This window comes from Ammodytes marinus (assembly GCF_949987685.1).
Source record: "Ammodytes marinus genome assembly, chromosome: 9".
NCBI classification, from domain to species: Eukaryota; Metazoa; Chordata; class Actinopteri; order Uranoscopiformes; family Ammodytidae; genus Ammodytes; species Ammodytes marinus.
In genome coordinates this window covers 20,649,649-20,771,544 of record NC_137213.1, presented here as the reverse complement: position 1 = coordinate 20,771,544, position 121,896 = coordinate 20,649,649, and the positions used below count along the sequence as shown (strand labels likewise).

The following is a 121,896-nucleotide window of genomic DNA, read 5'->3' as shown; positions in this document are numbered from 1 at the left end:
TAACTAAACTATTCTGGATGCTTTAATGGATGACTCCGACATTTAACATTTTTGTTCTACAAGTTACACAGTGTTTAGTGTACGTTCAAAGATTTTAATTTTTTTTACAGTTCCAGTCAACATCCTAAAAATACACATTGTGCATTATCTTTCTTAGCATGAGAAACAGTTTGGGCAGCACACCATAAAAATGGCAATTTGAACAATGTTTTACATCCATTTCTAATAATCAAGCAATATTTTCTCTCAAGTGTTTAATTAACACAAACATGCCTGAGGTAATGCATAACTACAGCAAAAAGACGACACTGATCGCTGCACCGACATGAGATATGTGACAGAGACCTATCTAGCGAACTACGGCGGTGACAGAGTGATGTTGCAAAACTCAAAGGGACGTGGCATAAGTGGTAACAGGGCAGACGAACATCACACTTTGAGTAGACATCATCTTTTTTTCGAGGTGTGATGAATCGATGGAGTTTCTTAGTGGAGGAGGGGTGGATGGACAGAGGCAGCCCGATTCTCCCCTGTGGAAACCAGGCAGTGGGCCTTCCTTTTCCTCCTCCATATTAAGCCTGTCCTTTTCCATCATCCCGCTAGAAAGGCTTGGTCGCCACTCTTCTTCTATATCTGTTATCCCTTCCTCTAAATCATTCACCAAGGGTTTGGGGCCGAGAAACCAGTCTGTGGGAAGGGGAAAAAACATGAGAATTAAAATACATGATTTATAGTCATTTCTAAGTGTTTGTTTTAATGGTGTTCCTCCACCGATTTTACTAATCACGAGATGGACTCAAAACAGTATCCTGGATGATGTCATCAGGGTTATCACAGCTTGTGTCTGGACTGGAAACTATTTTTATTGTATTATTCTTTGCATTTGAAACAGGAGTTTGATAGAAGTGGGTCTTTATCAAGCAGGGAATGTCAATGATTTTGGGACCAGAATTCTTTATATTTGGTCCAGCTTTACGATTTTACTTTGGAAGCAGTTATCCACTCATATTCTAACCTGTTTTGGAATTCTCCTTAAAGGTGCAGTTTGTGAAGGGAATTGGCAGACTTGGTATAAATGGAATAGACTATTCAGATGTTTTAATTGGTGTGTAATCGACCCGAAATTAAAAGTTGTGGTTTCTTTCATTACCTTAGAATGAGCAAATAGTTATATCTACATTGGAGCATAAATTTAGTGGGTGTCAGGGGGAAGTGCAGCTGCTGGAAGACGAAGAATACTATAGAATAAATAACTAAATACATGTTCACCTCATCACATGATATTGTGGAAAGACTGAAGGCAGTGGTGGATGATGCCACTTTTAGTAACTAGCTGGTCTGGTCCTTGAAGACCACTTTATGTAGATTCTCAGAACGGAACAGATAGACACAGCATGTTGTTGTAATCTAGAACTTTCACCACTAGATGACGCCAAAAATACACATCATTACACACTGCACCTTTAATTGTATAACAAGGAAACTGTTAGGAAGATCATAATGCACCAAGGACACCCAATAGGGGAAAAAAGGAAAAGCCAAAACAGGGATGCAGCTTTGGCTGAATCGCTTAGGGAGAAAGAAGGGACTCAAAGGCATCGGAAGCATTGACACCAGAGTGGAAATAGCGATTGGAAGGAGAGGACACACCAGTCACTGGAGTTTACCTGCTAGGTCATGCATTAGATCTTTAATCAGATGTCCCACAATGGCGTAAGTGGCCACTATGACCAACACCACTCCGACTAGCACATAGACTACATTGCGCGGCAGAGTTATAGCGTCTCTCGCAGGAGGTATGTAGTCGATGAAATAGGCCTCCTCCTCCTCCCTCGACCTGTAGAGCTGCAGGAGCCGCCGGTGATCAAATGCCAGTTGTGTGAGATTTCCTCCTGAGGCGTTTAGGGACACAACTGGTTGTTGGTTCATGGTAGAGTTTGACAATTGGAAACCGTCTTCTAGGAATTTTGTGAAGCTCCTTTGGGCGATCACTGATTTCTCTGTCTCATAGCAGATCTGGGCTTCTTCATGGCACTGGAAAAACTTGGATAACGGGTGATATATAGGTACACCAGAGACGAGGAGGGAGAGTAACCAACCATTACAAGATTTGAAACATTCTTATATATTCTGAATCTGGCAAGAATGGCGGGATTGATGGCAGATGGAAATGTCAAGATGGTTGGAAATTGAAGACATGGGCTATGTCACAAAGCAGTGCTTGAGAAACAAACCTCACCAGACGGAGAAAATGTGATACCATAAGTTTGCCGATTCTCCTATATTTTGTCTAGACTTTAAGTCCCAGCATTCCTCCTCCTACTGTTTGAGGAAAGAGGTCCTGGGTCAAATTGTAATGCGAGCGAGGAGTGTGAGGCGGAGGCTAGGTGAATATAGGACAGAGTTAATAGGATTGAGTCTGTCACAGAGTTATATCAGCTTTCCATCTGCAGGGATTAGAGATATGACAGATAGAGTGAAGAGAGGTGGACAGTAATACAGCAAAGAGGCTTATGGTGCTTCATAGCCACGTTGCATCTATGGATATACAGTATATATATATTAAACCTACTTTCTCTGGGGTTTGAACTGGCATCACTTTATGTATATTCCATGCTTTAAATTAATCTTAAGCGCAGCAGATCCACTTTTTACTATAAAATGTCCGGTCACATGATTATAAATATCCCACCGAGTAGGAAAACATTACATCACCAAATGTAACTTATGAAAGAGATACGTTTGAATAAGAAATACATATTGTCGCCTATAATTTCAATGATAAACGGTGGGAAAATGTTAGACATGGGAGGGAACACATGTTGATTAAATGAGGACGTTTTGAGGCATGAAGATGACTCCTTACCTCTTGATCAAAACTTGAAACGGCTCCTCTGCGCCTTTCTCTGACTTGAATGAAAGGATTTGTAAATGGGTGTGTGTCGTCGGCAGATGGCTCTGGAAATAAAGACACACATAGGGCAGAATGTCACAGTCACGCAAACTACGGGCTTACCGTGGTGGCTGCTCTATCACAGCAAACCAACGAAACCTCACCATCGATGATTATTCTCTACAAGTGGGCGAGTGATCCAAACAGTGATCCAGTAAACACATTTTCTATCCTTCCAGATCTTCTCCGCTGGAGCATCGGGCTGCAGATTCCTACTCTAAGGTTTGGGTTCGGTTTCTGCTGATTGCTTGTACATTTTGTAAAACTGCGAAATGAGAAATTGCCATTCCATGATGGTGAGGGCGCTGCTCGCTACGATCATGAACCAAGAGAGCGGGTGCAGGCCCCAGTAGAATTCGTGCGACATGTTGTGCAAAAGCCAAAAAGAGGAAAGAAATATAAAAGGTTGATCGATTGGAAAGAAAAATCAGCTGAAAGCAGAAAAGTGTGAGGTCTCTGAATGTGTCTGTCGGGAGTGTAAGGCTGCCTGTGTCAGCATCAAGGTGTTCCTGAGTAATCCTTGATAGGATTTGGTTGAATCATGCCACTGTCACCACTAAGACCTTTCGACTGAGTCAGCAGAAATCCAAACAGAAGACAAGGGTTTAGTAAGCATCAGTTTGAGCAGCTGATCAGAACACAGACAATAAAAAGTGCAAATCAGGGACATTTTCCTGCACTAAGGTTTTCTGTAAAACTCAGACATTACCTGCAAGAAATGACTCCTTTTCTTATTCACATGCAGGATTCATGCAGTTAAGTAAAAAGCTCAAGTTAACAAAAGTATTCTCCGGGTGAAACAGAAAGCCGATCAATAACAAACTCAGACTCCACGGAAAGCACTACAAGCTGAACTACTATAGTCCTAGGCAAAAAGAGGCAACATGTCCATGTTGACTGACTGACACTCCCTCCTCAGGCAGGGCTGACCTCCGCCTTGGGTTTGTCTTCGGGCTCCTTCAGCCACTTGAAGTAGACATCGCCCAGCAGGAAGGTCCAGTAGACGACTGTTATAGAGATGTTCACGGTCAGAATGGCGATAACTAAAGGGTGCATCATGCTGGAAGACTGGGTGGACTCTTCAAACCTGTGTGTGAGTCTCAACGTGTGGGTGAAAAAGGTTGTGTATATGTCTGACAGGGTCACCTTTCCTACTCTCTCCGTGGACTCCCCACCCCTCTCCACTCTCTCTTTCCACTGGTCACTAAGTCTTTTATGGCAACAGCAGCATAATCCCCCTTCAGCCGCTTTGTTACAGAAGATAAAGTTGCCTTAGATGTGGGCCTGCTTTACATATGTGGTTCATCCATAAGATGGAGTTGCGTAGGGCACACGTTCATTCTTTATCACATGCAGGAGCAAGATTGTCTTGAGCCAGTATTCTGTAGAGAACATTTTAAAATGAAAATAGAAAACTGCTCAAGAAACAAAACAATTATATTTTTTTCTCTCTTCAAATAATAATGTCTGTGGAGCAGAACCATAATAATCTTTGTTCTGAACTTCATGTTCTCTCTAAGATATAATCCACAATCTAATCAAGAATCCAGAGACATCAGACAGAGGAGTTCTTAATCTTATACACCAAACAGGACAGATGGCTCCTTAATCGAACCCCAGGGGCCACAGCATCCTAGACAGCATGTGCAGTGTGGCCCGGTTTACTTTTTACATCTGTTGTTACGGATTCTTCTCGCGTATGCAGAATCCACAATCTTGATAAAATTAGAAAGCAAAAGTACAAAAAATGAAATTCAGAGTCTCAGGGGGGAAAAAGCCATCAAGGGTGGACAAAACTAAAACAAGAGATAACAGTGTCCACCAGATGGCAGCAGAAGCAAAGGCAACACTGAATTGTGTCTGACCATGCTTTAACTTGAAAGATTTAAATGGTTTCCCATGGGCTGTGGCTGCAGTAGTTCTATCAATGGCAGCTAAAAGTAATTACAAAATAGCTTGTTTTCCCTCAGATAAAGGCGTACATGTACGCATGACCCACGACTCAGGAGTCCATTACACGAACTTTGCATCACTCTCCCTTTAAATGTTTCACTCATTAGACTGAACTTTGATACCTGCCAGATAGCAGGCGTGTTGGAGCAGCTGCGTTGGTGTATCACAGATCAAAAGGCAACAGGTGACACTCCTTCTAATTACCTCCTTTCCCTCCGTGGCAGTGGAGAGGACACTGGCTTTTTTAACATGCCTCGCTTCTCAGCCGAGCGTGTTTAGCGGGGGACTGTAGTATTTCCATCAGTACAGGACGTGTCCTTTTTTATGAAGTTGGTGGTCCAACGAGAAGTTTTCAACGATGAGGCCTCCGATGGAACTCTGCGTGTTTCTCCTCTCTCTCACGGCTCCCCTGGTTTTGTACTCCCTGAACCACATGACAACTTTTCAAGAGTAAGTCTGCACGCATTCTTTAATTTACCTCACACTTTCCCCCTGGCCTGCTGTATACAGGCTTTGCTGATATTAACAGGCTGATGGAGTGGCCATCAAAAGGAGATTTAGCGAGGGCGTTTTTAACCTGTGGTAACCTCGTTTTAAGTAATCTTCAAGCCCACACAGCAAACAAAATTCCTGCCTGGCGTAGCATACAACATTAAGGGACTGTGCGGAAAATGGACTATTGAAAGTAACACACAATTAATTAGCTCTAGTGTAAGGCTTTACAAAATAAAATGTCACTAATTGAATCTAGTTTTTTTTTTTTTTCATTTTATATGAGAAGGAGGCTTGGTAAAAATAGATATAAACTTGACCAGTTTGACCACCCTTCTCTTACATGAAACTGAAATGATAAACTTCACCACTGAAAACCTTAAAGTCCTTGTTGGCAAGTGTAGAACAATTTGGCTACTACAAGTCTTTTGAATTTGAGTGGGTAGATCTTGAAAAGGAGAAGTGGAGTTTGGGCCTTTTTAAGGTAAGACACAGCAGGCAAATTGGAGCACTGGTCAATTTTGAAATGTTTTAATATTTTCCTTCCATAACATGTTTTCATTCTAGTATGAAAAAAAGGTTAATTGATCAAACCTTGTGTATATGTGCCTGTATATTTCTCCTAATCAACCATCTAAAATGGCCAATATCCCAAAATGAGTTTTTTCAACACTAATATTAATCATCATAAATATCCACTTTTAAAGGACTAATTTTTGGTTTTTAAATGGATTCAAATGTACTAATAATTAGTTAGATATTGCCGTATACGTATTTATTTAAACATTTCTGAACTAATTTTAACACAAAGTATTGTTTCAATGTAGTTAATCAACTGGCTTAGTTTCATGATATATATTTCTAACGAAGGAGTGAAAAAATAAATGGAGGAACTAACAGACATTCAGTGTTTTATTTTTTATTTAATTTTTTTTATATCACATAAGACACATAAAAGCAGCAAGGATTCATATTAAAGAAGCTGGAAACCAATAAATGTGTCTCATCTTTGCCTGAAAATAAATGACTCAAACGTTTGGCTGCTTCTAGGTGCTTATTAATGTCCTGAGAGTCTGCTTCAGCTCAAGTTTAAATATACAAAGGGTTGTCGACAGATACATTGATCGCCTTCACCCCTTACTCCTCAGGCCTCGTGTTGTCCTGGGAACGGGAGTAGTCGTCCTGGGATCTGTTCTTCTTCTCGTTTACCTCATTGTGCCGAAGACCATGAAAGTGGACCCCTTATTCTATGGTACTACCGCCTGACAAACCCAAACACTAACATGGATCAGCGACGTGAAGGTGTGGTTTTGTATTTTTCATCATGCCTCTCTGTGTCTCTCCAGCAATTGCATGGCTTTCCTTCAGCTGCATGGTGGGCCTGACTAACGCTTTGGAGCAGGACGGGTTCATCTCCGGCTTCATGGGCTTCTACCTAAAGATGGTAAGATTAGCTTTCCCATCTCACTCTCCCAAGACTACAACTTATTGATGATATGCCTGTCAGTTAAATTTTTAATATATGTTAAAAGTATAAAGTTCCTTTACCTGATGCCATGTCCTCAGGGTGAACCTCATCTGAGCAGTGCCTACGCTGTGATGACGTGTTACTGGGAAGGCGTCTTTCACTTCGCCCTCTTCCTCACCATCATCCACCGCATGTTCAAAGGGTAAGGATCGCCATCGCAAACGTACCACTTCATCAGTTTAGCAAATTCTCTAACAAAACCTGCCATTTTCCTCTCCACGCAGGAAGTCCTACCGTAGTCTGGCTCTGCTGTGGGCGGGTTCCTCCATCGCCCTTCAGATTGTCCTCGTTCCAGGAGTGCTCATTGGTGAGTGCTGCCTACACAAAGACTTTGGTTAATCACATTTACAAGTGCTGTGTCTTCTTTCCATGACGTTCCTGTTTGTCTGCAGGTAAGCATGCGTCGAACATTCGACCAGCCTTCTGGAGGAACATCCCCTTCTTTTTGGCGCCTTTCTGGGCGGCGACCCTGCTCTTTAGCAGACCCAGAGAGATGCCCGTCATCACAGCCGACAAGGTCAGTCTTGGCAGCTAAGACATTTACAGTATGCTGAGCATCTGCGGAGTACTCGTGTCCAACCATTTTCCTTTTAACACGGTTTGATTTGAAGTATTATGAGATAATCAAAAATAACAAACAAGATAATCAACATACATTTCATGGCCCATTGAGGGTCAACTAATGTGTGCTACTTTACTTGTATAAAGGTGGCAGACACTGATGACGGAATTCTGCAGATGATTCGGTTTATTAGCCTGTAACTTAAAGTAATATGAAACAAATGGAAAAATAGCACCTATTGCATAGAGACGTACATTATTTGTTTTTGTATTAAAGCACATTGGACAAGGATCATTTGAATAAGGATATACATGTAAAAGAGCTGTGATAAATGTGTCTAGACAAACACATTTGACACGCATAGGCTCTAGTTACTATTCAAATAAAACCAAAAACATTTTAAACGTCAATATGGATCAAAATATTGAATATTTTTGTAGCAGTTTTGCACATATACGTTTGCCAGGCTTTAATGACCACTAAAAGTCACTGAGGTTTGTCTGTCTGGACTAGATTTCCGCAGAGCAGAAGAAAAGTCTGCTGTTTCGACCCGTTGACCTGTTTCTGTCGCTGCTGTTGCTCGGAGCGATGGCCTTCTGTGTATTCAGAGGCTTTGTGAGTAAAAAGGCCCTGGAAGCTTTTGCACCTGTCCAGTATTACAGCTTGTGAATGAACTCTGAGACGTGAGGTCACATGTACAGCATGGTTAAATATTCTGCTCTGCTCCAGGTGGTGATGGACTGTCCTCTAGACTCCTGCTTCAACTACATCTACCAGTACGAGCCCTACCTCAAAGACCCTGTTGGCTTCCCCAGGGTTATGGTGGGTCTAGAGAAACAATATGCCAGTATTTAACCAAACATACTGTGTATTCCTGTTCAAAATGATAACAGCTCTCTTTCTGCACCGCTTCTGCAGATGCTGGTGTCTTTGTTCTATGCTGTGCCGCTGCTGGCTGTCTCCTTATATGGTCTGAACATTCCTGGATGCAGCTGGATGTTGGATTGGGCCATCTGCTTTGCTGGGGCCATGGCACAGGTAACATAGCTCACTGTATTTTGCTGCTTTTGCACACATTATGCAAATTTTCAGGTTCAAAATTGTGATTTGTGGTTCTACTACAAGCTGTTTTCATGCTGTATTGTCCAAAAAAACAACTTTTGAATTTCTTGAAGTGCCGTTGCTGAATCTTCTCTTTTCAGCCTCTGTCTGAAACGCACAGTTTTAGAGACTATCTTCTCTTTAAGACCTGCCTTCTAAAAAGCCCAGTCTGCTCTGAATGAGCCTGAGTCTAACTGCTGGTATAAATCAAACTACCAGTTCTTTCAAAAGGTTGAGGTGTAGAAAAAGAAAGAGAGTTGTTTTCTCTTATACTTTTTAAGTCTCTAGACCCATATTAGTGTTGAAGAAAGCCACGAAAAAGTGCATTTTGCATTATACAGTAGGTAACTTTTAATCTTCTTTTTATAAAATCAAACTGCAGAATAACGTTCACTTCCTCCTGCTGTTTGTCCCAGACCCAGTGGTGCCATATTGGAGCATCTGTTCACTCCCGCACTCCGTTCACGTACCGAGTCCCAGCAGACAAGTGGTGGCCTGTTATCACCCTCAACGTGTTGCTCGCCGTCGCACCGACTCTGCTGGCCCTGCGCTGCCACACCAACCTGGCTTATTTCATGAAACCTGTTCCCAAAGGACAGGCCGACAGTGAGAAGAAGAAAAAGTAGACCACTCGCCTGCCATGGGGCCGGGGAGGAATACTTCACGCTGTGACAGGGCTTATGTTTTCCGGGGCACTCGATGGTGCACAAACTGCATTAAACACAGAATTTTTCAACCCAAAAACCCAGAGGGAAATCAAAAACAAAGTTGCATACTGAATAAACTGTTCAAAAATCCGTCATCTTGCTCCCAGCAGCAGCACTCCCTGCATGGACTGTTGGACCCTGATAAGAAGGCTTTTGATGGAGGTGAGGAATGTGATCAGCCTGCACAGTGTTCAGGTGACTGTTGCAGACATCCAGTTTGGATCTTCCCCAGACGAACATCATAAACCTGGTTCACACAGGTCGGCATCACTCACTCTGGAGAGTGACAGTCATCATTCTACATCTTTCTGGGAAGAAATCCACATCAGAACTCCTCAGCTTTTAGTGTTATTTCTTTTCTGAAACTAAAACTGACAATCTGTGAAAACTTTCACAATAAAACTGTGAACACAACATGTTGATAGGTTTCACTGAATGCTTGAAAGACTTGATAACTAAGAGTTGATGATAGAGGAGATGGGAACAGATGTTACCCAAGCAGGAGAATCTGATGAAGGAAAAAGTCCCACTAGTGTCTTACATTCTGGGACATGTTGCATCATCCTGTTGTCACTGGGACAGCAACTAATAATGATTTTTCTTATTTTCTAGATGGATAATCAATTTATCAGAAATTATCTTTTCCCTAACGCTCAAGGTGACATCTTCAAATAAAACTCTTCTATCTGCAGTGACATAGTAATTTATTAATGTATGTACTTTTTACAAGCATGTGACTGCATCATTTGTGGTTTCCATGTCTCATGTGCCACTTTAATTTGTACAGCAAAAACAAATGGAGCACTTTGACAGGGTTGTGAGCTGCCCAGGTATAACGATGTTTGATTAAACTACATTTCAATTATCAACTGCTTTTTTTCCCCCTCATTTTCAAGTCTCATTATCTGTGAGTGTCTTGTTGGATTGATCCAAAAAGGGAGCAGTTTGCTGGTTTCACAGATCAGACATCAATATTCCACCCGGTGTAGTGATGTCATTTTGCCCTTTGTGCGGTGAACCACTGGCCCAGTTAACTCTGCTGTCGGACTGATAAGAGGTGAACCCTGGATTTTAGAGCAAATGATCACACGACATATCAGGGGCCTATTGCATAAAAGTGGAATTAAGATATCCAGGATGATTGATAAAGCCAGCCTTGACAAAGTCTAGCCTGGGCACTTTGGATTAGTCAGTTGCATAAACGCCAATCCAGGATGAAGAGGGGCCGCTTTGTCAAGCCAGGTGTAAGTCATTCTGTTAAGTGCCAGCCCACAGCTTTCAGAAGTAGACCCAGAGGTCGAACACAGATTTACTGATGTAAAAATGGAAAAGACGGCCCATTTTCCCACAATGCCTTGCTAGTTTAAACCATAAGTCAGGGGACAGATCATTTTATACAGCCTATGTCATCTCTGCCAACTAATCTTGATGTCCCTGCATTGTTTTATGATAAAATAGTTGACAGTGAGCAGTCTACAGGTGCATTTAAAAAATAGAATATCATGGAAAGTCCATTCAAATAGTTAAACTTTCATAGAGTCATTACACAAAGTGAAATATGTCAGACCTTCTTTTTGGATGATTGATTGATCATGGAATAAAAAATCCAGTATCTCAAAATATTAGAATATTGCATACAACCAATCAGAAATGTCAACCTTCTGAAAAGTATGTTTATTCTAGATTAATTTCACTTAATGTGTAATGAATCTAGAACATATTTAAGTTTCACCTTTTGAATTAAATTACAGAAAAAAGGAAACTTTCATTGATATTTAATTTTGTTTTAGATGCACCTCAATATAGTTATAAGTACAAAGTGAATTTATTTGACCCACATTTGCAACGTCATCTGCCATCGATAATCAATTGTATAAATATAGCCTGCAATATCAACAGACTATCACATAAATTATTATAATTTATATCATTTCATCTTAATGTAATTATAATTTAGTTAATTATAAATGGTTCAGGTTAAATAATAAAAAAGAAGAACTATTTAACTAAATGACAAGGCAGTCTTGTATGTGGTACTTTAAAACAGGTTATTGAAAATAAAGCAGTACACAGAAGATCATGGAATAACTGTTAAACACCTTGATTTCAGATCGGAGTGACAGCTGACTGAGCCAATCAGGCAACAGAATAAGTTTATCCTTTACGTTTAGCCTGGTCCCGACCAGGCTAAACGTAGAGGATAAATCTCTATGGTAATTTATGTCCCTCCGCTTTTATGCAACCAGATCATGGCTAACGCAAGCCAGGATAACCGAAAAATCCTAGGTTAATCCCTTATCCTAGTTTTATGCAATAGGCCCCAGCTCTCCAAGGCCCAATCTGTTGTTGCCTCATTTGTAAGTGTCACTTAAACATGTTGAGTCAGAACTGTCCTCACATGCCTGTATCAAACATCGCAAACACAGAGGTTGTGCCCTAATTTAATCTTACATAGTGTGTTCTTAACAGGGGGATACCAAAATACATTACTTGCAGCTAATTTTCCCACTCAAATTTATAATCATCTTAAGGACTATTCAAATTGACAAATGATGGAACAAAAAAAACAATATCGGAGAGAAATTGAAAATTTGACATGAGCATCTCTTGAAAACTCTGGTGATGAGGCTGCTTGAATTTATAATATTTCAGTTAAGCTAAAAATACACAGCTGAAGTTAACTGTCAAGGATTTATCTTCCTTTTTATGTTAAAACTTTGGTATCATAAATACAGTATCCAATTGTAATTCACCTCAAGAGTTGAGAGTTTTATTACGTTTTTCTGGCAATCCGTCATGTCCCATTCACCTGGTGGGCCATATTTCTCGCCCGTAAAAAATATTCTGCTCACAGACACAGCAGAGATTAGAAAATTGCCTTGTGAACCCAACAGGATAAAAGTATCATACACTGTGTGAGGGGAAAATTAAGTGAGTGACAAAGTTCAGAAAGGTGAAGGAAAAATAAAGGGGTTTGATTGACTTACCTCTGCTGGGGTACCAAGGTGACATGTTCCAAACAATGTCGAGCACAACAATACTTTTCTGTCAAAAACGAAGGGCATTATAGGGTCTTTGCACACTCTGGTAAAACGTCAATATAGTCCACACTCCACAGCCTGACTAGCAGCTCTATGTAAGGCTGTACTTAGGCACAGGGGTGCTTTGAGCTAAATGCTAATGGATTGATGTTTAGCGGGTAATGTTTACCAAGTTGACTATCTTAGTTTAGAACATTATGCTATCACTTGCTAATTTTATGTCAATCCATCCAAATGGTTGAAATGTCTTAACATTTGTGTTAAAACCACAAATATCAATGTGGTGGTGGAGCTAAAGTAAAAGTCAGGGATCACCAAAGTCAGTAGGCTTCATCTTCTGGAGAGGTCTCTTTAAAAATGGCATGGCAATCCATCAACAGCTGTTGAGAGATTTCACTCTGGAGCTGGTGTGCCAATAGACCAACAGACATTCCTGCCCCTATATGTAGAGCCATACTGCTGGCATGGCTAATGAAACAAAGTACAAGGTAGAAGATAGAAAGCAATTAGTTTGTTGGCCTGAAATAAACAAAAAACAATCCAAAAATTGTAAGTTTTTTCACTTTATTAAGAATGGAATACAACAGCAGGACAAAAAAGTCATAAGAACACCAAAAAAGTGGATGGTTGATCAAATATCAAAGGGACCAAAGGACAAAAAATTGTGACATTCTACCCATCATGTAAATATAGCCGAGCAAGGGTTGAAAGTATTTAGCAATTCAGTTACAATCAAGTTGAGTAAGAAGTGTATAATCCCATCCACACTACGTAAATCAGTTGGACATACTCATTAGCTGAGAGTGCTCATGGGGTACGGGGTCATCTATTTAATTGGACAAGGTCCAGCTATTGATCGAGGATCAGCCAATAACAAACATCACAATATTTACATTACAGAGATTAGAGGCAATCAAATGATTAATTTGAGTTTATTGTTGAGGGTTGGACTTACAGTATATATATATATACACACCGTATATACTGGTATAGAAAATGATGTTACATCGGCTCTTTGAAGCGTAAGTAGAAAAACAGAGTATGGTCACTAGCAAACTTATAATAAATAGTAATACAACACCAAAACATAACAAGTATTAGAAAAAAAGAAAGAAGCACGTCAGTAGAATAAAACAGACCAGCCATTCAGTTGCTCTACGGAAAAAGTAACAGCTACTGTACACATATAAAACGCTCAGGGTTACCAGGAGACTGAATCTGTGCTTTGTAAACAGAATACTAATGTTAGAGTCGTTTTCATGTAGAACGAGCAAACTGTTACCAAAAAAAAACAAAAAACAAAACGACTCAACACTTTTCTAAAGTTTTTCTCTTGCATGCGTACGCTCACACGCGCTCACACACTGCTGTCAGACTGACACGCTGAGAGGGTTTTAGTTCAAAGACAGGAGAAGGATTTACTGTACTGAGATGTTGGGTAAAGGTTGGGGAGGGGGGGGGGCGTTATCGACAGTTAGTGTTATAGTTAGTGTTCGCGGGGACCTCGGTTATAGGAAGCAGGGTGAAAACAAAGAGAAGCATCAAAACGCCTGGTGGTTACGAAGACAACTCTATGGTAGAGTAAGAGAAACCTTATTCATCAGGAGGAATTAAGCTAAAGAGAGCGTGGTTAGAAGCAAGGGAAGGATTTGTGAGCGATGTGAAACTACTGTCTGTCTTTATGGGCCGTGGTAAGCACCTAGGCATGGCAGCTGTTGCATTATTTGGTTCAGTAGTAGCTGTGTGCGTCCTCTCTGGCCTTGTGTCCCTCTCCTCCGTGTCTCCTGTGGTTGCGGCGCTCGTGATGCTGGTTGTGGTGGTGGCGTCGGTACCGGTGTGATCGTCGAGCTAAAAGCGGAGGGAAACAAATGGATTATTTTTATTTATTTTTAAGATATTTTTTTGGCATTTTTATGCTTTATTGACAGTGTAGTGACAGAGTTGAAATGGGGCAGAGAGGGGAGTGACATGCAGAGAACGACTGCGTGCTGGAATCGAACCCGGGTCCGCTGCTGGCCGAGGCCCATGGGGGGGACGCCCTACCGACTGAGCTAAGGGCGCCCCTAAACAAATGGTTTTTAATGTTGTACAATTTACAGTAGACTATACACCTCACAGTTATCATATTGGCTTCTCTCTTCTTTGCACTTATCCTTAGCACACTTGTTCTGTTAAATTGGATTCAAGGGACCTTAAGTTTCAGAAGTTCAAACATTTTTATAAGGAATTGTGACCAATAGGCCTACATGTTGTGGACCACTATGTAATGTTGATACTAATTTACACTGTTTACACTAAAGTACCTCAAAGCCAATATACTGACAGGGGGGATTTAATGACGGGCCTGTAGTTCACACTTTTGGACATTTTTATGGCTTCATGAGTGAGTTGACGATAGAAAGATGACAGGAAATAAGATCGGAGTGAGAGGATGAATCTCATTTATTTAAGGTCCCCTGTTGGATTGAACCAGGGAAGTTTATGGTTCATGGTTGGCGTCCTCAACCTTGTTTTACTTTGAGTGTATTGCAATTTCAGCGATTAAAATAAAATATTATTTTACTGCTGCACTAACTGTATTGTAAAAAAACTAAACAAAAGGCCTACACCAGGACACATAATCCTAGCCAGAAAAGAGGCTATTATGTAACCAGAACTTGAGGAACCGGTTGGACAGTGCATAGTAAAGCAGCAGTAAATAAATAAAAGTCATACAGTAATTACAGAGCTCCATAACTGACTCCAAGCCACGGCCATCATGACACAAGACAATTAAAATAAGGTTGGAGACTCACACTTCGTGCAGATGATTCTGGGCCTCTCCCAGCTGCCGTCGGCCCGGCAACGAGCGGTGGGGATGTGGCGCTGGAAGAATCCTTCAGCGCACTGGTAGCGCACCACCGCATGGATGTCATAGTGTGACCGCCGTCGACCTATCAAGTGGGCGTTCTCCACTGAAGGCGGGGTCCCACACAACACTGCCGGGAAAAAAATTAAATTAATCCATCAGATAAAGCATGGCGTACATCCAAAGATCTTTTTCACATCAATCTAGAGACATACATCGTATAGTTTCAAATTCCACTCATAATGCAGCCGCAAGTGCAAAGGCACAATATTACAGTGTGTGTTTTGCCTCTAGATGGCAGCCTTGAGTGTTATGCAGAGCCTTTGAAGCCAGAAGGAGGTAGGCAATGGGTCTCTCTCCCTCTGCAGTAGACCGGGAGAACAGCCAAACCACAGTGCCAGGAGACCACAGCCAGAAAAAACAAACACCACTCTCAAAATGGTTCGTCCTTTTCTCCCTGCTCTCCTCCATCTTTCTCCTTTCTTCTCTAGTCCTACAGCATCCCACAACATCTCGCTGCGTTCACATTCAGGTCGACTGATGTCAGGGCAAGGGTGGGTGAGTATTGTGAGAAAAGCAATTTACGATGCAATATGTGAACAATTAAAGTAATTGGCAATAACTGCATCAACAGTTCTGCTGCCTGCGTAACTCGTAGTGAGATCCCAGGTGAAAGCGACTGCAATAAGAGGAAGACTCAAAAATCAATACAGGTTTGAGACTGAATCGCGAGCTTCCCTTGTGTTTTTTTAAGCATTAAACACACAGGCAACCAAATTGTATGAAGGCAGCAAGAAAATCTCCGTTCCTGAATTGATAGAGCTTTTTGAGACCTGAATGTGTAAAAAGAGGGATGGACAGCTTTTTTTGCACAATTGCTGTGCTGTTTTGGTTAAATTCACTATGGAAGCATTACAGTACCTGTGCCTTTCTTGCAGATGTAGGGCAGGTTGTAGTTACAGGGCACGTCGTTCCACTTGCCATCCTCATGGGCAATGGTCACCACGCAGTCCTCCCCACCTGCGAAGAAGTTATCCGGCTGGCTCTCCCTCCACTTCTCATACACCTACGCAAACGACAGAAAATAAGCTTGTGCTGGCATTTGTAAGAATGTAAGATGAATGCCGTTACTTTCTGAGATTACAAGTGAGATGTTGTGAGACACAATTTTAATCTAAACAACAATGAAAAGCTTTAAAAGGGCCTGAAAACACATTTTCCTCTTTCAGGTTAGTAGTTTGAGCATTAGAGTCCTTTATTAATACAATATTTTCTGTCAAGGTTAAAGCAGTTTCTGGGCAATTTCAAGCATTTCTGTGTTTGTGTTTTGTCTTCGCTGCTTAGTGGTTAAAAGTGGACTGGAGTCTGTTGGGAAAAGGTGAGGTCATGTGCTCTTGCCTACCAATCAGAATTCAGTAACACTTTAAAACTGATGACTGACCAGATCGTTGGTGTCAGTCCACTGAAAGTCCTCCTCTACGGTGCGGTCATTCAGTCCGATCCAGGCGTTGTCGTGTCCCAGACCTGTAAATAAACAACAGTTCCTTTGGTGTTTAGTCCAACATCATTTAATCTGTGATTCATTTTCCCTGTGGCTTTCCTATTTGTCTTGCTTCCATTGTCTCTCTGCTGCATCATACAATGATTAAGCAAAGGAACCCATCTACTGCTTTTATTATTATTATGCGTAACCCATTCCCCTCTGTTCTATTTAATTCAATTTGGTAGTCTTTGCTCATGTTCCAGCCTTATGTTGGTTTGAAATTGTATCTTTTGTTTTCTCTTTTTCTTCTCTTTTTCTGTTTTGTAGATAAAGGGTTAACCATGCCAACAGAAACACACACCATTGATAAAGTCCTGCTCATTAGCAGAGATGATGCTAGTGAGGTGGGCGCTGTGCTCTCTGCAGTCCTTCTCTGCGTCCTCCCAGGTGTGTCGGTGGGTGAAGTATCTGTGAGCCAATGCAGAGAGAGTGGATATGAAAATAAATGTTTCATATATAATGCAGCCAATTGAAATGGTACAGAAAGCTGCAGTAAGTGTGTCAAGACTCGCTCCGGGGTATAAAAGAGTAATGCAGATGGATGAGGCACCTGTGGTTGCAGGTAAATAAATTGCTACTCCATATATTTTAACAGCACAGCCAGTTTTTTCATCACTCGTACCTGTAGCAGTGGCCGTGGAACTTCCTCCAGCCGTGCTCGCAGCCTTCTATGTCTGCAAAGATTAAGAGAGAAGAGGAGGGGAAATGAGGGGGAAGCTGAAACAATTTCTTTAAGGGATGTAAAAGTGCAATTAGGTGCAGGATCGAAAAGAAAGAGGAAAATCTGTAGCAAATGGGAGAAGAGAGGAAGCTTGTTTTTACCGAGCACTCTATCTCATTTGACAAATAAGGACTTAAATGTATAACTCTGGCATCTTAAGAGGCAATATACATGAACTGTAATTATTCAGGCTCATTTTCAATTCGCAGCACATGTGGCCCTCTCTTTGCACTATTAGTATTCATTAATAACACCAATGCCTGTTGATTCATTTATAACTGCAAAGGTTATACATTCATTAATTCTCATTACTACTAGTGCACGGTTCGCATGCATAAATGGAAGGACATAAATGGAGACGGAGGTGGGTAAAACCAATGAGTTGTGTGCACATGGGTTCTAGTGTGTGGTATGGAAGGTGGTTAGTGCCACTTACCGCACAGACACACAAACATTTTGCCTCATTCCCATGAGGTGGTATCATGAGATGTGACATATTATAATACGGTATATTATACTATTTCATGTATAGTTTCAATTTTTTTTAATCTTTACCTTATAAACTTATATTTATTTATTTTTTCTTACATTACTGTTTGTATCTGTTCTTAGTGCTATAACATCCAAATCTACCCGTTGGGGGAATGGGGATTAATAAAAGATAATGTCTTATCTTGTCTACCACACAGACATTTGGGAATGTGTGCAATGTATGTGGGGAAATTGACTGAAACCTATATAACTTGCTTGGAAAACATTGTAAATTGTTTGAGTCAGTATCTGTCACCCCGCAGCCCTGTGACATGCACACAGATACAGTGTCTGATTGCTGGGGAGAGACGCGCCTTTGTGATATTGTGTTATGACATATAGCCGTGACAGACGCTGCACACTGATCACGATTATTTCCGCCAGCAGAGTCTGAAAACAAACCTTTATACTGCTCCTATCAGATGGCTTAGAATTTTAACAAGTTCAACCACTGTGGTCGCTCCGCAGCCCGATAACGTTTCATATCAGAGGATGCAGGATATTTTCCCCTCACCTAACTTGGAGGTGTATGTTCTCCATCCGTGTGTGTGTGTGTTTTTGTGTGTGTTTGTGTTGTTCTCTCGCCCTCACCTTTCTCACACGTGTCCCCTCCGTAGCTGGGCAGGCAAAGGCAGAGGAAGGAATCGATCTTGTCAATGCAAGTGCCTCCATTTTCACATGGCTCCGACTGGCAGTCATCAACATCTGTGAGGAGGGGGAAAAAAGCAGCAAGAACAGGCGGGTTGTGTTTCCCATTAGCTGGCTCAGATTATGAGGATGCTTTGTGCTGAAAAGATTCTTTCTGTTCATAAAAAAAGAAAAAAAAATGTGTGGGCGATCGCTGTCATTCAAGCATGGACACAAGACAAGATGGTCATCAGTCCTGGTTTAAACAGTACCACGTGTCCATGGTGGTGGGTGCAGTGTCATCAAATACAGACTGTCTAATCTCCTTTACTTTCACCGATTTGTCCTCATTTTCTCACACAGGGAGACACTCTGAGCCTTTCAAGTGTTATTACGTCCTTTTTTATGCATTTTTAGAGGTCAAGGTCGACTTGATGAATCTCTAATCTATTCTCTTAGTCTCTTTTACACTGTCTCCATTTACCAGAGGCAGTGTAAGGGTGACACAGCAAGATGTACATCACATTGTTTTTTTCCTTTAAGAAGTTGTATAGACATACATTTGGAGGATTAGTCAGCAGGGAGGCTGAACCTGACCAGATGATCTGAGTTCAAGCCCCCATTTTGGCAGCCATCCACTTTGCTGAAGAGGCCTCGAGCAAAAGCGGAAAACCCTAGGCTCCAGGGCTACATAACTACTCTCTCTGTGTGGGGGGAAAAAGGGACATTTCTCTACAGGGTTCCATTAAGTATCACTTTATCATTGTAAACGGAGGGCCTATAATCTTCTTTCATCACCGTGGGGTTTTTCTGGACCCAGAATAACAGATATATACCCCAGGGCAGGACAGAAATCTATTAGAAGGCACAGCGAGAGTGGAAAAAAGGGGGACTCATAAGTTCAAATTTACGATGGAGTGTTTCCCCAGTTCTTAACTGATACTTAGTTACAAGCAAAGAGCTCCACATTGAGAAAGGTCAGTGGCTGTGCAGAGCCAGATGTGTCAGACAGATCGAACTAGAATGACCTTTAGCCTCATTTTATATCCAACTGTTGTGGGGGGAGAGACTGAGTGTTGTAGACTGTATTGTGGTTTATCGCGAACATATGTTGCAGGGAACTAGTGGTATGTAAGATTGTTTTTGAATCTTATTTTAAATAACATTTTCTCAGCTTAACTTTCATTTCTGCTGCGGCTTACGATACACGCATGTACAGTCAAGCCCGAAATTATTCATACCCCTGGCAAATTTTTACTTAAAGTTACTTTTATTTAACCAGCAAGCCTTTTCTTGATTCTCCCAGAAGATAATAAGACGATGTACAAGAGGCATCATTGTGGAAAAAAAAAATTCAGGTTTTATTTACATTTGAACAAAAAGTGGCATGTCCAAAATTATTCATACCCTTAATAATAATCAATAGAAAAGCCCATATTGGCTATTACAGCAATCAAACGCTTCCTATAATTGCTGGCCAGCTTTTTGCATGTCGCCATGTCGCATTTTTGCCCATTCATCTTTAGCAATGAGCTCCAACTCTTTCAGTTTGGAGGGTCTTCTTGCCATCACCCTGATCTTTAGCTCCCTCCACAGATTCTCAATCGGATTCAAGTCAGGACTCTGGCTGGGCCACTGTAAAACGTTAATGTGTTTGTCCGCTAACCATTTCTTCACCACTTTTGCTGTGTGTTTTGGGTCGTTGTCCTGCTACAATGGCCACTGGTGCCCAAGGCCAAGTTTCTCTGCCAACTGCCTGATGTTGTTAAAAATCTTGATGTATTGCTCTTTTTTCATGGTGCCGTTAACTGTGATTACGTTCCCTGGTCTATTGACTGAAAAATACCACCACCATGTTTGACAGTGTTCTTAGGGATGAAGGCTTCTCCTTTTTTATGCCAAATGAAGGATACATCATTGTGGCCAAACAATTCAATTTAGTTTCATATGACCATAAAACAGAAGACCAGAAGTCTTCTTCTTTGTCGAGATGAGCATTTGCAAAGGCCAAGCGGGCTTTTGTGTGCCTTATCTGGAGAAGTGGCATCCTCCCTGTTCTGCGTCCAAGGAACCCAGCAGTGTGCAGTGTCCGTTGGATTGTCTGCCATGAAACTTTGCCTCCAGCAGAGCCAAGATTAACCAGGATGGCCTTGGTGGTGATCCTGGGATTATTTTTCACCTCTCTCACTATCCTCCTGGCCGGTACAGGTGTAACTTTTGGCTTCCGACCACGTCCTATGAGATTTCCCACCATGCAGAACTTTTTGTATTTTTTAATAATACATCAACGACCCAAAACACACAGCAAAAGTGGTGAAGAAATGGTTAGCGGACAAACACATTAACGTTTTACAGTGGCCCAGCCAGAGTCCTGACTTGAATCCAATTGAGAATCTGTGGAGGGAGCTAAAGATCAGGGTGATGGCAGTGAGACCATCCAACCTGAAAGAGTTGGAGCTCATTGCTAAAGATGAATGGGCAAAAATACCAGTGGAGACATGCAAAAAGCTGGTCAGCAATTATAGGAAACGTTTGATTGCTGCCAATAAAGGCTTTTCTATTGATTATTGAGAAGGGTATATGAACATTATTGGATATGCCACTTTTTGTTCAAATGTAAATAAAACCTGAAAAATTTGTACATCATCTTATTATCTTCTGGGAAAAGCCTGTGTCATTTCCAATCAAGAAAAAGCTTGCTGGTTGAATAAAAGTAACTTTAAGTCAAAATTTCCAGGGGTATGAATAATTTCGGGCTTGATTGTAGGTAGCCCGGTCTTGGACTATTCCTGAAAATCTGTGTAAAATGTTTTGATGTTTTGAATACCATGGAAAACCTACTGATAACTTAAAACAATGTTATATAAATAGGAAATGCTACGTAAATCATGACTGGTGTCACCCTGAATGACCTCGAGATGTGCTGGTTCATAGTTTAAAACCCACCACCAACTCCCTCTGCCTATTAAAATCAGTAGAGCGCTTTGTTGTTCAGTGAAAAAAAGTCTGATACCCTTGTCCCTTTCATCCATTATGCAGAGGGGAAGCTGTTCCTCAGAGAGATAATACTGCAAATTCTGCAAATCCGTTACAAAGCCTTCCAGCAAACCCACGCATCAGCTTGCCGGCCGTTAGTTTTGATTGTCTGTCTGTCCATCGCTCCTATCTTTCAGGGACGCTGAACAGGCAAAACCTGGTCCTCAGAAAAGTATTTTACTCATATGTATGTGGGTCATTCAAAGGGATCACTTCCTTTGAGGAATGGCTGCCTAATGAGCTCAGCATATGTTGAGGAAGGAATTAGTTCCCTTAAGGCAGATATATACAAAGTGTCAGAGGACCTGCTTTGAGACGTAGACCAATGCATTTCCCTAAAAGACAGTGTATTAGTGGCACAGTTTGATCTTTGAGTTGGAGTCAGGTATTTATGAATGCATAAAACACAACATCATGGGTGCTTGATGTCTGTTATTGAGTAATCCAGTGAATTTAATAACTGGAAAAACAAGGTGAACGTTGCACTGATGTAAAATCCTCATTGAATTACATCACTGCCTGCGAGGGTCTAAAGCTAAACATATTAAAGGTATATTTATCTCGGTATAAATAGGGTTACAAATATCCGTGGTTGCATATTTATCCATGTGAACCTTAACGTGGGTGTACAGCAATAATTAAATATGGATTAGGAAATGAACTGAAACCATAAAACCATCAAACCAGATAAGGTTTCAAACCAATCCAAATCCATATAATTATTATAATTACAGTGCAAATGACATGATGTTACCACACCACATGAACCAATAACAATAATAAAGTTGTAGGTTGTACTTTTTCCACAGCAAGGGTATTGAATTGTCACAATGGGGAATAAAACAATCAACAAAGTCTTCTTTGCAAAAAGGCCTTTAAAGCACAGTCCTGAGACCAGATTTAATCAGGCAAAGTAAGTCAAGTGTGAGTGTGTCACATTTGTGTAGGGCCTTTATATCAGGGCCAATGATTTAAACGAGAAGATGCAGTAAGAATGGAATAACAGTCTTTTCATTCGGCCATGTCAGTGTGCCTGTTTAAAAGGAGCGTAGTTGGTAAACTGGTAACCGAATAGTTAAGCTGTATAAGTTAAAAAAGCCACTCCATGTGGTAAATGGATTGCACTTTCATATTGCTTTTTTCCAAAGCACTTTACATTGTTTGCCTCTCATTTCCCATTCACACACGTACACCGATGGCAGCAGCTACCATGCAGGGTGCAAGCTTACCAATCGGGAGCAACTCGGGGTTCAGTTTCTTTCCTAGGGACACTTCGACATGTGGCAGGAGGCGGAGATTGAACTGCCAACCCTGCAGTCACTGGACGGCCGACTGCTCTATGTGCTTAGCCACATCCAGCCCAATGTTGAAATCTACTCGCCTGTTTTGTTGACAAAGCAGTTGGTACACATACTATTTAGATTACATGCCTCAGGGAAATGTCTGCCGTTCAGTTAGTTGCCTGCAGATGTTTATTCTTGCCTCAAAGACACAGGATCACATCTGGCTCCCTGATACCACTGCAGCATAATACAGTCACACCTCTAGACGGACACGTAATGCAGATCTGACTTTACCGTGCCAACAAACCAAAAAAGTGAAAACAAAAGGTTAATCAGTGTAATCAAAGCGAGAAAGGGAGAGAGGGAATTAGATAAAGAAGAAGGATCGATCAGGAAGAGTTGGCATCCAGATACTGTCAGTCACTCTTTGTCTTCTAGTTCATAAAGGTTACAATTTGTTTTGTGCAACATGGCAGCCTGTTGGCCTTGCATGTATCTTATCTCTAACCTCTAAAGCGGCAATAACAAATAACACCGATCAGCGCCTTGCTTCCTTCTGTCAGAAGCATTTCACAGAATCCTATGAGAGGGTTTCTATGAAGTTCGGTAGGCATAGAGGCCTTCAGGTGAGGATCAATTGATTTGTTTTTGGTGCTGAATCTAGGTTTCAGCCGTTAAACGATAGGCTACTTTAAACATGTTCTTTTAGTCATGATTAAACCAAGACGGGCCTTGACTTGATTGTAAAGGTGCAAGAAATCAATTAGGAATAGAAACAAGTGACAGTAAGAAGATTTTGTTTTATTCGCCACATGGCACAACTTGAGAGGACTTTTCTTCTGTAAAAAAAACAACAAAAAAAACTCTACATTGAAAGCTACCAATAGTTTGACCTTGAGGGGACCATAACCATCAACCATCTCTGGCAGTCTGGCCCCTCACCTTCGACCTTAGCCTCCATTTAACTTCCTCCCTCCATGTGAAGTAAAACTTGGCCTTTGACCTGTCAGTAGGCCGTTGGAGAGCCTTATTTCAATACACACGTATGTGTGTGTTTGTGTATGATGTGTATGTGTCTGTGTGTGCATGTGTGTGTGTGTGTGTGTGTGTGTGTGTGTGTGTGTGTGTGTGTGTGTGTGTTTAGGCATCACTCACCAATCTCACAGTTCTCCCCTGCGTATCCTTGTGGGCAGTAGCAGCTGTAGCCCGTTCCCTGAGGAAGGCACTTTCCTCCGTGCAGACATGGGTTTGTCACGCAGGGATCCATCATGTCTAAAAAGAGAGAAACAGATGGGGTTGGAAGGGGTATGGGGACTTAAAATAAGGGAGTTAGGCTAATTAGTAATACTGTGTAGGGGAATTTTTTTCTTCTGTTTGTAAATGTGATATATTCTGACAATGACAAAACAGTGGATCAAAGCTCACCGGCTAAATAAAGCTTAACATATTAATTTCCATGGTTCCTCTAATGGCTTGAACACCATTTCACTCTACTGCTTGGGTTCTGAATTAATGTCAAATTAAACATAGCCTATGACTCACATAAAACAGGGCACCCTAATTTTCCATCATTGCAGCTCAGCCCAAACCAGCCGTTACAACACGCGCATATCCATTTCACACTCTGCCTCTTTTCAAAGGGATCAGAAGAACGAGAGCCTCACCCTCGCCATCCACTCTCAGCCACAGTCGTCATGGTTACCATACAGCAAGCGAGGCCTGGGCTCACTCCACCGAGCGCAGTGGGCATGTGTGAGAACTTCAGACATAAGCCATCCTCAACAGAAACGAGCAGACCTCCCGCTGAGCGCCTCTTTCTCTTTTTTCAAACCCTAAATATGTGCGTGTGTGTGGTCTCCTTCCACAATTACAAATTTCCATATCAATTGACACACCACCACGTGTTTGTCCCCTGAGCTGCTCATTATGGCGACTTCAGGTCTTTGAAAGCAACCACTAGTTCATAGGCTACTGGCCACAAAAGCCCGGCTGTGGGAGTCTTTGTTCTCTCCGACGCTGCTTAGGAGGGGGGTGGTGTGTGCGGTTGACAGTTTGTGTGTGCGTATTGTGTATGTTTGTGTGTTTGTGTTTACACGGTACAATGAACGAAAATCAATACATTGGCTGTGAATAGCCTTGAGGTTGATCCTATCCAACAACTAATCAAAAACATCTCAAGCTCACATATTTGGAATTATCATCATGTTGGCTGTTGCGTTGAGCAAAATAAACATTCAGGGACAATGAAGAAAAGACTGAGGCCTTTCAATCACAAGGACACCGGTACAGAGCAAGATTGCGCAATCGCGTCAGCTCTATAGATTTATGTTAAATTTGGCCAGCGAGCTGCTCGTGGTTTAAATTCTGCTGCGGTCAGGTGCTAAAACCAGCCATGCATTTCATTCGATGTACATCCGTCCAGGTCGAAGTGCACTTGCTCCCTCTGCATGAGTCAAGGTCATGGCACGCCTCGAAAAATATCAACTGTTATGACAAGCAGATTTAGTACACGATATGTGTGTATGTGCACGCCTGTGTGTGTGAAAGGTAAACCTTATGCGATTGGCCGTTCATTAAAGCAAGTGGAGCAGAGAAAATCAATAGCCTGTGGAAGGAGCAGAAAGGGTGGACTGTCCCTCGCTCTGCACTGCTCTGACACCGCCGTCATAAACAGCAACAATAAGCTGGAAACAGCAAAACCCAACTGATAAGTTTACATACAGTAGCCTAGATGAGACAGTGAGGGGATAATTATTTGCAGCAGCAACGCCAGGAGTCTTCAAAGTATAATCCAAACATCACAAATAGCCTTTGCTTAGGGTAATAACATCCAGAGACACTGTGTGAAAAAATGGTTCACTTCGGAAAATATGATTTTCGGATAAGCACTTTTAGACCTCACAGACAGCGTTGGCACTTCTTTAAAGAAAAAGAGCCCGACGATGACGGTGGAAACACAGAAACTAGCAATGTAATTGTTACAGTTAAGTTGGTATGGTAAATAAATAGTTTTAAAAAATCAGTTGATGTCATTTTGTGTTTTGTGCAGTGAGTGCAAATCCTCTTGTGTGTTCATGTTTGAAAAACAATGTGCTTTGCTGCTGAAGTTCCTTGAATCCAACCCGAGGCTTCTCTTTTTTCCTCCTCTCTTATTGATTGGAACGACTGATGAAGTGCTCCGTGATCCACTCAGGGGAGAATTATACTGACCACCACCATGAAGCCCAACCACAAGGGACTGAGCCGGAGCTGTGAGTGTGTGTGAACATGAGAGAGAGAGAGAGAGGTGTAAACTGAAAGCCATTACTCTGGTCCAATCTCCTGGGAGCGCATCCTTCTATACTTCTTCTGTTTGTGTAGCAAAGATATCATTGTGTGTTTATGGCCTTGTGCCTGCATAACTCCGGGGTTCTCAGTCAATCAATCCACCCCCACACTGACTGTACACACCAGCGGCACAGATGGTTGCCCTTGGCTTCTCGTCGATACAGTTTACAGCGGTTTTCCATCTGTAGACTCCTCACAGGCAGCTCAGCCATGCCTGCCGCAGAAACATGAGCCATTTTCAAAGGGAGCAAAATAAATCAGCATAGAAATGTGTGATAGCGTGATGCCCATGGGGGTTTCAAATGCCGGCTGATAGGATGTTTCCCATGTGAGCTCTTATTATCAAGCAAAAATAAATAAGTAGTACAAGCAGGTGGCCAGCTGCAGGAGCCTCACTGAGATACACCGTGATGCAAACTTAATCAACAGATTGTGTAGTATGGTGACGGGGATGGTCTCCGATTTTGGTGGCAATGAAAGGCATACAGCCAGGGGACCACACACACTGACAGTTTTTTTGGAATAAATATGCCAGTGGCTAAGTCAGGGGAGGAAATTCAATCTAGGAAGAGGATTACTTTTCATCTGCCTTTATTTCTGTTGGTTATGATAACAATGTTGTTACCAAAGTAATTTCAGAGACAGACAGGTTATAAACAGCATTGGGCAAGATTTACAAAAAAAATAAATGTCTACTTCTTATTGTCATGGCTTATGACTTGAAAAAGTAAATAAATGACTTTACTAATTACTAAACAACAGAAGTAAATTATCAGCTTACCCATCATTTCTGTTACTCTGCACAGCTTCAACCAACAACGCCCAAGCTTATAGATGGTTATATCTGACTTTGTGCTTAGCTAAGCTAACCACCAACTTGCTCAAGCGACCCTGTTTAATGTGCAGAGATCATGACAGTGGTGTCAATCTTCTTATCCAATACTGGGAATGAAACCAAATTCAAATCAAAATGTTCAATGTTTCCTTTAAGAAGAAGCGACCCTCTGGTTTGGGCGTAGTCTACTTTGACCACCAACAGCTAGATTAGCACACAACACTCCAGTCCAGTCCAAACAGCAATGCAGTGGGGTTTACACACCTTCAAACTGAAGCAATTAACGTTAGCAACCCAGCTTTCACTGGGCTGCGACAGTATAACAACTGTAGTTCCCTGGAAACACATTTTCCTCTTGTGACAAAGGTTAACTGATTCTTCCACCTTTAGCTCCTGTTTCAAGTTAACACATGATCCTGTTTCCCCTCTCAACTCACACACAGTTAAGAATATTTGAACCACTACATTTGCAGGTAGAACTGAACTTTACCTAGAGTATCTGAGACTAAAGTAATGGACACATTACTCTTCCACATAAGTTCGCTAACCTGAAAACTACCAAAATAAATCCCAAATTGTAATAATTTAGAATTAAGCTATATTTTTTCAGTTCATTCAATTTAAATAGTGCTTTATGTGAAATTAAATCAAAATGTTGGATAGAGTACAACAAATCTACCAATATACACAGACACGCTTATCAAATAAAGTAAATCCTACCAACCCACCACACCAACAACACATCTGAAAACAAACAAACAATGCTAACCTGTTGGCCTGAGAGATATGGTACTGGTGTTGACTCCTCCTCTGTTGCTCTCCTCCCCTGAGCCAACAGCGTGAGACCAGCCCGGCTCCACCTCATCTTGGCGTCCCGACAGTAACGATGGATACTTCACAGAGCTGTTCTGAAGCGCTCTCTCCACTGGGACCCAGTTCAGAGATTTCATCATGGGTTCAGTGGAGCTGGACGTGGAAGATGATGGCGAGGGTGAGAGGGATGATGGGGTTTGGGAATCGGATGGAGGTGAGGAGGGGGAGGAAAATTTAAAGAATGGAAAGAAGGGTCTAAAGAAGGATTTGGATGGAGTGGATTGAGAAGTGGACGAAGACGGGGAGGTGGATGTCAGGGGTAGTGATGAAGATGAGGAGAGGGATTCAGACGTGGCGGTCCCCGTGACCTCCAGGTTACTCGCGTTGGTCGTAGTAGCAGAAACGGTTGCAGTGGTGGTCTGTCCCCTCCTGCTTCCCCTCTCTCTAGATCTTTCTCTGGATCCTTGTCTGCTCGTTCCGGCCGGTCGGCGAGAAACTTGTATCTCCCCTTTTGCTTCGGCGCCAGTGCTTTCTCCACTGCCCTCGTCTTCTCCTTTGCCCTTCTCCTCTCCTCCCCGTGCCCTGTCCTCCCCTCTGTTCTTCTTGCCCCTTCTGCCTCCTCTGCCAGTGGTTCTAGAGGTCGCTGTCTTGTCTCCCGGCTGGGTGGTGGTGGTCGGCGCTTCCACACGGACCCAGGTTTGGCCGGCACTGGATGAGGTGACGGTGTCGGGTGCAGGGCTGGAGGCAGTGGTGGTGGATGCGTGCGTCTCTGAATTCTCCCTGCTCTTGGTGCTCTCTGTAGGCATAGAGTCTTTGGAAGCGGGCGCAGTAGAAGCCTGACGAGTGGGTGTTTTTTCACTGGCTTCTCCTGTAGGGTTTTCCCTGGAGGGACCGCTGAACCATGAACTTCCCCAGGAAAACAGACCTGCGGAGGGCACAAGACAAAGAAAAAAAGAAAAGAACAATGGGGAGTCAGGACTGAAATAATTGCAGACAGAGAGAATAGTGCAACAGACAAAGCCAAGAGTGACGAACAAATGTACCAAACTAAATGAAAATAAACATCTTATGGATTTGCTCCGTCTTGCCAAGGGAGACAAACAAACACTTCCAAGCCGTCAGCGTGTTTTCTTTTTCTCGCCGAAAGCAGGCTTCACTCTCTACACCTCAATATGATCAACCGCAGCAAGCAAACCTCCGTGGACAATGTGAAGAAACACGTTTACAGAAAAGAAGGATAAATATAACAAGAAAACACATAAAGGATGGATAAACCGATGAAAACTGTTGTATTACACTTCCAAAGTCAGTGAGCTATATTCAGTTTTATGCCAAATAGCGGAAGGGTCTTGTTTGAAAGATGTAGCAGAGTGTGAGCTTTCAAAACAACACAACGCCGCATTCACGTCATATCAATCAGAGTTAGTGTAATTACCTGTTGCTGACCTGTAAATGCCAATACTTGTCGCAATTACCAACTGAATAACAAATGGTAATTTTTTTCTCTGAGATCATTTATATTAGACTTGACGCTGAAGAGCCTTAAAAGGGAGTCAAATACACAACTGTCAGCAAATACATCCAAAATGAATAAATATTGTTTTGTTTTGTCAGTGCACGGTAAATATAATCACCACACGACCTACTCCTTTGCAGTCGATCTCATACGACCTGAACAAAATTTATGTCATGTCATTTTCACATTTAAAACCACCACTGATAACGACAACAAATAAATATTTCAAGTCACAAAAAAAGACATGGAGGTCTGAAACCTGTCGGGATAAATACGAGTCAACCACACACAGACAGGCATACACACTATCAGGCCGGACAGGACTAAACTAAAGACCAATGCAGCCTCACAGAATGGCTCAGAATTTAATCAACAACTCTGTAAAGCAGTTTAAAGAAGCTCTGCACTTAAGACGCATGCCATTTGGAAACTACTTTCATCCACATTAAGACCTGTTATGCAGTCTATGCCTTGGACATTGAAAAGAGGGATCAGGTTGATGAGTGGGAGTTCACTCTCTTTGTCATCGCCTGCCAGCATCAATGTTGGTAGGAAACCTCATGTTTAAACCCTGGGGTGCCTCGGTATTAATAATGAACATACAGCTCAGGAGAGACATTTGGACAGCATTGCCACTACATATGCAATAGTATAGGAAAGTGGGATTCAAATATGTTTGACATCCACCAAGTCAAACATATTTCTTTAAAAGTTTTTGTAATGCGCCCCCTATCATGTGTTTCTTAATACGATCCTGCATTTAAAGAGTTGTGACGTCTACAGTTCATGTGTGTTATCTTGAAGTGCTATAACAACTGAGAAGACACTGCTTCTCTTCAGGCATATCTGTGTTACGCTGATTGTGGCTCTGACTTGCCGCCAATAAAGATCTACTTGGAATCGGATCATTGGGTCATCTGGAATTTAGTTACTGAATCCTGCACCTGCACTAGATAAACTGATATTTCACGACACCCTCAAATTTTTTTTTTTAATGAATCTAGAATTTGTTATAGCATCTTCACTGCACATGACAGTGTAGGGGGAAAATCAATTATCGTGGTTTTCAGTTCTGGAGCATTAACTTTAGATCATTGTAAAGAAAGCTATTCTACTTCCTGCACCCCATTAACAACGAATGTACATCACTCTGTGGAACAACAGTGTCAACCCACATAAACCTGAACCACCTCAGGCTGCTGAAGTCCCCTGGGAGTACAAGGTTGTTGCCCAGACTGTAAGTGGGCTTTTTCTTTACTACATAACAAAAGACTATCCTTTAGATAACATAACAGCTCTAGGCCTACAGCATGTTCCTAAACATTCTATATTCCCTGAAGCTTGGTTGGTTTCAAAGTAAAACACAAATGTAACCCGTACTTATTCAGGAAGTTTGTAGCTGTTTTGCTATCATTTGTTCCCCTCCAGTGTAGGAGAATGTTCCAAGATCGATTCAAAATAAATCACAGATGTATAAAACTTGTAGCTTTGCCATATAGTGTACCCTGCAGGTCAAATAATAGAATGGATTCCTAGTCATTTAGAGATGCATACAGAGAAAATTTATTTTTGTTTGTTTACTTTAGTATAGGCCTGCTGGTACACTGTTAGTACTAAGTATTGTACTGTAAATTGCAAAGAACCCTGTACGTAAATGTGTCTTGTGTAAACAATTATAAATTGAACCGAACATATCTTTGTTTAAGCTCATTTACACATGTTATTGAATAAGCTTAACACCTAGTGATTGAGTAATTAAATATTACATCAGAAGCTGTGATGGTTTGGTGACAAAATAAGACTTCTTAATAAAGGTCTCACAAACGTTATCAATAATTGCTTACCCAATGCTCATGGATAAAGCTGTAAAAAAAATATATATATCTTTTGGGAGTTAAAAAAAACAATTCCTACCATTATTAATCAAGTAAAATATACAAATTACCTGTCTAAATAAATCTGCATTAATATATTTTGTTTGCATGAACCTTTGCTTTCAGTGATTTAATTTTACTCTTTACATTTTTAATGATGTAATAATAGTTTGAAGTAGAAAGTGACAGAGTGGAAATGCGTGAGAGGGGGATGACATGCAGTAGAGTTCCATGATTCGAACCTGCGACCACTGCGACAATGACTGAGCCTTTATGGTACGCGCTTTACCCACTACGCCACCAGAGCACTCCATAATACTCTTTTCATGTTTCCATTTTTAAGAGAGCTGAAATATTGACACGGTGACCAATATAACTTGCGCACAGCTGGAGTTTGTCAGCTGTCACACCTGGTGTTAATCCCAGCTCGTTAGTGGACCCTACAGGAGGCCCAGCACTGCGGACAGAGTTCAGTGTGGCTTTAGTTTAGCCTCCAGACTTCAAGCTTCAGTTTTTCTGGCTGTTCCTGCAGCAGTACAAAGACTAGCAGCTGGACACGCGTTCCTCCCTACATCCTCTCCCTGTTTTACTCCCTTTATTAAGTCTGTGTTTCTCTAATGAAGCTCATACCAGAGGCTTGTTTGCACTGTAATTAGTGTCCCATCCCGTTGTGTTGCCCAACTGGTGTTTCCCCCTCATCACAGGTCCGTGCCAATTACCGCTTTAACAGGAATATGTTCAGAATACTGTTCACGCTCATTAACATACAGTGCCACTGCCATGAAGCCTTTTGACTGCTTTGGGGTTGTGGCCCTATTCCACACTATGCACTGTTGATGTAAAGGGCCATATTATTACACTCAAAGATGCCCATTTTTTCAAAATTCTCTTTTTTTCACAGTTTTCCACTGTTTTCTTTTCAGAAATACATTCACACATAAGCACCCTCAGGGGTCATATTAGGCCACACACTAGTAAACAGTGTAAATCCACTCACGTGGTGGTGCTGTAATGGCTGGCTTTGATCCCTCTTCTGTCTTTTTCGTGGCCATCATCTCCTCTTTTCCTGTCGGCCCACTTGGTGCTTGGGTCCCTTCCTCGTCTCCAGTCCCCGCCAGGTAGTTCCAAGGCTTCCAAATGGACTTAACAATCTTTGAGATCGCCTAAAAAAAAGAAAGTGGATTGAAAGAAACTTAGATAGTTAAGTGATGAGGCTTCAGTTTATTAAATCTCAAAATAAAAAGCTTAAACCCAAGCGTAAACAAACCTTCTTCTCAGCTTGAGTAGGGCTGACAGGCGGTCGAAGAAACTCCTCGGAGTCGGGGCCAGGCTCCAGTGTCTCCCCCCAGTCTGAGAAGCTCTGTCCTGGGATGAGCTGGAGGGTCACATAGGACCCTGAAGACTCAGAGGACCAGGGATCTGAGGCTGAGGACAAAATCAGTTGGATTATTATTGGAATGAGGGTGACATTTGTTTGTGATCAATACACATAATTTAATTTCAGCCTTACAAGATTTATTTATGAGAAGGGAGTCCTCCTCTTCTAGGTCGACCAATCCTGTCCAGTTTGAAGGGGAATCATCACCGACACCTGAACCTGAGGACCGTACAAGGCTGTATTATCAAAATACGTATCTATAGTATAGATGAAGGTTGATTGCCTGGTTAATCTGCTGTTTCATACGGCCAAAGAACTGCTAATGATAAAAAAAGTTAAAACCTTCGGATGTGGCGGTTTGCTGTGAAGTCAAGTCGGGACTGTCAGTCCCTGCGGAGGTAGCATCAGTTGAGCCTGTGAGGTAGCTCCAGGGCTTCCATAGGGAGCTGTAGATCTGAGAGATGGATCCTGAATGCTTCACCTTACCTGGGAAACAAATTGAAGCGATTCACTGTTCACATGGCAATCACATAAGGATTTCATCCAGCTTTTTGAAACGTCGCTGTGTTTTAGTTTAGCAGAACTTGGCAGACATCAGCCAACAGTAACTTGTAACATGGACACATCCAGCACAGTCTTTTTTCTTATTATCTCCCGCTCCCACTGCTTCTGTCAGTCCAGCAGTTTCACAGACACACGACGGTGGGATAGAATATGTGGATCAGAAATCAGTGTTGCCATAGCTACAGCAGTGACATTTATTGTCATTGTTAACCACATCAACAGCGCTCAAGGCTTCCACAGAAACCCCAACACTTCTGTTAGGAGTGAGATGGTATTAACATCAATACCATGTCTTCATCAGTTCATTTTGTAGACATTGTTTGATCAACGACTTTTGGTTAAATAATGATAATAAAATAAAACCCTGGCCCTCAGACTAATCCCCTAAACACAGAGAATACTGGGCTGGACACAAAGGCCCTTGGCTGAGTGAGGGCCAGCCGTACAGATAATAAATGATCATGATTAAGTTGTAGATTCACCATGTTCATGTTTAGTACTGTCAATCCAACAAAAATGAGTTAAGCGCCTCGGAAAATAAGTGTGAAAATGAATTGTACCTCGGTAGCAGTAGGCATCATACAGTGCTGTGGTGTTGTCAGCAGTGCTGTTGGCTGTGACAGTGTGGACTCCCGGTTGTTTCGCTCCACAGTCCGGGCGTAGCCAGGTCACTGGGTAGCGGACGCTGCCATCAGACAGCCAGCCAGGGGCACAGCTGCCCAAGCCGGACTTCCATGCCAGATAGAGCTGTCCCACTGTGGCCAGCTGCCCACCCAGGGACACACAGCGGTCTGAGGCTGAGGACAGAGACAGTCTGCCTGGCACCGAGGAGTGGAACACCTCACCTGGAGGAGGGAGACACAAGACAGGAACTTGTGAAGAAGCAGCTAGCATGGTGACTAAATACTTTCTGACATCCACACTCCAAGCCCATTGGGTTGTTAGTGAAGATGTAAATCTTTACAAAAGGTCACAAATGTCTAGTTTCACTGCAGTTTTCAGCAAACGTTATTCAATGTTTTGGTTAGGAAATATCTACAACCATGGAATGATATAGCAAAAGTAAGAAAAATACTAAGGAATATAGATTGTCATTAAATGTAGAATGTAAATATAATTGTAACGAGTCAAAAGCTGTGACAGGGTTTGATGTGTTCTTTGTGTGTGCATGAGTATGTGTATGTACCATCCAGTTCTTTTGCAAAACAGTAAACGTCAAAGAGCTCCTTCGGGTCCCTCTTCCCATAATTCCTCACTCCAGCAGAGTATTCCTGGTGTCCATAGCAACCAAGCTCTGGCAACTGGACAGAATAGCTGTGGAGAAAACCATGTGGGAGTCAGAAATGGAAATAACAGCTCTCTCTTTTTTTGCTTTGAAAAAAAATAATTTGAATAAAGAATAAATTACAATCATGTAAGATACAATTAAGAGCGAAGAAACAACAGCGGCGGAAAAGAAAACAAATTAATCTGAGGCAGATGATGTGACAAAACAGAAGAACCAAATATTAATTGAGACAATCCCTGCAGAGAGGGAATACACAGTACACAAAACAAAGCAAATGTCTTCATATTAGAGAATAAGCAGACGTATAGCAGTTTTCAAAACAGAGCTTAAAGAAGTACTGACTACTACTAAATGAATAAGTAGACTCAAAATTTAGACAATTGATAAATCATGTATGCAAATGTTTATGTAATGGTTGGACATTTTGAGAAATAAATTTGCTTTCCTTGTGGAGAGTGTCATCAATATGAAGGTTACAAGGCTGCTTAGCTTAGTCTAGCATAAATAATGGAAACACATCTAGCACTCAAGGATTAAAATGTTATACTTTGTTTCTTCGATCCTAATAGATATCAGAAGAAGGCTATAAAGAGAGAAAAAACAGGCTGGTCGCTTATAAGCAAAATGCTAATAGCTTGACAGCAGAGAATATCAATCTTCTCACCTAGGTTAAAACTCTGCAATTATGCAACTGAACGTTTTTACCAAAATGCTGAACTAGGCTCTACAGTCAAAATGCCTAAAATTCAAAGGTTGCAGCTTTCCAAATATGAAAGTGGATTGGCGCCTTTTCTCTGCTATGATATACAATCATATGTTTTGGGTTGTAGTCTGTGGGTCATATGAAAAAGAGAATAAACTGCAGATAACTATATACTGTAACAGTATATTTGATGCAGGCCTGCTTCAAAACAGAGCCTTACAGCAACCAGCGAGCAATCCTCCAAAAGTGTGACAGGCAGGAAGAAGTAATTGGACGGCTCCTCACCGCACAGTCTGATCATCCAACCAGCCGGCTGCACAGCTGGCAAAGCCGTCATAGTACGCTGTCCACAGCTGGGCCGGAGAGGCCATCTTAGCTGAGATTTCCTGGCAGGCCTGCTGGGCGTCGCTGAATGAGAGGGCGTAGCGGGCGCTGGGAGCCTGGTAGTGAAACACCACACCTATACAGTACAGACACAGGAACAAGTGGTAGATGAGTTTGGGGATTTACTTCAGTGGGAGGAAATCAATAAAAATGTTATTGTGGCAACAAACAAATCAACATAACACAATGTGAGTCTCAGCTCAATTTTCACAGCTGGGCACACAGAAAAATGCATCATTATTATTCAGTCCAAACACTTCACTTAAAAGAATTGCACAATTACTCTAGATAATAAGAACAACACTGACATAGAGAGCAGTTACATATAGCTACATTCATTTTGTCAGGCATTATGTTATTGATATGAAAAATCAAAGTTGTTCATTTTTAAACAAATAAAAACGCTCAATAGGGTTTGGCAGTGTGATCCTGTTTTAAAAACATAAAGCCAGTAAATATTTAACATTAGCTCAACAAGGTTGAGATGCAATAAAACACCAACATCCATTCGATTAGAATGAGAATTAGAATGAGTCTGTGAGTGTGTTTGTGTTGCTGCTCCTCAGTCCGTCAGCAAGGTTTTTGTATTGTGTAAAGGTTTCCTGCAGGAAGTTGTGGCACCAAACTTTTGTTTGTGGCTGCTGAACTTACCCGAGACCACCAGGGGCACAGTGTCTCTCTCATAGTCGTTGCCCATGACAACCTGACAGTGGTAAGTGCCTGAGTCGTTGGTGCGGAGACTGGAGATCTCCATGGTAGCATTCAAAGGATTGGCGGCGTATCCTGGCAGCATGACGCGGCCACTGAAAGCCTTATTCACCTTGATTACATCACCTTTGGCACAGAAAAAATAAGTTTCTTCATTAAAGTATCTATTGGTATTCTGCAGGTTTTACTGATAAAAAAAAGTAAAGGCCCAAAAAACATATTTCTTCAATCGGTCTCTTACTATAAGTAACTGGGCCCTACATGAACAATCAATTGTCTCTCAAAATTGGACATTTTTTGGTTATTTACCATCAAAGATATTTTGTTTGATATTGTTTATTAAGTTTTATCCTTAGTCCATGTTTAGGCTTTGAAGTGGGCGGAGCTTTGTTTGTACAATGTGGTACTTCTGTGGATCAATCACAGTAAACTAAACTTGAATCAATATCTGAAAGTTGTGGGTTTTCTCTGGTTTGTTTTCTTCCGTTTCCAGTTGTCTATCAATAGTAAAGTGTTTAAATCAAACCCAAACATTCCTGGCAAAGCGGTCAGACTCAGTTTTGAGAGATAAATTCCAAATTCCAATGTATTTCTTTTTAACTAAAATTGGGCTTGATTGGGCTTGATAACTCAGTAGTGAACACCACTGAATTTGGTAGAGGAAGCAAGTGTTTGAATCCCGGTCAGGGCGGGGCAACTCCAGTGCACGTCCTTAGTTAATACCCTTAATGCTTACTGACATGTAGTCAAATGTAATGATTGTTGCATTATTAGTAATTTTATTTTAATTTTTTAAATCGCTAATATAAAACATAATGAATGTAGGTGAGTTCCATCTGCAGCCTACCTTAATCTTTTTACTCAGGGAGGTCTGGAGCATTTACAAGTAAATTGGAAAACCTCTACTTAGAAGCTTTCTCCCATTTTAATTGCTATTGTCAGCTTGTTAGGGTCTTTGTCAGTGTGACACTGGTGATTCATTAAATACTCACTTAGGAGAACTGCAGAGTCTGTAATTGTCTGTGACCAACTTAATTCACATACACATAGTCATTTGATACAGTGTTAATATAAAAAAATATTGATTAGTGACCCTTTGAGTGTGCTCTCAAGGCACTTGTAGAAATGTTATCTGATTGAGTTAAGTAGAGTAATGTAGGTCTTAATGAACCAGGTCAGCATGTCTTTGCTTTTACCTTTAGCAGAAAGCACAATCTGCTCCAGAGGCGCATCCTGTCCGGCTGCAGGTGTCCTGATGCGAGTCCACAGGAGGTGGGGAGGCTGGCTGGAGGAGGGGGTCTGGAGGGTGAAGACACAGGGGAGGACCGCTTTGCCTGCCAGCGCTTGTTGTACGGAAGGATGGGTGATCCTACGCATGTTTACTATGGAGGAGGCTGCACCTGGGGAGGACCGAACAAGAGAACACAACATTATACGTTGACAGTGACGAAAACAAACAAAGATTGAACAGATAAACCCTTTTTGACAGACTAAGATATGTCTACTGTTTAATCAAATGGTAGAAGTCGTACAGTATTTTACACTCAACAGTGGAGGAGACACACAAAAAGTATAGGCTGTAGGCTACTGGAGCTAACTAATGTGTTTGATTACCTCAGGGATTCATTGACAATTACACAACCATATTTAAACAAAGGAACAATGAACTTGTTTGCTCACACACTCCCACACAAATATATATTTATTTATATATATATATATATATATAATTAGACATATAGGCCTTTACATAGCAGGCTTTACTTTTTTTCTATAGCCTATATCCATTTATTTCTAACCTATGTATTTTCTCTGTGTTCACATAACGACTCAAGCTAATTCATTTAAAGTTATTTCATGCAAGAGAAGCATCAATGCAAAAGGCAATGTCACCTTAAGAGTTAAGTTTATGGTTCTGTAGATTGATATCAGCAATTCCCTCAAGCAAGTCTGGTTGCCATGACGCACAGGTGTAATGTAACCATGACAACAGGATCACCTGTACAGACATGACCAACTCCAGCCTCTTTGTGGCTCTATCCTTTGTGCTCTTCAATGTTATATACCAAGTAAGATTTTTTTAATTTCAAAGAAGGATGAAATTAGTTTTTCTTTTTGAAATAATGAAAGTTAATTTCCTTCAAATGTCATCCATTTCCATAACATAATGACAACTGTAATTTCCATGACAACTGAGCAAAGTCCATCCGCTAATGAAGATTGTGAAATGCAATCGGAAAGGTCGAAATCTCCATAGAAAGCTAGTGAAAGGACCTTGAGTTATGTCTGTTTGAAATGTTCATCTCCTTTTGAAAAACAAACATCGTAATCCATACTATGTTCGCCGAGCTGTTTTATTTCTTCACATAAAATGATGCGGAAATGAATGCGTAATAAATGCGTAAGGTGTGACAGTTTCTATCAACCAGCAGACAGGAGACATAATTACAAAGCATTAAAAGCTTGAAACAAATTTGCAAAGGGATTTTTGCATTTGTTTTCTCTGCTGGTCCCCTCCATTTAAATATTCACAATTAGTCAAATGTACCCCATTTTTAGGAAAACTAAATGTGCTTAACAAGAGGGAAAAGAAAAAAAATACAAGGTCTTGGAATATAACACACGGTGGGATTGAATCACCGAAAGATATTTCCATGCGCATTTAGATTGGACGGCTTTCACAAGCTGAACCCCCTGCGAGCATCTCTCTGTGCTGAACGCCCCCGCTGCCTTTCCCCCCAAAATCAGATGTAATCACAGAATCACAAATAGCAGGGAAAAGCACAAGGGCCAGAACAAGACACATGGAGAGCAGGAACGAGAGAGGGAAGAAGAAAGAGGGGAAAAAGAGAGGGGAAAAGCTCTGAGAAAGGAAGAGCAAAAGTGTGGGGGCTAAGAACCTGGAGGAGGGACATTGGGAGACTCTGGATGACACGTGTGCCTCGTAGCATGGTGGTGACAGATGGGACAAAAAAAACAGCATAAAAAGAAGAAGAGAGAGCTGGAAGTGACATGAAAGGACACTCTCTATCATTAACAGATGCCATCTCTTATTCCTGACTGTCGTCCTCCGGTCCAATGAGCTGCTCTGATTATTACAGATAAACGGCCAGGAAGGTTTCAAGGCCGATATCAATGTTTCTTAAATAGAATCTGCAAATTTTGCTGGGTAATTGAATTTGATCATTTCATGCCAAAATTGTTTTTCCATTCTTTTTTTTATATCTTTTTTTTTTCAGGTTCCCATCGGGCTGGATTCTATCCCAGCATGCTTAAAGTGAAAGGCAGATTCAATCTGGATGTTGCCAGTCACAAGGCTAACAACCAAAGCTGAGTACCAATGCACCGGTTACATATTTTAAAGTTCACCCTTCAAAGAAATAGGTTGACATTTTGGGAAAGAGACGTTTTTTTATAGCATGGAGTTTCATGTTTGTGTGTTAAACATGTAGCTGCAGCCAGCAGCATTTAGCTTATCTTAGCACTAAACCTGGAAACGGGGGGAAGAGGTAGCCTGGTTCTGTACATAAGGTAACAAAATCAGCATACCAAAACCTGTAAAGCTAAATAATGAACATGTGTTTTGTTTTAATAGATATACAAAACTAGATTGTTACAATGAAACGGTCTCTTTCTTGTCAGGGAACTGTATAACTTCGTACTGGAGTTTCCATTGGGTGCCTGGCGAATTCAAGAAGTAAGAGCGAAGTGCTCAAGTTCCCCCATGTGTTCCCTGTGTCTCTATGCTAAGCTATTCTAACTGCCTGCGGTAGATTCATACATTATGTATAAAACAGTCATGCTGCTGACATGAGAGTGGTATTAATATTATCATCTCTCTGCATAAAAGCAAATGACGGTATTTCCCAAAACTACTCCTATATAAACAAATACATTCAAACACCATTCGGCAGATAAAACTATTCCATTTCACATGGTCTTTCAACTGCAAGACATAACAGTACCCAACTGTTGAACTGTATCTCTTGCAGCATTGGAGACAATGTTAGCAGTTGATTGTACTGTATATGGTGTATTCAGTTGATATCACCTACTCGTAAAGTCAGGAAATCATCATCATGTGACTATGTATTTACCAGGTATGTTGTGTCCATGAGGGTTGAAAAAAATATAATTAAAGTTCTTCAAAAATAGCTTTAAACTGCACTTATTAGCAGGAAGAGGGGGATGTGTTAACCATTAGTCAGCTGTCCAACATGAAACCCATACAATTCACCTTGGTATCGAGATGTCCCAGATGTTATAGCACGTTGTGGACAGCTTGAGGACAACTTTGTGGGGATGAACATTTATAATGAAAATGAAAATTTTAAGAGCTTATAAAAACAACTCTCAAGAGAGGAATGTTTTCCAATCTTTGTGTTTTGGAATTCATTTCAGGTTCCAATTTGTTTTTTTAAAGGTGAAGTAAGCGGTTTATTTATGTTAATATAAGTGTTAAATCGCTCTTTGTTCATACAGTGATCACTTACATAATGTGCACGTTTCATAAAGCCGATCTCTCAGTGAGCTGCTTTGCATGTAATCGGCAAATAAACTTACTGTAGTATCCCGAAATTGTTATCCAATCAGAAGAGAGAACTCTACAAACCGACACGCGTCTCACTCATATACACTCCATGGTCTCACTGCCGGTGCACGCCAGAGCAACAGATGGGTGAATGTGTGTAGAGCCTACAATGGCGGAGCAGGTAAAAATCCTTCCCAATGTCTGTTTTGATGGTTTTTATCATGTTTTATCACACTTATGGATCTGAGATGATGCTAGATAACTTGCTGCTTGAAGTGCATTAATGTGGTGATGTAGGGACGAGCGAGGGGACTGCTAACTGCAGTAACTGACAGGAAGTTAGCTAAAAGAAGCATTCCGCTTACAGCACCTTTAATCATTATTTTACTAAAGGCAGATCCTTCTGATTATTTTCTGACAAAAACTGCGAAAAACATGATTGAATATGGAGTTATACCTTTCTGCTGCCAGAGCGTAATCTCCAGCAAGGGATGTGGACGTGCATGTTTTAATTTTGGATACGAGTAATGCGGTTTCACCTTTTAATGAAAATCAAGGCTGGCCGGTTTCCATCATACATACCAATTGCAGGAGAAGTAATAAAACGGAGGAACTTATCTTTACTACAGGCGGTCGGGCCGGCTGCACGTGGGACCTTAAACCTGCGACACCGTCCACCAGAGACCTGAGGCTCTGAGTTGTTTTTGTCTTTTTGTTCAATAATAGGGAATTTTATGCCCAGTTGTAACGGAACAGATGGTCGACTAAAAACCTGCATAAATGGGTTTTGGAGGTGTTCCAGCTCGTCCCACAGAGCATGTCTGCAAACATAAGCTCTCACTTACAACACTCAAATTGGCACAGACGTGTCTTGTGAAGTTATGTGTATGGAATAGTGTGTGTTTTTTCTGTTTATTCTGGTGCATTCGCTTCAATCCTTCCTTTGATCTGTTCTATGTCCCTTTTCCTTTGCTTTCTATCCCTACACGTTTCTTTTAATTGCTGATATTTTCTGCTATACTATCGACCGTGTCTTTAATGAAATCAGAAACCACCGGTTAATTTCTGCTTTGCCTGGGGATGCATGCAGTTTAGGCAAACAAAGAGAAAGAGAACTTACCCAAGCCTAAAAAGAGCAGCAGCATCAGAGCAAAGAGGATCTGCCGGACGGCTGCACACAGAGCGAGCGCCATCCTGGACCTGCAGAGTGGGGAAGGGAGAAAGCAGACAGCAGAGTCGTGAGACATTATCCAGAGAGAAAAGAGAGCCAGTAAGCATAAATTCAAGGTAACACGTTACTAATAAAACATAGTTGTATTGGATTAGATAGAGATGTTATGCACAGTTCCCCGAGACGCATCCGTACAATGACATTCATATTTTTCTTATAGGGGAGAATGCGATAATCTGAGACACTTTTTACATTTGCTCCCCTCTAAGCGAGCTAAAATTATTTATCACTCAAATGTACACATTTCCCATTAATTCAGGATGTTTACTAGCAAAGGGCATTAGCAGAATTTATTCAAGACAAAGGGCAGTGAAAATATGATTGTTTTAAAAAAAAGTTGTCATGTGTCTCACTTTACCCCAGCTGTGGGGTAAACTGAGACAGACCAGAAAAATCAAGAGGGTAAACTGAACCACTTACTTTTTTTACTTTAACAGTTAGAATCATGACAGCTAGCTTGAAAACCAAATATTACAAAACTAATGTCGGACTAGTAACAGAATCATGGGGTTGGGTCAATTAAGCAAAATAAATTCTGAACACTTGAACGTAACTCAAATCAAATACAACATATAATTCATATTCAATAATTAACATTCAAATGACAGATAGAACCAGTTAGATTAAAACACAGTCTGGGGGTCAGAACACAGGACCCTTAGAGCCAGCTAGTGTCTGGGGGTCAATCAGAACAAGAACAGTCTGGGACTCAGAACAGGACTAGACCCAGCTGTAATTTTCCATATTTTGGGTCTTTTTTTCTGCATTTGTTTTATTGGGATCATTCATTGAATAAAGACATATTTCTTATAGTCTATTGATGTTAAAGGTCACTCTACTGTCCCCCACATACATACGTGCCAAACCATGCCCTTGCTGACACCCTTTCAACCATTCACCCCCCACCTCCGGCCTGCATTGTCTTTTGTGTTATTCAAACTAGTCTCCTTGCTACATCAAATATAATGGATTCATTAAAAGAGGGCACAGACACTGTCTCACTTTACCCCACTACATTTGTCTCACTTTACCCCGCTGCCACAATTTTAGAAAAAACTACCTCTCTCTCAGCAATTCAGGCTAATCTTCATTTATCATCATCACATGGTTTCATATGTTGGTTGGTAGATCATCAACATGTGTGATAGAAGTTGTTCTACCTGAATCAATTTGATTAGGCACAACAATCGATTAAGTTGACAGCAAGAAAATTTACTTTTTCATTCAAAAAATAATGTTTTGTGAAAAAAACATGCTTAATACAACATCACCATGAGGTCCTCTCTTTCATGGCCAAGGGGAAATGAGAGGGGCTTGAAAACATATATCTCACATGACCAAAAATGTGTTCCGTGTCCTAGATACAGGGGGTGTCTCACATTACCCGATGTCTCACATTCCCCCGTCCTCCCCTACTGTACATTTTTCTCTCAGTTTAGCCAAGTTATTCAGGTCTCCTTCTTCCGAAGTAAAAGTGTCATTCCAAAGCATTTTTTCATCCATAGTCATATCAGATGATACATTTGTGCATGTATTCATGCACAGTTTTTTTCTCGCCGTAAGCATTACTGTAACATGCTTTGCCCTTGAAGACAAACAGGAAGCTCTGCAACATAAAGACTTCATGCCATTAAGCTTCAAGTCCATACTAAAACACGTCAAATGTATAGTGGTCTATGATTCCCATCATCAAACTTTCAGTCAGTAGGTACTATCCTGAATTAGATCTAACTAACTGATGTTGTCAATTACTGTAACATGAAACATCTAAGCTTTGAAGGTACAGTGTGTGTGTGTGTGTGTGTGTGTGTGTGTGTGTGTGTGTGTGTGTGTGTGTGTGTGTGTGTGTGTGTGTGTGTGTGTGTGTGTGTGTGTGTGTGTGTGTGTGTGTGTGTGTGTGTGTGTGTGTGTGTGTGTGTGTGTGGCAAATTGTAAAGCACTTTGAATAAAAGTGCTATACAAATGCACGTAAAACAGTTAGGTGGTTTTCAAGAGCAGCTTGCTCCTGTGTGTGTCTGGAAAAAAAGAAGCTCCACAGCTGTTTGGTCTATAAAACCTTTTCAAAGCTAATTAGAACCCAAATCCGTGGCAGCTGTCATAAACACAAAGCTGGGTCTCTTGGTTACTAAAAGCTTAAAGAAAAGAATTGGAGATATAGGGTTGTTGCCTGATGGCAAAATGAAGGGGGAGTACGGCCCTCTTCTAACTCGCTGATTCACACATGTTCACACACATACAAATACATGCCACTCATCTCGAAAAGCTGTCTACCATAAAAGCAGCTTTCACAAGTTGAGGTTACCCACATCTGTAAGGCAAACACAGGTGTGAAATCTGACACAAAAACTAATACTGACCTTCAAATGATTTTTGAATTGGCAAATTAACTATAACTTAGTATGTTTCTCTTAGTGCAGTGACTACTCTGGGTCTACACTTATAACAAATACACCAAATGTCCCAAAATGGCCTTCAATATGAGGGCAAATGAGGTGAGTCGATATCATGCACCCACAGTATCACACACAGGAATGGATGTATCATGTCCATTTTATCTTTTGTTGTCATAGGTAATGACAAATAAACAATATTGCATCTGTGAGGACACTTACCAGGCCCAGACACTAGAGCTTGTATTCAATGTTTTCCAATAAGCAGAGACCTTTGTTCACAGTCATTTACATTTTTCACCAAAGAGCACCTCTACCACCTGCGCTGCAGCTGGTTGGATATTTGTTATACCCATACAACAAAAACCAATATCATTATCCTTATACCTAGTCAAAACAGACCCCTAGACATTGTCGGGTCTAATTTGATCTCACGAGAGGGATAAATTCAATGAGGAAAACCGGATTTAATCTTATGACAACCAAGTGATCTAACTCCAAAATGAAAAGCTTGCATTGACTTTCAGTATACTTCAGTGAAAAGGTGAATGTGGTGCATTCCGACAACACAACATACAAGAGATCCTAGCACACCAGAACTGAGCAGCTGACTTTGCCAGAGAATTTGGCTCAGGGCCCGAAGCTTCTTGGCTCAATAGAGGGACGCCTGACACAGATTTATTGCCCTGCACTGGTATGAAATGAAGATGAAGAGGAGAATATGCTTTCTGAATGAAGCAAAGCTTTGTTTTAAGGGGAGTTAAGCAACTCAAATGAATCTAAATTATTAATTTACTTGTTGATAAAAAAAATACATCGGCATTACCAACAAACAACAGACAACTAGACCATTTGAAGAATTTGAAATAATTTGCGCAGGAATTAGTCCTACACGTTTGGACTGTCTAGATTCCAGTCACATAAAATAAATAATTTATCCAGGAAAGCAAAAGACCTCTTTGCATACACCAAGGATACAGCAAGTCATGCCAACAGCATCTGTGATGCTCAGAAAGAGGATTACGCAACTCTTAGTTCAACCCTTTTGTACATTACAGGAATAATGGTCGCTCTCTTTTCTGACCATGTGAAAAGCTCAGTAAAACCTTCAAATGTATAAAACTGGAGCGTGTGAGGCAAACAAAAAACTTTCCTCTCAAATTGCTAAAAACGCTGTGTGACACCTGCCAAACTACACTGGCATTCCCCTTCTTGGAGCAAGTTTGGACTTATTCTGGCGTGGGTGAGATCCCACTGTGCCACACACTTTGAGGCATCCCATCTCTAAAGGTGGGTTTGGACCCTGTGATGGCCTGTGACAGATTGGGGTCGAGCCGTCGCACTCTTTGCATGTTGAACGCCTGAACCATTGGTTGAGCTAGCTGGGTGGGTGACAAAAGATTTCTTAAGGCTTGGAGAGGGTCATGACACCGAGCAGTTTGCCCAGCCTTGTGAGTGGAGAGTGTTGTATTGGAGAGCCTGGGACTGGCAGAGGCCCAACCAGCCACTATACCCAGCAACAGAATACAGAGTACAGACTATGGACATCTCTATGGATGCTATACAACATACCACTCTGTGTGTCTATGGACAGCCGCCTTTCAAAGTCTTACCAGAGGGGATTTACAACATACAGTACACTGGCTATCCAGTCACACCAGCTGCATACTAACTAGTGTCGTCTTTTGTTAAGGACGAGACACAGATGTCGTGAACGCCTCGCTCTAAATCGCACTTCTTCACTTCCACAGGCACAGTTGTGTCTTGAGGAGAAAAGAGACAGAAGTCTCTAAAATGCTTCAGTGGACTTCAATGTGCATGTCCATCCGACACATTTTCACGATGTTGCCTGAATGGGATGCATTCTCAGCTCATAGTAGGAGCCAGTGAGCTGAGTGACAGAGATCGAAAGAGAGCTAACAGACGATGCTGGCAGACCTACATTAAGGCTCAGCGCTAAGCTGTCAATCTGTTGAAGCAAGAGCCCAACTGGCCTCATGATCTCCATGACGCAGGCAAAACAGGGCCCCCTCGACCCAAATCTCCTTCATTTCTGCAGTTGATGGGAAATTGCTTAAAGGAAAAAGTGTGGAGAACATCGAGTCAGCTGCTGTTGCGGTTATAGAGGTTAAATCATGTTTGAAATGAGGCACAGCACGACAGCACACTTGCTGTGTGTGTCATGTGTGTGTGTGTGTGTGTGTGTGTGTGTGTGTGTGTGTGTGTGTGTGTGTGTGTGTGTGTGTGTGTGTGTGTGTGTGTGTGCCTTTGTGTGTGCCTTTGTGTGTCTGTGTGTGTGTGACTGCAAGGGTTTTCTTAATCAGGCCAGGTTGGGTCCCATGTTGACTCTTGGCGAGTACACACACACACACACACACACACACACACACACACACACACACACACACACACACACACACACACAGACACACATTCTCCCATCTAGCATAATTGAGGCATTGTAAGCAAAAAGCTGTCGTGCTGTGCCTCATTTCAAACATGATTTATCCTATATATGCAGCAGCAGCTGTCTCTATGTTCTCCACACTTCTCATGTTTTTCCTTCCACACACATGTGCTACTACAGCTAGTACAAAGCCCCAGATCAAACCCTATAATGCACAAGATAGGTCACTGAATCTCACCTTTTGCTTTTTTAGTGCACAAAGCATTTACACAAACACAAACATAGACTCACAAACACACTCCCTGACAGCCTGCCTCTCTGTTAGACAGCAGATAACCCTCATGTATTATAGTTTGTGAATTAACCCACAAAATGCAGTTAACACAGATAACAGCGGCAGATTTAGTCATAGTTACTTTTGAAAGAATGTGTCCGTCCGGGGTTTCAGACAGAAGCGGACAAAACAAGATTAATTATGCTGAATAATATTTAAATACCTTTTTTTAATCATGAGACTTTAATACACTTAGGCCAACTAGCCCTGCCCCTGTAATACAATAACAACACTGCTCCTTTATTTTTTATCTACATGGATCATCAACTGAACACAGTCTGCTGTCTTTTTGCCAGGAGGATGTAAACTCTTTATCGTGTAAAACGTCTTTTTAGCACATCTTGTTTAAAGGTCAGTGGGAGACAAAGTTTCACTGAGCTCATGAAATAAGTGTTAATTAGCTAGCTTAATAGGAAGCTGTTAAAAAACTGTTCAGCAACACTTGTCACTTCAGCCTAGATAATAAAAAGCCGCCTGTTAAAACTGAGCAACTCTACTTTGGATGCCAATTATAGAAAAACATACTTGATGAAGCAACACAGAGGTCAAACCTATATTGTGTTATTTGGGTTTTTAAACAATATGCTTTAATAGGAGAAAATTATTTTAGTCTGAGAAGGCAAGGCAAGGCAAGGCAAGTTTATTTATATAGCACAATTCAGACACAAGGCCACTCAAAGTGCTTTACAGGGGCAAGATTAGAATACATAAAACACATTATAAAACATTTAAAAGCAAATAAAAGAAGCAAATAAAATGAAAACTCGATTTAAAAACATTTAAAAGCAAATAAAAGAAGCAAATAAAATGAAAATTGCAGGTTAAAATGGAAACAAAAAAGTCTTCAGACTCGATTTAAAAGAGCTGAGAGTTGCAGCAGACCTCAAGTTCTCTGGGAGTTTGTTCCAGATTTTTGGTGCATAATAACTAAAAGCTGCTTCTCCTTGTTTAGTCCTAACTCTAGGGACTGTAAGTAGACCTGTCCCAGACGACCTAAGGGCTCTGGACGGTTCATAACGTATCAGCATATCAGTAATGTATTTTGGCCCTAAACCATTTAGTGCTTTATAAACCAACATCAGTATTTTGAAATCAATTCTTTGAGTGACTGGAAGCCAGTGTAAAGACCTCAGAACTGGGGTAATGTGATCTACTTTTTTGGTCCTAGTGAGGACTCGAGCAGCAGCGTTCTGAATTAGCTGAATCTGTCAGATAGATTTTTTTGGAAGGCCAGCAAGGACACTGTTACAGTAGTCAAGTCTACTAAAGATAAATGCATGGACAAGTTTTTCTAAATCTTGCTGAGACATAAGCCCTTTAATTCTTGATATGTTTTTTAGGTGGTAGTAGGCTGATTTATTAATTGATTTGATGTGTTTCTTGAAATTGAAGTCGGAGTCTACAACAACACCAAGATTTCTGGCTTGGGGTGTGGTTTCTAACATAACGGATGTAAGCTGTGCGCTGACTTTTAATTGTTCATCTTTGGCACCAAAGACAATTACTTCAGTTTTATCGTTGTTTAATTGAAGGACATTTTGGCACATCCAATCATTGATTTGTTCAATGCACTTACTCAGTGCCTGTATCGGACTGTAGTCTCCTGGTGATATGGTTATGTAAATTTGTGTGTTGTCTGCATAATTATGGTAGCATAATTTGTTCTTATTCATAATCTGAGCTAGTGGGAGCATGTAGATGTTAAATAGAAGAGGGCCAAGAATGGAATTTGGGAATATAATAATAGTAGTGATATCTCCAACAGTTTGATTTGATGAATGACAATACAAAGTAGGACAGACGCGCCAAAGTGAGCCTAAACTCTGATAGCTATAGTAGCATTTAGGTTTTCAGGACAAACAAATCCACTGACAGACACTCACAAAAAAACGCAGTTGGCTAATGGTAAGGTCTTTGACTTTGGAAAGTTAGCCAAGCATGCTAACATTTGCAGCTCACTCTTGAACAGACAAGCACAGTGCTCTTGTGTTTTCGGTTTTGGAAAAGCTTGATATCTTGTTTGTATGCAATTTCTTTGCATATAGGTTTATATGAAAATAAAATAAATTAATATCATTTTTAATTCTGCTTGGCTTTCGACAGAACATTGTTCTTCATCCAGAACAGAAAACAGAAACGAGCTCCAACTCTATTGTGTCCCTCAGGGGAAATCAATTTCCTCCAAGAGAAGAAAAATAGAGAAGAGTTTCTTTGGTATTTTTTTTCAGAAAGTTCCAAAAAAGCACCATGACGAGAAGAAGCAGCAGAATTACATTCTAAAAATATAATGTAGCTTAAGTGTAAGGCTGAGCACTGCAGATACGTCTGTGCTCGTTGAATTCAGGACAGGCAGCCAGCTTTACAGTAAAGAGTCAAACTGTCTGCCTTCTTTTTACCCTTCTAGGACCTGACAGGTAAAGGTGATTCCCCTCCTTCCAATTTTCTTTAATCATGCCTCACAGAACTATTACCTCCGGAGAGCGGCGCAGTGAGCGGCAGCAGAAAAAGCTCACCAGATGAGTGACAGACAAAGTGTTGAGCAGGAAGGGGGAAAAGATGAAGGAAGAGGAATGAAAGGAAGGTCATTTTTATCACCGTCATGACGATACTACACTGCCATGATGAAAGCTCTTCGTCTGCAGTGGAATCTCTAGAATTCTTTTTAATTGCAGGTTTTTTTGCTGCTGAGAAAAAGGGCTGCAGCCTGTCCATCCTGAACAGATTAGGGGCTGGGAATTTGATCTCCCGTGTGCATACCCTGAAGCCATTTCCATTAATGAATAGTAAGGACAGAGAAGAATATAGTGGTAGCATGTTGCCATGGCGATTTAGTTCCATAAAAGACACATTAAACCTGATCGCATGAACATTAACTGCTCAAGGAAATAAAATAATTAGAAAGTGAGCTGAGCTGAATCAGGTATTGACTTCCGGCTGAGTACATGCATCATGCAAACGTTTGCTGTCGCACACAAAGAAACTCACAGACACCCATTGTGTTGGCTCTGTCTTTGGGTGACTAATCACACTCAAAAGCAACTAATGACTCATATAGCTCGGGATGGGGAGAGGACTCCCATCACCAGGGAAGCTGCTGGTCCCTTGGATTCAAGACTTGTCCTTCCTGAGACAGGAGAAGTCAAGCTAAGATTTGCCTAGTTGTGAGTAGCGTAGAATGCAGAGAGCAGAGCAGGCATCTTATATCATGATGAAGGATCCCCGGGTGGTACGTTTTTGAGTCCTCTGTTATTGGGTGATAGGTGGTTTCAACTTTTTCTGTTCGTTAATATTATTCAAAATTTAAAAATTGTTGTGGAGGAAATGTCCTCGTGTGATGTTTTAATGTATGTATCTATGGCTAATTTGTGAACACCTGTGAGAGATGGACAGCTCTTAAAACACCCGTCTGTTTTCAACCTTCCTGTAAAGCTATGAAGCTGCTGTGGGGCTAAACACTCGGCAAGACCTTCAGCAGATGATCTCAGATATGCTCTTTCACCGTTGTGTAATGTTTGTTTTTGTCCAGGTTGCTCTTGCAAAAAGTGTATAGGTTTTGAATCTGAAATTCGGTCTATGTTATCAGAAAAAAAAAATTCAAATGCATTTGATTAACATAGGAGGGAGTCACATTTGTATTAGTCTGTGCATCAACCAGGGAGAGCAGAGTGTCGTAACAGCTTTTAGAGGAAATAGAGACCAGAGAGGGCCAGACAGCAGCTTCGGTGGAATCAATCATCGGCCATTTAAAAAAAATCAGGCTGACGTGTAAAAATTGTCTGTTATTACTGAATGAATTTGTATCTTTCATCCAAAGGACTTTAAGGAGGACAATTTCTTCCAAATACTCATATTACAGAATCATTCAACACTACATTTTAAAATACTACACTTTAGACTTACTTACTGTACTGTACAATGTCCTTTTAAAGTAAAAAATAATACTTTATGTGCAGTTCTTCAGACAGGAGTGTAAATGGTCATCACTATTTAAACCTGCATTAATATTGATTTGGAGTCATACTTCTGGTCCCTGCCGCGAGCTGTGTTTTTTCTATCCACCAAGTCCTTAGAAAACATGCAGCTTTTTAGCTGCTAAATGCTCGACTATGTTCATCAGCCAGGCGCTAATTGTGTCTGTGTTGACACATCAATGAGTTGAAAGAGGCTAAAAATGCATCCCTGAAGGGAACGGCAGAGTAAAGTGATCATTCTGTCTGGTTTCATCAAGTGACCTCTTTCACACACAATGTAGTCATGTGATTCATTGTTATTATTGAAAACTAAAATGATTAAGGCCGTTTTAATGGATCAGTTCCATTGAAAGTATTATTATTCTAGGTAAATTATTTGACAGCCATATTGAAGGGGATATTGATTTTTGGGTCAGAGGTCAAATATAAATAGCTGGGGTCTGTGTAAATAGCTACTACACCAGCTGTGTCTAAAAGACAGCAGAGGTCGAAGGTGAAGGTTCTGAGGTCATCTTTTGGTCATAAAGTCGAAGAAGGATCAGATGTTTGAGACGCAGCTATATCATCTTGAATATATTAGTATGTGGCTCCACACACACACACACACACACACACACACACACACACACACACACACACACACACACACACACACACACACACACACACACACACACACACACAAACACACCTAGCATAAATGACACATTTCTTGCTGAGTGAAAAAATTAAACCCTTTTTGTATTTCACCACTGCATGATGGTCAGTCTTAAGCAGGACTTGGCAGTTACTGGTGGGCAGTCACTACCCACCCCTGACCCACTAAACAAGCAAACACGCAAACACACACACACACACACACACACACACACACACACACACACGACTGTTAGACACTGTTATCCAAAGCGACTTACAACTGGTATTAGGCAGGTAACATTAAGAGTCTTGCCTAAGGACACTAACTGGACTTGACCCGCCCTGACCGGGAATTGAAACCCTGGTTTCCCATACCAAAGTCAGTGGAGGTAGCCAGTAGATTCTCACATCTGTTCATCACATTACAGCTGTTTTTTGACCTGCTTTACCCTGGCTCAAACGACCTGAGCACATGGCTGCTGCACATACTGAAAGCACGGACACATGAAATAGAACACTCCCACAGCATGTTCACACACACACACACACACACACACACACACACACACACACACACACACCAGATCTTGAAAGCTACCACAAACAGCCAATAACATCCAACCACATTTCCACCCACAGCAGGGAGCAGTGGTCAGTTTAACAATTGGCTGTGAGATAAAATGGAATAATAAGACACCAACATAGACGCGCTGGTGGTGGGACTTCATCCAGGAATTCCTCATCTTTCATGACGTGCTGACTCTATAAAATATAAACTAGGTGAGGAAAGACCAAAAGAAGCGAGTGAGCTTTGTCCTTCAAGTGTTTATGATCAGTGCCAGTGCCCCGGGCGGAAAGACGCTATCTCCTCATTCTCACATCAGCAGTTAACAGAAAAAGGAGTGCTGAATGTACACATTTCAACAGTGGCATTAGGAAAAAATCATATCAAAAAGTAACACGTCGGTGGCTATTCACTGTTTCTTTGACAGTGACTAATCATTCAAATTTTCTCAGTTGCAGAGGCCGGTAAGACTTGGGTGCTGCCTTAGAGACTGTCCTCTCAGCCAACTGCGAAGCCAAACATTTGTCTGCCACCAGTCAGCACCTTAGAGGAGAGAGCCCCTAGCCAAAGACAAAGAGAGGGACCTTTCCCTTTGTGTGGGTGAGCTGTTCAGCTGTGGTCTCATCTCCGCGTGTAATGATTGGCCTGGTGGGCTGCTCTAGTCCCTCCCAGGCTAAACACTGAGGTTGATTGATGGATTGGTTCGTCCAATCCCTTTTGGGTTTTCGGTGGCTGGGGAACTCGCTCGGCTAGAGGGTTTTCAGTATTCCAGGGAGAGGGGTGGGGGGAGTGGGGGACAGAGTTGGACATTACCTCCCCACCACACCAGCTCAAAACACAACTATTCTCTGCCCTTTTTCTACCTGACGAATGTTTGTGGTCGGCTCGTTGGACGCTGAGATTTGGGAGCTGTCCAGTGCTGAAAGCGTGGACAGTTTTAAAAGCTCCAGCTGCTGTGAAGTCATTGTTGGTGGAAAGCCTGTTCCCCTTGTGGCTGTAAACGCACCACAAAGTTCAAAGGGATCATAAAGATGGCCCACTTTGGCGAGCAGTCAGTTGTTCACAGATCTGTTATTTATGAATTACTATAGGACTTAAAAACGAAGACTGCAACAAAGAAGTCTTGTACATTTGTGCAATACTCACCATCACAGTCTCATCCAAACAAAGCACCAAGCCTGTGGCTAACTCAGAGGTGAAGCTTATTTTCAAGGTAACTTGGCCGCTGTAAGAGAGTGCTGCTGGTACTGATTTGCATTTATATTGTGCCATTCTGTTAGCTATTAGCACAGTGTTAGGGGGAAATAGACCCCATAATCACCTAAGTAACATATTAGAGTGGGTACTTTCCGACCAGGAGAGTAATATCAAACCCAGACTGAGAATTACCTTTGGCTTTTATGGAGAAAAAAATGCTATCAGAAAGACTTATGAAATACATTCATACCAGTAAACTGAAGAAAAAAAGCTGCTCACTTTGAACCACAGGGCTTCATTTTCTCCTTTATTCCATGTCATTGCAATAATTGCTTTGCCACTGTATTGTTCTGTTCTTTAGGGCTACAGTTTAGGATTGCTTTTATTAAGGACACATCTGCAGATGATGTTCTAAATAGCATTCAGTAAAATGTGAGGACATTGGGACAAAATGCCCAACACAATCTTCTTGAAGTAGTTTGCTTTGTTCAAACAACAGACCAAAACAAAAAGATATTCAATTTACAATGAATAAAGAAAAGAAGTATGAGATATGAGAAGCTGCCAGCAAATGATTGCCACGTTTGCTTAAGAAATGACTGCTGATTCATTTTCTGTCAATCGACTTATCCATCAATCAACTAAACTCCTATTATCAGCATTTATTAATCTGTAGATTACTTTTTGTTGTTGAACTGGTTGGGTTTTGTGTATTAAATGCTAGAAAACTGTGAAAAAACCTTATCCAACTGCTTGATTTGTCTCACCAAACCGAAAGCAGATCATATAAGACAAAGAAAAGCTACAAATCCTCACAATTGTGAAGAGAATCCAGGCGATGTTTGACATTTTTGCCAATTCGTTTTCCTCGCAGTCAATAAATGGACTCGTCGCCCCAAACTCCACAGTATTTCTGCTGTCTAAAAGCATCTGACTGCACTCCTTTTCCACTTCCACTGACGCAAAGTGACTGCTCATATGGCAGACGGCTCAGAGCCCAGACATGATAAACAATGCCGAGGCTGATTGAGTGCAAAGTGTGCAGCAACAGACAGCAGCGAGGCAGCAGAATTGAGCGTGTACTCTAATTTGAAATCAGACCTTTTTCTTCCCCACAACATGTTCTCTCTGATCCCCTCGGCTCGTCTTAGTGCAGTCATCTACATGAACACACAGTGTTGCGTGCCCGGGGGCTCATGGGTGTGCACTGGCCCCCTTTGAAACACACACTTAACACACATGCGGAGAGAATAGAAAATGCATACTGTAAACTTTCAGCTGGATCTCCTTAGCCTCATTTCTCACTATTCTACTCTTTTCTGTCCTTTTCCCCACGGGCGCCACTTCTCTCCTGCCCTGTTATCTCTCTCTCTCTCTCTCTCACACACACACACACACACACACACACACACACACACACACACACACACACACACACACACACACACACACACACACACACACACACACACACACACACACACACACACACACACACACACACACACACACACACACACACACACAGAACACATTTCATCAGATTGAGCTTGTCTACATTGTGGCGTTGCCTAGTTGATCGCGCTGCAGGGGCGCTCTTATTCTCATACTATACAGCTCATTTGTCAAGGTGACCCAAACTCCTTCACTGTGATATGTACATGACAGTGTTTGTTTACAGAGCAGGCAGACATCAATATTATGCATCCGAGGATCCAGTAACCATGCTTGGCACCAGACATGCACTGATTTTGCCATAATTTTGGTCACTTTTTGGTGCATTTATCATTTCATATTTTCAGGACAAAATCTCTTTCCAAGTCAGAGTTGGTTGGGCACAGAGCCATGAGGTGCTTTAATGTAAAGGTAAAGCACTGTGGTTGAAGCAGCCAGCAGACACAGTGATGATCAACAGTGATCCAGTTTCTGAACATTATCTTTGAAGTCATGCCCAGGTGGCAGCTCTGGATGTGGACCAGTAGGCTATAGATACAGACCTGATTTCGGCAGTTGTTCAACGCATGTCGTTTGCTCGCTGAAGGACTCTGATTAACATAATAGATTTCACAAACACCTGTTCCAACCTTTGATTTCCTCTAATTGTGTCGTCGGCAGTGCACAGCAAGTTTTTTCAAAGAGGTATGCGTGTGTAAACCGAATCATAAAGTTCTGAAGACATCTCCTGCAGTGAAACCACGTAAAGGACACACGAACGAGGTTGCTTGGTGAGTTGATGATTTATGCATGCCTCTACATGGCCTGTAAATATAGACCAATATTAAAAAGCTTTGACCTGTAAATAATTAAAGATATCCCGAACGGGTGCGATTTGTGTGCGTCTAAAAAAAAACTGATCGGTCCAGGAAATACTTAATACCCATAGTTATTTCAGAACATGGGAAGATAGTCTATTGCTCGGATGGACATTGTGAAAAAGAAAAGCTTTTTGCTCTAGTTCAACCGACACAGCTTTTTTTAAATATTGCATCCAAGAATCCTGTCACCCGGTGACTTGATATATCAGTGGCCAAATTATTGATTTCATAAAACATGCGTGCGGATCAAAAATATTTCGCTCTTACCCTTTCTGCCGAAACAAGATGCGTCTCAGAGGAGCAAACCTCAGGAATGCGATCAAAAGCTTTGCACCTCAGTGCAGGTACTCTCCCAGAGGGTGCTGACACGGCGGTCGACGAAACCAGTGTGAAACAGCACTTTGCAGAGGCGGAGGAGACAACGTGTGGGGAGGGAGGGGGGGGGGGGGGGAGTGGGTGCACAAGCGCTCAGCGACTTGGACTTTCCACTCCTGCTTCTTCCAACGTTATCCTCTCCACACTGTGAGCAGCAGCAGCAGCCTACGCGCCGATCATCCTCACACATTGATATCTGCCAGATCGGAATAGATACGCGCACACACACTCACACGCGCGCGCAGCAAAGGTGCTCCCTACGTCCTCCTCCTCCTCGCCTGCAGCTATACGCTCAGGGAGAGAAGCAAGATAGGTTTGAACAAAGAGGCAAGCGGCGATGACAGGCAGACGGCTCCAGCGCCCCCATCCAACGAGGGGGGGAAACGAGGGTGGAGGTGTGGGTTCGTGGGGGAGGGTGGGGTGTGTGTGTGTGTGTGTGTGTGTGTGTGTGTGTGTGTGTGTGTGTGTGTGTGTGTGTGTGTGTGTGTGTGTGTGTGTGTGTGTGTGTTTGTGTGTGTGTGTGTGTGTGTGTGTGTGTGTGTGTGTGTGTGTGTGTGTGTGTGTGTGTGTGTGTGTGTGACACAGGGAGGGGGGGGGGGGGGGTCATATGACTATAATCCGATTCCTACATAAACCTCAGAGGTTGATCCTGTGTCTGTGGACTCATTTACAATTTACCCATGAGCTTCTTACAGTGACAGACTGACCATCAGCTGAAATCCTCCTGTCACATCCTCATATGTCCTCTGTCTGTCTGTGATTGCCCATGTCCACCACACGCCCCCAATGATGTGTCAACTCAACATGTGCTACACATAAAATCCTCAGGCCTCAAATGCTAACGAGACAGAAATGAAGATCATACTGTATCCACAGCTGCATGAGATTCCTCTCACAGCCTCTCAACAACTCTGGGTCCATACAAAAACAGCCCAACACTACAGAATCAGTCTTCATTAGCGGGTTGGAAAGAAAGACAAGAGAGAAAAGAGCTTGTTTGTCTCACTGAGCACAGGTTCAGCGCGTTTACACTGATTTCTCTCCGTGATAAGGTGAGCAGAAGAGCGGCACACTCTTTGTTAATCAGCATACTGTGTAGGTCTGTTTCCCGTTGCCCCATTCCATGCTCAATAATTGTTCTTCCACCTTTGTGTGATGGGGGCAGAAGAGGATTTTGGAATTTTTATTGAGCAACCAATCAAGGTAATGACAAAAATCTTAAGGAAAGTATTTGGTTTCCATCATTTGAAACTACGGTCATTCGGGGGGGAGGGGGGGGGGGATTTGGGCCTTTCGGAGGGATGGCGTCTGACAGAAAAATAAGGAAATTCTTTCTTTCAAAGTACAGACATTCATGCTGTAGATGTCAAACCTGTATTGCGTTTTGTCAAGGACCCGGTTGACAAGGACTAATGTCTTGTGATGGGATAAGAGGCAAAACTGAATGCAAATATTTAAGCATGACTGGAATATGTTCTCTGAGCTTTTTCAGCTTTGTTTAACCTGAATTTCTGTAGATTTATGTGCTGACAAAACAAAGAGCTTTCATCTAAGAGAGGTGCACTCACCTCTTATTTGCACTTCATTGTAAGCTATGCAGACAACAGCCGAGAATCAGACAATGTCCCAGAATCTCTTTAATATTCATGTGGGAAGACCACACAAACTGTAAGTCTACACTGTTCGATAACAGTAATGGACTGGATCAATGCTTGTTATTGGAAACTCCCGTACCTCTGTGGACAAGAATCCGATCAGTGCCACCGTGGACAGACAATATGTCCTCAGCTTCAATTCCAGAGGATAAATTTCCGGTTGAACTATTACAGGTCATTCCTTGCACAGTCAACCTTGTTTATCAGCCCTCTTCAGCTCTAAAAACATGTGTGCTGGAAAGAGGAAACAGCATTTAGTTGTGTCATCATCTGAAGTGTCTCCACTTTTTGAGTTTATGAAAAAAAAATGCTACATTATGTTTCAAACCAGTCATCAAATGTCTCCAGACATTGCTTTGTAGCTTCTTTGTCAACACATTTTATAAATGTTTTATCACCTTAGTCCAATTTTACCCTCATTTCCCCTTATAGTTACTCTAATGAATATTTCATGTTATGTCATGACTGTGTAATCTTATGAACCCACAGACTCTGTAGCTCTGCTGAACTTTTTTGCGCCTTTTAGCTCATTGTTTTCCTTTGACATTCCATAACTTTGATTTTCCTGCCTAGTCTCGCGGCTCACATCAGCGTTATTTACAGACGCAGCAGGCATGTTGATAAACTCACAATAGACTGCCCAGACAGCAAAGTGAGCTTCTAGTTGGTGAACATATCAAAACACAACCGAGTTTAGGATTATAAATCCTGATCCTTTCTTCTATGGTTGGTTGAGCCCAAAACGAAGCTAATAAAAAGAGAGTAAATACTTGATTTATTCAAGAAGTTATAATATGTTCGCCATAACGTCTTAATAACTTCATGTTGCAGCTTATTGCTGCCCCTAAGTGGTCAAAAATCAATCGATGTATCTTTAAGGTCAGGAAAATGTTATCGCACCTTCTTCCGGTCACTGGCAGTATCTTACTGTTCATTCACCCTTCATTGAAGCTGTATGGCGTTAGAGGGAAATATTGCCAGAGAGCAGAAGCTGTCTTGACAAAAGTATTTCAAGTTATTTATATCCCATATTTTTCTCAACAGGAAGCCAAAGTGGATATCTGAATTTATGCTCAAGGTTTATGAGATTAAGCTTCTAATTACAGTTTTACAGCACATGCGTTGTGCACATAGTCAGCAATTCTTACAAGCATGCAATCATGAACGTGCATGCACACACACACACACACACACACACACACACACACACACACACACACAGTCAGAAACTCACACACAAATGCAAGGATTCTTGGCTCAGCCTTAATGTGAGCTGTGACTTTTAGAAATGTCAGGCGCCTCGCCAAACAGACAAACAATGTCAATCACTCTCCAGCAAGGCAGCAGCCATGCACACACAATGGAGAACACACAATACACGGGGGAGGCGGGATGAGGACGGAGACACAAAAAACAACTTCTGGAAGAGCTATTATAGCATCTTAACGGGAGCAAAACCACACTGCCAAGTAACACACACTGCCTTCGGTAGGAAACAGAAAGAGTAATGAAGCGTCCAGTAGCGTCATGATTTCTCCTCGCCGCTCGAGACGTGGGGTGTGTTTGGGCTTCTGTATTTGCTTTATTATTTTCTGGGTTCGTTTGTATAACGATGCTGTTAATGTGAAGAGATCAAACAAAGCAGTAACCAGGCCACATAAAAAGAGAGGAAACAGGATCCCTCCCAGTAGGGATCATTCTAAACTGGATTTTACAAACTCCAGCAGTTGGTAAGACTATTTTAGCCACAACGCTGCGTTTAAGTGTTTCAGAGCCAAGAGGCCCCATCTGGGCTGCAGCAGCGCAGTCATGGAGGAAGTTGGGGAGACGTGGTGGGCTTGGGTGATTACCACATGGAATACCTCCAAACTGTCTAGCCACAGGCCTACTAGAAAATGTTTGCTTTGGCCTTTCATTTCATGAATAAGTGTAATGTGAACTGTGTAATTTTACTGCGAGAGATCATTACTGCCTTCAATAGTTTGACCAAAAAATATGGAAAAAATTTAATCTTTGAGCCAGTTATCTTGTTGCAGAAAAACATATATCTTCACAACCACGCTCTGCATTGATTCTATCTATCTATCTATCTATCTATCTATCTATCTATCTATCTATCTATCTATCTATCTATCTATCTATCTATCTATCTATCTATCTATCTATCTATCTATCTATCTATCTATCTATCTATCTATCTATCTATCTATCTATCTATCTATCTATCTATCTATCTATCTATCTATCTATCTATCTATCTATCTATCTATCTATCTATCTATCTATCTATCTGTCTATCTCGATCCACATTAAATGATTTTTTTTTGCCAATGTCATTCAATTGCTTTCTGCTTCAATCGGTGAGGCCACCAACTCACTTTTTAGTCGTGCTCCAAACCAAACAATAAAAATGATTGTAATGAGTTCAGTTCAAACAAAAACGGATTGCCAAATTAGGATCAGTGGATATCCTCAATCTGATTCTCTATCGGGAGAGGGAAAGTTGGATCTGTTGCATCTCTACTAAATATGCAACTCTGATCACATGATGACAACTGAACAAACCCCACGCCCATGAGATGTGTTTGAAAGCTGTGTTTGAAAAGATGATGGGGGGACCATGACTGTAGGTTTTCATTAGTCAAATGAGCTGTTGTTTTAGGTTTTAGAGGTTCTTACAGTACGGTAAGATGTAGCTCGATAAACTGACACGTTATAGAGGGGAAATATGAGTCAGGAATCAAAAGGAGAGGAGGTATTGGCAGCTTGGAAAGGATGAAAAAAATTAAGAAAAAAAATGAAATAAAACAGCAGTGGAGGGACTATTAGCAAACGAGAGAACAGAGAGTTAGGCGGAGGAGAGAACAAAAGAAGCTATGAACTCCCACATCACAAATGTGTTTTAGAGTGACAATACAAATGTTTGAGCTGCAGGCTACTGGGACAGAGTGACGCTATTTTTTGACAAAGCTTTTCTTTTTCTTTTCTTTTCTGTTTTTGATTTCTTGATCTCTAAAGTGTATTGTATGGTTTCAGGGCACTTGCACTTGTCTTACAGTTCGTCTGATGTGCGAGGGCTTTTATTGCAGACTGGATGACAGATTTAATAACCCCAACCCCCCAACATCACACACACCCACCCACCATAGCCGCATAGAGCCACGCGTACACGCCGAAAGAAAAAGGAAAAAAAACCTTTTACATGCTCAATTAAGTTTTGATCTACCTTGGAAATTAAAATTCAGGTCATCTGTGGAGGAGCAGCTGTGTGTGTGTGTGTGTGTGTGTGTGTGTGTGTGTGTGTGTGTGTGTGTGTGTGTGTGTGTGTGTGTGTGTGTGTGTGTGTGTGTGTGTGTGTGTGTGTGTTTGTGCGTGTGTGTTTGTGTGGATGCCTTTTCTGTGTAATTGTGTACATACTCAAGCATGATCTGGTATGTGTAGGTATGACTGAACTGACGTATTTGCATGTATGTATGTGTGTGTGTGTGTGTGTGTGTGTGTGTGTGTGTGTGTGTGTGTGTGTGTGTGTGTGTGTGTGTGTAGGTGTGTGTGTGTGTGTGTGTGTGTGTGTGTGTGTGTGTGAGTGTGTGTGTGTGTGTGTGTGTGTGTGTGTGTGTGTGTAGGTGTGTGTGTGTGTGTGTGTGTGTGTGTGTGTGTGTGTGTGTGTGAGTGTGTGTGTGTGTGTGTGTGTGTGTGTGTGTGTGTGTGTGTGTGTGTGTGTGCGTGTGTGTGTGTGTGTGCATGTGTCTCTAATGAGCTCTCCTGTGCTGCATCTGTGGTCTGTGTCACACTTAGCCTTGGTCCCTCTCCTCCTCCGGCTTTCATCAGGTATCTGTAGCAGCCGTTCTTTACTCTCTCTCAAAGCGGCGTATGTAAAAGCCACAGAGCTTTGAAAAGAGGAGTCTCTGCTGTCAAAGGCTTGCGGCTATTACACTATCCCCTCACACACACACACACACACACACACACACACACACACACACACACACACACACACACACACACACAGGTTTGATGGGAGAGAGAAACAACAAACACACCCACACACAAACAGGCAGGTTTATTGCGTTCATTAACATCGTCCTAGATAGACGACATGACAAAAATAATCCTAGAGAAAAACAATATCATTCTGTGTTCTTACTTACTCTGCCTCAACATAGCTGAAAGTCTTCCGTGCTCTACTCTAGAGAGCAATAACTACTCTACTCAGCTGCTCTACTATAATTTATCTAGATAACTCTAACAAAGTGCACTTACTCAAATACTTTACTTGAGTTCAAATTTACTCTAACTTTACATGTATTTTCTTCTCCACGTCATTTCAGAGAAAAATATTCTACTTTTTACTTTACTACAATGATAGGGGACAACTCCAGTTACAAGTTCCTTTACCAATCAAGGTTTTGACACATGACATTATAAAGTATGGAGCTTTGTTATGGCAGTGATTCTTGAGAAGTGGGACAAAACAGGGTGCAATGTTGAAAAAATACAAACCCTATGGTTAGGCAAATTAAATTACATGTATGTATCCAACATATACTAGGCTACTGAGCTAAGCTTTGACACAACCTCCCAGCTTTTGTCCTTTTTATCAAAATGGGCTTTTTACCTTGCCATTCCTTATTTCGTGTTATCACCGTCAGAAACCAAAAACACAAATTAATTTCCCCTCAATTTATGCTAGACCCATGAGATGTATGATCACAAATATTCACCATGACTGACAGAGGTCACAAAAAATATTTTCAAAATGTGTATGAAACTACAAAACTTTTAAAATTACAGCTGAAGCAGTTAGTCAATTATTCCAAAACATGGTTCCATCATCTGAAATGTGAGTATTTCCTTCTTTTACTTCGACAGTATTTCAATTTATTTGTAATAATTCTTAGGTTTGGCCTGTTGGTTGAAAGAGAACAGGCATCCTGAATGTGTCATTGCATAATTGTGACGTCATTTTCCACAAATGTTTTCAAACCAAGCGATGACAAAATGGTCATCAGCTTTTACATTGATTCATGTAATAATAGATTCATATGATATACTCTATAATAGTATAAAAAGCACAGGGATGTTTAATATCTTTCTAGAGTGCTTAATTTTGTTAATAGCTATGTGTTTGTCAATAAACTTTTTAACACCGCTTTCTGCATGGCAGGGACCACAGGAACACAAACAGTATGTACAAAAGGGGACCATTATATAATACTCCCAGTGTTTTACCGGTTGGCAAAAAACACCATAGGCTGGTAAAAAGATGCCTGTGACATGCTACAACTGGCTTTAGTCTCCAATGTGAGGGCAGTGCAATGGAGCGTGTAGCTGAGCAATTCCTGCAATGCTTGGTGGGAATGTTCAATGTTACCTTCACTGAGAGTGCGGGTATGCACCCATAATCTTTAGTTCCACATAGAATATGGGCAGGTTTGGGGGCTGTCGTTTGCAAAGTTACATTAACTTTGGTGGTATACTTGCACAAGTACTGAACACTGGGAATAACATGGACCAGTCTCAACTATTTCTACCAGTGCCGACGGAACAATATACACAAACAGTGTTACATGTATGAAGTTTAGAGACGGGACATTTGCCAGTGGAACAGCTTCAGTTTAAGCCTTTACTCTTAGCAAAAGAGATGCTCTGGTTGCTGCACATTTATCTGAGTCTGTCCAGGAGTCAAACACGTTCCTGGTCCGCTTTGGTGAATTGGACTTGAGCCAAAATTGTTGAGTGAGTTGAAGATGACAGTTGTTAATATACACCCAGCACCCATTACTAACTAACATAGTCTACCATACAGACAGATTAGCTTCTGACGTCCATCAACAACATTTGTTTTGTCATTTTAGTGTTAAAGTTACAAGTTTTTTTAACCTTCAACATTATCAGGGGAGTCTGGTACTCCTTTAAGGCGCATCTTATCTTCAACCCCTAGCGCCTATAACAATGAACCAAGTGTGAAAGACCATGAGGCCCTCAGATTGACTACCATGTCAACCATGGAAAAATTAAAACATTTATTTATAAACCTACATTTCTCCTTTAACTACTCTCCTCTACTTATCAACACCTCTAATCACTTTTCTCCTCTGTGACTAAGCTTTGTTGTAATGTAACTCCACACAGAGACATAACAAGTGACATAATGAAAGAATGAAACATTTAGGTGAGCTCCTTCTTCCTGCATTGCTGCAGGTAAGACTTGCCCTAGTTGGCCCCGCTAATAGAGTGGCTTTCAGTCTCATTGCCTCACCCTGCCTCGCTGACACAGTGGGGGAATCAGACTAAATGATCACGTTGATCTGTGGACTCACTTCTTAACCTACTTTAGTCAAGTTTTAGAACACTGTTTCATCATCCTGCTATCTGTGTGATTTTCTTTAACAGCCTCATTACAGAAATGTGCCACACTTTCTCTCTTTTTCCACCCAGTGACACTGCAGTACATTCAAGGACAATATCTCATAACAGAGTAAACACACCTCATGAGTCCTTTCATAATACACTGTCCCTGTCTGTTATCAGCCTTCTTTCTGCTGCTTCCTGTCCGAATGGGAAAACATGGACCTTAGATGTTTTCCAATCACTGCAAACACGGTCTGCTTTGAACAGCAATGTATGTGATGGGGAGTGTCAGGGGGGCGGTAGCTTCAGCCCACAAGTCAAAAAATGCTCAGATCAAATTAAAATGATAAAGGCCATAACAGATTGCTTCCAGAGGCAAAAATATCCTGCACACGAGGACCTATCACTGTGGGGATTATTGAAGAAATAAATTGGATATAAAGGACAATTTCACAGTATTTAGCTGTAAGAAATAAGGTACCTACCATTAAATTATAAATAAATTTAAAAATATGCCTCACAGTGAAGCTTTATAACTGCTTGTTTGGCTTGGTTGGTCACATTTATTTTTTTAACGAAACCTCTTAATTAACCAACACATAAATTAACTTTCTCTCTCCTCCCTCTCTCTCTCTCTCTCACACCAACGTTCAATGCCTCTAATGAAAATGCCCCATCTGTTTGTTTTGCCTAATTACAACCCATTTGGCTTGTCAGAACATTAAGACAGCGTGAATCCAGCATATTTTTTAAAAGCCCATAACTCCACTGGAAATTTTATGCATCTTGAAGGCCCATAATTGTCTGCCAATTAGTGGTATTCAATCCCATATGGACATGGCTTCGTAGGAATGAAGACATGACTGAGAATCTGTTATTATCTTCAGGGGATAGTTTGACAGGCGACAAGCGGAAACCCCAGGAAGGTTCTGTTTCAGAATTAGGATTCGCTGCGTAGGATTCTGGCTAGCATTTTGCCCCTGTTTCCAGTCTTTGCAGTTGTGCTAAGCTAACCAGCTATCCATCTTCTCATCCAAATTTCTACCAGGAGAGCAAAAGATTGTTTTTCCCCCTCATAATGTCAAACTACACCTTTAAAAACAAGACACCGTAGTGAGAAGGAGTCTCCTGCTCACAGTCTTAATTTTTTGTCCCTCAGACACCACACACCATTATTTTTAATTTGCCCTTCATGCCTCATTGTTATTCTTCATGAACTGGGTCGCCCTTCATTTTTTTCCACGAGACTCTCAACATATTTCTTGTCTGTCTCTGTTGTGTGGTTGCTGTCTGTCTGGCCGTCTGGCGAGGTAATGTGAGGTGAGGGGGACGTGTTGTGTTGGTATTATTTAGTATTTTCCAGACAGACCTGTAAATATTTAAGCTAGAGAAATAGCTCCATCATATCATCCTCAACTGAATGCCTTGCAGCAAAAGAGCAGTATACAAACACCTTTAATCCCCCCCATAATTCTTTAAATTAGGGGCTGCTGTCACTTCTGCACTAATAAATGTTAGGAGGAACTTTCTGGAAGGAACACCTAGTTCCAGCATATTATACCTCAGAGTCACTTTGACCCGACTGGAGGACACAAAGTGATGTGCAAGGCTTCTCAAACTTCCATTTATACCTCTGACAATGGAGGCTTCTCAGTGTCGCCGGGCAGACTGAACACAATATGTGGAACAAACCTTGAGGAGTTCTTTTCTATTCAGTCCAGGTGTTGAAGGTGAAATGTGTGTTTAATAATTCTCTTGTGTCCTTCCTCTCTTGACAAGGTAGAGGTCTTTGAATGTATTTCATCTTCCACTTAACAGAAGGGAACAAGAAAAGGGGAGGCAGTCAAGATGCTGGGGCAGCTCAGGAAGTGATGTTTTAGGGCCATCTAGTGGAGATAATCTGTGTCACATGATACTCGATAGTCCATGCAAAACCTTTTTAAGTGGCAATCTATAAAACAAAAATGTAATAACAACCAAACACAGCTAAAATTTGACTAAAGAATTAATTTGACTTGATGGAATTCATTTTACCTCTACAATGAAATGGAATTTTTATTCCCACTTACTTTTTGAGTTGATTATTCATAAAAAACTAAAGATTTCCACATTATTGCATAAAAGTAGTATATGTTGGGTCTATCTAGGTTGACAACCGTTTGAAATAGGTTGCTCTAATTAGATGTTCAGTATAGTTTGCATTAGTCCAGGCATGTTAAGTGCAAAGGGAGGGAACCTGTGATTCTAAACACAAGGTGGAGAAAAACTAAGCCAAAACATAAAGCCAATTTGATTATGTGACTAACCCTTGACTTTTGTTTTAAATCAATTAAAACAGAGCATAGTTACACTCATCCTTATGATGGTGTAATTACCAACATTATTGTGTCAACTGAATCATCACAAATAATGTTAGCAACTTAAAATTTTATCTAAATCAATACATTTTAGTTTTTTGTATAGGTCTTGCATGAATAACTTGTTTTTGTGTAATAGGTAAATCTTTTTCAATAATTCTCTATTCAGGTCTTTACGTTCAATTTTGTATTTTTACAATTTACTTTAAATAATCTGAATACTTCCTCTACCACTTATTTTGAGGGTGGACATTAGTATACATTAAACAATGTAACAGTATATAAACTGAACTCCATGTGGATCATGTACAGCTGGAATAAAATACTGTTCACTTGTTAAATATGGAATCATTCAATTATGTAATGTAATACATTTAAGAATACAATAAATATGAAAGTGAATATTTCTCAAGTATATGAGCATCAGTAGTTTTATTTAAACTAAAGGTTCTGAGTCCAACACTGCTCATATCTATATATTCAGGTGTAAAAAAGCCAAGCCGACCCCAGCCAAAGTTTAAGTGGTCAGGAGTGATCTGTGCTGTTCACATGTTGTCCAGCAGGGGTCACCTGCTCACTCTATAGCTGCCTCATCATAAGGAGCCCCCCCCCCCCCCCCCCCCCCCCCCCATATGGAGCTGCAGCCCACCACCCATTCATCAATCTTCTTTTATACACAGTGACAAAAGAGACATCAAATAGGGAGGTGTGGGAAAACACAACAATGCATTTCAGAACACAGACACTGGCTAATACATGCAAAGTGGGAATAAAGCTAGTCCAGGCGCTGTGTGTGTGTGTGTGTGTGTGTGTGTGTGTGTGTGTGTGTGTGTGTGTGTGTGTGTGTGTGTGTGTGTGTGTGTGTGTGTGTAAATTGGTTAGTTATTAGGGCCTATTTACAGTTTTTCTATATTATTCTTATTTTAGATTTTTCTTGCATTTTTTGTATTTGTGTATTATAATACAATTGAATCTTCACATTTCAAGGTAGCTAGAATTAAAAATCAAAACTTTTCTACTTTCTTTACCATTTGGGCCCAGAAGTCAAAACAGTGACACAGTATTCTTGCACCAACATCCAAATAGCCATTTTTGTCACTCTCACAGGATCTGCACCCACCGTCCGCAAAATGAACCTGAAGCGATCGGCCCCTCTCCTGGCTGGCTGCTCGCTGTTTCCCACCCAAATCAAAAGGGGCGAGTCGTGGGGGGTCATGTCTGGTCAGCCCTCAGGAGAATAACGAGGTCTCTGTCTGCCCCCCAAACCACCAACGGTTCTCCACCGTCCCTATGGCAACAGCCAAGGACCCTGGAAGGCCCCCAGACTGGGGCGTCCAAGCAGATGCCCATAATTAAAGTTGCTATACGAAGGTGTCAGTCCTGCCAGTCTGCCTTGCATGGAGGCAGACCCTCTCCCAGACCTGTCAGAGGCCCATAGGGCTGGGTGAAAAATGACTGCCCTGCGGTGTGTGTCTGTGTGAGAGGAGTGTGTGTGTGTGTGTGTGTGTGTGTGTGTGTGTGTGTGTGTGTGTGTGTGTGTGTGTGTGTGTGTGTGTGTGTGTGTGTGTGTGTGTGTGTGTGTGTGTGTGTGTGTGTGTGTGTGTGTGTGTGTGTGTGTGTGTGTGTGTGTGTGTGTGTGTGTGACTGGGGATGGGTAATGACTGCCCACCAGTATTACCCAGTGACTATCATGTGGTGGCAAAATACAAAAAAGATTTTTTTTTACTCAGCAAGAAATGTGTCATTTATGCAACAATCTAAGTAAAACAAAAGAACAATAACTAAGTTAGAATTTTTTTTTATGGATTTTATTTTTATTTTATCAATGAAGCTTGTGTGAAATCAGTAAAGTAAATAAAGCCACCTCGGTGTTCTCCATTGTATTTGTGTTTAGTCAGTGTTCTTGTTGACATGCTGTCGAGACACTGACTGACTGGATGTCTGGCCTTACACGGTTGGCTGAGGATGAGATTGTGTCTCGACTTAAAGATATGGAGGGACATTATCAGACATCTCCATAAGAACTGAAACAACCAGACCTTGGTAACACTCATCAGACCTTTGGACATGAATTATTCCAGTAGCATATTGACCAAGATTCATTATTGCTCAAATAAATACAAATAAATCTGTGTACGCTAATAAAAGCCTCTTTGGAAATACATGTTGAGTAACACTTTATTTTGACACTTTATTTTAACACGCTTATTTAGCATTTATTAGCCGTTTTCCAACTATGATTAATAGGTTTATAGCACAAAACAGTTATGGTTAGCTGTATGGACATTTTTACAAGTATATTAATAATGTGTTTGTCAGCAGCTATAGCTTTTCAGCATAAGAAGCCTGGATAAAAACAGATAATAAATTATTGACAATACAGTAATCATGTAAAATATGTCCTAATGTATTCCTTTATTTTTAAATAGTTTTCACTTTCCTAGAGACAAATCTGTGCAAGACAGCCAATCTGAAAGCTCTGGGAGAAATCTAGAAATCTAGAAAAGTGGACCTGTAGTTAGGAATTTAGTGTACAGCCATACTACTTTTCATAATATCACAGCTGTGTTTAACTGTGGTATCAATATTTGATCAGTGGAGTTGTCAACAAATACCTCAGTAAAAAGTTTAAAATGTCCTTGTTTATGCTAACAAGTGCATTGTTGTGAGTTATTTGGAAGTGAGCATGTGCTACTGACCAATGTTAAATAGGGGGGTTAAAATAAAGTGTTACATTATGTTCTTGTAGTTTTTGGCCTGACGCAAGTGATAATGCATAAAGCAAAATGTCTGTTTTCTTTGCTTCAAGATGCAGTCTTGATCAGAGTCAATGATCCTCTGAGACAACAATTGTCCCTGCGGTGTCCGGCCCCATCGACAGGTCAACTGATCAGAGGCTGATTGGGTTAAGGACACATCCGTCTGCTGTCCGGCAAGTGACACCAAAGGTCACCAAATGCACTGTCCACTTGTCCACTATAGTTCATCAACAGCCTGGCAGTCCCCTCCACACTCTGCGGTGTGGAGGGGTCAGCCGGTTCACCTCACCTCTGACCTGGCCAGCCCTCTTTGTCGTCATTACATAATAAGATGTTTCCCTTCCGCAGCTGATAAATATGTTTCTCTATAAAGGACTTGAGCGCTGGGAGTTGTTTGTAAAATATGTTTTTATTGGCGTGTTGCGCTTATAAAGCCAAACTGAAGAGTAAAGAAAAAAATTAGGTCAGTGAAAAGCTATATGGGCTTGTAAAAGGAGGAACAAAAGCAAAGCTACAGAGGTTCAGTCAGTCGTTTTAATTATGTTTTTTTGTTGTGATTAGCTGCAGGATTGTGAGCTGTACTTGCTAAATTCTCAGATATGTGTTTCAAACATTTGGATATTTTCCCAATGTGTTAAACTGTTCACTTGGAGATCACAGACCAAACAACACCATCCCAAATCATGAGTGAGAGATTTATTCCCCCAGGGGTCCTGGGGATCAGTCAACCAGATACTATTTTATGGGATCTCAAATGCAGGAACATGGGGAGGTGGGACAGGGGCTGAGGTGGGACTGAGCTAGCCAATTATACTCTGGCTAGACACATCACACTTACATACATGTGGGAATCTTCTGCCTCTCACATCAAACCCACACTGAATACATGCTCCCATGGTCCTTGCTAAAATAAGTGGAGAAAATTAAGAAGCTGATTCCCACAATTTCATTTGAGGGGTGTAAAGTGTCAATAATGTACAAATTAAAAAGTCTGTAAAAGCAGTATGAACTACAACAAAGACATGCTCTTTGTGGTGTATTCAGTCCACACAAAGGACAATGAAATATTTTCTTTGTACTGACCTGAAATGTATTACTTTTTTCAGTTACACTTAGACCAAAAAAACATTTTTTATTCATGTTTGTGTCTATGAGAATTAACTAAAAATCATCATAATGCAAGTCATTTCAAATATTCTTCAATCTATATAACATGTGAGCAATGACAAATGCTACGCTGTCAACATATACATCATTACAAAGGTTTGAAGTATAGAGAAAGGAACCAACCATGAGTTTCTTTCAACTTACAAATAGGCCCCTGAGTGTCTTTGAGTTATGATATCTGCACAATACTGATTTGCTGTTCGTATATCCCTTATATGACAATTAAAAATCCTTCATTCATTATGATACATATGATGTCTATATCTATTATTTCGCAAATCAAAATGTCCTCAGATAGTTTTCCTGTCTTTCACAAATATACATCTTCAACTTTACTTGCCCCAAAGGGAAATTCATTTTCAACATCAAATGGGAGAACACACACGGACATAAGGTACAGAAAACATGATGAAAACGTGTGAAATATAACCTGCCACACTGATTTGCAAAACAACACTGTAAGTACACAATAAATTCTGAACATGTTCAACATCTATTTCCTGTCACTGGAGGAAACAGCAGATAATGTGTCAATCAGCAGCCGAGATAAACACCATGCGGAACAGAAAATGTGTATTTATAAACATGTTAATATCATTATCTGTCCATACATCTCTGCAGTTATTATTTCCCAAAACAAGATCTGGTTTGCTCCACCAGTCCTTAAAGTGGCAATGTGTTTCCTTTTGGATACAAAATGAAATGAAAATAAATCCCATAGCTTGAAACTAAAATGTACATTAAAAAAGTGATTTTAACACATTGCTAAAAAAAATCTGTAAAAAAAAAAGAAAGAAGATTTTTTTTATTATCATTTTAAAGCCAGATTGCTGAAACGATTTTAAAATCTTGGCTGCAATGTGTCACCATCTAAATAAATCAGGTGGGCAACAAGTATTTAACGACCATGGATGCAATGTCTCTATTATTCTTTGTTTTTCCTGTTTGTTTAGTTTTTGTCTATAATTGGCCTGTATGATCACTAACTCTATTCAGAATAGGGCAAATCTAATAGGCCATTCACAAAAACGGTGTGAATCACACTACATCAAAATATGTGATAAAACCGACTGCAATACATCTTTAAATTGAGGCATTAAAATAGACACAATGGCCTAAGGAACATTGTGACATATGTCCATGGTGGAAACAGATACGAAATCAACCAGATATTTTATTATGTTTTATTTTACTCTTTCATTACCAGCATACACAGCAGATGCCTTTTTGCAGTGTTGTTTGTCTCAGTATTGATGGCAGTGCACTCACAGTGCCTTTCTATCAGTTCATACATGTCCTGCTGCATTTTAATACAAGGTGGCGAACTCTCCCACGGCGGGGAGCGCGCGCCTTTTTTGGAATTAGCCACGCGGCACGCCTCGCATAGTAATGGAGGCTCGCGCTTTTGAGCTTGAACTTGACCGTAGGAATGTGGCTCGTGGGAACGCAGGCTGAGGGTGCCCTCCTCTATTCATGGCGCACAGGTCAGTGTCAGCTCTGATTATCATAAAACCCAGCCTGCTTCAAATTAAGGCACGAGGGCTCGGGCTCGCTCTCCCTCTTTCACACCAGGCAGAGGAGGAATTAACAGGTCTCTAGGCGAGCCTGCTCTGGTAAGAAGTTTATTCGGTTTACTGAATTCTGTTTACTGAATTTGTAGGCTATATAAAGTTAAGCTAACTATGTGTCATACAGCGCCTGTCCTAATGCTTGGGAAAAATATCTACAAAATGTCTCTTTTGCTCTGTTTTTAGAGGAAGTGAATAGCGACCTTTTTTACTTCAAAGTTGTGTGGGAGGGGAAGAGTTCAGCTCCTATCTTGTTTTTAAGTTTTGCCAGGGAATGCTTTCTCTGTATCATTTTTAGAACTATGGCTACCTTTTCAAATAATTGGATTATTTATTTGTTGGGTTGTAAAATGTATTTTTAAATTTTAGGGCAAATTGGCTAACAGGAACATACATTTTCCTGTCTTTAAAGATTATTTTTTGTTTACCTTCTGCAACTGTTTCATGCAGACAACTTGCTGTAGAGAACGTATTGTATGTTATTGTCTCTTTGTTTAACTAATGAATTTAAAGTAAAAAATATTTGTCTCATCCTTAAAGCAAAACCTTTTTTTCCTCTTCAATATTATTCCCTACATTGCCCTTGAATGGAATTGTCTATTATCAAACCACATTTCTTCTTTTTTCGAGGTGTGGGCTACATTCAGAAATATTTTATTAATCTATTTTAAATCTAGTCTTTAGTTTCTGTCTCTGCGTTAGGACTACTGATCTCACTGATGTTGAAAGAAAATCTTGTTGTTTTCACTACAGAATTCTATTATCCGGTCTATAATTATCATTTTAAAATTAAGATAAGACTTTGTTTTTAATGTTTTAAAACCTGATATTGAAAAATGACAATTCTTAAAAAAAAATATCTACTGTATCTACAGTTGAGTTAATTTAATTGTTTAATCTATTATTGTTAAATGAAACACCAATACTGTTCATAAAAGAGACATCATCCATCATAACATTAAGAAGTGAAACACACACATATTACTTAGCTTTTATTGTGATATTTAATTGGCAAGTCAGATGAAAAATCCACAAAGGTAAGATGAGTGAAAAATGAATACAATGCTGAATATTTTGTTAAATTAAAGCATTGCATTTAAAACACACTGTTCGTTATAATGGTTTAAAACAAGATTCAGATTTATCCCATATATTTAGAAGTGTGAAATTGAAATATTTATACTGTACATCATATCTGGTCTGTTCTTTGTGAGTGACAAAAGTGATAATCATTTTTAAAAAATCGAAAATAGATGATTGAGAAGATTATTTTCTTATAATTGATCCAGTTCTGCACAATCCTGAAACTTCACAAATATAAATAAAACATTAACTGAATTCAGTGAGTTCAAAAAGTATTCTAAAGTGTTCTTAAGTTATGATTATAGATGTTCCTCCTACATTCAATTAAACTTTGTCACTATACAGTGTGGAAAACTTCTGATTCTGTATCACAAAAATTATACAAAGTGTATTAAATGTCTGACAATTTAGAATGCAGACAGCTGCTTGAAAAAACCTTTCACATATAATTGTCAAAATATTTACTTTCAGATATAAAAATAAGTTATTATGATGTTGATATAAATTATCAAATAACTAAATAATGAAACATAAACTATTTAACAATTATGAATTGCAGGTAGTCTGTTGAATAGACACAACTGTTTGTAGCCTACATCTTTATCATGAAATGTGATCAACATGTACGAAATAATTATATATTTCTTATATATTATATATTTCTTAAGATACTTAATATACTTGGTACAACATGTTGTAGGGCATTGCTCTTTTTTAAAATAACAGAAACAATCTTGTAAATCCAAAACAAAAGTAGTCTATGTCTAATCTATATAGGCATTCGATTAAAAAGGTATTGTATAAAATTAGATTCTGTTTAATTGATAAATCCCTAATATAATCTGTTACAGTTACACACTGGCACTATCTACAGTGTGTTGAATAAATACAAAAAAATATTAGAATGCATGCTTTTGTAGCTGTGTGAATTAAACATCATCACACTTATTATCTAGGCATCTTCATGTTATCTGAAAAAGTATTATTACTGTGTAATTATGATTAGTTTTATTGGAATAATCGTTACAAAAATATTAATAATGAAGCACTTACATTATCAAGTAGTTTATACATTGTTCACTCAGTCATATACCTTTGTATTTCAGTTTCAGCAGGTTAACTTGTCTAGTAAAAATTCCAAGTGTTAACTAGTGATAAAACAGTGTTTTAATTTCAATGTTAACTAATCTAACTCCAACCTCACATGGTAACTACTAATAAAAAAAACAGTAAAGCTGCTTTCTGACTATGTCTTTCATTTCTTTACCCCATTGTGTTATGCTGATCTATAAACTCTCCAGTAAGAAACATTTTAATGTTAAAATAGTATAGCCTATTATTATAAATATCTTAATTCCTTGAAGGGGAAGATTTGCTTTTCAATTTACACTTGAATTTGTTGTTTTCATTTAAAATATGAACACTCTTGTCTGCACACAGAATACATTTTAGGTTTCTCACTTTCTTTCATTTACATTTTTGCCTATCTCTTTGCAAACATACTGTAGGCCTAGAAGCTTTGCGCAATAAATAAACACTTTCATATAGCCTAATAACAAAATGATGAGTGAGTGTACTGTACACGGGCTTGACGAGGTGATCCTGTCCATTCTCACCAACAAGTGTCGCTGTTTCACCCTGCTGCAGCACATGCATTTCTACTGTAGCATACTGTAGGTTATTTCATCAGTTTACGCGCGTTGCCTTAACGAAAACAAAACAGGCACGAGCTCGTAGCCTGTTTTGTTTTTAAGATTTAAACCGTTCAAATGTATTTTCACTTGCTCCCTAAAACTGCCACAGTGTGTATTTTTCTCTCAGATCTTTATCTTATTTTTTTTTAACTGTAGGCCTTAATAAGAGGCATTACGGTTAAAATAACAGGCTGTTTAAAATATCACTAGCCTACATAATGTAAATCAGTCAATCTTGCTATATTATGTTAACAAGCTTTGATTCTATTAAAAAAAATATCATAGGGCCTGTTTGACAAATTTGATAGGCCCGAGTCGGCTCTATTCCCTCCTCCTCCTCTTCCTCATCACCATCATCATCATCATCATCATGCCTCCCCTCCTCTCGCCTCTTTCGCTGTCTGCAGCCAACGCTCTCACACTCCTGTCTGACCCGCTTTATCCGGTAAGAGAGTATTTATTTAGCTTCACAATAAGGCAGGCAGCTCTCCCTTATGCAGCAGGTAGAAAAACAACAACATTAAAGATTGGAAGGAAAACAGCTCCTAAAAACAGGATAGGAGGCAGATCTCTCTCTCTCTCTCTCTCTCTCTCTCTCTCTCTCTCTCTCTCTCTCTCTCTCTCTCTCTCTCTCCCTATCTCTCTCTCTCTCGCCCTATCAATATCCAATATTGAGCCCAGTTTATTTGGGTGGAGTGCTGAAATGAAAGTTTTCTTTGGGACATGTCGGCCTTTATTATAATTAACTACATTGCGTTTTCTGATACGAGCGTAATTGCAAAATGGTGCACTTTAATCTGAGCTATATGTTGGCCTAGGCTAGATATTATTTTACATTTACAGTTTATGATGACGTGTTTTGGTTTGTTGCCATAGAGAAGACGTCAAACTACAATTGTAGCAAAGCCCCAAGTCTAAATCAATTCTAATCATAGATAATTCTTACACAAAAAATCCATTCATTCTAGTAATTATTTGTTACTGAAATATTGTTGATATTATCAGGTCAGATCCAAATGCAAATTGCAATATTATAGCATAGGCTATAGAAACGGGCTATTAAAATGAAAAAACCCTTGAAAAAAATATTCCACCAGTTTAGTTTTCTAATCACGCAGGGCAGAACGTAAATTAGCCTGCATCAAAGTTAATGCAAACTGTAGAATATTTAATGAGGCTCTCCGCTGCCATGTGCTCATGTGAGAAGTATTCACGTAGTGGAGAGGGAGGAGGTGAAGGAGGCCCCGGGCAGCGCTGCAGTGCAGAGTTCAGCGGGGAGATATTGTTGTGAGCCTGGGAAAGTGTAGCGGGGCTAACGCCAGACTCTGTTGTGCAGGGTGGGGGTACCTCGAGGATCCCAGACCTGATTGTCATGTTAATTTCTCTCCAGCACGTTGTTGAACTTGATGTTGACTTCTTTCTTTTTTCTCTCTCTCGGGGTGGGGTAAGAAAGGGGGTTAAATTTTCCCTGTCACTTGTTTGTGGGAAAATCCATCTGAGGACACACACACACACACACACACACACACACACACACACACACACACACACACACACACACACACACACACACACACACACACACACACACACACTTTCAACAGTATTTTTCAACCCTCCATTGACTGAATACAGATTATTACAATAGACTATTGTTATAAATGTGAAAATACAGCTAACAACCAAGACCAAAATACTCTGAACTTTGTAGAAAAAAAAACTAAGATGTTATTTACTGTAACATCCAACACAAATCAATGCATCAGAGACAACATGGGCAATATTAAGTCTATGTTATTTCTTTTTTTCTAACTACATTTTATATTTTGTGGATGTGAAGCTCAACAGGAACATTTTGTGTTTCTCCTTATTTTTGACTTAAATGAACATTATGGGTTTCACTATTGAAAGGCATCAATGTAGGGATGCACGTGATCTCTAAGGCCCAGTGGCGCATGCTCAGACGCAACGAGGATTGTGCATCCAGTCTAAATGAACAACGCTCTCTTCTAATCTGCTAATGTAGCGACAATGCCTTGATTTTAATTGACTAAATTGTGTGTACAGTAGGCCACTTCCCACCCGTCTTACAGACGGCACATTGCGGTGTGAATTAATTACAGGTTGACAGCAGCACATGTCATAGCTGATTAGATCTATTTATAAATGATGCAGAATAGAATATGGATCTATCAGTATGGAGGCGGACCTGCATGCAGCTTGACAGGAGAGCTGCACCTCCATGATACTAACAGATTGCCCATGCGCAATAATCAGATATGTAACTGCTATCTGATGTAAGCCTTCTTTGGAAACCCAGACATAGCTGCCTCCTTGCTCTTTTATTGGTTTCGCTGTGTACACACACATAGGCACACACACATAGGCCTATGCACAGATATCGTAGCACCTTTTTTAAATATCCTTTCAAACTTTGAGAAATATTGCAAGTTGCTATTCGGATCTTGTCTTTGCCATTGGCTTATTCTTTTTTTTTATATCAAAGTGTGTGATTGTTATCACGCTCGCTATCTCATCTCCTCGGAGCATGATATCATTCACATCACAATATCACAATCGATAAGGCTGCAAATCACCTGAATGTGTTATCAGGCTTTAGCTAAGGTGTGAGCTCTTTTCTGCACCAAGGACAGGAACCTTGAATTCCTTTGCTCGGTGGCTGAACAGACATTTAAAAAATATATATATTATCCTATTAGAATAAAAAGTAGCTTACAGTTCTTGCAACATGTTAGTTTGTCGAGTCGTATCATAAAAACAGTATCGACCAGAATATTCAACATGAAGAGTTTGTTAAAATACTGACATGGCTAATGCAAATGTAATTGGTATAATAATAGTGTTATAATAGTCAGTGATCAAATAATCAAAGTAAGGTGAATGTTGATCTGATAAGTGGCCTTATGTCGCATTTGAACGCATGTTTAGCACATTATAGCACGTGCAGAACATACAGCAGTGAACTGCAGGCATAGTCAACTCTCGTCTTTTAAAGTTGTTTTAAAAAATAACTTTGTGTTTTGGACTTTTTTCCTTTTGTTTGGCTTCTTGAAATTATCTGATACAGCATAAATGGAAATAAACGGTTGCTTCTATAGCGTTTAATTTTTGACTGATAACATGTCAGCTCTAATCAAAATAAGGTAGGCCTATTGGTTGCTGCAGAATATTGTAAGAGGGACAATAAAGCTAAAAATAAAGCTTATTTTAAGAAGGGAGGGTCTTCAAGTGACGTAGTTTCTCCAAAATCTAAAAAGAAATTAAAATTAAAGCTTTAGAAAATGTCCAATTCATTGTCTCAAACTATTCTTATTTTAATAGGCCTGTCAATAATTGTTCAATGTTTGACACAGCTCCATTTGCAAGTCTACTGCTTTTTGGAATATTTTACGCACTCCTCTGTATCTCACGGACTAACTCATAATAATAATAATAACATGATAAATGTTGAATGATAATTGAGAGGAATAAACTCTTGATTGACGCGCGCACACATGCGTTCCTTTTTTAAATTGGGTTTAATATTTTCAGATTCCCGCCTCTAGCTCTCTCTCTCTCTCTCTCTCTCTCTCTCTCTCTCTCTCTCTCTCTCTCTTTCTGAGGCGGAGTTTATCCCCTCTGCTCACCGTGTGGACCCTCTGTACTTGTCAGTCGCAGCTCGCTTGTGTGACGGAGAGGACGCGTGCAAGTCCATAGAGACAGCAGGACACTATGCAGCCTTAATATTATCTACGTTTTACGACGTTTTGCTCTACTCAAAATCGATCAGAATGGGCTTTGAGCAGAAAAGGAAAATTCAAGGCTGGACATTGAAATTGTTGGAGGATATTGACTGTAGAGGAGTGGATGACAAGTAAGTGGGATGCAGGCTTCATATTGCATTAGTTCTGTGAACAGCATTGATTCTAGTAAAGATTGAAGACTGTTGATTATTTTAATTTTTAAATTATTTGTATAACCCAGTGCTGTTGTGCGGCTATCACGTGGTTTGCAAGGGAAATTTAAGCTGCAGCTGTGACATTATTGAAGCTACAACAGTGAAGGCTGCTTGATGGGAACTTTGTGAGGCCTGATGCGGTATAGAATAATGGCTCAACCTAGACTCCTTAAAATTACGTTAATATCCACTATTTGACAGGATTGGAAAAGGACGGCGTCTTGTGTAGGCCTATGGCCTATGGGCTACATGCACTTGTGATGCTTGGTAAAACAAAATGCTGCTTTAGCAGCAAACTTGAGTCACGGTAGTAGGCTGCTACTTGCAGCGAACTATTTTAGTTTGTGTTGCTTTCTATTTTGATTGAGCAACTTTGTTTTAAAAAGCCTACCTTTTTTTATTAGGCTTAATCAAAGTTGCAAGGATGGCCATGTCAATCAACGCGCGCGCGCGCGCGTGTGTGTGTGCGTGTGCGTGTGTGTGTGTGTGTGTGTGTCAATCCAGAGTGTTCTAAATTATCATCTCCATAATGAAAGAATAGGCTATAGCTATGGTTGAATATTTATATCATAGCCTATCTTAGATTTAGCTGAGCAGCTGTGTTGCTGCTCTCTCTCTCTCTCTCTCTTATGTGTGTGCGTATGGGGGGGGGGGGGGGGGGGGGGACTCAATGCAATGTGACCACAGGAAGGCTCTCTCCTCTCTCTCTCTCTATCCTCTCTTCTCTTCTCCGTGTTTGTACCGGAGGAGAGGCGGCCCCTTTAAGAGACGACGGGTGTTAGTTTGTGTCTTTGGTTATCTAGCTGTATGAGTTTTAATTTCATAAAGCTAGAGAACCGAAAGTACGAACTGACGCCGAGCACTTCGCAGCCCGGTGGGGACCTCTCTCTTTCTCGGCACGGAGGAGGAGATGATGCCGGGCCAGGCAGCAAGAGGGACGGATGCTGAAGGAGGCTGCACGCCGCGGATGCCGATGAAGAGGCATGGTGGTGCTGGAGCCCGATTTTAGAGTTGGATTGTCCACCTCTTGTGGATAGGTGTTAGGCACGTTCAGAGGAGCCACCTGCGGGTCCGCGAGGGCGTGAATGTTTCCGTGTTTTAAGGGCTCGTGTCTTTGGGCATCACGGTGTTTTGCCGGGGCCCTATTGGTGATCAATATATCGGCTCTTCGTCCAACTTTACGACACGAAGGAGTGGTGCATGTGAAACGACGTGTTAAATAGCCTAACCAATGCACGTTCTGTCATAGCTTACATTTGTCATACCTGTGTGTGGGTGTTTAAACATCCAATCTGGAGGTGCTGGACTGAAATAGTTAAAGGAGTCGTTGCGATTGGTCAAAGCAGGACTCACGTGACTGTGTTGGAAGCAGCAGCATCAGCATCAGATCGCTCTCTAAGATCTCACATGTTGGTTATGGTGATCTTTGTATGCCGAAAAGGTTGTAGCCTACATCATTCTTTAAAGCCATTAATTGCGCTGGATGAATCCATCATGCAGAGCTGTGTCCACTGCACGTGCAAGGCTGCTCCCTGACTCCTCGGATAGGCCTACCACTGAGTGTACTTCCTTTATGAGTGGTGTAGGCTCTAAGTGATGTCCCCTGGCTGTTATTAGCTTGACATTAGAGTGTCAAGTATAATTGGATTCACATGTACATCAACCTGGTGCAAGATGAAGCCTCCGTATGGAGCATGGATACAGAGTGTAGGATTGGACCGCTTGCAGTGTGCTACAGAAACTGTGTTTCCCATCATGTCAGTGTTGACTAGTTTGGTTCTTAGCTACCCAACGAGAACATGCAGTGTAGGCCAAAAGCACATCTAAAACAGCACATCTAAAATCACTTAGCATCAGTCACTTACTGGGCTATGCGTGACCCTCTTCAGCCTAACTCGAACATTGCTTTCATCACTGAAACTAGAATCCGTGTTAGACATGGCAGATATGTTTGAATTTATTTTTCATTGGGTGTATTATTTTTGTGTTTGCCTGCCAGATAAGAACAAAATAGGACACGGGCACAGAGTTTGATCTATTCTTAGAGCAGAATCAGCCAGCCTTGGAGATGACTGAATATCCCTGAATTCCCAGCATGCTCTATTTAGACCATGACTGACAATATTTGATGTGCGCCGTTAAACAAGAGAGCCTATGGTGTGTAAATGTGTGTGTGTTGTTCTTGTTGGACTTTTGCATATGAGTGCGGTTGTACAGTTTAATCTGGTGTGTCTACAATTTGACCTGCTCTGTCCTCCATTTTAGAGTGATACAAAGAAAATCAGGGTTTAAAATATTACGTGATTATGTAAGCGCTATCTGTCTGCTTTATTTTGTGTACTACTTTTTGGTGTTCAACCCTGTAGTTTAGCACGCTCCCCGGATGAAGCATGCTCTAGGCCTATAGTTCTTACCATTGTATTGTGGTAAAGCTTCCAATTTAGTGTGGCACTTTCTACAATTTTGGATTTTCAAAAACACTTTCATCAACCTTTACTTATTGTTCATGCAACACAAAATGTATCTAACCATGCAAATAGTGCGCAATAATGAGAAGTGCATGGCATAAAACACCCAACAAGTTTGGTGTTGAGTGTTGTTAGCTGCAAGGTCAACAAAGCTGCATTTATTTCCTCCTCGTACTTTCCTCCAGTTCCTCGAAAGCCACTTCATTTTCACTGAAATGTGTTGTTTTATTGAATTTGAGAGCCCCAGCAGTGATTTCACGTGCACTGATTTTCTTTTCTCTTCTGTCTTAAAAGGAAAATGGCGAAGAAGTCAGATCTGAAGTTTGCATCATCTCACAATGAAAACAAACTGCCACCAGCCAGGATAAGGAGTGTCAGTCAGCCTGCAGGTAAATTCTTATAGTAAGAACACATACATGTATGAAGTGGTATACCTGTCATGTGAGGCACATCCCATGAAGTTGTCAAATGCAAAGGGAGATTCCTTGCTCTGCCTCACCCTAATGATAAATACGTGGAGTTAAGTGGTTTGTACATGCCATCCATGAAGAACCTGGAAGCTTGCAGATAGTTCGGTTTCAGCAGAGTCTTGACGATGGTGCAGCAATGCTAGTGGTTGACTGTTGTCCACATTTTTTAGAGCTAAAAGGATGTAGTTGGCTTTCCGTGTGTGTGTGTGTGTGTGTGTGTGTGTGTGTGTGTGTGTGTGTGTGTGTGTGTGTGTGTGTGTTTGTGTGTGTGTGTGTGTGTGTGTGTGTGTGTGTGTGTGTGTGTGTGTGTGTGGAAAAAGGAAAAAAGGGACAGACTTGGCCTGAATTTTGAAATATCGAGGCTATTGTATTTTGCATCAAAAATGATTCTGAAGTATGAAGTGTGCATAGTAGTAGTAAAGCTTCACCGTCTGACTCAAACGAAAAGGGGCTTTAAGAGGGACATTGACTGCCATTTTTATTTGCGCGCTGGGCAAATGTCAGTTTTGTATCACTCATTTATATATTAGAATACATACATACCGTGTGGGAGCTGCAGACTGTAGCCTAAAGCCCCAGAGTGCAAATTGTGTTATTGGAGCATGTGAAGTAAGACCTCCATGTTGAATTCCATCATTCCTTTGAAGTATTAAAACATTTTTACATTGTAAATCAAACCCCCCCCCCCCCCCCCACACACACACACACACACACACACACACACACATACACATAGACACACGCTGCACTCTCTTCCTTTCTCATACATTCCACGTTTTATCCCTGTTAACACTATGATCCTATTTGTCAGGTAGAGTGTGTGGTAGGTGCAGGGGAGGTGGCCGTGTAATCTTTGCTGCGGTCCTTTATCCCGTTAGGAGAGTGCATGCAACGTTTGGACCTGCTCATGTGGAAAGAGTGTTTGGGTGGCTCTGTCCTTTTTGGCCCTAATGCCTTAACTAGTAGCCACCCTCCCTTTGTCCAAAGTCTCCTGATTTATCGGGAGCAACGGTATGGATTTGCATAAAGGTACATTAAGAACCTACATAATTCAGCAACGGTCACAGTTAAATGCGAGTTAGGGCTATTATAGGATGATCAGTGCGATAAGATGTTTTTGTTTTCACCCTCATGTTAAAATTTGAATTCCCAATTTTAAGGCGCCTGATAAATAAAAACCCATGAAAAGGCTCAGAAGATACAATTTGAGTAATTCCAGCGTGATTGTAACAGAAGCATTACTAGCCTTTTAAGGATGTCAGTGTGTTCCCTCCAATTCCTCCTTAAATAGTCCAGCATTAGGAATTAAACAATAAATACATATTGTTAGCAAGGTCAAACCTTCGTAGTTCCACAACCTTGAAGCTCAATATAAAGCTCAGTTATTCAAATTTAGTATGGAGTTCTTTGAGTCGCACAGATTTTCCCAAGCTTGATATTAGCATATGCAAGAAGCGGCCTGTGCTGCTGTTTTCTAAAGTGGATGTAAATTATAACCTCAGTATTATATAGGCTGATAGGAGATAAATCTCTGCAGTAATGCATTGCAGCGAAAAGGGGAGGGGGGGTGAGAGGGTGTTGTGGAGGGGTTGAATAGTGTGTGTATGTGTGAGAGGTACTGTACAATAGCCGGTGGCAGATGGAATACAGACTAGCAAAGCACTTGCTTATAGTCATGCTAAACTCTCTGTTCAACGGGTTTAATTTCTTCAGGTGTTCTGCCACATTTCTTTAAAAATAAAAAATGAAGAAGTTTTAAGGGCCACATGCATCAATAGGGATTTTTTTTTTTTTTAGACAGTGATAATAGTGATTTTTGCGATATTAGTGAACTACTTTTGCGAGCATGCACACATCGTTTTAAAACAAATATTAACACAGGGAGATTACTAAGTCGAAATTTGCACTTGTGCGGTCCAAAAGGCTGAGGGGCTTCAGGCCTCACGAGCGGAGTTGAGATCTCTTTGGAATCCCTATGCAAACTAGGGCTTGAATAATGAGATGTATTTATGAAGGGCTGGGAAGGGGGTCCCGTTTTTGAAAGCAAGTAGGCCGGAGCCTGAATGGGATGGAGGGAGGAGGGGGGAGAGTGGGACAAGGGGGAACGGGGGCTGTGTGTAGAGGGGGTACGGGGGCCCCCAGCAGCCCAGGCCCAGGCTGAGGCAGCTGTGAAAAGGGGTCCCGTCTTTTTCCCACGCCCAGCAAGACGCGAAACACTGCCGCAGCTCGCTAGGGTCAAGTCCCATCGCTAATATATACGCACATACATACACACGCATGCACACACACGGGGTAGAGGGAGCGATGTGTGAGTAAAAGTTGTGCAAATTAACAAGCTGTCTGGGAAGCTCTGGGACACGGGGGACACCTGCTATACCCCCATAATGCCTTGCACTCTCATCAGGGGCCACTATGTTTGATGGGACAACAATTAGGTCGTAACTTCAACTTGAACTTATTATTTTGTAGAGGATATAAAAAAAGAGAAGAGACAGAATTATGATTTAATTGTATTATTTTAATACATTTAATTGTTCATTCTGTTTTGTTACATCTCAAGATAATCCTGTTCAAAATGATGTTATTGTATATTTTTCAGACATTGTTTCAAAAAGCAATGCCATGAGGTAGCCTAAATAATAGAAAAATAGAAAAGTTTTGGAGAAATGGTGTGATCTTTACTTCTGCAATTGTCTGTGGAGACAAACTTGGCCTTGTGCTCTATCTGAGACCCCAACTGTCAACTTGGCATTGTCTTCGTGCACACACTCACATGCACACACACACACACACACAATTGCTCATACACACATGCACACCGACGCACACACAGCTCGCTTGAGGGACTCACAAAAGAAAAATTTAAACATGAAATGGAGGAGGGCTGGAGGAAGATATGGCAACTATGGTGGAATGTTTTGGAGCTGAACTCTCATTGTGACCTTCTGTCCTCCTCTACATGCTGAGTAAAAGGAGCTGAAAGACAACGGACATGTTTTTTAAACAGTGTATACCAACCACCATCTCATCTCCTTCATCAGTCAAACGGAATGCTACAATAAGGAGCATGAAAAGAAAAAAAGCGAAGAAAGACAAAAGCATTGCACGTTGATTTATTTTATCCGCCTTTCGAGCCTATATCTCATCGTTCCACTTTTGGCTTGTTGCAGTTTGTTCAATGGCTCATTTGTGTTTAGTAAGAGCAGTGCTTTCTCACGCGGCTTTCTGAAACGTCGCACATATCAGCAGCTGCTCCTTTACTGCCATCCCCCCATGCATGAGGACGGTGTCACACCCATTCCTTCCCTCCATCTACCTCTAGATACTGGCACACCAATCAAATCGGTGCGCCGCTCAGTTCCCTCCCCGCCGTAGCTGCATCAGACCCACGCGGAGCGGTGTCACACTAATTCAGTTCCCCCTGCCCGCTTGAGCTCCTCGCTTTAATTCCACACTATGAAAGACACGCCTGCTATCTCTTTGAGTGTATTAGCAAGCATCCCCTCGTCCCTTTCTCTTTCTCTTTCTCCTTCTCCCTCCTTTCTCCTGTCCGTCCCTCCTTCTCTATCTCTCTCTCCCCTACTCTTTATCATTTTCCCTCCTATTCAGATGAGTTTCAAATAAAAAGGGGGACCCTTCTAATTAGCTCTGTAAAGATGCTTTGTTGCGGTCAGTGTGGCCACCAGTGTGCACATTGAGAGGGGATGTGTGACAGCTAGTGTTAGCATTAGGAGAAGTGTGTATGGGCCCTTAATGAGGTTTGTTAGCTGAGTGTGTATCCTGCTGTTTGAATGCACCCCTCGGCAGCCTTTGAAGGAACAGAGATGAGAGAAGAGAGCAAGGAGGCGAGAGGCGTCTTTCAGAATGCAGATGATGCATTATGCTCAGTGTGGTCTCCATTTGAACAGCAGACGAGAGGACAGAATAAATGCTTTACTTGCCTGTTGTCCGTGAAAACTGTTGGAAAGATGCCGGGGGTCGTCGTGCTCATCAGGCGTTTTTTTCAGGGGATTTATTTTGCCTCAGAAATTTGACTGTGACTCCAATAACGTTCGGAGGATTAGTTCCCAACCGATGCTAAAGGAGCGAGACAGGAGGTAGAAAATCTACTGTTTTCTGGGAAATATGGGCTCAAAATGCACCAAAAAGTGGTTTAGAATGAACGGACGTCATCGTAGCTATAAGATACTTTGCAAGCCTCGGCTAACAGTTTCATGATGAATGGGAGGTCAGGTGCGGATTCAGTTCATCTTTTGTGGTAATGAGTGAAGGGAGGGATAAAGATCACTAAAGAAGAGAGGGCCTTTTGGAAATCGGTTAAGTATTGGAAAACCTGATACTTGCAACAGGGCACCAGAGATAGTGTTTTAAAAAAAGGATCATCTCTGGGAAAATAGGAGATTAGAGATGACTGGATACAGATGAGAGCCAGAGGTGAAAGGAAGACGAAGAGAAAGAGAGAGAGAGAGAGAGAGAGAGAGAGAAGAAAAAAAAACGGTTGAGAATGAGGGATTGGGTGGAGCCCAAAGAGGCAACCTGCTGTGCCTGTCTGCTGCCTCGTAGATTTGTAAACTGTCACTCAGGATGCAGACAGACAAGCAAGACAGACCATAATTTGCCCATATTACACTCTCTGCTTCTGGAACTGTCGCCTCAGCTCCGGTTCTTTTGGTGTCCTTCACTCCATTTCCAGGCCTTTTATTTGTATTTCTTTATCTTTCTTCTTCTTTTTGCCCCATGAACACGCATGTAAATGAACTACCTAATCTGTTCCCTACATCTTCCTCCTCTCCTCCACTACTTCCTTTCTGTCTCTGGGTCTGTGTTCCTTTGATGAAATGAGTCAGCTTGCAGTACATACGCTCCCCCCGCTCATTGTTGGATGGTTGGTTGCCCCTCCATAGGAGGTACAGAGTGTTTGGAGCTCTTTCCCCTGTTTTACCAGTTTACCAGTGTAATCCTTTACAGCAGCACAATGAGCTCTCACTACAGCCACAGGATTCTATTAGGCTCCCAGAGAGACATAGGATCTCCATAAACATTTCCCAGCTTCCCCTACCCCAGCCCCTTACCACCACCTATACCGCCTCGTAGCCTCAAACGCTGACAAACGCTGACAAACTGATAGCTTCCTTTATACGTTGTAAACAGACCCCCCCCCCCCCTTTTGTGTAACCAGAGGAGATTTTACCTGTCTGAAAAAAGGGAGGCAGAATAAAAGTGTATGCACTTTACATTACCAACAGCTGGTTAGCGCTGTCAGCTTCATTCCCGAACTGACTCCCAAAACAGTGTTCCTATACAACCGCCGAGCATATACAGTAACAAGCAACTGTGAGCAAGCAAATGCTTGTTATATGGTCTTTGGAGGAACGCAAAAAGATGTTTAAAAAAACAAATGCTGAAGTCATTGGAGGATGGGATTCCTGCTCTCTACCACAGACATGATGCCACTTAAATCAGCAGATAAACTCCCCAATCTGTCTACGTTTTCTTTTTTAGGCATGAAAGATCTCAGTAAGAGTTTGGGTCCCATCACTGATATTGATAGCTGAGACAAGCTTCAAGTTTCACATGAGGATTGATTGAAACCGTTTCATATTTTGCGGTTGTCCTGTTTTGTGGCTTCGGTTTATTTCTTGAAAAAGCCCACTTACATTTTACATTCAAAGCATATAGCTGACATGCACGTCAATAAAAGTCATTAGTCAATGTTCTCCTTCTGAAACCTTTTTGATTAAGAAACTGTATCCATCAAAAGCACAAATGAAACAGGGTGGGAAAAACAAACGAAACATATTGCATCAGATCAGATGCATGGAGCCAGGGCCGACGGACTGGGTAGACAAGGTATACAGTCGTGGGGGGGCCCATACATTTTTTTTTTTTTTTTTTTTTTTAAACAAGCTAAATGTGTGGCCCCGATCTTTGAAGGCCCTGAACAATGCCATTCCAAAAAAAGAAATAATTGACTGGCTCGTGATAGGCCCCTGACCCTTGCAAGGAGATCAGGGGCCTGCGCATGACTAAGCCATGTATGCGGGAGAGTAAGCAGGAGCAAGCCAACATTGAATTGAACTGGTGGCGAAAATAAACGCAGCGATGTTTCTATGGGGATATTTAGCTGTACAGAAATAAGTGCTGGCAAAGCTAGGACAGTTTAAGACTCCACATCACTGTGGCAACACACCCTATCTATCAGCTCAGACAGCGCAGAGAAAAGTCTGATGAATACATGAGAGTGATGGCCCAGGCAAGTTTCAGTAAGTTTAAAGAAGTGCCACACTGTTACTGTCTTTGAAATGCATTTAGACATTTTAAGGGGAAAACACATTGTATTTATTATTTCAACTATTGAGTTATTTGTAGAACAGCATGCTAGTGTAGGCCAACAAGATTGATTTTCTGAATTTTCAATGCTGCTTTATTTTTATGTTTTAAATTGGGAAAGACATGTTCCAAAACAACCTGTATTTAAAAAGAAATCAAGCAAGTAGGCTAATAATAACCATTAATTAATTATAGGCTATCGCATCACAGTAGGCCTATTGTCCACAATAATCACAGCCCCCCATCCATAAAGGAACTTTAAAAAGTTTAATTTGCACTTGATGTGCCTACACAAGTGTATGGTCTATTAGTGTGTCTGCATAGTATTGCACAAAAACAGTAGAAGTTTTCTTTAATTGTGTTTTGTACTGTCTGTAAAATTATACTTGCACATAGCAAACAAAATTGCACATCTGTATTCAAATAAACAGTTGTTTATTTCTATAGTGCGCATTGGCATCTTTGAGCAAAATACCCCCAAAATTTGCGCCGCGGCGCTAAGCGCCGCGCCTCCTGTGACCCTGCCCAGTGACCACCTTGACTAAGACATATTATGGGGGAAACACCGGTAAAAGTAATGATTTGGTCATTCATCAGATGAAATATTGTGGAGTTGTCTGGCTCAGAGAGACATGTGTATTGTAAGACCGCTTTTCAGGGGGCCCATCAGGACTTTTTGTATAGGGGCCCAGAATTTGGTGCTACGCCCCTGCATGGAGCTGACTGTGGTCGTTACTGGCTCATATTTAGTATTCAACAATTAAGCTACAGAACCGTTATCCCTGGAAAATGAAACATTACAAAATATGAAATATTTTCAAAATATTCCACTATTGCACAAATGTTTCTGAAATTATGTTATTTAATTTAACTATTTATTTTCAACTGTCTTACCTTGGCCAAATGTTGAATTAGATATTACAAATAGTATGGGCAAGCAAAGAGAACGCAGAATATGTTATGAACCCTATGTCCTGACCAGGCTAATGGTGAATGTTAAATGTTAGAATAATGATAATGAGTATTGAGACGTCTAATCAATCAAAATATTTGCCTAATTCCTGCTACGATGTTTTTGTCCATGTCTCTCTGTTTTGTTCCTCAAGTCCAAAGCCATGGGTCACAGGGCTTCTTTCTCCCCCGTCCCTCCCTCCTCAGACACAAACATATCCCTCTATCTCCCGTCCATCTCTCTCTCCTCTCCCCCTATCCATCTTTCCCTCTCCTCCCATCTTGATAATGCAGCCCCTTTTTCTTTCTCACCGGGTGGAGGGCTGCCCTGAACTAACATTGTCCCCTACGCCGGCTCTGGTGGGGGGCCCTATTGTGTGTGAAGGAATGGCGAGTTAACACCCATGTCTGAACCCTCTCAATGGGGGCATTGTGTCTGAATCTTCCTTCGGCTCACCCTATCTCACCCCACATCACTCCCGTGCACGCAGTCCAAGCCAGGGCTACTCCGGGTTCCCCCCAATTATATCATGAAAACATGCACATGGCAGAGACCCAGAAGCACAAACCAACTTTCAAATAACTGAGCACTTTAACACACACTCATTTCTGTGTATTATTCATTTTCCAGCTAACTATGCTGAGCTAGATATAACTTTGCTGCCGGTTTTGACAGACATGGGGGGCCAGTGGGTGCACTGTTACTGAGGGAGGCCCCTGCAACTCGTTTTTTTTCTCATAGAAGAGAACAAAGCGACACATAAAGGACTATATTGTATTAGCATGATAACAGGATTCAGAATGCCTTCAGAATATTTCCAGATGCACTGCAGTGAAGGAGTCCATGCAAATGATTTGTTTAGTATCAAAACCGTTATGAAGCCCATTGTTTTATTTTGATCAAACAGGCAAAAATTAGTGAAAGTATAACATCAGTGATATTTGTGTGGGTTGTGTGTAATGATTTGAATGATTTTATATTTCTAGTAAAACACTCAAACATATGAACAAAGGACCCATGTGTCTGTGTGTTTCATACAGTACGCAGAGCATTTTTATTTGCTTCTGTGTAGCAGCGAGAGCCTTGGGGCAGGTTACAAAAGAGCAAGTTGGCGTTTTCTTCCCACATATTTTTAATCAAAGTGTTAGTGTTTACATTTGCATTTGCATTGAGCAGAGGGATGCTGAATGCCAAAGGTGAGATTTAAAAAAACACTTTTGTTTTCCATTTTTTTCAGATGGAAACACGGGTGGGTGGTTGCAAGGCTGTATAAAGGCTGGTGGATGACTGAACTCAGAGACCCGGTTGCAGCTCATCATCATTGCCAAGGGGCTTCTCATCTTCCTCTCCTCTCCTCCTGTGGCCCGTACCTCCATAGCAGGGGGTCCAGCAGAGCCAGTGGAGCTAGTGAGTGGGCTGGGGAAGGATGGTGAAAGATCCCTGAAGGCTGGAAGCACTATCTGGAGCTAGGCCCGGCATGCAGGAGAAATCAATATGAAACACAGAGCCTGCACTGCTCTGAGTGGGGTTTTCCTGTGTTAGTCTCGTGGCCTAGGGGCCCCGCAAAAACCTCCAAAGGACAAGCCCTGCGTGGCCCTCTCAGCTGCAGCCTCGGCTCCTCAGACCAGGACCTCAGTCCCGATCTCCGCTGGCTGCGTGTGGTTCTGCTGAAGGGGATCTCTTTCTCCCCAAATAAATCCCAATACCCAGAATGTTGAGAGACCGCCAAGAGGGATATCCTTTCTCTTGATTTTTCCTTCCTTCATAAGATTGACATATCCCCCCCCCCCCCCATCTTCTGCCTCTGGCTGTTTGGGAGTTCTGCTTCTTTGACTCACTCTCCATCCTCAACCTCACCCGATGTTTATTCCCCATTCAGCTTTTACATTTGACAAAGAGACAGCACGGTCTTTATTTTCTCTTCCAGTCTTGGCTTGCTGTTACTGCGATGAGCTGTAGACATGAGTCTGTTAAAACCAGAGACATCTGCACATGAAGTATTTTTTCGGCAATGATGTTATTCAATACCAGACTGTTAAGAAAACTGACCAAAACAGCACAGAGGGCAGAAGACCGCAGAGAGCTTCCCACGTTGTAGTGGAGATGGTAAAATGGCAAGTATCTCTCTTTAGCACTCCACATTTTCCACTCTATAAACAACTCTCAATACCTCATACATTGTCTAAAATGGCGAGAGTGTGTGTGTGCGTGTGCGTGCGTGCGTGCGTGCGTGCGTGCGTGTGTGTGTGTGTGTGTGAATAAGTTTGGTTCATATTTTTAGGATGTTGAAAAAAGCTCTAAAAGAGGTTTCTGTTTCTGTAAGACATGTTTAAAAGTTAACAGGTTAATGAAAATAGTAACTTTATTTGTACCTGAGGGTAGATTTGGTTGCAGTTAAGATGAAGAATTGGCTGCTTACACACAACAGACAATATTTACGAAATTGACAGAGACAGTGACATAACAGTGACATGGGAACATGGATACAAAGTATACAAAAAGATTCGATATATAGACTTTAAGATGACACTCAAATCTGACTGTTGAACAATCTGAGTGAGCTGCTCTCTATATAGACACTTTCCACACAGAGCGTTGTGTTGCGTTATGAACGGACTGTGTATGCTGGGCCTTGAGAGCTTTTGCCAGTGAGCAGCAGCATGCAGCAGTGAGCACCCACAGCTCCCAAACTGCTGCCGTCGTCACAGAAATGCAGCGTGGTTCTTTCCATCCAGATGGGCACAGCTTCAGACAAAATGGCCGCCAGTCTTTCTCCTTTGCCAAAAATGGCGGGCGCATCTCTGTTGTCTGCCATCTGTGCGTCCGTTAACTGTTGTCGAATGCAAATCGAGGCTAATTGCATTTGCATAACCTCCAAGCGTCATGTCGTTGGCGTGCGCTGATAATTGCTCCGATGAAGGCGTCGTAGCAGCGAGCAAGCGGTAGTGAAGTGATGTTTTAAAGTGTATCTGGTGCTGTTTGCTTTTCTCCCAGGTTGCAGATTATTGGCGCCCTGAGATTTGTTTTGATAGGTGTCCGATGCACGTTGGATCAAGAGTCTGGTCGCACTGTGCCATATGGTGCGTTTGCATGTGATTTCCTCACATGCAAGTGGGACACTGTACAAATTAAGATTAAGCCGAACCATTTTACAATCAGATAGCGCTCTGTCACCCATGCACACTCACCGAGCATGTTACACACCTACATACGTAATGCACAGATGAGAGCATTAAGCAAACAGAGAAGCTCAGACACACAGACAGACACTAATTAAAAAAGGGTCCACAGGCCCCAAAAATCTAGACAGACAGGCCATAATAGTCTAATTTTCATGCACATTGGTGTCTGGTTACCATGGCACTGGACAAATCGTGGGGTGACTGATTTTGCTCTAGAGGGGCTGCACATGAAATGTATAAATAGGTGTTATGACAAGAAATTGCCACTGGATTGTATCTTTGAAGTATCACATCAGTGCTAGTTCCCGAGAATACACCCAGGCCGTTAAGAAAAAATTACAGACAGCTGAACTGTCTGCATTTGTCTGAGATTTTGTTACAACCTGAAAATATACAACAAGCAGATCTCATGACTTGGCATTATAACGTTTGGATCTGTTCATATAGTGAGAGGGTTGAAGCGGTGTATAAATTAATATCTCACCTTTCCTGCAGTTTTCGGCAGTGCGTCGTTTTGTGGTCGCATGTGATTGAGCAGGTCCTGTTTCCTTTTTTCTTTTCTTTTTTTGGACCAGGAGGTGTGGGGGGGTGGGCGTTAATTCATGCGATGAGAGTCGTCTGAGTGGCCTGAGTAACAATGCAACGTTCGCATTTGCATTCGCACATCAAGACAGCTGCTGTGCTGTACAGTTAGGTCTACTGTGGGCAGCAAAATGGCGGTCACGCGAATCATAGGGCTTGTCTGTGCCGGTCGTGGGAGCTGAGTGAGAGGAGAGAGGGGAGGGGGGGGGGGATTTTGGGGCGTCTGGTTCGAGTGAGAGAGAGGGTTGCCGGGTCTAGACTGTGGGGTGGGGGGGATATGGAGTGGCGGGTGTTAGTGGAGAGGTTATTATTTGAGGGGGGGGGGGCTAGTCTGGTTTTAGGAGGAACAATTAATGACGGACTGGAGGGGAGGGGGGGCAGTTTGTCTGCATTTGTGAACATGTGTCTGTGTCTCGGCCATTTGCATAGAGCGATCAGGGCGTCCATATGCTGCGCGGCGAGGCAAATTCAGTCACAGCCTTTTTGCATGCCTCTCAAGGTCTCTCTCACGTGATGTTAATGGTAGGAAAACCCACCCTGGTGACGGGCACATTTTCTGTTTGAACAGCGGAAAAAAAGAAGCTATTATACCCCCATTTCTCACAATAACACTTAAACACTCCTACTATACACTATACCGAAGCCTCGTGTCAGTCGCATCACTGTTTTCTGTTGCTTGCGCCAGCCAATGAGGAGATGCAAAGCCGCGTTTAGCCAATGACCATCGGCTAAAGAATCAGGAAGAGGAAGGAAGGGGGCAAGGAGTTTACCCTTGACATGCCGGGGGGAAAAAATCAACAACACAGAGGTAGTAGGAAGGAAATCGAAGAGAGGAAAACAAAGGGTCTGTGTTATTTTTTGATTTTCTTTCCAAACTTCACTCAATACGAATGTACGAAAATAGGAAATAAAGCAGTTCATTTGAAAGAAAAATAATGATGGTGTTACATTTTTCTTTGTGCACCCAGACTGATCATGCGTTAGTCAAATGTTTGCAGATCAATTTAAGGGGGAAGAATGGGGGAGGGGGTGGGGGGCAAAAAGCCTCCAATCCTCTGCAAAGAATTAAATCAAGAAGACGGAGTGGTCTTCATTGGACAGCCCCAGACTCAGACACAATGCAAATCACCATAATGGCTCGTATGAATACTGCCGCGTTGAAAGTGTGATCGTCTCCCGAGCTGGAGGTCTGAGCTCGGATCGTGGGAATGTTAGCGGAACATATGCAGAGCAGTCGGGTGCTGGCGAGACAGCTTCGCTCGCATGAATGCGGTTGCAGCAGGTGAAAGAGGACCCTAGAGTTCATGGGTCAAGGCCAGTGCAGGGGTTGTCTGGTTCAAGTGTGTGTGTGTGTGTGTGTGTGTGTGTGTGTGTGTGTGTGTGTGTGTGTGTGTGTGTGCGTGTGTGTGTGTGTGTGTGTGTGCGCACACACGTAAGGCCACTTTGGTTGTCGTCTGGCTCTTGTTGGATGCTAATGAAGTTGCCAGCCTGTTTGATAAGCTCTGCTGTCCATTGTTAGCTCAGTCTGGTTGTTAAGAGAGGACTAGACTGGGTGTGTGTAGAATTGGACAAGAGCCTCTTCGTCATCTTGCAGCAGGCAAGGCAGATAGACAGGCAGCGTAAAGTCAGACCTCCCCTGCTGTAAGTGTGATTGTGTGTCGTGTCTGGAAGCCTTTTCCTCACCACATCCCTGCTTTCTGTAACATTTCTTTTTCTGAGTGACACGCTGGGCTCGGGCTCTCCAGCATGATGCCTGTCTTTATTTCTCTCTAGATTGATGGCAGCTTCGTACAGGGAGCCACATGTCCAACAAATAGGAAATTGTCAACATTGCACTGGGTTTAGAGCTTTAGCTACTGAGATTTCCATTCAATAAAACTTTAAAAACATAATTAATGGTTTTTGTAGCAAATATAAATCCGGTGACACTCTACATTTGTCTCACTTCAGCAAATCTCTAATATTGATCCAAGTATTACCAAAATCCTCCGTGGTTTTCAACAAACTATTAAAGACAGCAATATTAGCCACACCGTCACACTGAAGGGTGTGTTTCGTCATGGCGATGAACACAGGCACTGTGTTTCAAGGCAATGCATTCACAATCCTGGTATTGTGAATACCTATTATTAGGTCACAAAATGTGTAATAATCCGTGACTGAAAATCATCCCCCACAAAAAGAGGGATGTAGATTGCTTAAAACTACAGTGCCCAGTTTTTTTAGGGAATTAATTATGCACTGAGACATGTAGTTTTAACTGCTGTTTTTAGAGGGAAAAAGAAAACTGGCATGGTCAAGATTTATTTTTGACATCTGTATTGGAATATACAGTAGCTGTATGCGTAAATGTATGCGTTACTTATCGGTATACCTTTAAGAGAGAGAGCATTACCTCATCAGGAGCCGTGTAAAGGAAGGAAGTGAGTGAATGGGCGAAGGGAGCGCAGTGCTAACTCTCTCCACTCCTTTATGCCTGTGGGTGCAGGCTTCATTAGCTCTACAGAAAGGGACAGCTCCCTCCCAGTCCCCTCCATAGACCCATAGACCTGTCTCACTGGCACAGGCTCTGGCTCAATAGGGAGGGTGTGTGTGTGTGTGTGTGTGTGTGTGTGTGTGTGTGTGTGTGTGTGTGTGTGTGTGTGTGTGTGTGTGTGTGTGTGTGTGTGTGTGTGTGTGTGTGTGTGTGTGTGTGTGTTTGTGCATGTGTTTGTGCCTGCAATATGCGTGCGTGTCCCTGAACCATTCACACACCAGCAGGCCTCATAGTTTCTCACTCATGCCTAAAGGAAGCCTGGCATTGACACTTTTTTGAGATGCACATCTTTGTCCCTCATTCTCTTCTCTCCGAAAATCTTCCCATTATTCTCCATTTCACAATTTTTCCCCCCTGAGTTTCTCTTTTAGATGCTTTATCTTTTCATGTCTCAGATCCCCTTACAGAACAGGACAATTCAGTAAAGGACTGTACACTGGACAGGACTCAGACTATTGACTTATCATCTGGGTTTTATTTTGACCTATGTTACTGAACACAAACTTTGATAACAATAATATATATAATAATTCTCAACATTAGTCTTAGATTCACGGCATATATTTGAGATATACCTTACAATCCAATGCCTACTTTAGGCTACTAACTATAACGTGACATCTACACATTAAGTTTCGCAATTATTCTAAACTAACATTTGGGCATGATGAACAACTGATTGTTTTTTGCAATGATTAAGTTGCAGAACCTTTAGATTTCTTTTTTTTTTTTTTTTTTTTAAATAAAATAAGTGTTTGAATTAAACTGTGGTTGGCAGATGTATTAATTATAATATATATATATATATATATATATATATATATATATATATATATATATATATATATATATATATATATATATAAAATATACGTATATTTTGGTTTTTAATGAAAAAACATTTTTTGACAGCCAGGATGCTTAAAAACATTCCGTACATGAACCTGGCATGATTTAAACAAAATAGAAACACAAATGTCACAGAGATAATGGGGGGGACTCTGTTTCCCACCAGGCACCGTGTTCCGGCAGCTACTTGGGGTCCTCTTCTAGTGGGGGGGAGGAGACACGTATCCAGGCAAAGGTGATGGAAGGTGGCGGGCTAGCAGAGATGATAAGCACGGACAACTGCCATTGCGTGCGCTGCTGCATTAATGAGCTCAGTGTGCACTAGACTGATCAGGTTATGATACACGCATGTAGCTTACACGCATCGTGCAATTATTTTGTCCAAATCTAGTGAAAACATGGCTTCTTAAATATTAATCTCAAGTCTGTGTCACATCTCTGGGGGTTCAAAGCTTGGATAAAAGTAGAGTGAACTAAAAAACGTTGTCTTACCCGCGGTGACTCAGAAATAGAAGAGAGAGAAAGAGAGAGAGGCTGAGAGAGAAGGTGGAATGAGAATACAATACTGTGGCCTGGTTTGTGACTCCAGAGGGATAGGGACACTTTTACATTTCCCCTGCAAAACCAGATAGGATGAGCTCTTTTAACACATGCACACACACACACCCACACACACACACACATACATACACACACACACACACCACACACACACACACACACACACACACACACACACACACACACACACACACACAAACATAGACACAAATGCACACCTTGTTCCATTCTTCTAAGTGAGCCAGGACTAGATTCATGATGCTTTGTTGTTGAGGCAGCAGGAAACTTATTGGCCCAGATATGAGCAAAACCTCCTTCCCACAGCAGTTCACGGTTCCCACACTCCCAACTGAAGACATTTTTAAGTCATATCTCCCATCCTTCTTTTACTCTTTTCTGAATCAGTTCTTATCGCATATATCCAGTAAACTGCATGTGTGTGTGTGTGTGTGTGTAACAGACGGGCCAACCTCTGACCTTGTCCCGCTGTGAGGCTTTCATTCCCATAGGCTGGGGGCTGTGGTCGTCTCTGCACACACACTCACACACACACACACACACACACACTGTTGGCTCTATTGGTATAGCTGTCGCTCGGCCACCCATTCAGGGCTCAGTCACGGCCACTTAGAGCGCAGCAGACTCAGGGATTCAGACGAGCTGTGATCCAATGACATGTATTTATAATGAGGGGGCTGTGGGGACGTCTTTGTTGCACGGACACAATGTCAGCATAAGGATGTGTGTTGGTTGGGGGGGGGGGGTGAATAAAGAAAGAAGGGAAGTCGAGGGGGGGGAGGCGGGATTCAGTCTTTTTCTGCGTCTATTTACACCTCAAACTTTTTTTTCCAACGCTTTCACACACTTTCTCTGTCTCGCCTTCTCCATCGGTGGGGACAGATTTACCTCGTTACCATGAGAATCTGGACTAAAGGCTGACCTCGTGGAGTGGAAGGGAGCAGGAATGAGGTGGACGAGTCACAATAGCTCCTCTAAGAACCGTTTTGGACGACTGAAAGTCCCGTCAAAGCAGGTTTAAAGTTGCAAGCTGTAACTCCACGTCACGTCACAAGTCTCTTTGAGAGCATTGATTGGTCCAGCTGCTCGTCTCTCAGGGCCCGTTAACTGTTTAAATGATGCAGCGTTTGAACAGTTTCCCGTCAAACACCTTAATGTGTCAGTAGTTTTTTTTTCAAAGCAGAACCCAAGTCATTTCAATGGATAGAATATATGAACATTTAACCTGTGTATTCATTATTTCATGATTTATTTAAAGCCGAGAACTAGCAGCATTTGTTTTTAGGTTTTTAATGTCAAACCAAGACTTTAGGCAGTCAAAAATCCAGATATTAAACTTGGGATTAAGATTTCTCTGCTACCTCCCCCTCATCAGGGTAGTGTCTTCTCCTATACACAGTCCACTAAACAGTCTTGTGACATATAAAACGCCATAGATACACGCATGCAAAACAACGTTTGAAGCAAATGAAGCATGCAAAATAGAATTTATTTTGATGGCCCTGCATTGAATTTCACACTGGTCTGCCCCTCACCCGTATGTTACTAATTCAATAAAAAGGAAGGACAACAATTAATTTTTGGGGGGATACTGGGGACAAAGATGAGGTCCTTAGCTGTCCGTATTTGTAGGACAGTTTTCAGAGGTGGGAAGCTGAAAAGAGAGAAGTGCAGAGAGGGAACGAGATGCTAGAATAAGTCATGTTGGAATGGGTCCATCCACTCACTCTGACCTATGTCTGTGAGTCTCCACTTTGGCTCGTAATCTTGCTTGTTGTCGCAGTCACCTCACTTTAAAAGGCTCACAGTAATCCTCCAGATGCTGCAACCTTCACTCTTGCTTTTATTGACATAATCAAAACTTCCATCATTAAAAACACTTTGTGGGTCACTATGTGTGTGTGGTGTGAAGACAGGACGTGACTGCATACATTGACCAGTTGTTGGGACAGCGTGGGCAGGAGAGGGAACCCTGGAGAGCCCTACAGGCTTGGGGAAGGCCCCTCATAATTGCAAAATGTCAGAAACACTGCATCTGTCCAGGGACTGCAGTCTAGGGTTGAAGCCCTCCATCACAACCACGTCCTCTCTCACACACACACACACACACACACACACACACCTTGATTTTTTTACTGTCTATGAGCCTTTGTTGTTGGAGCATTATTAGGGGGGGAAAAATAATTTAAAACCTAAAGAACCCAGAATTTATTTTAGATTTTATGGAAGATTTGGATGTGTAATTTGGAAATACAAATGCTTATGCAAAAGCACTGGGTCCGTCATCTGTGATCACGTTTAGGGTCAAAATTAGGATTAAATCCCTTATCTCTGCTAGTCAGATCCCTATCATGTTCAGTCATGACGGTGCAAAACCAGACTGTGCATACACGTGTGTCCCTTTCCCCTCGGGCATAATTGTGCGTTTCCCTGCTGACTGCGTGTCCTCTTGATGCTCCAGACTTTAGAGGTCAGAGGTGGACGGGTGTAGTCTCAAACACAGACAGATATTGGTAGTCATGAGGAGGGAGTCCCTCCTGTATCCCCCCCCCCCCCTCCTCCTCCTCCTCCTTCAACCATCTTTTTTCTATTTTAGTCAAAAACTGCTGTGTCAGTGTTAGTGACAAAAAAAACTAAAGCTCAATTGTATAAGCAAATAGGAAAAGCTCACTGTTCTTTATGATCCTGGCTGTGGAAAACATGATAAGGTCCTTATGTTTTTAAATTATTATGCACTCATTTCCTCTTTCTCCATCTTGTCTTCCTGTAGATTGATGTCGCGGTGAGAGAAATGTCTCTGATTGACCTGTGACTCAGAGAAAAGGATTTCCGAACAAGATTGGACCATTGAACCATTCATGTTGATTTTTCAGACGTACATATGCCTCTATGATGTGAACATTTTATGATGGACAGCCAAGACTTTGCTGTCAACTTACATACATGCACACATGTAAAGGTGAACCACTAAATATGCACCAAAGCCAAGAAGAAGACATGGAGATATCAACATCTGTTTCCACCAGGTTTGCCTTGAGATGTGTTTTGAGGGTTAGAAATTAATATATAAAATATAACAATAAATTGAATGCTGTATTTATATTTTTCTGAATATATTAATATATATGTCAATAATTGTGTGATATGTGACTTGTGGTTAAATCCATCCATTTACATTTAACTGCTGTGATTGTTTCAAGGAGTGTGAATTTTCCCACAGTCATTGGCAGTGTTTTTATTTGTGTTACTAAAGCTGTCAGCTATCAGTCCCTCCAATGTCAACATACACAGTCAAAATCCCACTGTCATTTGAATCGTGAGTGAGTTTGAGTTGTAAAAATGTTTTAATAAAGAGATCAACTTTGAAATTGCTCTCCAGTAAATGTATTCATTTTTCACACTAAGTTTATTTTCAATAAAAGCTCCTTTGACACGATGCATTTCTAACTAGCAGGGACATTTTTTCTTATTCAAGAGGTTTACAGGAGATGCTTTAACTAGATGTATTTCTGAGAGGACATTGTAAAAGGGTTGGGTATTAATTACATGAAAATAAACCCTTCTGCGACGTGTATAAATTAGCAGAATGTATTTTGTCTTCTAATTTAATCGAGGTTTCAACCCTAAAATAAATAAATAATTGTCTTGAGACCACAGGCCCTTCACCAGCTAACTAAGCTACTGGCCCGGCCTCCTCAGAGAAGCCTAATTAATACAAAATGTGTGCTAACCCTAAACCTAGTTTTAATATTGAATGGGCTATTAGAGAGAAATTACAACAACAACAAATATAACAATAAGGCTCTGCTCAATTTTTACTTTGCTTTTTTCTAAATATATTTTTATTTAAAAAACGATGTTTGTTTGTTTTCTGAAGCCTGACTTGATGAAAATATGTAGGCCGGACATGAAACTATCCACAGGCCTAGTGGGCTTGAAGAATGTTATTCTTTGTCTTTTTTAAGAGAGGTGGTAAAAAAAATTTAAATAAAGGGCAACAATCTGATTTTACAGTGTCAATTTCTGAATCAAGTAATCTCTTAATGTCTCTTGGAACACGTTTGTGGCACATTTAGAATATCACCTGTTTTATTAATACTTCCATAGCTTTTTGTCATATATTGATATATATTGTCTGGAGTTTGCATTCTAATAAAAACTTTTTTTTAAAGAATTTGGGTGATAAGGAATAAATTATGATATTAGCTGCTTTTGTTTCAGATAGAAAGAGAGAGAGAGAGAGAGAGAGAGAAAGAGAGATTAAAAAAAGAGAGAGAGCAACCTTCATCTGAATAAATGCAAATTGGCTTTGCCTCCAACTGGCATCATGCCAAGTATCTATAGCAACCACATCCTATGACAGCCTCCGTTCATCCCTCTCTCCTTCACTCTCTAATTAGTCCTCTATCTTCCCTATAGCTCCTTTCTTCTGGTGCTCTTTACTCCCATGTTCCCAGAAATCTGTGTACAAAGAGCTTGAACTAAACGCACTGTCCGGTTCAAGCAGAAAACATGGACCAAACCAAAAATGTAATCTCATCAAGAAAAGTCCAAGAAAAGTCCATTCAGTTAACAAAAAAATAATAATCTGTGAAATCCCCTTCAAACAAAATGGGATATTTTTTTTCGCTAAAAATATATTAATACATCTTAATATAATCTCAAACACTATTTATCTAAATAAAATTAGTTATTGATATTAATTAGGACTGTTATCAGTTTCTGCATCATGTTTATGTTGCTATGTTGCGTTCACGGTCAAGTTCAAAGCGCAAGCGAGGCCTCCAGCAGAGGATCAGCTCACTTTCCTCCAGCCCGAAACGCTGTGCTGCACCGCCACCTATCGGCCATTTGTGGAACTAAATCCAGGGAAGGTCACTAATTCATGGGGAGGGCGCCCCCTCCAGCGGTCAAAGGATGTCATTACACACAATGTGTCTTGACAAGCTACACGTTTTCCCTCCCAATGCCAGGAGCAAAGATAATGCAACAACGCAACACTTCTTCTGATTCACTGATCAGAGAGGAAAACCATCACAGCATCCGTGATTTTCAGTATGGCTAGCCTGCTAGATAAGAATGTGTGCCGAGTCTTGACAATTTTTGGTAACGACCAAAACATTTCCTAAACAGCAAGTGTTGGCAAGGATACCTTGCTCAGTAGTACGTCCATGGCTAAGACCAGATAGTATAAAAGGCTAAGTCTCACAGCCCTTTTCTTCACTTATTCTCTGATCATGCATTGGCTAGGCCTACTTAGCAATTGTAATGTAGAACACTTTTTTTTGTCAAAATAAGCTTATATCTCTACTCACCAGTCACCATCCTGCAGTCCATCGCTTGTACACTGAGAAAAAAAGTTGGGTGTTTACACAGCCTCCTTTCCTGTAAAAAGCCTGGCTCAGAGCCAGCAGCCGCCCAGAACGTTTCGGATTTACATTTTTGGGGAAAGGCCCGGCCTGGCCACTCGCTCTTACTGTCAACTATTTACACAGTAGGCTACAGTAGTAAATCAAAATTAAGGTTAGGTATAATTTAATCATTAGCATTAAAACATTTAAAATAAATCACGGCCAAGTTCAAAGCGTCAGAGAGGCCTCCATCGAGCAGAGCCAGAGAAGCAGCACAAGCATCTGACCCAGCTCACCTTTCTCCGGCTCTCAACGCTACGCTGCACCGCCAGCTACCGGCCGTCTGAGGAACTACATCCAGAGAAGGTCACCCATTCATGGGTTAGGAGCCCCCTCCAGCGGTCAGTGGATGTCATTACATACAATGTGTCTTCAGTAGGCTATAGACTGCATATAAAAAGGTCAGCCAACAAACACATGGGGGAGTGTTATGTAGGCGTAGATGAGTACATTTGTGTGTGAATATTATTCCTCATATCTTTCTTTGCTCTCCTGTTCATTTAGTTATTCATGATTTAATTTGATGTATTTATTCAGAGAGTTACAATTCACTTTAGGCCCTCAATGCTTAACAGGCCTTATAATTAATAAGAAATGTTTCCATATACTCTTTCTGCTTTGGGTGTTTATCCGTCGAGATCAGCCACTCTGCTTAAGAACATTTCTAATTCATTTCACCTTTATCATGTTTTTTTCTTACTTGGCATTTGGGGCTCTATGTATAAAATAAAATAAAGTTTTATATTTTAATTTAAAAGAATGACACAAGGGATGTCTTATACTGGGTGTAAGGTGTTAATGCGAAGTGCTCTTGAATACCACACTGAACATATTTATATATTTATTCATACAGAGTTTTAATCCATTGCCAAAAGTAGGCGAAATCATTCAAGAACAGGAAAAACAAACGGTTCGTCTGTCAACATCCAGTTTTATTTGATATTTCAAAACTTCCCTACGGATACACCATCATCACTAAAGACTGGTCAAAGGGTGTGGTATTAGTAGTTATGTTTACATTCAGTTGGCACAAATCACTGGGATTTACAAAACGGTTGTCGCATCACTGCTGCACTGTAACATAAAATATCACAAGATGATCTGTTGTCACATGCAAACACAGTAACATTGTCCGTGAGGGTTAAAACAATTTGCTTTTACAAATAATATGCAAAATGCTAATAAAATCACATATTTTACCAGAGTTTGCCGTTGTAGTGTTTATGTACCTTCTTCATTAAACCACTGTCAGGTTCTCAAAAAAAACATACAATTGTTTGGCATTTCATGATTGTCTGGGGGATATTTGTCAACTCTACCAATCATAGTGTATTTCATGTAGTAATTACCCAAGTACTCTGATCTAAAAGGCAGATCAGTAGGAAGAAAATAACATAACAATACTGTTCAATTATTCCAATGAAATCAGGGTACAACAAAACATTAAATGTAATTTAAAATTCTTCCTCCATTCCTAAAATAAGTCCTAGACTGGTTAAAATAAATTGGTCGAGTCTGTTAGGGAGCAAAGGACAAAACCCTGCAAGGCAGCTTATATGTTTTAGAAAAATCCCATACAAAAACTGGACCTGAAGTTAATAAATTCAGTCACAGAGGAACTTCCAACCAATCTGCTGCCTGTTTAAATATTTGTAGCTTCAAGACTGAAGCAAAGGCTAGAAAATGGAAGCAACCCTCAAAAGGGTTAGCAGAAGTAGCTCAGTCATAGTAAAAACTTTACTAATCTTCGCTAGGCACTTAGGAGTCAAAGTTCAGTTACTGTGTACTTTCTACTACGCAGCATTCCTCCAGTCTTCAGCTCAGAACATGTGCAGGTCATTGATATTCACTCAGCTCCACATCATTTCTGTAGGAGCAACGATAACAAATGAAAAGACTAAACTTACATCTACTGTTGTGCTCTCAACCCCAGTGCATCTTGATTTTCCACCGTTTGCTGATCAGCAAAATATCTGGACAAAAGAGGAAAACCATCACATCATCTGTGAGCAGACAGATAAGAGGTGGATGAAATGATGGTGGTGAGATAGAGGCATGTCAGGGGAGGATGGACTTTAATGAATGTTGGTGTAAGTTCAGTAGCCAACTTGATAGGAATGGACGTTGAGACACTTTTTGGTAACGACCAAAACATTTCCAGACCAGAACAGCGAGTGTCCACAACGAATACATACTCAATCTCATTCTCTTCACTTATTCTCTGTTCAGAATTTTAGACTAAAAATATCAAAAAGTCTAGCAAAAATGAAGGTATCACCATTTGCATTAGTAAATTAAAAATAATAACTACGACTGAATCGACCCGATTTCGGATAAGCGGTTGAAGATGAAGAGAATGATGATGAACTACGACTGAAATAATCACTGTATCATTGATCAATTTACCAAATGTATCAATTCAAATGTTGGTAGTCGGCCATTTGATTTTACAGTGACAAAATGTAACATTAGCCAATTAGAGATTCATTAATGCAAAACAGTTGCTTTATGAGCAAAACTTGATTATTATCCAAAAATATTAGATACGCCAAAATTAGATAGGTTAGCCCATCCCCCCCAAAACAATGTAAAGGATTTTGTTTATAGAGTTTCTTAGTTTTCTTTCTTTCTTTTTTTCTCACGCCCGTTTGGGAAATAACACTGCATTTGTTGGGGTGAAGGTGACACTTTGCTGCCCTTTGTTCCACTTGGCACTGCACCCAGCTGTTCACTCAGCTCAACCATCTTGCCTCGGTATGTCTGCTCTAAGTATAGATACTGTTATCACTCCCAAAGACTTGAAAGTTTGAATCACTGCAGAATCCGTCTCACATACGGTCAAATAAAAATAAAAAAAACTAGTCCAATTCTTCACAATAATCAACGTAAAACATTGATATGTGAGAACTTGATGAACATTTGCTTATGTGCTGAGGTAAATTACAATAGAGAGAATACTTACAATGTAACCAGTGATGCCTGTTTAAAGAAGTCAAACTATCTGAGATCTCTTCAAAAGCTGTGCGCATATTTCAAGTCGAGCTAGTTCATTAGCATTGCTACAGCTCTACAATGTGCTAAAAAAGAGAAATCCTTCTTTGTTGTGAAGTTATTTCTATGTCGTAATCTGAACTAGCGTCCTGCCAAGTTTGAAACAGAACACCCTGCAGCTGTGGACCCGACAGTGAATGGAAGAACAACATTTGAATACTGTTTATGTGACTGTCTGTGTGTCCATTACCAGTGACATAGCAGAGCCTAATAAATCAGCAACTATCACAGCTTGCAATGTTTTAAAATCCCAATGAATACAGTGAATCGAAAAAAACTAATTTTATGGACGCGCCACGGTTAATACTTCTTTTCTCGTCTTTTGGCACTGGCAAAAAATATAGCTCATCTGTCTGCTGTCTGCACTGCTGAACTAAAAATAAAAGTATGTCAATTAAATTTGTAGGAGCTCCACAAAAATACACTGGTCTCAGTGATTTCAATATATTCAATAGTTCAAACAAAGAACTTGCCAATAACGGAAGTAACATCACTGTTACCTCTGTGCTGGGAAAGATTTCTGCTATAAAGTCATAGGTTTGTGCTTTTATATACTAATATACTACTATACTACTTACATCATATAATCTGTCACTAGCTCAAATCCTAACCTTTGGTATAATCCCTTAAAACAAACTCACTCACAACAAAATAAATCTCAAGGGGGCATATTTTACTCTAATTAATCAAACACATTTTATAGTTGATGAGTGGCAACCAGAATTGCATTGGAAGGTGTCAGTTTTAAGCATGACACACAAGTATGTGTGAACTCTGAACTCTCCAGTCGACAATTACACTCACAGCCCTGCACAACCTGGAGTGGAGCATTCTGACTTGTGTGTACACGTATATAAAATCACCGAGCATATTGCACTTTGATGTACATGATAACAGTGTGTACAGGTACTCAGTACCGTCCAACCAATCTCATGCCTACAGGAGCTGCGCTTCCTCCTGTTGCACACATATAAAGCGAGAGAATACGTTAGTTCATATTACCCGCGCATCCTGAGCCAGTGTGCGTTTGCAAGACACACTCGTCACTCTCTCACTCCCTTGGTTTCTCTTCACAGGGTGTAAGGGGGATCTCTCCATATCCCATTTCCCTCCCTGTGTCTGGCTTCTATCTAGGTGTGTAGCCCATCTGATGCAACTTCCTCAGGAGAATCTGAGTCAGGTCAAAGGTGGTGAAGCTGATCCCCACCGCAATGGGCCCCTTGACCCAGTTCATGCTGAGCCCTTTGTAGAGTCCACGGATCAGGCCCTCCTCAGACACAATCTCCCTCATGGTGCCCAGGATGGTGCTGTACGTGTGGCCCGTGACCCCCGCTGTCTGCATGCGCCGTCGCACCACATCCAGAGGGTAAGATGCCGACTGGCCAATCAGACCAGCACAAGCTCCAAACGCCAGACGCTCGTAGGAGTAGGGCTGCGGGCGCCCACTGCGCTCTATGGGAGAGAAGTGTAAAGTAAACAGGTTTAACATATGCAACAAAAACCTAAGGTGTGAAGGTTATAGGTAAATACGCAGACAAACACAGACTTGGCAGTGCATTACCTAAATGTACTTTCTTCAGTGTCTCATAGGTAAAGAAGCTGAGACCAGCATAGGGCATGACACCCAGTATGGTGGGAGCAAAGCCTCGATACAACGTCTTCAGGCCCTCTTCTCTGGATATCCGCACAAACACATGCATAATGTTGCTGTACCTAAACAGCAGAGGCAACATGAACATGTGTTAGTTTGCTACAGTGCTATTGTCAGTGGGAATATGGTGTTAAACTACCCAGTGAGGTCTGTGTGTAAGCAGCTGAAGACAACTTTACATTTCCTTTGGCGTTACAGCCATCCTAGCTCGCACCATGTCCAAAGGATAGGTCAGCATGGCTGCCGTGATACCAGCCAGAGACCCCGCCAGTAACCTTGGAAATGGAGGTAGGACGCTGGAACAAAGAGAAGACCACATGTATTCCTATCAGTCTTGCACTTTTTTTTAAATAAATCTACATGACAAAGAAAAAATCTTGAATGAGTTTATAAAAGTCTATTCATGTGCCAACAGACTTGAGTAGTAGGTCTCCTAGTATCATCTAACACTTACCTCCCCTGAAAGCCGTAGTATCCTCCCAGCAGCTCCTTGTACTCCTCGTGAGCACAGAACTGGATGGCAGCGTATGGGATGACTCGCACCATGGTGGCAGAGTTCCCCCTCCATAGACTGAAGAAGCCATCTTTCAGGTAGGTGCGGTAGATCAACCTGTAGGCCTCCTGGAATCCAGTGTGTACTCATTAAACCACACACACACATGCTCAGTTTGTATTGGTGAAGATGTAGTTGTGTTAAACCGGTTCCTGTGTAAACTAGTATTTGAATATAGCTTAAACAAGCAATTTGACCAAGAATCTGACAGTTAATATGTGATCAAACGAACCTTGGCAGAGAATCTTTTTGAGGACACTGAAAAACAAAACACATATGGAATTCATATAACATGTATGTACTGTGCTGCTCCTAAGTCATCGCATTAATTCGTTTTAGATTTTTTTTCGATGGCATCTATGGGAGTCATTTCTAAGCTAAAAACAGTTGCCACTTGTAGGTCAGCAGAGCATCGGACTTACCTTGGAAGATGATTTTCGTCCTGTCCAATGGGGCGACAGCTGTCTTGGCCACAGCTCCTGCTAAAGCTCCGGAGAAGAGCGATTTGAAAACAGACCGAGTGGGCTTCAGGTCCTGCACAGCGATGGAGGAATCACATTTATAGTCACAAACAAGAACAGAGTGATTCCTGTAAAAACGGCGTCCCTGCGTGAACCAAGTTATGTTTGTAAAGGTGTTGATCATTAAACTGGGGTTATATAAGGATGCCATGTGACTAACCAAGTCACAGGAATGGGACCAGATGTCCCTGAAAGAAGAGGCAATGAAGCTATTAAGCTTAGCTCAGTTCATCTCTTTCACACACAATAAGGCAGAGCCACTAGGAGAGACTAGACTAAACTCAGCGCAACTGAGTTTACTTCAAATAAAGATTGTACACAGATAAAAAACAGACACTGAAAAAGCATCAGGATGCTGTCTGCGATTCTACTTTTGAAGATTACTGGACAATGAAACATATTTTCTTCATATTAAATAATAATTCAGCTATTGCCCACTTTGTGTGTCAAGTTCCCTTGACAAGAACTAAACACACACACATTAAAAAGAACATGGTAGGTTAAACATAACATAAAATAAAAAGGAAAGAAAAGCTAAGGAAATCTTTAAAATAAGTGATACACGTATACTTGAGTGACTTTGCATTCTGTTTGACATTGCAAGTGACGTATAAATGTTTTAAAGATTTTCTTTCAGATAATTGAACCAAACTAGAAAAACACAACGAAAGCTATGATGTCCCAGGAGTTGTTCCAGTATTCACTGTCAATTGAGCAGCGTTTGGACCATTCTGGTTTGATTTTTGAGTCGAAGGATGGATCAGGTCTATAGAGCTACACCCACCTCTGTCTGACTGGGGGAAGCCAGTGGCAGCACTTCGGCCTGTGCGAGTGATGCCTGTTGTTCCTGGACTCCACTCCCCATTCCCGAGGACTGCGCACGGCCGTCTCTGATGAGCCGCTCATCAATTCAACCACAGGCTGGAGGCAGCGACACCAGGCGCAGACAGCTACGGAGGAGCAGGAGAGAGGTCACTTCAGATACTCGGAGGTCACTTGTAGGTTCAAATTTAGTCTAAATATAAAACAACTGACAAGAGATCTGATGGCACAGCTTATAATCTTCTTGCTCTGACTATGAGGAATTTTCATTCAAACCCTGAGCGAATTAGGATAGCTTGATTTTACATTTAGGAGTATAGCTTCATCATGTAGAAAAAGGAGAAGCAAAGAATTCAAGAGTATTCCCGTGAGAACCTGTCTATTCTAGTTGTAGCCATGTCCTTGTGGCAGCATGGCAGAGGGTGTTTATCTTTAAATACACCCCACACTTCTAATAAACATTTATCTGGAGAATAATCCAGTTACCTTTAACCAACTGCCACACCTTTGAGGGCTATATAAAGACACACCCTAAAGACATCTCTCGAAGGAATGAGGACTTGTAAGTGAAAGGTGACAGTCTGAGAAAAGCTTAACCAGAACAGCACCGAAGGCCCTTCCTTGTTAACATACCAGCTAATAGGGTTGCTACTTTGCACCATAAAGACATTCTTGACTTATCACTCACTACCTCCACAAACAAGGACGTCTGCATGTTTTTACATGGGCTAATCATTTTACGGGACAAATCACAGATTCTCACAACCTTCAACCCCATGGCTCGATTATTAAAAACTGCACACTTCACAGCTACACATATTGCTCAAACCAACTCGACTCTAAAAGCACAGTCACAGTTCCAAATATGACAAATATGCCGACTGATTTCCCTTATTGTTCATCTTTTTTTTTTTAATCATAAACCGTTCCAGGGATGATTATTCCCTATTATTGAGTTTATAATATAGTTAACATGGCTGTTTCTGCTGTAGTTAAATATAAAATATAGTAGTATCCTATTCTAAATGTCTTCATTTTTGGATATTTAAATAAATTCATTTTAATCTTTAATGATTCCATCTTTGTCTGTGGTAGCTTACCCCAGGGTCTCCTGGTGTGGTTTAAACAATGTCTTTTCACAGCCCATTTATACAGTTTCTTTCATCTTTTTGTCAGGTAATTCAATTCCAAAGTGCTCAGCAATTTTTAACAGTTAACCCCTGGTGAACTTTGCTTAAAATATCCTGAGAGGGAGACTGAATAACTAGACTCTAGCCAAGAGGCCATATTTCAATAGCACTGGAAACAGCAATAATTACTAAAACCTAGTTGCACAGTGCTCCACAATGGAGTCACAAAGCTCAACTCTGGTGTACAGCTACTGCCGAGACGTACTCCCAAAACCCAGAAAGATAAAAACATATAGGCAGCCACTCACAGCAACACACAGACATGAACTCACTGAACCTTTAGCTCTACCCGCTTTCACTGCTACATCAAAGGTCACAAGTTCAGTGGTTCTTTAAGTAGTTTTTGTTCAAATCTCCTCACAGTCTGCTACCTGTCTGGGTGTCTATGGGACTGTGGAGGATTGTGAGGAAATATTCAATGATTTTGACAAAAAGTGATTGAAAAGTGTGTGAAAATTAGCATTCTCCGGAACACACACAGAAACACAGACAAACCAGGAGAACCACAGAGATGAATTTGGGTGGTTTTTTTCTAGTCTTATGGGGGTTGGTTATTTCATTGAGGACCAATGCGTAACAGTGTTTTGGAAAGCCAATTGAAATATGGCTTCTTTATCAGAGTAGTATATTTGGTTACTTTCTCTGAATCTTTTTGCACAGTGATTGAACGAAATATCAGTTGTTACGTTGCTGAGCACTTTGGAATTTAAGAACGTGAAAGAAGCTGTAAAAAAAAAGAGAGCAGTGAAAGGACATGAAATAAAACACTCCGGGAGACAATGGGGCAGCTGAGAGAGAAAGACAGGCTGGACTGGACAGCTTTATAGGCCAGTGTCAGCTCATCAGTTCAGGCGCTTTCAACATATCAGAACTATAACCGCTTATTTATTATATCAGTCAGATATCAGTAGTGGATTGCATTGCAGCTATATTGGAGCCGATACCGGCATTGGATCAGAACCATCCCTAATTGAAATTGACGGAATTGTCACAGTCAAGTTTATTTTTTTTTTAAATTACTCAATAATGTTTTAGGAGTTGCAGCAGCACTAGACTGGATTATTCCAATGCATGGTACAGCAACAGTGCAGCCAGTATGGCATCTTTACTTTTAAAAACTTCACCAAATATGAACTTGATCCAGATTGAAGACAAGGACCATGACTAACCGTTAAAAATTATTTATCAAATAATCATAGACAAAGAAAAGAGTTGGGATCATCAGATCAAAATGAGTTTAGCAATCCAAGAAGGAGAGAGATAGAGTTAGGGAAAGACATGGGACAAGAGAGCAAACAGAGGGTCTGATGAAAGACTGGGTGGTCATGGGAAACTAGTATTGGCATCAGGAGCTTTTTCAAGCCAGATCCTCAAATGAGCACTTAACCCCTTAAGCGTCCCCTGTACACTCCTACCCAACTCCTTCCCCATGCGTGTCATTTAACACTCCCAATTGTTCCTTACTGCTTGCTAAGTCTGTTTACTGTATCTCCCCTTGTCATCCATGATCCAATACACTGTTATCATCCATGCTACACACACACTAGAGAGCTCTTCCAGCTGATACACAGACCAATTGTTTATTAAATACGTTAGATTGAGCATGAAGGTGTCACCTTGTCCTCCTCCATGTTTTGTTGCATTAGGGAATAGACTTTGTATTAACATCATACTATTCAATATGTTACTTGCTACTTAATTGGCATGATGTAGTATTATTTATGCTGTAGGTGCTAATGCTGACACAGAGGCAGACGTTCATTCATTGAACAACCTCAATGCTTCTCCTTCTTTCTCACTGGTCGGTGCACCCACCGGTCGTGTCGTAACTTGTGTACTAAACAAAATAGAGCCATCTTTTGCAGTCAGCTAACACAGTCACTAGTTACAAACAATACATTGGTCTCACCTATCAAGTGTCCCACCGGCTGATATTCCTCACTCGGTGTGTTGTCTCACGTCGCTGGCAGGTTGCTCTGGAGCTGTTTCAAAATTCTGTCAGCCAAGTAGCAGGTTAAGTAAGGTAAGCTAGCTGTTAGCTTAACGCTACATTTACCTTAATGTTACTCTCGTCGACAGCGTTGTTGAAATATTAACAGTACAACTGGGGCTTGATAAACTATGTCTCCCGGAGTTGAAGACACTGTCTACCACGCATTTCTTAAATTCACGAGCACTGCCGTGACTTTATGTGTCTGGCATCGTCCATGCTGTTATATTTTTGCCGTTACTACTCCTGTCAGCGACCCGAGGCAGTTAACGTTAGCTTGACCACAGTGAGGGTTTGACAAGGACGAGCATTGGGTGCATTGTGGGAAATGAAGTCTGAGTGAGGAGGGGCCCGTTTGGATAGGTCGGTTAGAGGGGCGTGAGCAGGACACACATTTGGCAAAGAGTGGTACTTTGGTTTTCTACGGATTTTTTTTCTTGTACGTGAAGTAGCTTACACTGGAGTATCTTCATCCTCAGTCTCACCCGTCCTAACCTTATACAGTGACAGTCTGGTCTCACCCAAACAGTGTATCATGATAACTGCACACAGACGCACAGCAAGATAAAGCTGAAGCATCACAGTGAGCTTTATCATATTAACACAGAATGTACAGAGTGGTATTAGTGGTAGTTCTAAAATATCAAAGGTGTCAGTTTCAGACTGTAATAACATACATAAACTAAAAAATACATTTTAAAAAAAAAGTACAAGGCTATAAGTCCCAAAAATGTGCAGTTAAAGCATGGCAGCAAATACATTTATATTCACCCATGGCACAGAAAAACTATTTTACATACATTTGTAACAAATAGAAAATCTGTCCACAATATAAGCATAGAGAGTAAGCAAAACTTTTACAACTTGACAAAAAAAAAAAAAAAAAAAGAAGTGGTTGTTTACACTGCTCGCGAGCCTTTTCTACAACACCAACAACTATTCTGTACAAGTCTATGTCTTGCTTAAGCTATGTAGCTATGTGCGTTCTTGAGTGAGGCTCTCCTCTACATTCAGTAGGAGAGGCTTCCGTGTTCGCCGGTCCACAGCTCGCGGAGCTCCACCTGGCAGCCCAGGTCTCTGAGTGCTGCTTTGCCCACATCGGCAATGTATTGATGGGTCAGCAGCGCCTGGGCTATCAGGGCCTCAGCTCCCATGTCCAGGATTGGTTGGCTGTACTGAGGCATACGTGCAACCAGGTTTCTCATCAGCATACACGCCTGATTCTGTTTATAAAAGAAAGAAAGTAGGGGAATAGAGTGGTCAGCGTCACAGAGCCTCTTTTTCTTTCAAGTACGCCTTATTAACTACAAATGACCTCATACCTGCACATTGAGCGAATTGGTATGTGTCTTCATGGCCTGCACAGCTGCCAATGCACCACCATTCTCCATGATGACTTGGCAGTTTTCGGGTTTACGCAAAGCGAGGACAGAGAGGCACCCACAGCCCTGCTCACACACCTACAGTACAATGTCAAGTCAACATAATCTTAGGATATTTTAAATGTATCTTAAATAAAATACAAATCCAACAGAACACAATGTTTATACTAAATTTGTGGTAAATGTTAGAAACCGATCCACAGTCAACCAGGTTTGACTTTTAACTCACAGCAGCGTTGTTCATGTGTCTGTTCATGGCAATGACAATGTACTGGACTCCACCAGCATTAACCACGGCATCTTTCACGTCGTCGTTTCCTGCTAAGGCTCTTAAAGCGCTGAGGACCTGCCGAACCAACTCCTGCAAGAAGAAAAAAACTTTGAGCGAGCAGAAAAATGATGGAAGTTGAATCTTGAAACTGTTTGTATTGGAATCCCCTTCTCTTGAAGTATTTACCGCTGTCTCATAGCTGTCTGCGAGCAGCGTCATCATGAGTTTCAATCCTCCCAGATCGCAGATGTCTTGACAGAACTCGTTCCTCACCGCCAGACGGGACAACGTTGCACAAAGCTCGCTCAGAACAGAAGTATCCTCGAAGTGAGCTGTGAGGGAGAAACGCAAGAAATTAATGAACTACATGAATTAAAAATTAGAACGTTGCACCCAGACATAACCCAGTGATAAGATGGCCTTACTTTTCGCAGCCTGAATTAAAACCTTCAGTCCTTTGTGCTCCAGAACAATACTCTTGGCGTGCTCGTGAGCATTCCCAAACGTAGCTCTGATGTCGTCGTCGTAGCACATGACCCTGAGAGCTGCAGAGGCCTCCTTGACCAGCGCGGCACTTTCACTGTGTTGTGTGACGGCACCGGTCAGCAGAGGCAGGACGCCGCCTTTCACCAGATCCTGTCTGTTCTGTTCATGTTTCAAACAGCAGTGACGGACAGTGCGCACGGCCACGCACGTCACAGAAGGATCCTCCCGGTGCTTCTTAAGGACGTCCAAAAATAACTGCTTTCCCTCTGCCTCCAACAGGTCAGGCTGTCCATTGGTCAGTGCAGCCAGAGCAGACAGGGCGTTCACCAGTGCTTCCGGCTCCTCCACACTCTTCTTGCAGTGAGAGAGGATAACGGGGTAGGCGTCCTTTTGGGCAGCCAGGAACCTCTGGGCAAATCCAACTAAGCAATGCTCCGTGAAGCGTTTCATGTCTGCTTCCACTTCCGTAACGCTGGCAGAGTTATCCCCAATTCGAAGGGAATCCAAAGCCTGTGGGTGAAATTTTAAAAATAAATAGGTGAGATTTGAGTACATCTGCAATAATCACATCCTTTTCACCAAATAAGTCAAGTTTTACCTGTAAGACCTCATGTGTTGACTCTTCTGGTGTGTCTTCAGATGATACAGCTGCTACAGCTTTGACTATACAAGTAAGGTCCACACCTGCATCCACACATAAGATTAAGAGTTAATGCATTGATACAGCGCTAAATATGAAGTACATACCGAAAGGATTAAAGATAAATACCTATTATTTACTATCTATGATAAATACAGGTGAAACTACTGACAACTCAAGAATGTACTGTCAGTAAGCATGCATTTGTGAGAGTAAGTGGATCATTATTCAAGACAGAAGGCTCCAGGTTACTATGGAATGAATAAAAATTGACCGACTACTTTAAAGTGGAGGAAACCTACAGAGATATTTCATATGACACATTGTCAGGCCACATAGCGTTATCAAAAGTTTAAATGAGATAGCTATTGTCATTTTGGAATAAGAGAACATTTAAAAAAAAATAACATTGCCAAAAGAGATTTCCTCAAATGGAAAGAGACACATTTCCAGACCATTTATCCAAAATGGACTCATCCTCTCAGGCATCATGACTTCAATGAGATGTGTCAGGAGACCATTCCTCTGCCATAATAAAATACTTAGTAGGTTTTAGTGACTGAAGCATTCGCAGTTCGGTCATAACTGATGTCCCTCCCTTTTGAAGTGCAAAGCATACATAGCTATAGGGCAGGCCCCTACACATTTTTGGCATTTGATATGTTTCCCCTGTTTTGGCATCTGTATATAAAGATCATAACTAAACGTAATCAACATACAAACTCACCATCATCATCAAACAACAAAGCTGTTAGCCTACGTTTAATGAGTAGAAGCCGTTGTGCTTTTTCTGGCAACGTTACCTTGGGACTCAAACTGCTCCACAGCCTCCCTCAGAGCCTCCTCAGACGCCATCTCAAACTCCTCCATGTTCTCCCTGACTGCAGCATCAAAGGTCTCCTGTGTGATCCTCCGCTTCGCCATTTCCAACGCGTTGATCCCTCCGCTCTGATGAAATGATGAAGTGTATCAAAAGATGATATTCAACCGCGCTGATGTAGTTTTATCCTTGACAGACAGTAATAGCTATTGTTAGCTGATATATGAACTGTGTCTGCTCTTGCTGTCAAAGCTACAGCTAGTCCTAAATAACGTTGTTGATCTGTAGGATTTTTAAAACTTAATAAAAATATCGTCTTGTGAGATATAAGTCAAGTCAATTAACTGTCACCACCGCCCAGCGACAGACAGCCTGCTCTACTGTCACGAATGAACGGAGCACCTCTGTTGATTTACGCACTTTCGTAGTCGGCTATTCAGCTCCTAGCAAGCGTCAAGCGAGCGCGGGGCGTGAATTGTGCGTAACAAGTTTGGTGAATACCAACTTCCGCAAAATGTCCCGCTCATATTTATTCTCGGTTGGGGACACAAACTGCAACATATTAGTTCCACTATGAGACTATTTTACCAGCAGACGAAGATTTTCTTCACATGTGTAAGAAAAAATACAAATGCAGTAGCTAGCTTGTATTTCATATCAAGGAAAGGGAAACGCTACATGAGGATATATTCGGACACGAAAGAGCATTTACCAGAGGGAGTTTTAGTTTGACAACTGCACCCTAACAATAAAGCAGGCCTTTTAGTCATTGCATATCCCCGTGGTGAAATCCCATGACCCTGAAAAAGTAGAGGAAGGTATAAATATTTTTATTTTCATGTCACTAAAATAACCTCAATTACACAAAAATAATGTTTTGTTTCTTACAAAACATTTCTTCTTGTGGTTCCACTTGGAAAGAAATACCGGATGTTGTCGTTCCTTTGGTTGGCTGAGCGCTAACATTCAATTCACGCAAATGACTGAGGTGCTATGAGGGCTTCTTCATGTCAAAATGCATGCTCAGTTTGATGCTGACACTTATACCTTTCTCTTCTTCACAGGGTTTTTTATGACAGCAGGAATCCTTTTCTGTGTATGAAAATTGCATACAAACTAATACAAGGTATGTAACCTCAGCATCAGTGCATCTATTTCAAATTATAGCCTATGTTTTATAAAGAGGTTATGGATTTATCTTGCCACTTAATTAGCTGATAATGGGACAATAACAGTTTGAAGATGTGAAGTTTGAGGGAGTATTCTATCAGAGTTCTACTGTCAACAGGTAGGTGCATGCATCTCCAGCATCTTGTCACCCTGTAATAACAATATAATGTAATAAGTTGAGGTTTCATCACATTTTAATTACACATGAGGCTATCATTTTAGGGCATAAAATTATTTTTGTCCCTGATATTGTTTGGTTGTTTTCCTGTTATGGTAAGTCATCTATTGGCATTCTATTTCCAAGGACTTGGTGGACCTGCTGGCACTGCAGACTGCTTTTTCAGCTAGCAGTAAGAACAAATGACATGTCTTAGGAACAGGAGTTCATTTCACATGTTCATGTATTGTGATTTTGTCTCTGGTGTCTGCCTGTGATCTCCTGGGAGTCGGAGAATAGTATGCAAGAGTCATGGCCTTGGAGTACACAAGGTAAACAGATAATTTTTTATGTTCAAAAACACTGTGACTGTGAGATTGGTCTGTGTTTAAATGTTTATTATCTCACATACGTTTGTTGTTATTTTCTCTCCGTGCAGAGCTGTGTATTTACTAAGTAAATGAATGGTACGCTGTTAATCCTTCTCTGCACGTTATAGATTTTTTTTTAATATAATATGTGCAGCTTGCTTGCCATGCAAAGCTGTAACCTGTGTTTGCGGCTCTACACCTGATGCTGATGGAGTGGAAGTTTACATTAGATCAGTATTCACTGCCATCTTTAATGAGCAGATCTGGATGAAGCAAGATGAAACACCATGGACGCCCACGTAGCGGCTCAAATGCACCAGAACTTTTTCCCAGTAGCTCCTGCAGGACCACATCGCAGCCTGCAGCCTCCCCAAACACAACCTCATCAGTTAAGCGCCACATCAATCAGTTCACCTGTAAACAAGAGGTCAGATTCTCCACAGGGAATTTTAATAATCTATGGATTTCTCCCACTCATTGAGCCCATATTATGTTACAAAAAAGGTGACTCAGTCTGGACACTGCACTCCAGTCGACTTGCTCAGTTTACCTGTTTTTTACGTTTTTACTATTTCACTCTCACTGTGGTGTATGGCTTGATGGTTTTTTGTCCCCCCAAGAGAAAATTCAAGGCAGCACTGCCTGGAAGGCCGTTTCACCCTAACCCTTACCAGCGCTGCCTTGAAGGCTCCGTTGGGGGGACAAAACACCAAACACCGTGGTATATGTGTTAATATGATGTGCACATTTTGCATGGAGTGAGGAGAAAATAGTAATAATAAGATCCACGGATACCAGTTTGCACAAATTCATGTTTTTATATATTCCATGTAAAAATATTTGGAGTAAGTTTTACTTTTTTCTACCCACACTGTATTACTAGTTTATTCCAGATGATGGCGGTATACATCTGTATTTAAATAACTTCTTTATTCAATGATGATTTTCATTATACCAGATGTAATTGTTATTTACCCACTAATGTTGATTAACATTGGATATATAATAAAATAACCGGTGTAGACTCCTGGTTTTGCTAGTATGTTTTATCTGGTATAGAAAATAATTACTGCAATACTAGTCTCGCACAGCCATACCAAACTACAACTAGCCGTAACTATAATAGCCTACATAATGGATTTCACTTATTGTATTGGCTTTTTACAGTAAATGTTTTGAATTGCATTTTCCCCCATTGTCATTTGGCCTGCTTACCACATCAAACACTCTTTTCTAAACTACAATATATTCATTATTCTTACAGCGCAAGCCTTTAAAACTGTGTGCTGCAGTGCTGTTTGATGTGAATATTGAAAGACGCCACATATACATTTAAACAACTGAGCATGTGTATCACATGAGACAACAGAGAGTCGAAGTGAAGTAGTAGGTGGTCTGGATAACGGTAACAGTTTCGGAATTAAATAGAGTGCTTACTTGGAAGAAGCACACCAGAGCTTTGGCCTTTCTTTTTTACCCATTTAGTAATAATAAAAATAAATAAAAATTACAAAAGAAAATCCTGCACTTTACATCACAGCCAACCATTCCAAAAACTGTTTCTGTTTTTGAAAATCTGTGAACAGACTTGATAATTTGCTTAGGGTGGCACTGCGAAGTCTGCATTCATTTATGTCAAAGTTGCTTAATTGTCTTTGGATAATGCAGTACAGATGTTTTATATCCCACCTGCATGCACCCTGCATTACCACATAATGCATTACCACATAGCGATGGATTGTGCAACTCAGTCATGAATAATTTTAGTTTGTGTTTATTTGTATGGTAACCAGATATGAATGGCAACCAATTAGTGTTTTTTACAGTAGAAAAAAGAGAATAAATCTGTAACCTGCATTATAGCATTCATTAAAAAAGAGGTTCATTTTACCTGAAGAGGTCAAATGAACACTTAACTTCACTCTTTAAGGCTCAACATGAGAGTTTATCTTGAAATCAAATTTTGAAAGAGAGCAATTTTCAACCTCAACATTTTAATTAAAGCCTTTCTCTTTTAACAGCTTTACATGCGTCAAACTTAAGTCCACAGTTGTCAATAACAGGTCTAAAAGATAACTTAATGTATTAACCATCTGCTGTTTTCGTAAATTCCATGATTTTACCTAAACTTCTGGATGTAGTGGTTGATATGCACTCTGCCTGGCAGGGTCTGTACTATTGATATTTGACCAAAGACTGTTTCCTCAAGAAATACAAAATTTGAAAACACAGAATCCACTGTGTTTTTGCTATTCAATAATGTCAGTAGAGTGAGCAAGTCTTAAAAGGTAAAATTTTTTATGACATGCGCTCGATTGCAGATCAAAAGGCACCATGTTTCTAACTGTCTGGGAGATTGTTCCAAGCTTATATAAAAGAAAGAAAAAAAATCAGCTAGGTAAATGTATTCCATTACACACACACACGAAACAGTCTTCATTTCATTGGACTTTGTTGAGGCAAAGTTGTTTAAGAAAATAAATTAGCCTATAGCTGCAGTAGGCTATAATAGGTTACCCTACATTTGCTAGTTTGCTGAATCTCAGTCGTAGAATTTTACATTTCAACAAACTAGGCCTATTAATAGGCTATTGCATTACTTGCCCTATCATAAACTATATTATATAGGCCTATATACAATCAATTATTTTAAAAAACGTCCAATAATATTATGGCCAATAGGAACCCGAAAAAAATAAAATAAAAAAAGTCTACTCTATATTTTAAAAACAGCATTGAGAAACGATAAATATGCGCACTATGTTGCAACCCTGTCTCATCAAAATTACGTTCCCAGAGGACTATTGGACAAAACAATTTGCTTTAGGCTAATATAAAATTGGCGTGACGTAAATATTAACTTCAAAAAACATCGATCTGTGAAATTATTTCCCTAGTGTGAACCATGTACTGAACATGAGATGCAGCCGCATGCAGCCCATTTAACACCTCGTTATTCAATGTGTGGGAGATCCCCTCCCAGAACTACACAGCTCATGCAGCCTACTTTTCTTTTCTCTTTTTTTAAAGAACATGACCCGATAACATTGTAATAGTTTCTGTCTGCAAACTATACCTCCACCACGCAAGGAAAGATGGTAAGTGAGAAGTGAAAAGTTTTGGGACCTCTAGGTGTCTTGGACGCATCTGAAAAAGGAGACATTTCCTGCTAAATAGTGCGCCCGTCTTATCGTGACTGCAGCAGCTACTTCCTGCATTGTTACAGTACTTTATGATGATTAAGTTGAAGCTGTCATGTTGTAACCTAACAGGCGGCCATTAGGGTCTGCTTCACGCGGAGAGAGGAGAGGGAGGTTGGACCTGATCCCTTCAGACCTGCGGACTGACTGACCTGTCAAATGACAGATAGATAGGCCTACAGGTTTAAGATACACAATATTAAATTATACACTTATAGGTTCATTGCATATCAGTGATTCACAATACAATATATTAAATTCAAATTGAAAAAATCATTAAAACATTTTCAAATCATAAAGGCAATCATCATTGCAATGCAATTGTAAAACAAGGCATAAACACAATCTGCAGTTTTTTATATGATGGGACAATGAAACAGGAGAACCAGACTGTTTCCAATAGGGCTACAACAAGATCAACTCTGAAAATACCATATTTTTTAAATGAAGACGATGACCGCGTTCCATGACATGACCTTTACTACAACCCAAGTTCCAAAAAAGTTGGGACATTATGTAAAAGGTGAACAAAACAGAATGTTATAATTTCCTAATCCTTTTTGACATATTCAATAAATAACAGTACAAATACATCATATGTTTTGTTTAAACTGATAAACTTTATTGTTTTTTGTAAATACAATTTGAAAATTGCAACACATTGCAAAAAAGTTGGGACAGGGGCATTAAAAGATTGGGAAAGCTGTAGAATTAAAAAAAAATCCTTGTTTGGAACATTACGCACATAAACATGTTAACTGGTAACAGGTGAGATAATCATTGATCAATAAAAAGTGGCATCCCGTTCAGTCTTCGCAAGCAATAATGAGTTGAGGCTCAACACTTTGGGAAGAACTGCAGAAGAAAACAGTCCAACAGTTTAAAAACAACATTCCTGTGAGGAATTTAAGGATTTCACCATCTACAATCCATAATATAATTAAAATATTTAAAGAAACCGGAGACATCTCTGCACGTAAGGGGCAAGGCAACGTCCAAAATGGAAAATGTAATGCCCATGACCTCAGGTGGCACTGCATTTAAAATTGACATGATTTTATAAAGGATATTATGGGCCATGGAACACTTCAGAAAACCATTGTCGGTAAACACAGTTCCTTCGCTACATCCACAAATTAATGCAAGATAAGACTCTGGAACATGAAAAGTGAAAGCCATGTATCAACAACATCCACAAATGCTCCAGACTTCTCTGGGATTGGGCTCATCTGAGATGGACTGACGCAAAGTGGAACAGTGTGCTGTGGTCCTATGAGTCTACATCTCAAATAGTGTTTTGAAATCATGGACGTTGTGTCCTCCGGGCTCCAGAGGAAAATGACCATCAAGACTGTTACCGATACAAAGTTGGAAAGCCAGCATTTGGGATGGTATGGGG

At 41.1% G+C, this 121,896-nt stretch overlaps 4 protein-coding genes across 4 annotated transcripts; 1 reads left to right on the top strand and 3 right to left on the bottom strand.

Annotated features, from left to right (window-relative positions):
• Positions 1–5,264: 5,264 nt before the first annotated feature.
• LOC307255386 (transmembrane 6 superfamily member 2-like) lies at positions 5,265–9,215 on the top strand (the record flags this gene model as incomplete). The annotated part of the gene is made up of 10 exons (XM_080034069.1): positions 5,265–5,356; positions 6,547–6,650; positions 6,745–6,842; positions 6,965–7,068; positions 7,151–7,233; positions 7,319–7,443; positions 8,002–8,103; positions 8,218–8,310; positions 8,407–8,526; positions 9,006–9,215. 10 exons carry the CDS (start codon positions 5,265–5,267, stop codon positions 9,213–9,215), a joined length of 1,131 nt encoding a protein of 376 aa, XP_079890195.1.
• A 3,714-nt stretch (positions 9,216–12,929) lies between these two features.
• On the bottom strand, positions 12,930–56,239 carry LOC307255817 (neurocan core protein-like). The gene is made up of 20 exons (XM_080034616.1): positions 56,164–56,239; positions 41,968–42,047; positions 37,513–37,716; positions 36,260–36,442; positions 35,510–35,684; positions 34,420–34,547; positions 33,794–34,078; positions 33,012–33,155; positions 32,802–32,888; positions 32,559–32,716; positions 32,289–32,454; positions 27,858–28,826; positions 24,082–24,198; positions 18,572–18,685; positions 17,351–17,402; positions 17,030–17,136; positions 16,627–16,709; positions 16,107–16,251; positions 15,133–15,315; positions 12,930–14,185 (listed from the first exon to the last, which is right to left on the bottom strand). The coding sequence occupies exons 2-20, from the start codon at positions 42,038–42,040 to the stop codon at positions 14,067–14,069; spliced, it is 3,492 nt and encodes a 1,163-aa protein (XP_079890742.1). The 5' UTR covers positions 42,041–42,047; positions 56,164–56,239; the 3' UTR covers positions 12,930–14,066.
• A 46,913-nt stretch (positions 56,240–103,152) lies between these two features.
• On the bottom strand, positions 103,153–112,420 carry slc25a42 (solute carrier family 25 member 42). The gene is made up of 8 exons (XM_080034344.1): positions 111,920–112,420; positions 108,783–108,948; positions 107,900–108,011; positions 107,710–107,735; positions 107,379–107,545; positions 107,104–107,220; positions 106,835–106,986; positions 103,153–106,725 (listed from the first exon to the last, which is right to left on the bottom strand). The coding sequence occupies exons 2-8, from the start codon at positions 108,861–108,863 to the stop codon at positions 106,400–106,402; spliced, it is 981 nt and encodes a 326-aa protein (XP_079890470.1). The 5' UTR covers positions 108,864–108,948; positions 111,920–112,420; the 3' UTR covers positions 103,153–106,399.
• Positions 112,421–112,494: 74 nt separating this feature from the next.
• On the bottom strand, positions 112,495–115,734 carry armc6 (armadillo repeat containing 6). Its single transcript, XM_080034345.1, has 7 exons — positions 115,583–115,734; positions 114,738–114,823; positions 114,079–114,649; positions 113,840–113,985; positions 113,612–113,743; positions 113,323–113,460; positions 112,495–113,223 (listed from the first exon to the last, which is right to left on the bottom strand). Exons 1-7 carry the CDS (start codon positions 115,701–115,703, stop codon positions 113,011–113,013), a joined length of 1,407 nt encoding a protein of 468 aa, XP_079890471.1. The 5' UTR covers positions 115,704–115,734; the 3' UTR covers positions 112,495–113,010.
• Positions 115,735–121,896: the final 6,162 nt, after the last annotated feature.

What these genes read in the sequence shown, in the direction of transcription:
- LOC307255817 (XM_080034616.1), bottom strand. Translation starts at nt 42,040, where the DNA reads ATGGCGCTCGCTCTGTGTGCAGCCGTCCGGCAGATCCTCTTTGCTCTG. An exon ending in GATTGTGCTTTCTGCTAAAG is followed by an intron (nt 36,443 to 37,512) that starts GTAAAAGCAAAG and finishes TCTGTGCCAAAG; the next exon opens with GTGATGTAATCAAGGTGAAT. An exon ending in TTGGATGATCAGACTGTGCG is followed by an intron (nt 34,548 to 35,509) that starts GTGAGGAGCCGT and finishes TTTTCTCCACAG; the next exon opens with CTATTCTGTCCAGTTGCCAG.
- armc6 (XM_080034345.1), bottom strand. Translation starts at nt 115,703, where the DNA reads ATGGCGAAGCGGAGGATCACACAGGAGACCTTTGATGCTGCAGTCAGG. An exon ending in CAGACAGCTATGAGACAGCG is followed by an intron (nt 113,744 to 113,839) that starts GTAAATACTTCA and finishes TTCTTCTTGCAG; the next exon opens with GAGTTGGTTCGGCAGGTCCT. An exon ending in CCAATTCGCTCAATGTGCAG is followed by an intron (nt 113,224 to 113,322) that starts GTATGAGGTCAT and finishes TTTTATAAACAG; the next exon opens with AATCAGGCGTGTATGCTGAT.
- slc25a42 (XM_080034344.1), bottom strand. Translation starts at nt 108,863, where the DNA reads ATGGGGAGTGGAGTCCAGGAACAACAGGCATCACTCGCACAGGCCGAA. An exon ending in CAAAAAGATTCTCTGCCAAG is followed by an intron (nt 107,546 to 107,709) that starts GTTCGTTTGATC and finishes ACTGGATTCCAG; the next exon opens with GAGGCCTACAGGTTGATCTA. An exon ending in GCTGTAACGCCAAAGGAAAT is followed by an intron (nt 106,987 to 107,103) that starts GTAAAGTTGTCT and finishes TCTGCTGTTTAG; the next exon opens with GTACAGCAACATTATGCATG.